This window comes from Lagopus muta, chromosome 14, assembly GCF_023343835.1.
Source record: "Lagopus muta isolate bLagMut1 chromosome 14, bLagMut1 primary, whole genome shotgun sequence".
Lineage (NCBI taxonomy): Eukaryota > Metazoa > Chordata > Aves > Galliformes > Phasianidae > Lagopus > Lagopus muta.
In genome coordinates, this window is record NC_064446.1 from 16,256,477 (window position 1) to 16,399,367 (window position 142,891).

Here is a 142,891-nt window from a genome sequence, read left to right on the forward strand (position 1 = left end):
AAAGCAGGAGCCCTCCTTCCCTGCAGAACTGCCCAGCCGGGTCAACTGATTCCAAAAGTGCTCATTAATTCATTAAGAAGTCATCTCAATTCGTTTTGGGTTCCGCTTCAAGTTGTGCATTCCTAACTCCCAAGGTGGTTTCGCAAACGCTGTCAGTTTGTGACTGCGACCCGTTGTGACCCAGAAAGAACATGCAGTGAATTGGCGATGTTCTGCCGTGCCGTTGTTTGCAGAGGCGCGGAGCCAGAGCCTTGCATAACTCCGTGCTGGAGATGGATGAGGTGCTGCAGGGTCGGTGGCACGGAGCTGTGCTGGGCAGCTCGCTGTGTCCCTGCCGCTGGGCTCAGTGCCGCTGCTGTGTGCAGGGCAGGGAACGCCGTGCCACGTCCCTTGGGAGGTGTGTGGCCGTGTTTGTGGCTGTGCACAGGCTGTCATTTGATTGCACAGAAATGGTGAGCAGCTCCCGAGGCTCGGAGCGGGCCGGGGAGTCAGGAATGTGCCGTGAACTCATTGCAAAGCTACGCAGGCCAAGATTCCCTCGCTCGTCCTCTGGTTGTGGTCACATTTCGATGCTGTTGGCCTTGTTTTCGGGATGAGCAGAGCACTAAAAGCAGCTCCCACTGACATAAGTGGAACACCGGGAGCTCACAGCTCCTCCACGCCGATGATTTGTGTCCCCACTTGTCTTCAGCAGCTGCTTTTATCATTGCTCCACATGCCGACGGCCATCCTTACTCCCTGCAATCTGTTCCCCGGCACTCATTGGCCCTGCAGAGCTCACAGCTGTGTGGTTCCCCTGCAGCCATCCGGGCAGCTCAGGGCCATCCCAGGCTGCAGAGTCCACAGAGTTCCATTCCCTGTGAGTTGTCTTTCACCTCCCAAAGCAGAAGTGAGCAGCGCGCTCACGTGGTGCCAGCAGTGAGCAGAACAGAGTGCCTTCTGCAGGCAGAGCCCTGCTGGTTTAACTCCCAGCAGAGCTGCAAAGGGCTCCTCCTCTCATGGGGGGTTCTCCCATCCTCCCCACTGCAGCTCCATCCCATGGCTGATGCAGCACTCTGCTTCCCACTGCAATGCTGTGAATTTACAAATGGGCAAGGCTCCATCAGGTGGGAAAGGAGCGCTGGCAGTGAGTCAGGAGGGATTCGTTGTCACCAGCACAGCCCTGCTCACAGCATCCCCTGGCTGCTTGGTGACTGATGTGTCCCTTATGTTGCCCGTGGGCAGATCCTTCCCACAGATACCCACGCTGCATTTAAGCAGTGGGGTTTTGCTGCTCTCCTTATCCCAGGCTCAAGGGTCTTTGCAGCGCAGTGCTTCCCCTCGGGGAGCAGCTCGTGGGGAAGGGCCCAGAGGTGGTGCTGAGGTTAAGGGCTGTTCCCACAGTCAGCTCTCGTGGCTGCAGATGTGCACACAGCGAAGGTGGGCTCTGCCTGCTGTTGCTGGGGTCCTCCATTTTCGTGCTGCATCGCTCCAAGCGGTGATTCCAAAGTTCTTAACAATCTGTGTCTGCTCCATGGAAAGGCCTGGGCTTTGCTAACCTGTAATTTCAGAAATGGTCCATAGATTTCAGCTGCAGTTTCAAGAATAAATTTCTCCGCGGGCTGATGGCTTTTGCAGCCTAAACCAGCATCAGAACGACACAGAGACCTTCTCTGAAACTGTTTGAGCTACGCAAGAAAAACAGGGCTGAGGAACAGAGTGCGAGCATTAATTAGAGCAGCACAGCTGTAATTACCCCGTTTGCTGAGGCTTCTCCCTCCAGTTGTGTCAGTCGCTTTGTAACGCATGCGAACAGCAGCCCTCCTTCCTCCTGCTCTCTGAGTGGTGATCACAATTAGGCCTGATTTGTACTTACAGCTGTTATTAATAAATCCATTCCTTGAAAATTCGGTGCTTAATTCCTTTGGATTCAGCATGCTCACAAAGCTACTGAAGAACCTAATTGCCCGTGGCTGTAATTTCGCAGTAATTATGCTGAAAGTATTGCTGCATGTATTCTTTCCAAATCAACCTAAATTCCCTAAAGTGAAAGGTCCCTGGCAGGAAATAAAGCAGCCCCCAGTGACCCCTCCCACAGCCACTCCTCACTGCATCTCCATGGCACATCACAGCACACAGAAGTTGTTCCTTTGGTCACGGGAACCAGATGAGGTGGGCCAGATGTGCCTCTCACCACCAATGTACCGAAAGAGGGGGATTTCTGGTGGGCTGCAGCCTTGTTGTGGAGGACACACAACCCAGAGGAGCTGGGTTGTGGGTGCTTAGGGAAAGGAGCAGCGAAGAGAGCCAGTGAGCTGGAAATGGGGCAGGGACAAAGCACGGCAAGGAAATGCATCTGCTCATCTCCTGTGCTACACTCAGAGCTGCCCGTGCCCCAGTGGGGACACAGATGTCTGCAGCCCCGCTGGGAACCAGCAGCTGGGACACATGGAGCCTGAGAAATTCATTCCTGCCGCTGTGCAAATATTTCTGGTAATAAAAATAAACAAAGAGAGGGGAAGGACGTGCTTCTGTTCTACCATCCCTCCCAGCGGGGACTGCGAGGGAGCGGAGGAGCAACGGAGACCCACGAGTGCTGCACAGTGCAGGCAAACCTGCAGGAAATGCACACATTAAGATAAGGTTTTCCCCTTAAAACTTCCTCAGGCTCCGTGCAGTGGCACAGCTGGGCAGCCTGAGTGCTGCAGCTCTTCCTGGTGCTGAGCAGTGGCAGCACCGCAACCCGTGGATGGGGCTCAGCTTCAGTGTGAGCTCAGAGCTGAGGAATCGGGTTCTGCTATAAAAACAGCAGAGATCTCACCAGGATTTGGGGTTCTTCTTCAAAGCCAAAAAGCACCGATGGCAGCAATGCAGCATCTCCAGCGAGCTCCAAAACTTTCCAAAAATCCGAGCGCTGATATATTTAGCATCGCCTGCAGAAATAGCAAAGATGGTTTTGTTGCACGCAGCCAAGACAGGGAGAACATCCAGTTGGTGCACAAAGGCCGTAGCTGTTACTGCAGCATATGAAAAGAATCAGGGATGGCTGGAACGGAATGTGCGCACCGCGGGACGCAAACATGGGCGCTGCTCCGGCCACGTGTGCAGGGAGACACAGAAAAGGAGAAACAATCCATAGGAAACACTGGCTGGCAAGTATGGGATCTGTGCTGAGCTTGCTGCTAGCACAGCCCTGTGCCAAAGCCTGCACACACAGAGCTCAACCGCCCCAATGCGGCCGCACATCTCTGCTCCTGCAGAGCCCCAGTGGAGCGCCCAGGCCAGGGGGAGCACAGCTGCAGGGGGGGTGGATGCCAAATGTGGGATGCTCTGCAACCAGAGCTCCCTCACTGCAGGCATAAAGAAGAAACACGCTGCATCCCAGCGGTAAATTGACATACTGTTTTTATTGCACAAATTTCCCCTAAAATTGGGAATGGTTATTATAATACAAGTGCACATCTTGAGAAATATGTACAAAAACAGAGGAGATAACAAGTATGTACATTTTACCCAGCATTTTACAAGTACCACCATCTAAATAATTTAGAGAAAGCAAAAAAATTGTCATAAAACATCTATAATAGCTAACAAAGAAAATATAGGCAAGGGGTAAAATCCTTTCTTTTAAATATTTTTGTTCTTAGCAGCCCCGTGTTTGCCAACTGCAACACAAATAAATGTGCTAATCCGCGTGCCTACAACACTTAGTTTTCAGCCCGAAAATTAAGACATGTTAATGGAGATCGGTAGTAGTGGAGAAAAAAAGAACCCAAACACATTAGTTTTCTATTCCCATGAAACAACTGTGGTGTAATTCTAAGTTCCAGTGCTCCAGTCCTGTACAGTTCCCTTTTTGCACTGTGGCAGGTGGACGTACCGCGCTCTGCTCGTACCTGGGAGCCTCCAACCCCAACAGTTCACCGAGGGATGGGGAAAAGGGAGCACACACTGCATGGAGAGCACAGCCCCAAAGCTCAGCTGCTGAGCTCCAGCCTGTATCTCATCGCAAACGCGTTGACGCAGCCGGGCCCCGACGCTGTGTGCTCCATCCAGAAGCCAGATGTGATGCAGTTGTGTGGTGAAGGGAGGACACTGACAGGACGGGAGAAACGCATCCTCGGATCACACAACAAACACGAGTTTCTTCCCTGCAGCAGGCAGCACTGGATTTTATGTACAGAGGAGCTTCCGATGATGCCTGGATCCGAGGCGAGGTCGTGGACTCATGTAGGCTCAGTCCTACGTGGAAACTCAGGGGATGCCCTGAATTCCAGGGCTCATCCCTGGAACAGAGCCCTCAGCTGCAGGCTTTAAATGCTGCTGAACAACACCCCGGGTGAAGCCTGGCCCCGGCAGAGGAAGGAAGGAGAGTTTTGACATTGACAGCAGTGGGGCAAGGATCTCTCCTATTGTTTTCAAGTTTATAATAGATTGTATTTAAAATAACTCTGCAAACAACAATAGAAGGCGTGCTATACTATTGAAAATATGATTACAGAATGATATATTTATAGAACTGTTTATGCAGCTTAGTGACCGAGCGAACACATACCTCCTACTTCTGTGAGTAATCCATGAATCCCAATATACTGAATGTAATCAGTGAAAACAGAACCTAAAATCAGCGACGTTAATTGGCTGCTAGGACAAACAAGCAAAGAAAAGGCTATGATGAAGTGTCCAGTTAAACTGAGGTAGTAGAGCCTTTGAAAACATAATCCACCTACCACTGTATATTTACATTACTTACACCAGACTGGTTCCATCAGCTATTCTTACAACTATTGTATATACAATGACAAAACAGTGATGGCTGAGTCAAGGAGAAATGCTGAGAATAAAATAAACAACATTTCCTGCTGGTAATTACACAAGTGAGTAGAAAAGGGATTAGAGCCATCTGCATCGAGGGGATCCTCCGTCCAAAAACGATTTGGGTTTCTCTATACTATGGTGTAATCAATGTTCATTTTTTATAGAACGGCTTTAAAAAATATATCAATTAGTTACCTGAGCAACGAAGGGTAACAGTCTGTTCACTTTCTCCCCAATGCTTTGGTACAGTGACTTCCAGCTCATTATTTCAATAGCTGACTGACTGCTGTAAAAAGAGTCGGAGCTGCAAGAACATCATAGGCCATTACAGACCCTACAAAAGTCAGAGGTAATAGTCGTGCTGCTCTGGGGCCTGTGGGGAAACTTCAGCCTCTCTTTTTTCTTTTTTCTTTTTCAGATTTTGATTATGTTGTCAAAAACAAAAGCATTACTGAATACAAAGCAATGTTTAAACATTATAAACATGTAATACTGGTTACAACATCCAGTCAAGAGAGAATCCCCCCGCAGGTGCCTGGTGGACCTTTCCTACCTCCCCCTCCCTGTCCCCATACATCCCCACCGTTTCCTCTCCCCAGGAGAATGATCACAAATAAATGTTGGAGCTGAGTGCCATTAATCAGGTTTTTACAAAACAAACCAACCCTCCAGCCTTTGTTCTTCCTCAGGGAAGGATCCAGAATTCGACCATTACATGAGAAAGTAGAAGTTGTTTACAAATCGTCGCAGCTTGAGAATGACGGATCTGGGTCTGAGGGGAGCTGCTGCCTTCGCTTTCTAAGTTTGTCATTGGCAATAGCATCAAATGTTACTCAAAGCAGTTCTTCCTTGGGTTCCCCAGGATAAATTACAGTGAGTCACTGCGGCAGAAACTGGTTAAAAATGCACATCTTCAGCTTTCACCAAAATCTTCACTTTTCTACAGCTGAAAACTTGGCCTTACTCATTTTTCTGTTTTCCTTTCTTTATCCTTTCTTTTTTTTTTTAATAAAAGAGATCAAGTGGGAGAGGAAAATCCTCCAATGGTTTGCATAATGTGCAGTCATATATCATAGAATCATAGAATGGCTGAGGTTGGAAAAGGCCTCTGGGACCATCCAGTCCAACCATCCACCCAACATGGAGGTGCTGCGGCTCCAGGAGCAGTTTGTTTCAGTGGCTGCAAAGAGAAAGCAGCCAGAACAACTTGTCTTCCACTTTGTTTTCAAGGGGAAAAAAAAAAAAGGAAACGTCTTTGCTCTCTCTGGCATTTTAGAGCAGTATCTGGGCGACGTATGGAGAGTGAGTGCTCGCTACAGCTGCCAGCAAAGGGAGGTCGCTGGATTCAATCCTGAAAGGAAGCAGAAGAGTCACATTTAATCCAGAACTGGGCTGAACACGTGCATCCTAACTGCAGCGCCGGCTCGAGGCGCAGCGTTTGTTACTTGGGCTGCGAGTGTGTACAGCTCAGAGCAGCAGAACATTGCTCAAGTAACAGCAAAGGCAGGGACGCTTCTCTCCCAATGCAGTGCTGGGTTACAAACTCCAGCCACCAGCCTGCTTTTAACACCCCTTCCAACCGTGTCTGCTCTGACTGTGACAGCTCTGCACCACCAACACCTCGCACGGGGGCAGCAAAATGGGGCACTGCAGATGGGGGGAGGAAAACAGCAGATCCCCTCCTACCCTCCGAGAGCAGCTTGGCAGCCAGGCACAGGAGCAGAGCACCGAACTCAGCCATGTCTGCAGCCACCAGGGGGCTGTGGCACAGCTGCCCCAGCTCCACACGTGCTGTGTGTGCCTTCCTGCTCACCCCGTTCCCTGCACAGACATTCAGAGCCCTCCTATAAACACCCCATACATAGCTGCTCAGCTGTGCCCCATGCACACAGAGGCACAACGTGCCCTGCGTGACACTGAGGCCGTTTGCTGCCCGTAAGGAAAATCAGCCTTGAGGGCTCAGGTGCCCTCACTGCATGGTGATGTCAAACCAACTAAGGCAGGACAAGCTGTGCAGTGCTGAGCCCATCATGGGGGCCAGGCAGCAGCCAAGGAGAAGCCTGCAGCCATGGTTGATTTGTGCCACTGCTCCAAGGCAATCTGCGACCATACCCCAGCACAACGCCCAGCTCCTTGACATGAACTCTCATCTGGCCCTTGAGATATTCAGACAGCATCTTGCTTTTGAAATACAGCTCCTGCAGCCGATCCTCCAGGTGCATGACACACTAGAAAGCAATGAAACATCATGTGAGGGACAGGACAGCACTGCAGCCACACCATGCTAAACCAGTCTTAAAGCAGAACAGTTCTCATGTCATGCCCATACGAATAATTAGTAAGATACTGGCAAATTTCAATTTACCAGCAAGGCTTCTGCTTTTGAGTAGATGCTTTTGATGCATTTTAAATCAGAATTAATGTGACAGCTGTACTGGTTGCAGAGCAGTGTTTAAACGGACGTGTTGAACAGCTGCATCAGGAGATACACTGCTGAGCAAAACTGTGACTACAGAGAAGTAAGCTAGGCAGGAGTTCACGGCATCATTAACCTATGAAGTGTGAGGATGTTTTAAAATCATGTCCCCTTGATGTGCATTCATACTTACAAAGTTTGGAGATAAATTATGCTTGTAAAGCTGAAGAGTGGAATGAAGCAGGTTAGAGACGAGACTGGAGACCAACACTTCTTTGCCCAGCTTGTTATCAATCATCCGCCTCTGGCTGCTGGCCACCTGCACTGTCCATTTGTCTGTGTCTGCAATAATGCAGACAGCTTCTGCAATCGGCTCATCCAGAACGGGATGCTGCAAGCAGAAAACAAATAGCAGAACTCTGAGCCCAACACAACGATGGCCTTCCAACAAAGCAGGGCGAGCTGGGGAGCATTGCAGCCCCCACCTCCTCCAAAACACGGGAACACGTGCTCAGAATTGCTTTCCTTCTGCTAAAAGCAGAGCTGCAGCCCTACCACAGTCATCATTAAATATTTTCTTCCAGGTTTAAACCGTGGCACCGGCTGACAACTTTGATATCTGATATGAAGAGCTCTGAACAGTGAATAAAACAAACACTTAAAGTGTGTTTTAAACCCTTAAAGCTGGAAGCATCAACAACCCCACCGGCTTTTGAACGGACGTTGTTGTCCGTGTGCTTCCAGGGCAGGGCCAGCAGAGGGAGCGAGCAGCAAGGCGCTGGGCTCCGCTCTGCAGCTCCCGAGCTTTGGAAGCCCAGAACATATTTCAGGCTGGGAGCTGCGGGAGAATTGGACCTTTCAGAGCAGCCCAGGGAGGCTCTCAGGAAATGCTCACTAAAGCACTGTGCTGTCACCACACGTTGTGGTCATGGCTGGTTTGCCACTCATCTGATGGCTGCTAGAAAAGGGTGCAGGAAATAACACTGCCCAGCCACGTTCCCATCCGTGCAGGGAAGCGGTTCTGTGCAGAAGAGATGCACAGCAACCCGAGCTCTGTCTCGTTCAACATCACTGCACCCTGTGGGCACACAACCAGCAGCAGGCTGCAGTGTCTACGAGGCTCATTTCTCAGAGCTCCATCATCCCAAGGGCACACAGCTCTCAGAAGCCTCAGTTTTTGTGCTCCATATCTGCAGAGAATTAACTGCGCTTAATTAAGAGAGGAGAAAGAAATGATAACCTGAGACCAGTGAAAGCTGAAGAGAGCTGTGACAGCAAATGCTTCCGCTTCCTGAAGATCTGCAGGTTTGAAAACATTTACCTCTCCCCACTGTGACAAATACATTTACCAAATACAGCTTAATTACCTGCACAGCATGAGACAGATCCGACACCAAACAGTGTCTCAGCTTTTCATCGCTTCCTATTCCTTGCAGAACAAAGTCGGGGACGTAAGATGAGCAGTAGCCTCCTAGTAAGGATCGTCCAAAATTGGCAATACTGGGCTGGACAGAGTTCACTTCAACTAGTTTTGACCTGCAAGAAAGGCGTATTGGAGAGATGTGCAACGGAAAACACCAAATTCAGCTTACAAAGAGGCTGCAGCCTCACATTTCTCATGTCTACTGTCATTTCCATTCAAGTGCTTTCTATAAAAAAATAAACAGTTTAAAGTCAGCTTTTGCAGTCAGCCCATTGTGGAAAGAAAAAGGATACGAGCCAAGATCACAATGCACAATTAATATTTTTTTCCAGACCACTGATCTCTCCATATTCTTTTACAACCAGTGAGCTCCAGAGACACTTTTCCAATCACCGATGCCAAGTTAGCCTACATTCCTCCAAACATGTGACATGAGAAGAGGCTGCATCTTTTCTGGGCTCTCCTACAGCTGAACAGTACTTACCCAGGAAAAGGAATCTCGTATTCCTCTGCCCAGTCTTCTTGCTCTGCTCCATAGTAGTTACTGCTTGGTCTGGTTAGCTCGTGACCCGTATCCTCGCTTTCACTGTCACCCAGGGCGCTGTCTGAGCTCTCATTTCTTGGAATGTCCCAATCAATTCCCGGGGCCACCTTTTTCTCTGCGTTTTCTCTGTCCCCATGGGGGACACGAATAGAGATTTTCTCTCTTTGGTCCTGCTCAGCAAAGCAGTTTTTGTAGGTCTCCTGTCGAACGGAGTCCATAAATTTACAGAATTCGCTGGGTGGTTTGCTAGTCTTTGTACACAGCTTTTTAGAAAAGTCAAAACTGCCACTGTGAGTGAGAAGCTCTGCAGCTGCTTGCCCTGGAAGACCATCCATAGTCCGGGTTTCAACCGAGCCATCGTCAGTAAAATTGTCATCAAACAGACTCATGCTCTCAGCGTTGTATGCGTTTGGATTCCAGCTCTGATGCTCACTAGCAACTTGAGGGAAGGGTTCAGCTGTCCCACAGTCTCTATTTTGGTCCTCAACAGTTTGTTTAGCTTCACAGTTCTGATCAGCAGACACTCCTTCCTCCGCTGCCGGCGGGCTGTGGTGCCTGGCAATTTGTTCCACGACCGCCTGGCTTCTGAGCTCGATGTCTGAGTCGGGTGACATGGAGTCTCCGATGAGGAAAGTCACCTTTGTCTGAGCTTCAGCAGCACTGCAAGGAAATGCATCGCAGAAGAGCTTATCCGGGGGCTTCTTCTCCACGGCTATCCCAGGTGACCTCGTGGCACCGATGGCCTGGCTGCCCGCTTCCAGCACGTCTTCATTCCTCCACATGCTTGCTGATGCTTCCAAACCAGATTCTGCCAATGCACGTTGTTCTGGTGGAGATGGCCCTGTGCACACCACGCTCTCTAGTTTAGTGTCCTGGCAGGTTCTCAGTTGATGACCATCAGCGGCATCTTCCTGACCATCATCAGGAACAATAGTTCTGCTCTCATCTGAGGAAGTTTCCAGCTCCACCTTAGGAGTGTTTTGTGCGTCTTCTCTCTCTTGCTGTGAAACATCTTCTACGTTTTGTGCAAGAGAAATCGGGCATTTGCAGTTTTTACAGCTACAGTTAGGAGTTCTCATTTCCTCAGACTCCTTTGGTAGCAAGTTACCCCTGTTCTTGTGCATTGTGACAAGCACATACTCGGATTCTTCTACTTCTCCTTTCTCCAGCGTGGTAGTTATAACAGTTCCAGGCATCACTATGGCTTCATCTTCCCCATTTTCTAGCAGATGTGTCTCCTGAAGTTCTGAGCATCTGATGAAGTAAGTGAGGAAATAAAGCAGCCTCTGCACCAGATCGTGCCTTTTGCCAACCACGACTGTTTTGGCTAATCTCACAGGTGATCCAATAGCCCCATACAAGTCACCTGGAACAGGAAGTAAAAGACTATTACTTTGCATCTTTAAAATAAACTCACCTTCTAAAAGACAGCTGTTGTGGCCATCTTTCAAAGGCAAAGCCACAGCAGAAAATTACTGAAGTAGAAGAGTGAGGTCAGCTAAGCTGTTATTCTGTTTTCAATACAGATGAAGCTGTTGGCATCATAAGTAAGATGACACGCTAGCCAGGGGGACATCTGATCTCACATATTAGGGAGTATTTGCACCACCTCACTTCAGTCCCAAGCTCCGGACGCTGGTCCACGTTCCTTATATAGCCATGGGAGAGAGGAGGCATCTGCTCTGAATTACCCTGGATAGTCTGGAAACTGGGCTGAACTTTTACCTACCAAAAGAAAGCCGTAAGGGGAGAGAAACCTATGCCAAGAATGTAGGCAAAAAGTGCCAGTGGCAGGTGCACAGCTGAAGCCAACCATCTCTTCCCTCCCCTTGAGCTCCCCTATGGATCAGATGGGCAGCTTGGAAGACCAGGCTCCAGATTCACCTGTATTATTCTGGAGGTACGAGGGCACTGCATGAGTGCAGGGACAGGGGACACAGGACCTGAGAGGCACTGAAGGCCAGTGTAACAACAGGGGATCCCTTGAGTCCCATCAGCTCTGCCATCAGGCTCCTTGCCAAGAACCTGGCCATCCCTGCCTGTTCTGGAATAGGAACCTCACAAAAGCTTCCCTTCCCCATCCAAGTGCTAGTTTGGGTGCAGAGCAGGACAATCTGACTAGAGAGCAAGATCATCTCTACTCAGCAATTAAAGACAACACAACTCAACCCACTAGGCTTTGAGACCTTACCCAGGTCATGATTTCCTGTACTGTGTCACTCCTTTGCCCGTTGTGCTCATCATATGTCCATTTCTCACCAAAAGATGGATTTTTTTAGATTTGCTTTTTTCTAGAATCAAACTTATTGATAGCAGCATCCCAAATAAATCAAAATGGAGTTTCTTTACAGAGACGGGACAAAAGAAGGAACAGAATCCTCCATCATCACCAGGGCAGGACATCTGTCACAGATGACTTTTTGGCTGCCATTTTACAACTGATACTGCCTTAAGAAATTATAGCACACGGGAAAAAAAAAAATACAGTGAGTATCTCTGAGGCTGAAATGCACACTTTTGTTTTGAGTAGAAAAAAAACACACATAGCTTTATCTTGGTGGGGAAAAGTAACACACATCCATAAACACCACCAGCTGTACTCCTTCACACAGGTTAGCAGTGTTTGCCACGTACCAAGCTGTGCCCACAGGGGGTTGTAAGGGTGAGTTTTGGCCAGCATGTCCACGCTCTGGGAAGAATGCTTTTCCAAGAAGATTCGTATAGGAGGCTGTCCATTGGGCATGACTGTAGGGACCCAGGCCAGGTGGTTGGTCAGCACTGCAGTCAGGAGAGCTGGTAAAAACCTGAAGGCAAAACATACAACAGCATGTCAAACAGACAGCACTTCCACGCTTTGCATGGATGTGGGTGGCTAACAAAGCCACGGAGGTCATTCCTTAGGTCCTCTCCTCCCACAGGTGCAGAGCTTTTTTCTTTAGAACACACATGTAAAGTCAAATGAAATATTTTAAACTGGTGGCATCCCAGCTCCTCTGTTTGGCAATTATTAGACTTCCTATTTTGCAAGCTTTGTGTTGTAAAACATCTCAAAACGGCTTGATTTAGTTCTCTATGAGAAGAAGGTAGCCCTGTGTGCCCTGGGACACCACTGCTCCAAGGAGGCTACAGATGAGGAGGAAGAGGATGTTACTCCCTGTCACACCCGGTCAGTAGCTGGGTGCTGTGCTCCTTCATGTAACCATTACAGAGTTTCAGCACACATGGCTGCTCCTTTTCAAAAATGCCTCTGACACAAAGTTCTTCAACAGCAACGAGGAGAAAGGCAGCCCAGCCACAAAGGCTGTGTTCTTCTGAAGCAGTTTTCACTAGCTCAGTAAGCACATACAGCAGAAAAGCTTCCTGAGAAGTGCTCAGGGATTTCCTGCAGTGATGCAGTGCAGTTCCTGCCAGAGCTCTCCCTGTCCCTCCCAGGAGCAGTGCAGGAGCTCAGCCCAGGCTCTCCCACACCGACAGATGGAGCTGGTGGCTCTGCAGCCAGGGAAGGGAACCAGACAAACCTCCCTGAGTCCCAAATAATGCTGTTTGGACAGCTTCAACTGTCAGGATCACTACGGGTTACATTTAGCCCTGTTTCTTGAGCAGAGAGAGCCAAAAGAGGAAAGCAGATTTAAAAACAGATTGCAAAGATATAGGGCTTGCTTTCCTCTGCTTTCCATCAGTGTAAATCTTACTACACTGAAAATAAAGCAAACAAGCTCAAACAAATTACAATTTAAATGCAAATAAGAAGTACAGGAGTCAGAATGACAGGGATTGGAAGAGGCTTTTCCCAGCAAAAATCTTTCACTGCAGAAGGAACCAGTTTTTGGGAAGCACATCTGAACCCCTCACAAACCACCTTGACGAGAGAAAGAGCACAAAACTGACCCCTGGCTGTGAGCTGAGGGAGGGGAGAGGTGACAGAATGACAGCTGGGTGGCGAGGAGCAGCGGTGCCACCCCCCATTCACCAGCACACAACCTCACTGATGGGCTTCCAGCTCCAGCCCTGGTGTGTCTTTGTGCTCCTTTCAGCACAGTCAGGTTTAGCAGCAGTCTGTGCTCAGACAGAACTGCATATGCTGGGTGCCAAACCTTGCTTACTGTGTGGCAGCTGATCCGGAAGGTGGATGTTACATGAGGTGTGTGTGCCCTCAGCCACCACACGCTCCCTATGGACGTGTTTCAGACATTTCACTTGTACCAGGATTTACAGGATCATGGGGAAGCAGCACTTAATGAGGTGCCATCCCATTGCATTTCTGGTTTCACACAAGGCATTCATGAATCGTGTTTTCACAGAATCACAGAACTGCAGGGGCTGGAAGGGACCTCTAGAGATCATTGAGTCCATCCCCCTGTAGTGCAGGCCCCCTACAGCAGAACTGATCCCACTGACTCAGGCAATGCCTCTCCAATCTTCGCAGGCTGACTGCCTTTCTTGTTTACTATTACAATGAAGATTTAAAAAAATCTATTCAAACACTGGCATAAAACATGCACGTATTTAAAAACTCAAATCCACCATACTGATTTTTTGCAGCATTTTCCATCAAGAAGGTGAATTCCTTCATGAAGCGGTGGCACAGTTGGTTCTTCTCCGGAGTCCCCGACATCATGGTAAGCCAGACGGGCTCCCCAATCCGTGGCATGGTGTACAGGTTGCAAATAGTCGTTCTGGAAAACAAACAAATATCAGAACATTAATGGGGAGTCAGCTCTTTGAAAGGTAGATAATAGCAGGACGAGGGTAAATGGTTTCAAGTTGAAGGAGGGAAGGTTTAGGTTGGATGTCAGAAGAAGTTCTTTACTGTGAGAGTGGTGAGGTGGTGGAACAGCTGCCCAGAGAGGCTGTGATGCCCCATCCATGGAGGTGCTCAAGGCCAGGTTGGATGGGGCCCTGGGCAGCCTGGTCTAGAATCAAATGTGGAGGTTGGTGGCCCTGTCTGTGGCAGGGGGTTGGAGATTCATGATCCTTGAGGTCCCTTCCAACCCTGTCCATTGTGTGATTAAACAAAGCAAAGAAGGGCAGAGATCCCCACTCCAATCACTTATTGCAGCACTGAGGCCGTGCTGCTCCTTCTCCCAGCAGGACCCCCCCCCCCCTGCAGAGCAGTCCTGCAGGCACAGCTGTGTGTGGCTGAGCTCCCTTGAGCCCAGCAGCACTCACTGCCCTGCTCTGAATGGAGAGCAGTGAATGATTTTGTTGGGGTTATCTCCCTGCTTTCGCTGCGTCTCATTCACAACTTATAACTGCTCCAGGGTTAATCTGTGACTAGAGCAGATACATGTGTACCTGATTTACAGAAGTGCCCTGAGCTGCTCTTTGCTGTACCAAGTGGTGCATCCCCATGTGCTCACAGAGGGACCAGGTTATGCTTTAACTCAAGTACAGCGTTGGAGCATCAGCTGTGCCATGGCTTCAAGGTTTACACACCTACCCCCACCCTTCTGACTCCACAGACAGCAGATGTATTCTTGGAACTTTGGATTTGCAATAAAACACCAGATCACAACCCCTCTGATTGCTGAACTCATCTAAACCAACCCACAGTTTTGTTTTAAAGGCGATGCCTACACGATGGCACTCTGCAAACCGACACTTCCATCACACTGAAGAATTAAACCCGAAAAAAAGGCTCACAAGGAAATGAGTGATCAGCTCAGGTTTCTCCCCACCTCATGAGCTGCTTTTTCCAGAAGCGGTGCCTTTGTTTCGCAAGACAAAGATTTACGTTACCCCAGCAATGCCCAGAAATGCCTCAGATTAACACAGACCTGCGTCGGTCTGAGACTCACAGCAGTCCCAGGGCTGCCGAGCACATCAGGCAGGCACACAACTCGGGCTGCAGCTGCCAAATTTTCAGTGGTTTCACATTTAAAGTGAAACTGTGCAGCAGAGCTGGCACCGACCCCAGTGCATGGCGGCAGGAAGGGAGCAGCAGGGGTGAGGGTGGGAGGCTGGTGGAGTTCTCTGCCTTTTTCTGCCTTGTTTTTGCCTGCATCCAGGCCCAGGGGCCCCAGCAGAAGGACACGGAGCCGTGCCCAGAGGAAGGTCACAAGGGTGCCCAAGAGGTTGGAGCAGCTTTCCTGTAGGGACAGGCTGAGAGCTGGGGGTGTTGGGCCTGGAGAAGGAAAGGCGAGACCTCCCTGCAGCCTTCCCGTTCTTGAGGGGAGCTTACAACAGGAGAGGAGTGACTCTGCACGAGGGCAGACAGCTCACAGATGCTCACAGTACCCCTGGCCCAGCTGGGTGCTGCTCCCCATTGCCACTGCAGGCTGCTCTGCTGGGCACACGCGTGTGCAAGGGCAGCAGTGCAGCAGTGAGCCGGGGCTGGCAGTGGGGTCATGGGGAGGCAGCTTTGTGTTCACTGCCCATAGACCGGAGGTGAAAGAGGCCCAAATAAAGGGGGAGATCCCAAGTCTGTGAATTTAAAAGCTGGATGAGTTTCAAAGCCCAAACCAAGCATCAGACCCCTCAGACACAGCTGACTGAAGATAAATGTGACGACAGCCTAAAATAAAGCTTATTTCTCCTTCTTATGCAAACTACCCGAGCCAGGGCTCCTGCAGCTAGCAGCTCCACCGCTTTGAAAAAGAGAAACTACTTCTAAACTAAACCCAACATATTAAAATATTTGTTTTCGTTGAAAAGATAGACCGAGTCTTGTGATTCGTTATTTACTATTCTGGTAACCCTGGCTGCATCTGCAGCCGATAGTGTTTCCTCAGAGACAGATCAGATTGCTCTGGCTGGCAGCCAGCAGGCATGTGACTGCAGCACGGGGAACCTCCATGCCGAGCCCGCATGGAGCAAGGGCAAGGATTAACTGCTTGCCAGCCCTGCGAGCAAGCAGCAACGCTCTCCTTCCTCTGCTGAGGAAACAAAACAAAGCCATCAAACTAATAATATCAAAAAAAGCACCAAAAAATATATATATATTTTTTAAGAAAAGCACTGCTTCTTCAGTTAGCCAGATTAAAAAAAAAAAAAAAAAAGCTAGCCATTAATAATTGAAGTTAACCCTTTTGAGAACCCCCTCCCTCACTTGCCTCCCCCCAGCATCCTGGTGCCCTGCAGCATTCCATGGGGGCACAGCTGGCAGCAGCCCCAGCTCTCATGGGGCTGCAGTATGCTTAAAGTGTTTGAAATCTGGAAATCATAGAATGGTTGGGTTGGAAGGGACCTTAAAGATCATCCAGCTCCACCACCAGCTGCCCCCAAAGCTCAGCTGTCCGGCACCCATCCACAGCCTTGGGCTCCTCCAGGGATGGGGCACCCACTCTGGGCAGCAGTGCAGGCACCTCACTGCCCTTGGACTGAAGGATTTCTTCCTTACATCTGACCTTAATCTCTCCTCTTTTAGTTTAAAGCTATTCCCCATTGTCCTGTCACGATCAGACACACAAGAAGTCGCTCTCCCTCATCTTTTTGAACTCCCCTCATGCTCCAGGGAGGCTGAAATCAGTACGGGTGGGAGTGAGGGGCTGGGCACTCTGAGGCTGTGGGGCTGCTCACCAATGGGACTGGCAGCTGGGGGAGGAAGCAGCCTCTTGATGAGAGGTGATGGCCTCAAGATGTGCCAGGAGGGAATAGGGTTGGATATCTGGAGAAAATTAGTGGCTGGCCACTGGCACAACTGCCCAGAGAGTGAAGAGTCACCGACCTGGAGGTGTTCAGAATGGGGGATGTGGCACTGGGGGACACGGTCAGTGGGCATGGTGGGGTGGGCTGGGGGTGCACTTGGTGATCCCAGAGGTCTTTTCCAACATCAACAACTCCATGAGGCAGGACCCCTGCAGCTCCCCTTTCCCATCAGCAAGGCACTGCTGACCCCGGCACGGTGCTGGGTGCTGCAGTGTAGTGACAAAGCTTAGCATCTTCTTGTGCAGCACTTCCAAAAAGAAAAAACATCAGTGGTTTGTAAAAGATACTGCACGTCAGTTTGCTCACTGGTCTCACTCCCTCCTCCCATAGTGCAGGAGTGGGGTTTCCCTGTGCAGGGGGTAAAACCCACTGCTGCTCACAGCACCGTAAGCTGCTTAAAAACTGCTGGCATAAAGCAGGATGGAATCTGGCTGCCAGAAAGAAGCAGAGGGTGTTTCCCTGGGCCTGTACACACTGCCTCCTCAGCACTGCTGCCTGCTACACAGCTACCCATCAGCTGCAGAACCAGCACCGCATCGGCCTTGGGGACTGAGGGAGCTGAAGGGTTTATGCAAGTGCAGTGGCTTATTTCACAAGTCATGTGTCTGCACATCTGACACCCAAAGAGAGTTTTAAGGCTTTAAGTCAAGTGTTCATAGCCAAATCCATCACCACTTTAGAACACAAAAATTGGTGCAAAATGAGTAATGGCACAAGGGCAGCCCTGGAGCTGGGCACCACATGGATGGTGACTGTGTCAATGGCATCAATCTGCAGCAGCAGTCAAGGAAAGCAGCTGTGCTATTGCTTCAGAAGTCTGTCCTCACCAAAACATTTTCAAAAAAAAAACAAAGTGCCCACAATGAGTTAAACCTGCACAGGATTACGCTTTAGAAAAGGCAACCCACTGAAGTCAGCACCCTTCTTCCCTCCAGCAGAATTTGCTTAAGAGGGTAGAAATCAGCGTGAGTTTCAGGTTCAACAAAGGACTCGGGCTCCTGACTTCCCCGTGACTCCAGTGGGGAAGCAGGCACCCAAGGAGATAACAGCAGCCTAAATGGGTTCGCTGAAGCCGTGCCAAAATGTCTTTGCATCCTGTCTTCAGTGCTTAAAGATCCCTTTTCCCCCCTTACTGCACAGACATTGCTTTGCTGCACAGTGCAGCCCCTGCACAGCACTGCGAGGTCCTTGCAGCTGGGATGGCTCCCAGCACACTGTGACGAAACCAGCGTGCGGCCCAGGTCTGCTGCCCCAGGAAATTCAGTTATCCGACATTAAACTGGATTTAATTCACCTCGTTACGCTATTAAAGAGTAATATTTATATCGCCATGGAAACCTCTGCATAAAACTGGTCGTTCCACACGGGGTTACGCAACCAGCGGGTCATGTGCACCATGTCCTACAATGGCTGGGGCGAGGAGTGCCAGCCCAGGGGACGTGACTGCCCTGCCCTTCCCTGCCCAGCTGCAGCTGCCAGGTGAGCTGCTGGCCCCATGGCCCTGCTGTGCTGCCCAGCCAGAGCTATGAGCCGTGGGGCAGACGGCTGGGCCTGCAGGCTCAGCTCTCCTGTGCTCAGCTCCAGGTACCCACCCCTCCTGTCGCTCTGAGACTGTTTAACTTGGAAGGAAATGGAGAATGTGCAAAGTCCACCAAGTGGGGGGGAATGTTTTGGGGGAAGTTTCAGGGAAAGCACACAGGGGATGCTGTTATCAGGGAATAGGAACACAAAGAACTTGCAGGGAGAGGAGGGGGAGGGCAGGGAGAGCAGAGCAGAGGGAAACCCGTGGCTGCTTGGAGTTGCTGAACTCGTCTCAGCCCCCTGGGCAGAATCTGCGGCTCCCAGAAGTTTTGCGCATCCTCTGCTCAGCTCTTGGCACAGCTCACCCCATCCACGTGCTCTGCCGTGCCTCCTGTCCTTACCCAACACATCCCCTGTGCTTCCCTGGGGGGAGGGTCTACAGATACAAACAAATCAAAAATATACAGTGCCTTTCCCCTGAAACACCACCCAGCCCATGGTGCTGAACTACAGACAAATGAGTGAGGCCTCATGAGGGATCCTGAGGGTAACACACCTCCCAGAATCAGAATTCTCTGGTTTAAACATCAGCACGTTGCCTGCTGTCATGTCTTTAGAAAGGAGCTCTATGCTGGCTGTGAAAGGAAGCACCCTGCCACTCCCAGCTGAGAGGGGATGAATCACTTGAAACAGATGGATTTCATTTTATTTCCCTCCCCATTACTTAAACTACGGAAAGAACATACAGTCAAACGTCAGGGATGTGCTTATCTGTGTTACTACATACGTTAACTGCTGAGAGAGGCTCTCTGCAGGTACTGATAGCAAGAGATTGCAGCAGTGTATTTTTCTGAGTGAAGAAGATAGATCTCCTTCCCAGTACTGGTTATCTGAAATTCGTTCAGAGAGAAGAATTTAGAGTGGGGTGAAGGTCTTGCTTTGCTCACATCAAGAAAACACCAACCAAAGGAGCCCAGAGTGGGCTTGCAATTCTCACCCCTCCGTGGATATTAACACAAGAGGTTGCTGGGAGCTCATTATCACTTAAAGCACAGAAATCGTTGGTCACTTCTGCTCTGCTCAGACCAAGCCCTTGTGGACACGCACACCTGGCAAAACCAACAACCACAAACAGAACAGGGTGGCCTGCTATCTCCAGGTCCTCTATGGTACTTACTTTTAAAGAAGATGTTAGACGTTATACACTACATTTCTAGAAGAGAAAACATTTTCCTTTTGAGATAAGACCTCCAAAGTCCTGCAAATCTTGCACTAAGGAGGAAGACCTTCCAGACTGCTTAAGCGCTTTTGAAGAAACAGCCACGAAGGATACAATAGAAACTGCTCACCTGAATTCATTGAGGGCGTCAACAATTCTGTTATATGCCAAACTGCGCTGACTGGCATCAGCTGATCTACGACTCATTTTCATAGCCTTGAAAACAATCATTAAACAGATAAGCAACATCAGACATAGCTGCAGAAGCAGAAAAAATGGAAAACAAAGTCATGTGTTTGACTTTATCTGTCATGCAACTAGTCATGCAAATGATTTTTTTTTAAGTGATAAAATGATGGTACAAGGGCCAGCATTCCTCTCTGAGAAAAGACAGGTGAGGCTCATGCCTTTGCAGCCTCATTCTCCTGTGCTTTTCATCCTTAAAGGCATAAAAAGGCTCACAGCTTTTACTGCAGCAGCAATGTAACCACTAAGTATTTCCTAGAAGAGAAGCAAATCTAACCACATATTTGAAAGTTTCCTACATATCAGAATCAGGGCTTAAGATGAAATAAATAAAAATGGAAAGTGAAAAGCTTGGTATTTATTTCCAGTCAGGAATATCCTAAAGATAGGCTCTTATCCTGCAGTCCCCAGTGCTCAGATACAGCTGAAGCAGGGAAGTAAACGCAGCCCTGAAAGCACTTTTCTCCCTTTGCTGATGCAGAGCTTGCTGGGAGCCAATGCAGCCTAAGGCCTGTTGTCATTTCAGCAGTCTCTGTAGTACAACACAGCAGTTCTGTCTGCGCTTTGTGCTGCACTTTAGCAAGCAACAGAGAACATCAGAGACGTTGTGGAGCACAGATCCTTGCTGGTGCAGTTTCAATATCAGGCAGCAAGTAGGTCCCACTTTTGTGAACGAGTAACAGGAGTAGGAAATGAAATGGGCTGAAAGGGAACTTACAGCAACGGAAGCCAAACATCAGAAGAGGCTGTGTTTACCTGTTCGATTGCACTCTTCAGTTTGTTCATGTGACTTTCAAAAAGTGGGAAGTGTGAGAAGAAGAATTCATTAAACTTGTTGTTTTCATCTTCGTCTCTTGAGAGTGAAAAAATAACTCCGATCGCTATCTTCTTCTTCCTAACAATTCCTGGGCTGGGACCAGAGCTGTCATCTGACAAGTTAAAGCTTTCATCCATGGACCTTGAAACATGGAAAAAATAGAAAATTAATGCAACCCACTGTTTAAAGCTGTACCTTGGTTTTCCTGTGTAATTAAATTCCAGAACATTTAACTTCAGCAAACGCCTTTTGCTTGCATGTGTTGTCAAATCAACACCACCGATAACCACTTTGCAGTTCTTCAGAAGCAGCCCTTAGCAGGCCTTGCAGAAAATCTGCAGCCAGATTCTAAGCATCTGTGGGATTAGAACATGGCATCCTCACTCTCTCTTACTTCTGCCAAGAATTGGCATTTTGACTAGGATCTTAGGGCTTCTCACAAGTACAGCCTACAGGTTTATATTTTGCTAAGGGTCTCCCAGTCAGTGCAGATGGCCTCAAGAAAATGGAGACTACAAAGATCAGGTGTCGAACAACTGCCTGACATACACCTTTGTAAGTACTGAAAGCAACAGCAAGGACAGACGTGCACACACAAGGGCAGAATCAAGCTGAAAACAGTGGAAAACTGAGGGAGGCATCCAGCATTATCAATTCCTGCTCACCATCGAGGGAAGACCCCGTTCTCCAAGCTGGTCGTCTGGCTGCGCCTCCAACGCCTCTGGTAACTGCTGGCACAGCTTTTGTTGAACGAGGAGCCCGGAGATGGAAACGGAGTGATGAGCAGACTGCTAAGAGATGCTGCAGTAATGAAATAGAGAAATATATCAATCTCTCCAGAAGAAAAGAATGTTTGGAGAATTATACCAGCAACCAAACTGTGCCCCTGAATATACCCTGGTGCTGCTCACAAAGTGCCTTCTCTTTTGCTTATCTATGCTTCTCATCTGAAAATAATACGTCTGTAACAACATTAGCAAGCTATACAAGTGCTGCAAGGGTGGAACAGTCTTGTAGCTTCATATAACAAGCAGCACACAGGCTGCACCTTGCTCATCAACCCTGAGTATTGGGAAATAAATTCTCTGTGGAAAGGAGTAATGCTAAGTGCATCTTTAAGAGCCTTCCCAGCCCTACCCCTAAGTGCCCAACCCCCTGAGTGGGGATGGCAGTGGCTGGGGGGCTCTGGGGATGCTAGCTCGTGTTTTAACATTAACATCACCCTCAGTTTGGTAAGGAGATGGCAACAAGCACTGCTTGGAAATGCCGTCCACTCATTTCAATATTTAATTAGGCTTGCCTATTTGCAATGTGCTTTAATAAATCACACTGCTGTTCAGATAGGCTCTGTGGGGCTCTATGAAACAAACACCCTCAGTGCATGAGGCAGTAGTCCCACAAATACGTATATGGAACAGCAAAAATCACGTTTCAGCACAGAAAGTTCCTTTATGGTGTCTGTGTGTTTCAGTAACGTGATGGTTGAGCATCTAGGGACTATTACTGAATGTTTCCTGAACCTACAGGGTTAATGGAACTGACATTACCAGATCTTGCTATACCGCTGTCTCTGTCCTCATTCTGCTCCCTCCCAGGCATATCCATAGGGTTGCTGTGAACTGTAAAACAAGGAATACCAATTAGCAGGGGAATATACAGTTCCTTTCTTGTTTGCCGATCTCCATGTAATTAATGAAACAAAAACATGCTCATTAATTCAGATCAACAGCACTGCACAAGGCCATCACCAAGAAAGGCTGCTTAGCTGAGCAAGCCAAAGCACTGATCTGAAAAGCTTGTGTGTAATTTCCTGAAGTCCATATATCTCTTTTAGTCCAAATTGCATCAGGCTCACATTCACGGTTTCTTTACGTCAATGGCTTTCAATAAAGTTTTATTCCACTCAAAGGATGTTCACCACACAGCTCAGAGTATAGACAAGAAAAAATCAACACTCCACTCCTCTAACAGCATTCCCAGCTATTATATAATTTTAAAAGCATTTTACAATGCTGTCTTGAAAAAAATAAATAGTTCTAAATTGCAAGCAGTGCATTGGTTGTTCAACAAAGCCGTAAGCCGTCCAGAATCACAGTCTGCATTTACAGAAGATCAAAAGTGTATCAGGCTTAACAGCCTCTACACGTGATGTATTTTACAAATACGCCTGTGAAATAGAAGCTACTCAGCCATGGAAATAAGACCCATCTACTGAAAGCAAGAGACATCCACTTTATATCAGCGCAGGTGAGCTTTAATTGTTACAGCTTGTTGAAGCGAATCCAAATGAAAATAGCTCGATGCTATTGTGACAAATTGTTTCTAAAAAGATGAAATCTTGTATAAGTAAGTTTACAAAACAGAAAAACCAACCAAGCAGCCCCAAAGAGGGCTATTGAAATACCTGCTGTCCTCTGTATCCAAAAAGATAAGAGAGCAGAGATCACTGTCTGCTTTGTATTTAAAAAATACCAGTCTTATTTCCAAGGCAGTGCTACCAACACACACGTGGCTGTCCCAGCAGCTAGACTAGGCACACAGCACAGCACACAGCACACTGCAAACCTGCAAAGAAAGAGGCGCTCCGGATCAGGCGGAGCGGACCTTGTTCAGAGAATGCCCGCCTGGGGCTGCAAAGCTGTGAAAGACCTACATGGCAAAACGTAAAATACACATGAAAGAATGAGGTTAGTAAAGCAGAACAGTCTGTAGGGAGGGGGCCAGGGCAGGGAGAAGATACAAGCCAACATAAATGCAGGGTAACGTTCACAGGAGAACAGCTCTTAACGCTTAACAAGAACGTTGATTCAAGGAGCATGGCTCACAGTGCAACTACACACTGCTGTGACACTAAAATAATAGACAAAGCTTTACACCGTTTCCCATACAAGGACGGGGCTTCTGTCCATGGCCTTTATTTATTTCTATTTTTCTGAGTTGAAAATGATTAATTTATGCAGGCTCCCAGCCCAAGCTGATCACAAACAGGAGATTCATGGTGGAGGACAATGTTTGTTTTAACATCACACTGGGGGGTGTCTGAGCAGCGCTGTCACTGAGGAGAGGAGCAGTCAGACATTGCTCTTGGTGGAACCAAGAGAAGACACCAGGCTGAAGGAGCTGCTCTGAGAGCAGTCAGTGTGCTGCATCAGAGAAGTCAGCATACAGAAAGCACAAAGTTAGCAGTCTTCTTAGAGGCTCATGCTGAGAGTACTATGGGCTGCAGGTATCCAAAGGAAGGAGTGCATCTTCTGCAAACAGAGCTGGGTATTCTAACAAGTTAATTGCCAGCCCCTCTCATGGACTGGAAGCTACTATCAGTCAAGGTTTACTGATTACAGAAAGCATGAAGGCTGCACTTCAGCAAAGCTCGCTTCCATTCTCATGGGTCTTCCTTCCTTGGTAAAGGAAGGGACATGCCTCATGCTTTTCTTTTTCCTTTCTTCTTTATCCAGCACATCTAGAGAAGTAGCTTGTAAATAGTTCCCAACCAAAACACACAGAGCCTCCTCCTGCTGCAAGAGCCAGTGAGTCAGAAGCAGTCTTTGGTATTTAACACCGTTGTTAGAAATGCTGCAGTTACAGATTAACTTCTTTGCCTGCTTTACCCATGGTTCCCCATGTGCTGAAATAAGAACCGTAAACAAACATCGCTGAACAGAATGACAAGGTGTGCAGCTCAGCTGCAAAGCACTTCCAGCATCCTCCTCCTGCAGGCACCTCCTCCCTCCCTGCTGGGTGCCCAGGTGCCACAGGCTGTTCCTGCATCAGATTCAGCCTAAGAGCTCCAACAGCTCCACGTGAGCTCGCAGATTACATGATGTAATGCTTTTGCCAGCGTTAAACCACAACAAAACCTTAAAAGCATATGAGTAGGGTTTCCCTGTCTCACAGAGGAGAAGGCAATAGGGAGGAGGGAAGCAGATACTTGTGCCCAACAAGAATGAGAATGATGTGAAAGACAGAAACCCACTAACAAAGATACTGAATTCACTCCATACTTCCAACCCCAGAAAAGTACATTTTGCAACAATATTCTGGAAAGCAAGTGAAAAAAGAAATCCCTTATTCCACCTACCATAAAAGACATCTTGTTTGGAAAGCAAACGATCTAAACCAAGAGGAAGGCAAGATGTGCTCCCATGGGAGCAGTGAAGTGCAGTATCTTCACTACTAGATTTTACATCAGGACAAGTCAACATCCTCCACTTTGTTACCTAATGCTCACAGAGCCTCGACCCACAGCATTCCCACAAATGCTGACAGTCAGAGACTCCAGATGGTTTTTCAAGACCGCTTAGCTTCCAAGATCAGACCAAATAAACAATCTGTCTGATCTGATCAAAAACTAAAGTGTAACTGTGCAAGGTTAACTTAGCATGGAATATACAGCCACATGTGTTCAGGTGGCCAGAGTACAGAACAGAATGGAAATTATTAACAAAAATAAAATTGGGGAACTAAGCCAGGCAGAATCAAGCCTGCCTGATCTGAAATGTGGTGCACAGAAAGTTCCACAGATTATTTTCTAACATTTTCTGTATTTGAATTCAGATATACTTAATATTTCTCTATGGAGTTTTATACACACACATGCAGCTGCATATAATTAAGCCACTGATAATTTTTTGAACTGCCTAATTTCTTCACCTGTTTTCCAAATTAACATTAATTTTCTGTTAAGATCTTAGCTTTCCTTTTTGTTTTTGCACTTGATTCTACTTAGAGTTTCATACTCTACAGCCTGTGGTTACTCAGCTAAAGACACCAGGAAATAAAATCTGTTTGTAATTACCTATATTCCCAAGAAGTCCGTTCATAATTGTACTGTGGTCGGGCTTTAATGTATTGCTGTCTTGATTAATGAACTCAAGACTGTCCTGCAACCTAAAAGACCCAGAAAATAAAACATACAACAAAAACAGTGATTTGTATTTTGGAAAAACACAATGTCACTATATTAAGACTCAGATAGAATGCACAAGAGAAGAATGCAGGCTTACGTTGCCACATTCTGAGCTGGGTCAATTAACACATACAAAATTAAACACTGAACAGTTCAAAGCCAGATTTGCCTGTATGCAATGGGAATCATTTCTGGAGGACTCACGTATTCAGACTTCCATAGATGCTGCTTCCAGTGCGAGCTGTGAAGACCTTGCTGAGCATGAGCTGAGGAGGTGAGCTGGAAGATAAAGATGTTAGCTAAGAAGCAGTGCCAAGATTCACTTTCATTTCCATTTCACACCCTTCCAGATTATAATTTACAGCTCTAAAGACAACCTAACAGCCTTTTGTGTCCAAAGTGATGTCAGAATAACTTTAGAGCAAACTCAGAAATTCCTTTTACCCAACATTTGTGACACTGAGTTCATTTAAAATCAGCACTAAGGACTGCATCTTGTGTCAAGACTAGTGCTAAAAACAAAAACAGATCTTACCGGATCTGGTGAATTTTCAATGTGGAGCCCTTATAGCTCATGGCCACAGAGCCAAACATCATTTCTCCAAGCATGTTGGCATCTGAGGAGCACCGAGAGCCCTGGGAAAAATATAATCCACTTGTTCAGAAACACATTTCTATCTAAGGCAGTGTACACCTAAGGAAAATGGGCCTTATTTAAAAGATACACATGCAACATCTTTCTGTCAAATACACCACGTTGAACAGCTCAGTACAGACAGTGCTGGCCAAGAAAGTGATCTTCAAATTGGCGGTGCAGCAAACCACTAAAATCATCCAACAAACCTGACCCATCCTGGTGGGGGCCCATTCACACTGCAGGAAGTCAAGGCACTAAGAAGTTTAGAGTATAATTACACGCTTTGATGAAAGAAGACCATTAAGGCTAAACCTCATATCTGTTGGACGAGAAGTTGCAAGTTCCATGGTCACCTTGTATCAGTTGAGAACTGGAGCCCTGTTGGATCAGAGTTTTCTGACCAAGACTGAGCTGTATCTTGGCCACGGATGGCAGTTTGTTCTTGACACATCGTTCTGCGGTGTTTCCGGGCACATGTGATGGTAGCAGGAAGGAGCTGCAGCACTGCCCTGCTCAGAGCATCATTCCCTGCGGGCAGCTGCTGAGGGCTCACTGCAGGGCACACTGCAAGGGGCCAGCACTGCAGGGTCACTGCCTGGACACAGTGCTGCAGACACTAACCTGAAATTTAAACACTGCTCAGGGCAATCAGCTGCAGACAAGTGCTCAGATGACAGCCATCATTGCTGTGTGCTTTCAGCGACTGAGATGACCAACCCTTTATACAGGGCTGTTTCTTCTCTAGGCTGGCAGCATATGAGGACTGGTTCTCCATTTCTATCTTGCCCTGAGTAATTCAAAGCATTGTGGTCGCTCACCCGCAGCGCTGAAGCAGCTCACAGGTATCGGAGGTGTGTGATAACTCAGAACACTTCCTCAGAGTAATCCTTCCAAAAAAGGACCCTGAAACCAGGCACGGAAATAGCCTCGTGTTTGGAAATTACTAAGCGCCTGTATCTCTGTATCCCTTATCCAAGCCCTGAACAAGCAGGCTCCTCACCCTGGCTCCTAAATAGGCTTGGGATTTATCTCACTATTTTGCCCAGCGTCAGGCAGTGAGCTCAGAGCGCAATCAAGGACGGGGTGTCCACACCTCGGGTTCCTACCAGCAATGAGGTGTGATATGGAGATGGCCACTCCATGTTGCTACTCATGCTAGCCCTCAGAACAAGGACAAGAACAAGGAAACGCTAATCAGCCAAAAAGCAGCACACTTGTAGCACTTCTCAGCTTTTAGTTCTTCTCAAGCACTCTCAATTAAGACGGCAGAACATTAACAGCCGTACTATTAACCTCTGAAATCTGCTATCAGTGCAAGAAAGATAGGGGACAACTAAAATAGCAAGCACAGCTATAAAAATGAGGATGGAATTACGAAGTTTGTGGGCGTTCATATGACAGGGCAGAATCTGATGGCTTGCTGGGGCACAGAAATGTCCAGCTTTACTCCCCAGGATTTCACACTGCCTTCTGGTCTGGGTGAACTGGAGGTAGGATGGGAAAACCGAACGTTAGAAGTGGTTGGTACAGCTCAGGAGCTCCAAGGAAGGAGAAGCATGAATGGTAACGCCTCTGGGAAATGATGGGTCTGTCAGCATCACCAAATCCCAATGTAAGAACACTGCAATTACTACTTTCAAATATATTATGGCTGTTACTTTTAAATCTGTTGCAGATCTCCAGCTGAAGAAGTTCTTCTGAGCAAATGTCAAGCCCTTATGGTCACTTTTGGTTTCAACTTCCTGCTACGGTGCAAAGCTAATTCTAAACAAGAGGAAAGAAACGCTTCCAAATAACTTATTGATTTTACTTGTCAAGAAACCAAATTAAAAACAGAAAATGAAAATCAGCTGCTTTCAAATTTAATTACAGAGATTTCCCTTTTCCCTGAAAGACAGAGACAAGCAATGCTGAAGGCACAGAGTGTGGTACGGTGCACCCTTCGTCTCCCTCAGTCTGGCATTTCACCTGCACCTCATGATGATAGCTTCACTTTGCATAACAGAAGGCACACATATTTAGTGCAGTGAACAAGGAAACGCTGCTACAGCTCAACTCTTTGCCTTTAATTCTGCAAAATAAAGATCTCTTGAGACCAAAGTAGAGCGCAATCAACTGAGGAAAGGGGTTAAATATTAAAAACACAAATGAAAAATAGCCAAGGAGCATCTGGCAAAAAGGGCCCATCCCCCAGCACCGGCAGCTTGGACACAAACCAATGCCCCAGGTCATATTTACAAGCATGCATTTAAAAAAAGATTGTAAAATACCAACAAGTGTTTCTTATTGCACATTAGCATACGAGAGGTTGTAAAATTATCATTATTTGGAAATTAGATTTTTGCATTTATTACCTCCAGCATTTACTGTTTACTGTACATAATGTCCTATCAACAGCTGAGTGCGTATATAAATGAACAATGCTATAGGTGTATCTCAAATGTCATCACCAACAGATCGGGGAGACTTTCAGCCCTGAAAACACAGACTGACAGGCACAGAAGAGGTAATGTTAGAGCAATAGTGTGCAAAAACTGGCACTGCATTTCCAAAGAACAATCAAAAATGAACCTTAAGCTCAACGCATACTGAAACGAGGAAACCGAGAACTATACTAAAAGTCCTGTTCACCTTGTATTGTTTGGGCTTCCATTTTACACCATTGAAAAGGCAACAGAAGAACACATTAAGTAGCTTCCAAGGGTACAGAATACAGCAGTTAGACGATAGAAAATAGCGGGCTGGCCGATGCTTGGACAAACTTGCTAGGACCCTTTCATGCACAGCTTGAAAAGAGTACAGGGAATGCAGTAAATGATTCACAGCAATGCTCTTTGGAAAACCAACTTAAGCTGGAAGCTTCTTGCACACTTTCTGAGCCAGACACGGCCACGCATCCATTCACTAAGACAGTGACTAGGTGATAGACATGAGGAAATAAGGACTTCAAAAGGAAAACTCCCCACAACTTTAAAATATTCCACCATGAATTCTAACCATGAAAATTAATTTTCTTTAATTCTTGACCATTGTTTGCACAGAGGCTGCCCAGCAGGAGAGAGAATTTCAGGATAGTGGGGGAACATCATTTGTCTTGGTCAGACAATACCCAAAGGAGGCTATTCTGTGCTGCAAGGAAGCTGCTAACCACAGCCAAACGCCCTTCCAGGAAGGCAGGAATGGAAAGCAGACCTTCAGCCTTCACCTTACTGAAGCTGTGGAAAAGAGCGTGATGAGAAAGAGAAAACAGGAATATGCAGCTCGCCAAATATAGCAAGAGCCAACGTGACAGTATGAAAGTCAGCAGCGAAAGGTTCTTCATTTGTATCTGTGGTAGATTAAGACATCAGTAGTACTGTACTTCAGAATACGGCGCAGAGATAGCAGCTTCCCTCAAACACACAATTACTTCATTACAAAGAGTGGAAGGGCTTAGTTCTATTTTAGGGTGGCTTAATATAAAACACTTGTGATCCATGGAAGGGGAGATGACAGTAATATATCCGTGTCAGATGACTCCAGCTACTCTCATGGCCAAAATCTCTTATGTAAAATGCAACGCAAGTGCACTGGATCCCTCGTTATAAAGCTGTTACACAGGCTGTCCCCATAGAGAGCATATTTCTGTGGTGCTTCCCTGGCATTTAGCTACGAAGTAAAACAAACTACCTCGTTTTTACCAAGATAGGATACGTATGCCAAGTGTGATCATACTGAACGAGTGTTATCACCAGGTCACAAGACAGAACAAATGCCTTGGAGAAGCTCCTGCTACTCAACACCCATCCTGAGAGCCCCAGCTGGTTGGTTTTGAACTACAAACTCAAAGCTACAGAATTAAACATGGTTCAGTCAGAACCGAAGTCTGGTTTTGATTGGAAACTTCTCTCCACCACCAGCATATAATTTTGAGTGTTTTAAAACATTCAGTACCTCACCTGTTGTGTATATTTGACAGCTACACCAAAAAAAAGGAAGGGAAGTCTCACCTGATATTTTGGGCATTGTTCCTTTGCATCGGAGAATGAGGAGGATGAATTGATTGAACTATCCAAAGAAGAAGAGCTATCTCCTCCAGGCTTCAGCTGGCAACATTTCCCAAACACTCGCACCTGAGCATCGCTGCAGAGTTTCTGAAATACAGACATGTACCACAATAAGACCCACAGCCACGAAATCACCAATTAGCAACACTGCACCTACCTGTTCAGGTAAGACATTGAACAGTAGAACACCTTATGCCCCAGGAAAACATTTAGCAGAACATTTATTACATCTCTTGCAGCGTGGCTGGAGGAAAGCAAGCTGAGCTGTTTTAATCCTAACAAGCCAGGAGCCAACAGCTCGCTCCAACTCCATCTTCCCCAGCAGCCACCCATCTCTGAAGCTCTACCAGGCTCAGGAGGAAGGATGGCCACAACAAGGGGCTCCCTATGCTGTCGCTGCACTGCTGCTGCCCACTGGGACAGAGGTGGCACAGCAGTGACACGCACAGCCTGCACCAGTGCAGCGCAGACTGCAGTGATGGGCAGCTCACAACGTACAGAAACACACAGATCAGGAGCGACCGAGCCAAACAGCCCAGACTTTGGGAGAGATTCATGTTCCAAGTTGAAGTGGAGAGAAGAGGTGCAACTTGCAGCTCTCCCAGCTGTTCCCAAGTCCCTGGTCTTTTAGAACAGCAGCACAGAGGTGACACGTTCCTTTTGCTTTTGCTATGAGCATGCTGTGGGGCTGAGCATGGACAGAACTGAAAACCACAGCTGGTGTTACAGAAAGGCCAGAGAAATTTCACACAAGGATGGAGAAATGGTCCAAGCGGTGGTTTCTGAAATGTTGTTCAGAAAGTGTAGCAAAAAGAGAGTTATGAGGGCTCAGAAAGGGCTGCAGCCAGAAGGCTGACCTCTGCAGGGACCCTATGCACGCAGCATTACCAATACTGGACTGGAGGTGCTCCACCACTGTTCGGTTCAAAATCATTCGTCATTTCACCTTTGAATCCCAGCAGCCTCAGCAGAATCAGCACACACATTAATTAATGCCATCTAGGTATGAGGCAACCCTCTGCACCGAAAGATCTCAAAGGACTTTCCGCGTGCTCATTAAACTTCAAAACACCCACGCAAGGTTGGGATTATTTACATTTGCTGGTGTGCAGCACTGAGAGACAGAAATAGTCTGCACCACTTCACATTACGCACCAACTGCCCTAAGACTCTCTCTATTAACGTTTCCTACTCAATCACCAAACCAGCAAGAGCAGGCTGGAAGCAAAGAAAACTGGAAACAAGGTTCAAAGGACAGATGGAAATGCAAAGTGCTATTACATGGCACAGCTTCATCTCCAGACTCACAGGCTTACATCACGAGGTCCCACTTCAGGCAAGAACATAAGCATGTTGATAGCTACAAAGAAAAGGAAAAAGTAGAATAGGGGAAGGGTGAAATCTCCAGTTCTGGACAGTGCTAACTCTGCACCTCTGCTCAGCCATCAGCCACAGCTGTACACAAGCAGGCTGCACGCACTGCTGGAAGGACGGCAGATTTTGGCAATGGGAATCCCATGCCTGTACCCCAGGCTGTGCAGGTTGATGTTGTGTTTTGGTTTTTTTCCCATCGCGTGGTTTTTATTTGGGCCAAACCGTGGGCAGATTTAGGCAAAACAGTGGAAAATGTCGGGGTTTACTGAGCTCCACATGGCAGTCTGCACGGCTGCTCCAATTATAGAGCTGCTGCCACAGACAGCCTTAAGGAAAAATGTGCAGACAAATCAGTAATTCTGTGGCAGAGGGGAAGGAAGCATTCAGCAGCCGCCGAGTCCTGTGCTTTTCGGACATGCATGCCCTCCCATAGTAGTATCCTCTCATTGCAACACACTGGTGAGCACGTTGAATTCATGCAATATGTAGATTTGCTAATGCCCCGTATCTGCAGCTTGAGCACAGTACACAATGGCTGGAACATGTGAATGATAATCATATGACTTCAGTAGGAACTCGTGAACTAGAATTGCATTTTATCTCTGACACAAACAACAATGTCCTAGGCTAGGCAAGCATCATGTGATAAAACCACATAAAATCCACAGGGTTACAGCAGCTTTTGCAGGCAAACCGCATTTCAGCTTGCATTTTTCATCTGATGTTGAAAGTTCCCTCTAAAATCTACTATTACAATTGAGCTTCCTTCAGACTGTAAAGCCAATAAATGCATTTTTACAAGTGCAGCATTTTCTGTGCATTAAAAGAATAGGCTGAGTTTGCAAATTACTGACTTTAAATTCATTTTTCCTCCTCCTGCATTTTTCTGCAGAGATCCACCAGGGAGTCTGGCATCTTGAGGCAGCAGCTGCCGAATTTAAACAGGGAACCAGAAAAATGGTCATTTGGTATTTACAGCAGTATTTAATGAACCAAGACTCCTGTAAGAAGCCAGTAAAGGAGGCCAGGATCTTTCAGAAACCCAGCTTTACAGAATGTTGCACATAAAATCTCACCTAAAATACAGAATACTAGCAAACTGGGGTTGTTGCACTGTTAAAAACACCTCACATGCTTAAGAATAACCTGTTGTTCAATGAGATCAAGCACCTGCAATATCCCTCTCCTCCACAGTTACTAACTACAAAAGGTCAGTGCAATTTTAGATGCACCCAGATAGCATGCAATAAAGGAGTGGGATTGTTTGCATTCCAGTATAACATCTGAAACATAAGCAAGGTGAAATTCCAAATTAGTTTTGAATTGCATGAGGAAAATTTTCTAAGCCACGGGCTTTCCTTCCAAGTACACACAGTTGCAATAATGCACTCTCTAGGCACAGAGCATCTGGATGCTGCAGGCACTGCCGGTGCCATGCTGCTTTCCCTACGGTGGCCGTGCTCCTTGTTCTTCCTCTGCCAGCTCTCTGCAGATATGGCCCAGCTCCAAAGACTTTCCGACAGGCACAGTTCTTACATTAGAGGTCATAATTTGCTGGAAGACGTGGAGACCTCCTAGGTAGTTCTGAAGAAAACATCCAGCGGATGGCCTTTATGGTAAAACAAAGCACAAGATAGGTTTCTGCTCCCGGAATCTCTTTTCTCCACTTCTACCAGCAAAAACTTTTAACTCTTTGCCACAAGGTCTATAAATTCTTCAGTAAGTGGAAAGAACACACACAGTGCTATGCACAGGAGGAGGAATTTCCACTGAGCAAGTCTGGGTTTGGGAATAACAAGACAGTCAAGAAGAGCCCAGTGCATTGAACTAATGCCAGGCTGTGAGCGTGTGTGTTAGGGGCTGCAAGTGACAGAAGGAAGAGAAATGTCATCGTATGTTTTACACTCTCCTACCACTCTGCAACAGCCGGTGCTCAAATATCACTGTGGTGGTGGTTATGGAGAAATCTGTATTCAAATAAGGTTGCCATTATTTGGAAGCACCGTACCCCATTTCCAGAACAGGCTATTAAGCAAAGGGTAGCATACAAAGCTGAAAAATTACTCCAAAATTGATAACTCTTCTGCTTTATTAATAGGTGTTGGGCTGAATGTGTAATTAATACATGCACCTGTCTAGGAGTGGGCGCTCCTTCCTTCCCTTGCAGCGCTGCTGTAAAAATCCGGGTCTCTCTCTTAAAAGGCAGATGTCAAGAGCTAGTTTCTCACTTGATTTCCAGAGCAGCCAAGTTCCTCTATTACTCACAGGAGAATGGGAAAAGTAAAAAGATAAGCCACTGCCTCCTCCCTGGGGTTCTCCAGTTCCTGTTCCTGTGCACAGGAAGGGCAGAGCTGGGAAGGAGGGCTGGGTCTGAGCTCCTTTCTGCTGGTGCCTTTATCTGCTGGCCCTGCCACTGTGGAAACCTGTCCACTGCGTGCCAGATAGAGACTGCAGTCTCGATTTCACACAACTCACCTAAAAGCAAAAGGCTCGCTATCCGATTACTAATCCCTCAAAGCAATTTGCTGCTCAACATTTATCCAGTGCTGTAGTATATTGGAGCACGCAGTTAATCCTGGCTTGTTTAAAACAGCATGCCACTTTTTTTTTTACTTTGGGATAAATATGACATTTGGAGTGAAAGAAACTGCCACACTAGGAGTATCAAGTACCGTATGACCTTTCAGTTAAATTGTCCCCAAAATAAAGATGACAAGGTTACACAGCAAAGGTGACTCTTTTGCTCCCCAAATCTAAGCCCACGCTCTTTTTTAAAGTTGCAACTCTAGATCTCAAACTCTGTATCCCTGGTCCTCTCTCTCTCTTACATTTCTTCCAAAAAAGCCCATAGAGCATAATAGGCTCTATGAAATAACCCAGCATAGGGTGCTGGAAGCAAGACACTGCCCTCTTCCCATTCTTCTCCTTGCACCCTTCCCAGCCAAACCAGCTCTGGATCTGGACAGTGCACAGTTCAGCTCTGGCTTTCTTCTCTCCTTCCTCATCCTCCTGCTCCCTCCACACCTTCCTCCAGGCTCTTCTTTTGACTTAGGAAATCTTTCCGCTTTGTACAGTCAACCAACATCTTTCTGCAGTCCCCAGCAATAAATGCTTCCCTGTCATGGACAACACAAAAGGAAGACAAGCAGTTAAACCGAACCGCTAGAAACTGAACCCATTCGGTTGGAAGCAAGGTTGCCCTCCCAGCTTCTCCCATTTCCTCTCACTTCTCCCTTGCAGCACCATTTCTGTGGCCCTGTCCCATTCAGTCACCAGCCCTGCGCACCCCAGCTGGCCTCTGCATGGTGAGTGCGGCATGACTGCAGAGAGCAGCAGCACGGTGCAGCATGGCAGCAGTCTTCACAAAGGTTAGCATGAACCGGTGTCAGGGTTGGGAAACCAAGCACTGAGGCAAAGTCAGGAAACGCAGAAAGAAGGCTGAGAGCTCAGTGCTGGCCGGGCCACCTGGGGCCTGCACCCTCAAAGCAAACAGGAGCTGCGTGTCACGCTTGGGTTGAAGGGCAGAGCTCAGGAGTACCTGCGCTCACACACCGGGGCTGGAACACCGCCTGCACTGCAGCACGGCCACGGGAAGGAACAGAGCAATGAGCATGCTGGCAGAGCGCAGCCACAGGCTGCAATGTGGAGCAAGACATGCAGTCTCACTGAAATGAGACCACGAGGAGGAATGAGCTCAGAAGTAATTCTTGAGGGGCGGCAGTGGCACTGGCCCAGTGCTCCGCTACCCGCTGGGCTGAGCAAGTCCACGGGACGTGCATGTCTGGGTTGGGCTCAGGCTGTTTAGCAGAGGCGTCAGCAATGCCCACCTCTGTCACATACACACCTAACACACAAATGCCTGCTCTGATATGCCTGCTCGTGATCTAGTGTCAAAGAACACCACTCTCTGATGGGCACCCTGACCCCTGAGAAGATGAGGCAGCTGCCAAGGCACCGCACCATGTACCTGTTTTCAGGGACTGACCCATTGACAGGCCATTCCCTGAAAAGCAAAGGGAGAACCTCTTCTGCTTAGCACCAAAAAAGGCATAGGGCTCACAACGGGGAATCTCGACCTCCATCCACAAGCCAAGAGCCCACAGCTGCCGGCAGTGGCAGTCTGGGTGGAAATGCCTGGCACAGCCTTCGGCCAACATTCCTGGTGCTGAGCCACCAGGCTGCCTCACGGAGCTTAACTCTGTCAGGACCTGGGGCACACATCGCTCCTGCAGTGCACAGCAGAGCACAGGCACCCATGGGTCAGCATCCTCAAAACGGGACAGAAGCAGGGAATGAGCCTGCTGAGAAGCGGGGCTATTCACCATTCATTCTCCCTCCAGTCCTGAAGTCCTGAAAAGCGAGGTATTTTATCAGTGCTATGTAGACTTCAGAATTAAAACGCAGCAAAATGACAATCTTTTACCACAATTAGATATCATTGCTGCAATGCCAGAAACGCCTCAGCAGCCTTCTGTCCACCTCTACATGACAAGTTCTCCCAAAATTTCTGTTTCCCTAACATTTAGCTCTACTGAAGACAAGAGGCTGGTTTCCTATTCACTGTAGACATAAAGTCCTTATCTGTGTTATTACTACACGCCCCTCACAGATAACATGAACCCAGTAATGCTTTACTGACCAAAGTCTCACCTGGTGTGAACATAAGCTCTGCAGTTTCACTCAGCAAAAAGCTGAAGCCTCCTACTTCATGCCTTTAAACATTTGTCTCCAGATAAGTTTGCTCTAGTGCTCCTTGAATTTTATATCCATACCTTCCCTTACTGAATTCAAATGAGGGAGACATGTTCAACCTTGGTCCACCACACACAGCTCCTGATGTGCACTGAGTTTAGATACACAAAACATAGAATGTAATAAAGTATACCTGATGTTGCTGCAGGTGTACAACTCAAATCAAAATCGCTTTCAATCAGACAATTGTCACACATCTTGGCAACAAAAGAAAACAGGAATTGAAGAGCACGGCCAGCACCATCAAGCAAAATGGCACCTTCCTGGCTCTGCATTTGGCTGCTTGGACTCCAATCAGCACAGCCTGGCTACTGCTGGGCACCCTCACAAACCTCCTCTCGGTGCACTTGTAAATGCAGGGGTGTAAATCATGTAAGGAAAAGATGCAGAAAGCACTGGCCTTTGTGAGGCTGTTAACAGATAGCCTTTCACGAGGGAAAGCGCCCAGCCCACACACATGTCTTGCTGCAAAAGGGCAAGAGTGCCTTGGAATGTGCTTAGTGCCAAGATCTGGCTTTGTATAGGCAGGGTGTGTATTTCCAAATGAAAATCACGATAAAGAGCGAGAAAAATAAACAATGCAATCCCTTGAAAATGGCCAGGCTGCTAACTGTACAAGCCTATACTCAACTTGCAAGAAGCTGAGCCCAGGACTTTGGTGCACATTCTCACCTGAGTGATGTTTCTGCAACATTTTAGGAGCAAAGCTTTTCCTAACACGACACTACGTGAGCGCTGCAGAAGGCAGATACCACAGCAAGGAAGAGCTTTCAACATACTGTCTTTAAAAGTCTCTTAATAACACACACACAAATATCAGCTTACAAGAGACAGGGGAAGTACAGTTCAAAACTCTCACGTATTCATTCCATAGGGATGGTGAATATAGCTTATTCCCACCCACACCCCACTTTCACTCAATGAGGAAAATAAAGGAGATAATATGGAGCAGCGTTAGCTTAATTATCAGTTGTTTATTCTGTTGCTACTGAGCTGCCAAAGTCAACTGTCTTTGTGAAATAAACCAAAACAATGAGGTGTGCAATCTCACTGCAAAAGTAGGGATCTCTCTTAAAAAGGCTTTCAAGAAATCAACTGAAATACGGCAAGAGGGTTCACACTATACAAGTGCCATTTACAGGAATGAAGAAATGGTAATAAGCAAAACCAGCAACTCATCACAATAAATATCTTTAAAGATCTTGTTTTTAAAAACCTTTGTTTTCCTGCCAAGAACACCTGGAAGAATAGCAGCTTATACTTGAATAAAGCTCTTCCAACAGGTAAAATTTAAAAAGAAAGATGTGTTTCATTCATATTTGTTAAATTTGCTTCATCTGATACATTCTCAAACTAGGAAATGGGATCTTGATTCATAGCAGAAAGGGCACTACAATGAGCAGCCTGGAAGTGGCTTGATGCCACAAATGGACTCCCAGAGGTTAGGAGGCGTGGAAGGAGGAAGCACTCAGAATGTGGATGGGAAGCATCAGGCCGTAGCACTCAGCAAAGGGCTGGGGGTGTTTACAAAGCTGGGTGAACCTTCTGGCTGTGCTCCACATCCCAACATGAAAGCCAGGGCTTGCAGGGAACACTTTCTTTTGTGTACTCCTGCTTGTGGAACTGAGTAGGTGCTAGAGGTAAAAGCAGCTGCGATCAGGAATTTCAGTTGACACAGTGCTTTTTGCTTGCATAACTTAAAATGCTTTGCAAATGTTTGCAGAGATGGTGAAAAGGAAGTTCAAAGCAGTGAAATAAGTCGTCCAACCTCACACAACCACTTACAACAGCACTGTGGCTAGAAATTAATCTTCTGGCCAGAGTCCTTAGAAGGAAGTATCCTCATCTGACTGCATCCATTACAGTTTCAATTAATAGATTACCATGCAGACCATGCCAGAAGAAAAAAAAAATTCAAGTAACTGTATGAAAGAGCTGTCAGCAAAGCATGGAAACAACAGCTGGCAAAGGCTAAGCAACCGGGACATGGAGGGACAGGGGACTAGCAGCACTTTCTGACTCAGAACGCAGATCCCGCCACAGAAAGCATCTGTGTCATAAAAGCTTGTCAATAAACATCAGTGTGCCCTGCCTCAGCCTCCCAGCACTGCCAGCTGCAGCCCTGGGGAGGAATCGTGCACTCTGAAAGGGCAGAAAGTAGAAGAGCACAGGACTAAAGAGATTGCACGGCACTTAAAACTGCTAAGAGTGAAATCGCTGAAGCCTGAATAATTTGCAGCTTATAAATATAGCTCTGCATGTAACCAAAGTTTAAATGTTAATATGGCTAAAGCAGAACTTTTGTACTTTATCAATCTTATGTTGAAAAATGTAGAATGCAGCCATGAGCGCAATACTCACCGACACAGAAACATCCTCTATTTTCCTTTTAGCACTGGAGTCAAACAAGACATTCCGTCCTCTTCTCTCGCAGTCCTGATACACAATCAGTCGGATCTGACTTGGGTCGAACTCCGGCAAAGGCCAGCTTTAATTAAAACACAGAACACCAGAAGGATCAATTACCACAGCTCTTTAATGCACTGTTCTTTCTGCATTATCTCCATAGCCAACCTTATTAAAACTGAAAATCCAACAAATGCAATGTCATTTCATCAAGCCCTTTGATCCTCTAGCCGGAATTGTGCCTTTCTGAATTTTGTTCTCTCCCCTACACTTGCAAATTGCCAAATTGCAATGGCATAAAGGACAGCAGTGCACTACAGCCATTATACAATGACGTCTGCAGCATTACTGGCTTTTGTGCTCTGCCTTGTGATGTTTCATGTTTCCTTCAAGTTCTTCAGTCACAGAAGAACTCAGCTTTTGTGTTTAAAAACAAAAGAGAGTCCCTCAGCACTGCAGTTTACAACTCAAAGGAACACATTTCATATGGATGTATTCACATTGGCTTCTCCTTTAAGTAAAGAAAAATCACATGGGCACTAATACATATGTCTTGATGCGGGGAACAGGCAAACACAGGCAGCTTGGACCTGGCTACACACAGGTCTCCGCCACCTTCAGACTCAGGAATGATCTCCATTAAGCCTGTGACTGCAGCCATGCTGCTGCCTGTGTCAGCAGGAGCCCACAGCTCCCTGTGCCTGCTCCCTCAGTGCCACGTGCTGCAGAGGAGCCCCGTCCACCAAGGCAGCAGGAATCTCCTCTCGGCTGGTTCCCAGCCATTTCCTAGCTCAAGCGTAATTCTATCATCCTTATCCTTGGCTTGCAGCAGGCTGCACCAGTGTGGAACATCACAACACAAGAGTGAGGAGCTGGAATTTTCCAGCTGCTAGTGAAGGATCCTGGCTCGCAGGTTGGGAGAAGGAGAAAGAGACTGCAGCAGAAAGATCTGCACTAATGAGAACATGGACTGCTATGCTGGAATACTGTACTCCATGACTACAGTAAATTTTAGTCTCCTCTGTCCTTCCAATTCATCAACCAAAGCCTTACACCATCACTACACTGATGATTTCCAAGCAAACAACTTCCGTACCAGGTCACAGCTGAGAATCAATGGGATTGCCAAAGCCACAGTTGTCCCAGAAGTTTTTCAGTCTGTCCAATACAAACCCACAGCCCTTACAGCTAGGAGAATTATAGAATCACAGAATCATTCAGGTTGGAGAAAACCTCTGAGATCCCCAAACCCAACCCCAGCCCACCCCAATATGCCCACTGACCGTGTCCCCAAGTGCTGCATCCTCATGGCTCTGGAGCACCCACAGGGACAGTCACCCCCCACTTGCTAGGCAGCCTGTGAAGCTCCTGACTGCTCTTTTGGAGAAGAAACTTTTCCTAATATCCAACCCAAACCTGGCCTGCTGCAACCCAAGGCTGTTACCTCTCATCCCCATGTGATGAGTGATATGACACACACAGCTACATGGCTCCTGGAGAGAGGAAACCCATTTCCTAACCTCCTCAGCCCCACCACATAGCAACAGAAGAGAAAAAAAAAACAGAACCTGCGGAGAAGATAGTGTGCAACCAGTGTCAAAAGCAACTTATTACAAGAAAATAGCTTGAGCAACTCAAAACTGAAATAGCCTGGTGTCCAGCTTTGGAGGCAAAGAGCCTCACAGCCTCTGTGCTGGGGCACCCAGAGCACAGAAACAGCTGACCACAGTCCAAGCAAATTGTGCACCAAACCCCAAGCACAACGACACGCTCAGAGCAAAGCTCACATTTAGCATCTTCTCAGCATCTTGCTTTTCAGAAAATGCTAAGAAACCAAACCCAGCGTATACATGAGAGGCTCAGTGTAGCAGAGCCGGGTTCCTCACAGGCCTGCATCTGGCTGGAGATGGACGTTCCTTCCAGAGAAGGCATCTCCCTGTATTGAAGTGAACAAGTCTGGAGCCTCTTTTTGAGATGGACTGCTGGGGTTCTACACACAGGTAGCTTGGGACGGTAACAAGGAAGTGCCTGCCAAAACCTCTATCTACTATCATTCACTCCGCCACTGCCGCACATCTGAATCTCCTTCACGCTCAGACAAAAGCACCTCTTCCATTACCTAGTGCTTCTGATATTTGACTTTGAAATTACTGGCAAAGAAGGGCAGGAGCTGTTCCAGATCTTAGGAAAGTCTACTTATAAAAAGCTCCAAGAGCAGATTACACACTAAGAGGAGAGAAAGCTAAATATAAAACACTCGCTGTATTCGGAAACATATTTGATCAAGGTAACAAGAGCTTGTTTACTTCTCAGCTTCTTCACATGACATTTTAACTTTCTCTAGACAAGTATTTAGTAGATATTTTAAATCATAATTTGTGATAATTCCAAATAAGCGCTATCTCTGTTTATATAATACAGTCCTTAAGCACAGTTCAGCCTTGCAGAAACATTCCCTGGCAATAATGGGCCACTTCCCAAAGCAGCAGGAGCATGGAGGGAGCTGGGGGAAAGTTCATTTGGACAGACAGTAAACAGAGGCGGGCTGGCACCTCGGCTCCCCCGCCAGCTTACAGTCAGGCACCTTCCTTTGGAGGAGATGGAGCACAGCGTGCCTTCACTTTTGCTGTTAGCAGCTTGGAAGGACCGCCAGGTTGGGCGTCTGGATCGATTATCCCCAGAAACGAACAAATTCCTGCATGCAGTGCAGGACACCTTCTCAAAACAAACGTAATGGGGCAAAACTCCAGCACTGCTCTTCAGCTGGATGAAAACTGACCTAGATCTTCCAAACATAATTAGTCGTGTTTATAAATGGAAACTAACTTTGACATTTAGCTGATGCTTTCTTGAGATTCATACGGAAAACTAGGAGACATAGAATTCAGCCTTCTAGTAAAGTTAGTGACCGGCGAGTCTCCATCTCCCATGCCGTTCTGGAGATGAGAGATGTTCTAACAAGGAGGCTTTCCTTCATCACCAATCTGCCATGGGCTGATCCTTCCTTGGAATTGATTACAAGTTAAAATAAATAAATCACACTTCACCAATGGAAGCGATCACAACTCTGCCACGAAGTCAGCAGTGCGAGTTTGTGCACGGAGAGAAGGCAGGAGGGAGAAGCAACCTATTGTGGCCCCTCTACCAAACAAATACTAATTCATACAGAACGAGGGACTCTAGGACAAAAGGCACTGGGTACAGGCAACGGGCCCAGCTCTATTTTCTGTATACCCTCCCTCCATTTTTTGCACACACAGACAGGACCTCTTTCAGTCCCAAAAGGTGGGCAGGGAACTCTGTGCTGTGAACCAGCAGGGGCTGCCTGCACCCTGGGGCCTCGCAGGGGAGCGCCTCGGCTCTCCCACTAGGCTGCAAGCCAACAGAGGGAGCTGGGCTGCAAACTGCTGTAATCAAGTCATATACGTAGCTAAAATGGATCGTAACAATTTGGAAAGGAACATCAATCCGAGCATCAGTCCCTCCGGCCGCAGATCCAGCACAGGGGCAGCTTGGATGCAAGCAATTGGCAGAGCGTGGTCTGGATATTTCAATGTACGTTGACACTTACACCCTACTGCTGCTCAGCTCTCATCCCTCTCTCACCTCACTTTGCTCTCCTGCCTCTTTACCAGGAATATTTACACTCTCATTTACAGATCCATTAAACGCTCCATAGCATCTCTATGAGTTGCATGGCAATCCAGAACTCCCCATTCTCTCCAAGGATGGGCCTTCTTATGCATCCAGTTTTTGGAATTCATTACTTTTCTCAGCAAGAGGCAACTGAATGGCTTTAAACTGGTATTACAGCACTCCAGGCAAGTTCTAATAGATGAAACAACAGGAACAGAAATCCCTTGTCACCACTCTGGCAATTAAATACAAGGTTTTCCCCTGTAATGGAAAACAAAAACATTCCTTCTTCCTTGTTTCCACTACAGCTTCCTTCCATTAAGTCTTAAGTAGTTTAATACTGTATTTCCTCCTACCCAAGTCTTCACTTTTAAGACAATTTCATATTAACACAACTTAAGTAGCATCTCACTAATTAACACAGGTTCTCTAGAAGGCTAGGAGGAGAGCAACTGAAGCAAACCGACCAAAAAATTAAACAGACTGGAACTGAATGAGAGTTTGCTAAAAAGTTTAATTGCTCGAAACAAGATTAAGACCAGGCTGAAACTATCCATCAAACTATTGTTTTCCTACATCATGTTACCCACAGTTATAAAAACTGCCTGGTGATGAATCACTTCCAACTATTTTTAAATGCATCTACGCAAACGATATTTATAGTTTATGCTAGCTTATCTGTTCTGCATGTTTCTCATGTTAGCACCTTTTTACAATGCAGACAGCACAGCCGTGGCAGGGCGGACAGCAGATCCACCATAGAGAAGAAAATACTTTCACTGCTCCCAGGTGAGCATCCAAGGAAAGGGACGGGGATCCCCAGGGCTCAGCTGATCTCCTGCACTCGACGTTCCTCATGTTTGCTGTGGAGGTGGTGCTCAGACCCAGCCATAAGCATCCTTGTCTTGAAGAGCTTACGCTGTCGATATGAGTCTGCTCCAACATGTGCAGTGGGATATTTCAGATGCAGGTTATCTGCGAGCTCCACACAGAGTTACATTCAAACAGAAGCTTGCTCGCTTGTACAACCTGACAGCACACAGGATCCTGCTTTGTTACAGGGAAAGGTGAATGGAAGTGGAGGGCAAACGGCCCTTGTCCAGCCTGGATGCTGTATCACAGAGCTCTCATCTGAATTATCTGTTCCAAAGGGTTCCCTTCACCTGCCCAAATTCCTCTGCACATTTCTAATACCTGTTACTGGAATTTTTCTTCTGGCTTTTAGAAGATACAACAAAAGTTGAGCCTACAGGACACACAGAGAGGGCATTCTACAGAATGTAATACCTTCTTGCTGCAGTTCAATAATTCACCTTCCATTTGGCCATCACTGAACACAGACAATTGTGCAGATCTTTCTGAAAGAGCACAACTTAAATCGGAACTGACAAACAACAATACATGGCAACTTAATTACAGAACCATAGAAAGACAGAATGGCCTGGGTTGGAAAGGACCACGATGCTCATCCAGCTCCAACCCCCTGCTGTGTGCAGGGTCACCAACCAGCAGCCCAGGCTGCCCAGAGCCACATCCAGCCTGGCCTTGAATGCCTGCAGGGATGGGGCACCCACAGCCTCCTTGGGCAACCTGTTAATGATGCCTACAGCTTTGGAAAACCATCCATTAGCAGAGCCTTGCACAGGCAGGTTGTTCATTTTTTAATAATATTAATAATATTTTTTAATAATGACACCTGAAACGCAAAGCACATTATCAGGTTTCAAGGAACAAAGATGATCCACAGTTGGTATTTTCTGTGTGAGATCCCACGTAAACCCTTGTGACATAGCATGGCTGTAAGGGCGGGAGCAGGAAAGAGACAGCCAAGCTAGAGAAACCAGGGGGCCTATACTTAGAAACACATTTGCAAGAGATGGTCGTTATAGGAGCTGGGGTCACCATAAGGCTCTGCGTCCTGGAGGAGCTGGTGGGCAGCAGCTCACAACAAGGGCTTCTCTAGGGGTTAGCACAAGGAAATAATGCTTCTATGGAGGAAAAAATTAATCCCAAGCCTCCACCTTGTCATTTCTTGAAGGAGGGTGATGCTCCTCAGGTCTACAGGCACTGCAGAGTCAGCTCTGTGCCCCATCTATAAATCTGTCTCATTTATTTACCAGCTTTGCAATCCTCAACATGAATAGCAGCACTGCTTGAGATCCAGGAAACTCCTGCCACTTGTGCTCAGCACACGCTGTGCACAGACACGGCCAGCCCAGCAGTTATTTCACACTCGGTATAATAAACTTGGACCCAAACTGCAATTGGCTTCCGCCCTCCTTGGCTCTGCCCAATTCTTTAACTGTACACAAAGCTGACTTCAGTTTGTTTTCATTTTTTTTCTCCCCCTCTCCTAAATCACCCGGCTCTCCTTAGGATGCCCAGCTTATACTCTGAAGCCTAACACACCAGCCAGATGCTCCCCCAGCAGCTAAAAGCAGCCTGTATGCAGGCTGGGTGTCACACACAGCCAACACACAGACCACAAGCTTGCGCACAAGGAGGCTGGAGGTTTTGTTAGAGCCGTGTGACAGGATGAGTAACTCTGCAATTTACACGGCTTCAGAACTGACAATTAATAGTGGGAACTTCATGTAATGCATTCGGGATCACTTGACACATGTCATTTCACAGAGCACCTGTTTGGCTCCCATGTCTGCATGCAAACATCTGTACATAGAGCACAGCTGCTCCGAAATGCCTCTTTTCACAAAAAGCACGCAGCCCAGCAGCAGCTCCTTCCAGCCAAACCCACCAGCATTAACCATTACGTGTCATGTTATTCAAGTCAACCGCGCTCCCCTCGGCAAAATCAAACAGATAGAAGCAGTCGGGGGGAGAAAGGAACGCCTCGGTGCCATTCAGCGTGAAACTGCGGGAAGAACCGTGAAAAAAAAGGACCTCTCAGAGCCTCGCCTTTCCAGAAAAGACTGCCATCAATCACAGGGAAGATATTAAACTCTCAAACAATTAAAATAACCTCGAGAACCGTGTAACGATCGTACCTGGGAAGCATCTTTGTCCCCCGAGCGGCTCCACTTTCCCAAATCCCTATCAACTCCCGTCGCGCCCGGCTGCCAACTCAGGTTAATAATAGCAGTGAGCCATATTCATCCGAAGCCACAAGACTGTCAGGTGACACACCGAGAGGGCCGAATTTAACTCAAACAAAGGGCTCTCCATGCCGTGCCGCACACGCTTAATCCCCGCGGCCGCCTCGCAGCGCCCGGCAGAGCCCGGGGCGGACATCGCGCGGAGCTGGGGGCGCTGCGGGGGGCAGCGCTGAGCCGAACACCCCCCCCCCCCCCGGCAACCCCCCGCTCCTCCTGACCGCCCCGCACCGCCCCGATCGCGCTCGCAGCCCCGGCAGCTCAAAGCCCGCAGCCTCGCTGGAGGAGCACGCACGGAGCTGGGGCGGCACGCGTGCTGTGGGGGCAGGAGAAGGGAAGCGCTGCCCGGGAAGGGAGGCCGAGCGGCTCGCTGGCTGCAGGCGAGGCGCAGGGAGCAGCGCTGCCCCGTGGGGAAGCAAGGCTGCACGAGGCACGGCGGTGCCAGCTGCCTGCTGCTGCTCTGAGCGTTTTGCACCAACCCGCCTGCTGCTCTGGGACGTCCTCCCCGCTCACAAGGCAGAGATGCGATAAAGGAACGGGGAATCCACAAGGGCAACGCGCTTTAAAGTCATCGACTCTCGTTACAGGCATATGTGGGGCTAACCGCTCGCACCACGTGTTTTGTACGGACAAAGATCAGTAGAAAAACAAAAGCAGGAGACTAGCACCACAGCTCCCATTTCCCCTTTTTCCAGCATCTGCAGGTTTCACCGACACCGCCAATCCCGAAGCCACAGGAGCCCCGTTTGTCATCTCCCACTGCTCTGCACCTCACAACACACAGCTTAGGGATGCACAACCCCTCTGTCCCACAGCAGGTGAATACGTCACGGCACACAACCTGGCCCCAACCCCAGCGGCCCTGGGACCCCCGGGTGGTGCCAGCCCCAGGGAACACCAAACTCCCTCCTCTGCCAAACACCTCCTGCATCAAGGTGGGGAGAAATCCAGAACACACTGACACAGCTTCTGCCACTGTCTTGTATATGGAGGTGGTAGTTTTATGCTCACAGCAAGCATTTCAGGACACAAAAGCAGTAAAACTCCGATGCAGATGCTCACTTGGTTCCAAATCCAGCAGTAAGAGCTTTCGTGACCACGGATGTTTTATAGGAAATGTCTCATTGACATGAGAGCCCACAAGGCCCTATGTCACAGGCTTGGCTTTCCATATGCAAGCAGCACAAGGGAATTCAATGCAGCTACTCACGGTAACACTGAAGACATCAGACCTCACCTCTGAAGCTGCACACAGAGCCCTGGGACTGAGGAGCAGCACCCGACCCCACTCCCTTCCTGACAACATGATCTATGCCCCAACCTCCTCACCTGTGTGGCAAAAGCATCCCTTCCAAAAGGCTACCGCTGTCAAAAGTGACCTTTTTCTTAGAGATGCAGCGGGGAGAAGCTCAGCATGATGCATTATGTAAACATTTATTTACAGGGCTGGCTGCTAAAGTTTCCATTTTACCTCGGGGTAACCTGATGCGTGCAGAAGACAAATGCCTTGAAAGCAGACCCAGCCCCCACTGAACAACTGCCCAAGAAAAATTACTGGAAGGAATTCCTGCCCGGATGGGCACTCACAGCACAGCAGCATGCGGGGCACGAAGGGAGCAGCTGCCCAGTGCCACGGCAAGACAGCACACCAGTGTGGGATGGGGACTTCTTACACTGCACAGAGAGGTGGGACAAGGGGGGCGGCTTTAAGCTAAAAGAGGGGAAACTGAGGTCAGATGTGAGGAGGAAATGTTTTACTCCAAGGGCAGCGAGGTGCTGGCACTGCTGCATTGAGGTGTGCTGCTCCTGGAGGGGCCCGAGGCCATGGATGGGTGCTGGGCAGCCTGAGCTGGGGGCAGGCAGCAGACACAGGATGGGGTGAGGGCTCCACCTGGGCAGCACTTGTGTTAGCAGGGGTTATGATACTCCCCCGCCCTTTGAAAAGGAAGCTTTTTTTTGTTGGTTTGTTTTTCTCAAACTAGAACTTGGATAACAAAGCTGATGCTTTTTTTTTCCTTTCTTTCTCTTGAAAAGAGCAAATATTAACAAGTTTATAAAAAAAAGATCAGAATCTCCTTTCTTAGCCCATCATCTTCTGGAGAGCCTGGGAGGCATCCCGGCATCCCACCTGCACCACTGCAGTGATGGATTCAGCACAGCTGAGCCCAGGGCTCCCTGCAGAGCTCAGTGCTACAAGGGGCTGTTTCCCCATTGAGCCATAAGCTCTCATCCTCAAAACAGCACCAAAAAAAAGAGTTCACGTCTTCACTCTCTGTACAGGCATTCCCCAAAACTTCAAACTACAGCAAAACCTCATATGCAACTTCTGGGGATAAATGATCTAATTTTACACTGAGCAGGCAACCGTTTGCTCCAATCACAGGCTAAAAAGTAATGACTCCTTGTACAGGCTAAAATGAAATGACTCCTTTTTGTTCTCTGCTGCCTTAACAAGTTCTCTCAGCCCATCTCCTAAGGAAGGCTTCCCTCACACTTGTAGAAGCACACAACAAAGAGCCAGCAGCTAAGCCCAGCCATGTTTATTGCTTACTAATGCATAAAGATGGGAGCTGCAAGCCACACCAGACAAGAAGAGAGAAAACCAATTGGGATTTCATTTGAAATCCAACTAGAAATTCTTGGATACTGTTTTTTTTCTACAAAATATTTGCCTTAGTGGAATTACCACTGAGCTAGACTTGACAAAAATGTGCTTTCTGTGCATTTTTGTATCCCTGCAAGGAAGAAAAAATTCCACTGAATTCCTCAGTGCTGGAGAGAAGGAGCGGACAGCACGGAGGCACAGCGCTGTGCGTGCAGCTGGAGCCACGTACCTGAGCACAGCACAGGCACGCACACAGCCCGGCCGCAGCACGAGCCAGCAGCAGGAAGCTGGCTGCAAGCAGCCCACACGGTTCTCAAAATCAAGGCACCATTTTCTTTAAAAGAAACCAGATTTTAGAGAATGGAGAGGAAAAAAAACCTGCGACTGAAAAGCAAGCGGACATTTAGCACAGAAGCAAAGCTGATAAAGCCTCCATCTGCAGGATTCTCGCAGCACCAGGAGGTCTCATGACTGGGATAAAGTGGCTTTATGGAGGTGTAAGGGAGCATCAGCACAAATGCAGATCTGTCTCTGCACATGCTGGGGGGCTGCACCACAGAACATATCTTTCATTTCAAACACAGATATTGAGACCACAGCAGCTCGACTGCCCTTCTACCACTGTCATTTTTGAATCACGATAAAAGATGCTCCCAATGAAAACAGCTATCCAAGTAAAAACCTGCTGCACGGTTAAGCTACCGAAGGATTGGTGTTTGTTTTGTATCGCATTTCCAGTCGCAATCTGCTATAAATAAGACACCAAAACAAACCTCCATCACACCAACTGGTACTGCAGAACAACGGGGCATTTTCCCCGTGCCGAACAGCTCTGTGATTGTGCAGCCGCGGCTGTGCGGGGCGGCACATCTTTCACTGCGCCTGTTAAAGTGGGACCAGTTCAGCGTTGTGCCTGTGCCCAGTGAAAAGTTGGGGAGAAAATGGATGCAATACAAATTGCTTCTGCTCCACACGGATAGCTGGTGGAAATAAATCTCCTGAAATGACATGGAATTACCCAGCCCAGCCGAGGAGGGGAAGCATGGTATCGCTCAGGTTGGGAAAGACCTCTAAGATCCCCAGAATTCAGACACTGAATTCTCTGTATTTGCTTTCAGCTGGAAGCCTTCAGGGCTTCTATTTTCATACTCTTTCAGTAGAATGACAGAATGGCCTGGGTTGAAAAGGACCACGATGCTCATCCAGCTCCAACCCCCTGCTGTGTGCAGGTCGCCAACCAGCAGCCCAGGCTGCCCAGAGCCACATCCAGCCTGGCCTCGAATGCCTGCAGGGATGGGGCATCCACAGCCTCCTTGGGCAACCTGTTCCAGTGCCTCACCACCCTCTGGGGGAAAAACTTCCTCCTACTATCCAACCTAAACCTCCCTTGTCACAGTTTAAGACCATTCCCCCCTTGTCCTATCACTGTCCACCCTCACAAACAGCTGATCCCCCTCCTGTTCATACTCTCCTTTGAAGTACTGGAAGGCCACAATGAGGTCTCCCCAGAGCCTTCTCTTTTCCAAGCTAAACAAGCCCAGTTCCCTCCACCTTTCCTCATAGGAGAGGTGCTCCAGCCCTCTGATCATCTTAGTGATCCTACTCTGGACCCGCTCCAAGAGCTCCACATCCTTCTTGTGCTGGGGGCATCAGCTGACAACTCTACGGCAGTTTTTATTTCTTCTCTTTCCATAAATGAAAACTTGAGATTCTCAACACATTGCTTCGGAATGAGATACCCCCAAAAAAGCCGTCCAGCGCATAAACAAATTACGATGTACTCCAGCCACGCCTGACGTGCCACATCATTTCTGCACCAACAGCACAAACGCATCTCAGGGACCATTTTTTTCTTAAAAATCAAACAGATGATGTATGAAGAAATAAAGAACGGTTGAGAGGCTAACAAGTTAGAGTGTAACCCACTGCTTGGCCGTGGCACGCACCCAGTGCCTCCTTGCAGGATGCTGTGTCCCCAGAGCCTGCAGGTCAGGATGACCCCTGGTGGATGGAACATCCTGATAACATCACGCTGCGGACACCCGACCCACAGCTCAGTGCCACCACGGCCATAAGGTCCCTCTGGCCCCAACGGGAGCCCGCTGCTGTCAGGGTGAGGGCTGCCATCTGCTTGCTGTGATTAAACCATCCCGTAATACTCATGTTGTGAGCTTCGTAAGGGAAAAATGCTCCCCTGGTGGTGACAGCAACACAGCTGGGACGGAGCTCCTTGGCTGTGCTCCACGGCCATGTAATTGATTAAGGTGGTTGTGTTTGTGATTGAGCAATAATTGAGAGCCCAATAAAATGTTTGCCATCCAGATATGGAAAAAAAGTCTTACGAACCCTTCACAACATGCTGCAAACAAAAGAATTACAGCTAATATTAAAAGCTTCAGAAGCTTCACGGATCAAACAGGACAGCTTACTGCCTTGGCCACAGCGTGACCCCAGCACCAGAAGGATGTGGAGCTGTTGGAGGGGGCACAGGGGAGGCTATGAGGATGCTCAGAGGCTGAGCCATTCAATGATTTGCATTTTTGGTTATCAGGAGTGTTAAACATTCAAGGACCACAGCTTCAAGTTTTCAGCTAAATCAACCCCAGCACAAACTCCAAGCAGTCACACTTTTCAGAAATTGCATCCAGTACTTCCAAGTCCTCCCTCTCCTTATGCCAGGTCTCATTTATCTGCACAGACAGCACTGCTTTGTCTGAGGTCTATGTGATCTGCTTTTCCCAAAAGAAAGCAAAAAAGAAAGAGAAAAAGCTGCAGCTGCTCAGGGTTCCTCTGAGAAGGAGGAAGCCAGATGTAAGCAGTTATTCTCCACGGATTCACAAGGATCAGTGCATGAGCAGCATTTTACTCTGTCCCTCATGTGACTGTTTAATTAGGTGTTGATTCACTCAGTCATGAGACACAAGGAAGCAGGGCTGCAAGCCCTCACGTCAAAGGAAAAGTAATGCCTGTTCTGCCAGTTTCTGTATTAGCAAAGTACAAAGGGGACATCCAGTTCTGAAAAGCAAAACTCATGTTTCCTCACCCATGAGCCAAACCATCAGATCACTTCAACCTTTCCATACGAAAAAGAAAATACAGCTCTGGAGGTGTCCCATCCAAATCTGTTCTGGGGAGCAGGCTGGGCATCCTGCCGTGAGCCCAGGCCAGGCTGCTGATCTGCCTTCTGCTTGTTTCTTCAGCAGGAACACTGGCGGTTTTGCTATGGCTTTCCTCCTGGGTGTAACAGGATTGCTTCTTCCCAAAGAGCTTTTCTGTGATGGGGTCCGGTTGCCGTAGCAACAGGCTTTAAAGACTATCAAAGAAATGCTCAGTGCACGGTAAACCCATTTCACAAACTGTGTATATTTGTAATAGGGAAAGCTGGGGGACAATTATTTATATGTACTCGGTCCAGCTGAAGTTTAATGTAAGGATAATCCCTGAATACTGCTTTCAGCCCAAAGGCCGGTGTGTGCGCAGCATTTCAGCTCGCTGTGTTCCCAGCTCGTTTATAATGACAGCCCGGCACGTTATCATAAAACACCATTTTTCCAACAAAGGCTGCCCTTAAACCCATTGCCACTACAGTGCATTCATGCCAGAAGCTTTCTTCCTGGAGAATCCTGCATTAAACCTTTAGTTTGTAACATTCCCAATACTGTGCTGGTAGCCCTACCTTCAGCTGTGTAGATCTCACTGAACAATAAAAAAACTCAGACCCTGGATCAGCAACTTATTCAGAACCCGTGCCTAATGCTGAGCACGTGAGCGGTTTCATTGGAGCAATGAAAGTACTTCCATGTGTGGAGGAGAGCACACGGCTGAAGGAGAGTGCTGACTCAGCCTGACTCGCCCCTCAGATTTCACCCAAACCCCATCTCTGTTCCAGGGGAACAACAGCAAACCACAGGCAGAGGACAACTGGATAGAAACAGCCTAACAAACAAACAGGTGGGAGATGGAATCCCAGCCTACTACAACCCAGGCCCCGGCAGCCCTGTTCCAGGCACGGCCCTCTGCTCCGGCTCTCACAGTGGGATGCCCTGCAGCCTGCATGCACCCCCAGCTCTGGCTCACAGCCTCAGCTTCCCTCCCGTCCAGCTCCTGAATGGTGCACTCCTGTGAATGCTGCAGGAGCCCCTAGACAGCTGTGAGGAGCTGAGGAGCCTGACTACTCAATTCTCCGAGGCAGGAGTCATGCTGCTCAATTGTTTTCCAAATTAACTGTGCAGAGGTGACCTGAAACTATTTCAGGTAGATCTATATAGAGCAGGCACTAAAGGCACTGCCTGGCTTCACTTTTATGTAACTCGTAAGGACACGAGGACAAATAAAAAGCAGATGCTTGAGCAAGCCATGCACTCACACAACTTCGTTAGTGTTAGCAAAATAATGCACCCTGCCAGGAGAAGAGCAGCCCAGCTCCTGCCCTACGTGCATGAGGACAGGAGGGCAATCCCACGTGTGTTCCACGGCCGGCCAGCCGCACTCCCTCTGGTTCTGAAGCTGCTGCTCAGTCACTGAACTGAGCTCCAAGTCCTCTGCAGGTCTGTCACCAGGCACACAGCTGCGTACTCTCCTTTTCTGGTGTTCTCTCTCTTTTCTAGATCTCATTACTTGCTCAAAGCTGTTGGTTTTTAAGAATGCCAGGAATGGGAAAAAAACAGCACAGGAGTGGTCATTGCCTTGTGATTTTTAAAGGAAAAAAAAAAACAAAGAGAGAAAGAGGAATTGCAGCCTGTAGCACACCAGGAGGAGGGACCAGCTCAGGGCTGTGCACTGCACCTGCCTTGCTGTCAGTTACCGGCCATTCAGGAGGAACGCAGCAGCTACAGAAACACCGACCCGTATGGGATGCTCTGTTCAGCTGGAAATAAAAGTTACAAAGATAAATCCTTCAAATTAAGGGACGGAAGTATTTAGGGAAGACAGATCACGTACATAAAGCCACTTTCATTCTACTTCAGACAACGTTCATTCGAAACAGGTGTAAGGTTTGATGTTCACAACCAAGCAGACGACAAGAAGTTTTTAACTCAGGAAGTTCTTTTAGAACAAAAACCGCAGAAGAAGAATTCACATGAGATCCCAGTGCTATTTATCCCAAACCCTAATCCAAATCTAATCCAGATCCAGCCTCTTCAGGTCAGTACTACACAAAAATAGATGTGAATGTCAAACATGCTGAGCAAGAGCGGAGCACGGCCAGGATGGGCTTTGCACAACATGTCTGAAGGAATCGCGCTGTTGTTCCAATCCACTTTTGAAAGGCATTCAACAGATCTTTTGTCCCTCGCACGTGATCCTTGCAGTTGTTTGAGGTGAATGAAGAGTCCCACAGGGAGCACAGGAGACTGCTGTGACCATCGTGTCACCTGGGAACAGCGCTGGGTTGGTGCTCACTGCCTTCCGCTTCTAATTGCACCAGGCACAACACTGCAGTGAAAGGCTACTCACAGAACACATCCACAGTTTACAACATCGAAAAGAACAGAAATAAACGGACTTGGAAAGTTACCCCATGACAAGAACTTCAAAAACCGAGTAAACCTGACACACCTGAGGCAAGACCGATATCCAACGTCAGTCAGCTGAGCTGCCAACCTCCAAACAAAACGAACCATGTCTGGAATCGACCTCACAGCATGATTTTAAAGCTGGGTGGTGTGTGTGTGTCCTATTTAGCAATGATGCGCATGCCAGAAGTACTTGCATTATTAGTTTTACCCATTCTGTATTTCTTCATGAGAAAGGGTGTCTGAAGTGATGTTTTTAATAGACTCCAGTGGGAAAGAACTTTGAGGTATTTAAAGCCCTTCAACCATAACTGTGCATGTGAGGGGCTTTTCTACTGCTAGACTGGCCAGGCCTTATTGAAAATTCCACTTGAAAGACCAATGCAAGCTCCGAGCATCTTTAGGAAGCAGCCACTGCACCTAGATTTCCTTGCTCTTAAACCTTGGCTTGTGATAAAGAAACTGCAGGTTCAGATCCACGTGCTCTCCTGGCTATCAGCATTGAAACCCAGCCCAAACGCACACCTTCCTTATCACGGGATCCTGCTGCGACACACACTCCACGCCAGCTCAGGGTCAACAGAAACACCTGATAAAACCTGCATTGTTCCACAGGGAGAGGTTGTACTTTATCAAGATGTGTGCTGAGTGTACATACAGGAAGCCCCTTTCCGGCAGTGCCTTAGAGCAGCACACCAGGCACTTGCAGGCAGCACAGCTGGCCAGATGTGGCTGCAGCACCCCGGCTCTCCTCAGAGACTGCTCAGGGCTGCAGCTTGATGAGCTCCAACTCAGCACGAGCACCTGTGTCTTCTGCAGCTCACACGCCACAGCCTACCACGATCAAAGCTTAGCTATTATTCTCTCTTGTTCCTCTGGTGTGGCACAATCACTTTGCTCTCCCACTCAAAAGCATTTCCTTGCCTCATCCTTTTTCTCCGTATTCAGGCTGTCCACGTGAGCGTGTGTAAGATGTGGGAACCAGAAGAAACGTAGCACTGCAGGCACCCCGCTGCGAGCCAGTAACAGCACCATGTGAAGCTATTTATTCTGCTGCATCAACAGGAAAGGAAGGTCACGTGCTGGACAGCAATAGCTGTCAGTGCCACCAGGATGTTTCAGACTGGGTCACTGCTTATTTTTTTTTTTGCAAAGGAGCTGTTGGCATAGCAATTGCTCTCTTGGCTCTTCCTTTCTCTTCTCCCTTCTCATGCTAGTGCGTGTCATTTGGAATGACAGCAGTGACCCAAACAGGATGCACCCTACTGCTGGTGGCAGTGATAGGGGATGGGGCAGCACCCAGAGGGAAACGTCAGGGAGCAGAGGCAGTACTGAGGTCCTCAGGCAGCACAGGGCAAAAGAAAAATGAAAAATGGAAGAGAAAGAGAACTGAACTTTAACCCTTTTACCCCTCTGCATGTGTGAAGACTCATCTCCGAAGCACAGGACCAAACAACAGGACAAGGGATACCATCAGTGAAAACATCAGCCTGTAAAATGCATGCACCGAAGCACAGCAGCTGCACACACACACAGGCACCTCCTTGCTCCCCAGGAGCTCTTCTTCCAGCTTAGATCTGCCTTTTGCCAAGCCCAAGCTGTGCCACCAAAAGCCCTCACACCTTACAGAGATATGCCAAAGCTGAGGACACTCAGTGCATTATAGGAACGGGTCATTTTATGTTTGCTTTCATTTCAATTTGTTTCTCCTTTTAAGAACTGTAAACAGACACAACCTCTCGACAAACAAACTCCCTATTCCTGCACATTTTCGCCTCTGACTTCTCTGACCCTGATGAGATGAGAACAACTGCCTTTCATGAATTTACTTTATCATTACCATTTTCAATTACATCTGCTTTGGAGAAAAAGAGGACATTGGTTCACGATGAGCATCCCTTGTGTGACAGAAGGCGCACACAGTTACCCAGCACGCCTGCTGTCACAGCTTCTTAACCCTCTGTGCTCTCAGTACAACTATTTCCTTTTATACCAAGAAAGTAATTTCCAGTAACTCGTAGCAACTGAAATATCTTTAAGCACTGGAAAAAAAAAGAAAAAAAAAAAAAAAGAAAAAAAAAAACCACCACCAAAAACCCCAGCCACCTTTTTCTGTCTATTTCAGCTTTATGTCGGAGCACGGGCTGCCTCAGCATAGGAAGGCAGTCAGCACTACAAAACACGGGGTGCATTTCTTTACATCTGTCTTTAAGGAGTAACGCCATTATTTCTCCTGTAGGAACAAGAAAATTCTGGCAGAAATCTTCCCTCCCAGATCCTGATGTTCAGATAATGTCATTCAATGAGAACGAGCTTCTGGGAAGGAAAGAACGCTTGCCCCATGATTTGCAGCTGATGTTCCCTGCATGCACAACCACACACAGATTATCGTCTCTATCTGCTTTCCACTCACACCTGAACTAATACCATTTTTCTACCCATTTCCACTATCAGATTTCACAGAAAGGATTAAATAAACCATTCTGTGGAAGTCTCCAAACGGAAAGAATATTTTCTAGGTAGGTCATCATGGGGGGCATCACGGCCAATGTGATACACCAAAATAAGATCTCAGTCCGGTCTGATCATTCATGTGTTAGCTAACTGCTCAGACGTGCTTCCTTCTCACTTACCCTCCTCTCTGCACCACCATTACCCAAATCACAGCAAGCCAAATGCAAGGCCCACAGTCTTTGGAGGCCTGTTTTCTCCCAGGGAGGAATGCCCAGCAGACCTGAGAAATAGGAGTTTGTAGCAGAGACTTTGCTATTCCTTTACACCCCTGCATAAAGCCAGCTCTCCCGTGGGTCACGAGGCTAGGACAAAACCAACAAAAGCCAATGGCAAGGCAGCTGCTCCTCTGTGCCATGCCCAAACATGGCACTTTGCTGCGAAAGAGGAAAAGGAAGCAGGAATTTGGGCAAAGAACCGCTCCGGCTCAAACAGGCACAATGCCAGGACCTTCAGTCAGGGCTGAACCGAGCCCAAAGTTTCTTCATTTATCAACTAAAACAGATGGCAGACAACTGCAGCTTGGCTCCTCTTTCTTTCCAGTTATATATCACACAAACTGAAAGTTTACGTTTTGTGTTTTGTTGACACTTTGGCCGGACCAAAGGAACGACACTGCTAGCAAAACACACAGAGCTGGGCACGTATCAGCCCCACAGGCAAGCAGGGCACAGCCAGTGCCTACACTGAAAGAAATACAACTGTTTCTGTAATGGATTTTACTCATTTCAGGTCAAAACCACTGCTGAGGTTACCCAGGCTGCCTCCACAAAGGTAAGACTGTAGAATAAAGACATGCACTCCATTTCACATGCACTCCAGCTACTTCAGTCCAAAAGCAATTCTGAAGCAAAAAACACACTGTACTCATGGACATGCTACACGCATGCACTGTTAATATTCCACGTGCAGTCCATGTAGTGTTTTGTGCTGCAGTTTTCTTGCTCAAACAAGTTTCTCTGTAGAGCATTGTACTCTGAATAATGATATCTACAGAAGCTATCAGTTTCAGAAAAGAAAAAGGTTGAACTTCTTACGCAAATATGCAGAATTATCTCAATGAAAAGCTTCGGTTGGGCACCGAGCAACAGCACAATGCTGTAAAAACAAAAAAATTCTTTTTGATACAAAGACTAGTATAAAGAATAGTAACAGTTCACACTTCCCCAGAGTAGAACACACTGGGGCATGTATTTTTAGACATAAAATGCAGTCATCCTGTGCATTTGCAGTGCAACTGAGCTCTGCATTTTTCCTAATGTTACTCACCAACATGTGATCTTGCAGACGTCCTGCTCCAGATGTAGCAATAGGACAGAACGCAGCCCTGCACATGAAACCACTGTGTGCATTCCTGTGCATGCGTACAGCTTGCCTCTAGAGTGGTCAACTCTTGCATTTAGCCAAGATGACAGCAGGTTCCAAGTCACACTGCAGCAGATCATCCCAGAACAGAAGCCTGAACTCATCCAAGCTGTCACTACCAGCAGACGCTACCTCCAAAGTGTGCACACAGAAAGGATAAACCCCTCCGAAAGCAACAGAAGGGAGACTCATCCAAAGGTCAACCAAAGGAGCTGATGGTTCCCAGAGAGCAAGGTCTGCAACCTGTGTCAGCTAAAAGCACTGTCAGTTCCTAGATTTGCTGCAGAAAGGAGGAAGGCCTTGCAGTGGCCGAAATGGTGCAGACACTTCCTCACAGCCCTGCAGCATCATCTAAAGAATGGAAAACACAGCGCCTGTAAGTCTGCAGAAACACCTTTGGACAACATTTGCCAAGGTTAAGCTCCCACAGACGTAAAGGAGCATTTTTTACCCTACCTGCACACACGGAACCGTGATGAGAAGCCTCGCACTGTGCAGATGGGGATCAGCTCCCCCAGCTCCAGCTGGGACAGGCAGCAGGGAACACTTCACTCCCTGTTGGATCAGGCCCATCCAGGAGGACAGCAGGACCGGCGAGCCAAGGAAAGCTCAAAGCAGAACCAAAGGAATCAGCAACTGGTGAGACCCCCACCAGGCCTGCAGAGCTTCCTGAGCACCACACGAGGCCATATTCTCAGTTGTGAGTCAGCTGTGAGTTGGTCTTTCTTCCCCCTTCAGATGACAGAGAGCCAGCAGCACCCCTGGACTCACACCCTGCAGCCTCTCCCAGAACCATTCTGCTTTAGAGGAAGGAGCTGAAGCTGGAAGGGGAACAGAGTAGGTCCAGAAGCAGAGCAGCACAGACCCCCTCCCCACAGCCGGGCATGGAAGCGACAGGGCCGGGCAGGCTGCAGGCACACTGCCATGTCCTGACCTGGGGTCCCACTTCTGTGAGGCACCTCTTCCAGCACCACCAAAGCTTTGCCTGTGCCCAGAGCAGCTCACAGATCTTCTTCTCTGCAAGCTTCTGCTTCCACAACAGAACTTCACTTCCAGCACTGGAAGGTATGCAAAAGCTCAGATGACAGGAAATGCAAAACAGAATTTGGCAAGAAGCAGCGCTTTGGAAAACAGCGTTATATTTCAAAATACAGGCCAGAGTCGTCATGGCAAGACAGAAATCTGAGCAGAAACCAACATTTATTCAAAGCTTGCCGCACTCAAGCAAATTAATACAACCAAAAACTCAAAGACTCTTCCAAAGAGATTAAGAAATCATGGATTTAAGAAAGAAAAATTTAAGGGGCATTAAAGGGCAGAAACGGGCCTAATACAAACACAAGAAAACTTCTGATGTTTAAGGATTTGAATAGCCCTAAATATGATGGGACAAAGACTTTTCAAATTCACCAGATACCTGGAAACAATGACAAGCAGGAGCTTCTGCAGCATCCATCCAGCTAGGGCTGGTTTTGAAGGTGTTCAGACTTCAAAGCAGCAAAATTCCAGCAATCTAACAACCACTGGCCAAACACTTATAGAAGCAATCAAATATCAGAAAGCAGTGTGTCATTAATCACGGGCACTGGCCAGGCTGGCTGTTGTGGAACAGCCCAAAGAAGCTTCATGAGGTGCTGTTAGGGCAAGGAATCTGCTAACCGTGCAGGGTAACGTGGGCTCAGGCAGGCTGTGGATGGATACACAGATACCTCTGACACGATGGAGTGGGGCACCCTGTGTGCTGCAGCAGGTAAATGCCATCTGAGCCTGGCAGAGGCGTTACCAATCCAACTGTCCAAGACCTCTCTCTGAATTTGGGTCTGAAGATACCACAGTGTCGAGATGCTGCCAGGTTTGAACTCCTCAGGCAAACAATAAAACTACTCTTAAAAAGGGAAAGCAGTGCAGCAGTCTCTGCTGGTTACCCCTGCTCTCAGCAAAGGAGGAGCAGACTGTGCTGCGTTCATGTTGTTGGCAACATCCGCCTTCAGGAACAAGGAGAAAACTTACCAAGAAGTTCTGCAGTTAAAATTCACCTGGAAAACGAATGTGAAGGCAAATGTCACATTCCTCCTTAACCTCACTCCAGAGTCCCTCATGAAATCCCCCATAATATGGTGGTAGATGCCTCCAGATCCCTTTTCAGTTCAAGATCAAGCTAGAAGAAATTAGCTCCTGGCTCAAGAAGCAATGAATTATATTAATGTCAGAAGGTGGACAGCATTTGCACCATGCAAGAGCAATAGCACTGCAGATGCACTGGTTGGTGAAGCATCCTCATGTCACAGTACCCATCTCCAACTCATAGCATCAATAGGAACTTGCTACTCCCCCCAATGAATCCAGCTGGCAAAAACCACATGAAAAGAAACAAAGCTCAGGATTCCACTTAAAGACACTAGCACAGAGAAACAGAAAGTGTTTGGGCTGATGGGGGATCCCTGCCTGGCTGCATTTCAGGAAACACTATGTCACAGCCAGCCATAGGCCTTGGGAACCTGGCAAACCACTCCCAGCAAAGGAGCAGCACCTATAACAGAGAGACCCCCAAAAAAGCACAGTTCCAGAATGGCTGGAAATTGTCCTCTGTGCATAAGGATAAGAGCATTTATTTATGCCTGTGTCATCCCACTCGGAAAGCTGTGCTTGTCCTCAGAAACACTCAGAAAACCAAAGCAAGCCCCAAAAGGAAGAACGCACCCAACCTTCATGCCGTCAGTAAGACCCGAAACTGAAAGGGGTTCTTTCAGGCTTAACAACTACCACACAGCTGTACCTCTACAACAGGTGCTTAAACAAGGGCAGAACAGTTTGGAAACATCAGCAGAATGCCCCTTGGGGTGGGATGGTTCTTTGAGGCTCTCTAGATTAAAAAAGAGAAGCATGTATTGAGCTTCAGTGTAAAAAAGCACTCCTAATTAATAATCCCTCCAGCTAGATGGGAGGGATGTCTAGAGATAAAACTGAACAAGTGTTTTAACCTCACACCTGAGATGGAATGAAACAGTTTCTCCCCACATCCAACCCCCCCAAGTCACTGCCCTGCAGCTCTTTGCGAAGCCCCCCCCTCCCACAGCAGGTAACTGTGCTGCTGCCCCAGCTGCTGTCTCCATGGACATAATCTCATGCCACAAAAATTCTGCTGCAGTCCCTCCACTGGAAATACACACACATATTTAACAAGTTAAGAAGCAACATCACAATAAAGTCATAAAGCCTGAGAGCTGCCAGCAATTCACTGAGCTTTGCGCTCATCCTCCAGAGCATGGTTCAGACGGTCGAAGCAGCGGTGCTTCAGGAGCTCTCTCCTCTCCAAAGCACTGAAGTGTGCCTCTGAAAAGCCAGAAAGGAAATCCTACTTCTAAGTGCAGCAGCCCAGCACAAACGCAGAGGAATACTTTGTGTTTGCACACAATACAGGGCAGAACCTGCGGCTGCTTCTCCCTGGCCATAGGAAGTTTTTGTGAGATGATTGTTCCCATTTTACTGAGAAGGTGATGAGAAGATTTTGTAACAGGGTTCATTTGATGGCTATTTAAAATGCATATATATGTTTTATACACTTGAGTGCAATTCATATAGCAGCAGCTTCACGTATTTTTACAACTGGAATGCTTTGATTCTGTAATTCTAGAGAGACACGCACACCTACAATGCCACATCCCTGGTGATGGCAGGAGCACAGGGCTGGCAAAGGCCTGGCTCAGCCTGCCCTGCCTCCTGCCACCAGCCTGCCACTGCCAGATGCACGGCATGGCCAAGGACTCTATTAATAGCAGAATTTACCCTTGGGGAAAATCCACTCACGTGAGTATTATTTGCAGCAGACAGCTGGTACTCAACACCTTGGAGCTTAAGGGTTGTCTCTGCTCTGGAATACTTGCAGGTGTTTCTTGTAGACATATCTTACTATAAAAGCATGGAATGTTTTTGCTCTTGCTATGAACACCTGGCTGCATGGGGAAGAGTGCAGACTGAAGACCAGCTCTGCTGATTGTCACCAGTTAAGCTGAAGGGTTAAAACACCAATATGTAGTGGATCTTAAAGCTGCTTCTCATATATAGGGGAAAGAAAAACCAAACAACGTGGGACATCAGCAAATGCTTTTGCAGCTGCTGACTTACTGGGCACCTCCCCGGCAGGGGCAGCCTCTCCAAATCTGCTTCTGAAGTGCTGCTGCACTCAGCCTCCAGGTGTCACAGCCCCACCTGAGACAAAAGGATTCTGAGCAGGAAAAAGAAAAGCAATAAGGAAAAGCTTCCACAAGAAAAGGTAATTTCTGTTATTGTTGAAACAATGTAAGTTCAGATCAGTAGAATTTACGCCTTCGTAAATGTTCACAACAAGCCTGAATGAAAGGCAGAGTATGGTCATAGAGAAAGAAGAACAAGAAGCATCAAAATCATCCTAAAATGATCTGCTATATGGATGTCATCGCCATAGAAACTGGGCTTTTCTCTCTCCTTATCAACCCCTAAATATATTAAGTGAATTTCTATAACTATTATGGTGTTTGTTTGTTTTTTTTTACACAGTTTCTCAGTAAGAGGACCAATGTGAAGGCAATGAACAGCAACAACATGCAGGATACTTGGAAAACATTTCATTACTGAGAATATAAACAAGTAGTAATATACCAACACATAAAGATATACTTGTATCACTGAAGGCGACGAGACTGATGCCCTCATATCTACTGGAAGCACAGAAGCAGACAAAAACAGAACAAAATCAGACAAAAAAGAATTCTGGTTTCCAGGCTCCAAAATCCAACTATCATAAATAACACTCTTTATTTTGTGCATTCTCCATAAGTTTCACCCATAACCAATAAGACCACAGTGGCGAGGATCAACTCCAGACTTATCCCCATTTGGAAAAAGAAAGAAGCCATTAGGCAACGTGCCTGGAGGGCATTGAAATACAGCACTTGGCTCTCAGCAGCACAGCCCCATCCTACACCTCAGCCATCAGCATCAAATGAACAACTGCACATCCACCAGCAGCTGCCTGATGGTTCCCATGACACAGTGAAGCAGCACTGTATGAGTGGAGGAGGGCAGAGCAGACAGTGTGACGTATCTTCAAAATCCACGTCCAGTTTGGCACGCTGCGTGTTGAGAAGGAAGAGGAGGCATCTCCCTGCAGAGTGCTTTTGCTTTGTGATCCTGCCTGGGGTCTGTGTGGCAGCTGCTCAGCTAACCTGCAGGCTCTGTACAAACTCATCATTACTAGAGCTCTCATCAGGCTGGGAAAGGTGTGGCAATGGCCCGGCCCAGCCGTGCTGTCCCTTCCCCAGCAAAGAGCCTGACCTCAGACATAAGCTGAGTTACAGAATTAGATGATGTGGACATCATTAAAAAGCTTTGTCTCCTAAAATACGTACCATTTTAAAGGAGCTACTACCACAGCCAGTAGAGAGGAGCTGAGGGAGCAGCATCTCCAGAAGGCAGCTCTATGAGCTGCAGCGCCGGCCTTCAGGTGTAGCCCAAGCTGCCTGCTGGCCACGCAAGAGCTCCACGGACCCACCACAGCTCTGTGACCACCGGGATGCTCCGACATCAGCAGAAGCACTCCGAAACACCCCAAGCAGGAGGTGCGCAGGACTCGTGTCCCCACGTGCACCCAGGTGTCCCCTTCCCGTCGGCACAGAGAGGGCAGCGGATGGGAGGAGCGCATCGAGGAGCGCACAACTTTCCCATCGCAGCGCATTGGGTCCACGCTCAAGCTGAAAACTTTAAAACTATTTCGCAGGGTCGCTTTCTGTCCCTCCAACCAAGAAGGGGCTGCGTGGTTTCCCAGTGCGGGGCGCTCGGTTTTACAGCCACAAACGGAGCCGTTTCCACACGGCAGCTCCGAACGGAACCCCGGCTGGCTCCCCCGGCCCGGGGCTCCCCGCACACCGCCCCTCCTCGGCCCCGCTGTTGCAGCGGCAGACCTAGAGCCGCAGCGGTTAGATCGTGACAAATTTCACCAGTAACCCTACACCTCTCTTGGCACCGACTTGGCCTTTTCCCCTCCTTTTTCTGCACGTTTTTAAGGTCGCTCCCTCGCGGCTCGCAGCCCCGTGACGAGCGGCATGGCGCCGGCCTCGCCTCCCCCCCTCCTCCTCCTCCTTCCCCCCAGCCTCGAGCATCCCCCGAGGGAACGCCGGGAGCCCCGCAGGGCCGCCCCGGGGGCAGGAGGAGGGCGGCGGGGCCGCCGCGAGGGGCAGCGCGGCGCCGCCTGAAGAGAACCGGGCGGCGGATGGCGGCGGCGCCGCGGGGAAGGGGCGCTGCCCGGCACCTCACGGCACCTCAGGCGGAGTGGGAGCCCGAGCTCGGGGCGGGGGGAGGCGGGCGGCCCCGGCGCCGCTTTACCTGAAGACGCAGTCGTCTCTCGCGTCCCTGGCCGGGGATGTGAGGCCGTGCTTTTTGTTGAAAAGCTTCTGAAACAGGGTGGGCGGCATCTTGGGGAGCCGCCGCTGCCCCCCGCCGCCGAGCGCCGGGCTCCGCGCAGCGCCGTCCCCGCGCCGCGGCTAGTTCCGCCCGCCCGACTCCATTCGGTGTCACAGTCATATGACAGAAATTAGTCACTCGGCGCTGCCAGAAGGGGAGGGCCGGCGGGGCGGGCCCGGCGGGGCGCTGCGTGGGCCGCTGAGTGGCTGCGGCCCCACGTGGGCTGGGCGCGGGGGGAGCGGAGCGGAGCGCGCGGCCCCCGGGTGGGGAACGGCCGGAGGGGCCGTGGCGGGAGCGGGCTGCTCCTGCTGCACGGGAAAGGCCTCGGGAGCTGGAAAGCGCCTCAGGGATCCTCACCCGCCGTACCGCCGCCCGCGTCCCCCCGTGCCACATCGCCCCGTTCCGGAACGCCGCGGGGAAGGCGGTTCCCCCCCCCCCCCCCCCTCTCCTAGGGCAGCCTGTGCGGTGCTCAGCTGCTTTTTCAGAGAAGTTATCGTACCTTCAATCCAACCTTCAGCACTTCAGAAACTTTTCTTTGAACGTGGAGGCAGGTTTCTGCTTGATTTCCTTGGATAGGTCAAGCTTTGGGGCTGGAAAACAAAAAAAGAAAGAAACCACCACCACCACCACCAATGCATCTCCTCCCACCCTTCTTCTCCCCCAGGCCTGCTCGGGATGGAGGGGCTCCCCAGCACAGACAGAAATAGCATTGGGACAAGGCTGGAGGAAGGAAGGCAGCCACGTGTGCTGTGTGCAGGGGAAGCCATCGTACCCATAAAACAGCCATCTGCCAAACGCATTTAGGACACAGTAACCCACACGTGAATCCAGACCAAACACAAGCCAAAGGGACTGAGTGGTTTTTGCAGTATTTATTAGTTCAGGTTTAAACCAATGGTTACAGTTACCAGCTTCACTGTCTCGCTGTGAGGATATAAGACTAGCAGAAAGTGAAAATAATTAAGAACTGATTAAATAGAAGTGACTCATCTGCTTTCTCTGGAAAACGGAATTAAACTAAGTCAGCATGTGACACAACGCTATATTAGAAATACTTTTAAACAAGGATCATTCTGTGCGTAACATACACAACTGTCTACAGGACCTCTGGTTTTCATCCACTAGAAGTTGATGCTGGTAACAGAAAGCAGGAACCAACATTCAGACACATCTTTCCCTTGTTCTGGATGGAGGACACACCTGCATGCTGCAGGCTCACAGGCGAGAGATCTCTGTATCCCTTCACTATGTGAAAGCCTTCAAACTGGGCACATAAATGCAGTTTCAAATAAGATCTTCAAGTGTAGAATACTACAAAACAATAGAATTTGACCAGGAAATACAGCTGAGCTTTCAACAGTTTCACAATTAACAGAACTGAAGACTGAACCAACATCAAGTCTATTCAAATCCAAGTTGCCAGAGCCCCTTTCAAAGTGAGTCTGTTCCAAAGCTTCAAAGTTAACAGCAAGGGATTCTGGCAAGCTTTGTTAACACACCTTAATCAAGAGAGCAGAGAGGAGGATAGATAGGAAGAGAACAAGAACGAAATACGTTTCATCATCCATTTTCCTGAAAAACCTTCCCACAGGCAAATCCTCACACCTGCATGAAAAACATGACTTCCAACTTACCTGCCCATTTAGCATGCATTGCCTTGGACTCCAATCCTGTCCTTTCTGTGTTTAGAGATTAGGATTTAGAGAACTTACAAACAGAACCATTTGCATACAAGGGCTTTACACTCCAGCAGCTGGTTCACATACCCCTGTAGCATTCCAGTGGGGGAAAAAACATCTTTCGTCATCTCCAAGCACTTTCAGCCTCCTAGAAGAACCATTCATTTCAAAAACAACTGCAAACTATTAATGAAAACCCTCATACATTTGTCCCTGAATGCTTTACTAAACATGCATCCTCAGAGCACATTTCATGGATAGAAAGTTCTTGTGCAGATTGACTCACTGTCATTCCTTTCAAGCCATTGGGACTTCACCACGTCTAGGCTTGTGACAAAGCAGCCCCATTGATACTGTGAGGACTTCTCAATCACTGCACAAATAAGCTCTTCTGTACTATCCCATTAACTGCCTGTGACCTATAACCTTTATCCACTAACATGGAAGAACCAGTTTCCACTTTGAGAGAAATTTTATACAGCCATTCTTCAGTTTGAAACCAAAGCATGGGAAAGTGCCCGTCCTTTCAGAAAAGCAGAACAAGAGTGGATATTGTTGCGGCCTCAAAACGAGTAAGATTTCCTTCCCTAGGGCTGAGGGCTAGCCTGGTAATCAATTACACTTTCTCTCATCTCAAAAGATGAAAAAAAGGAGCAGCACTTTTGTAACTGAGGGGAAGGACAAGAAAGTTTGTGATATTTCTGTCCTGGACAGCCTCATCACACTGAGAGAAAAGAAAAAGGAAAAAAACAGAGTAAAACATTGCAGTTTTCAGGCTGCTCCAGCCAACCCCACAGTTATAAGCAAGTATAACTGCTTTGATCTTGTACTCTCCAATTACTTTGTCAGTATTGGTCTATTTATGATTAGAAAATAAAAATGCTTTGGGTGCAAAGTGTTGTGTTTTGTTTTTTTTTTTTTTTAGGACCTTGCTAGTATACTCTTATAACAACATCTTTTACTCTGGTTCAAGCAGAGGATAATCAATCATCTTAATCCTAACTTACTGCACACCCCAGTTTTGCTTAAAGCTACATCGAGGTGCTAACCCTTCTCTCCTAGGGGCTCCAGATTCTTGCACACTTTGTTACCAGCAGCTTTGTAAGAACAAGGATCCTGGTAATTAGAAGCATTCCTGGAAGCACTCCAACAAGATACTGGGAGAACACTCTCTACTAATGCTTAAATGAAAAATAGTTTAATGCCATGATTGTTAACCTTGAGCCATATGATACGCTTAGACGACATTTGTTTAGAGACTGAATCCAAGTGTGTCTACCTGCACTTCCTTCTAACCCAGAGCAATGGGAAAAGGCCCAGGGTCTGAACTTCCCCAGGTCTGCTCAGATGTAATCAAACTAATTAAAGTCGTGAATTTTATGCTTTTTGGAAACACAAACAGCTTCCAGGGCATGGCAAACCTGGCTGACAGTACTGAGAAACAACCTCACCTTTCAAGATGTTTAGAAAGCCAGACTGTTATTTTGAAACATGGAGAAACTTCCTTAATTCTACCAAAGAGCCTGGGTAAGGATTGGTGTTAGTGAGGACTTTGTGGAGACCCAAACTACTTCAGCATGCAGTAACTATGAGCAGAGAAAAGCCATGCTCTGGTCAGTGTTTTCTGAAGCATTCGGCACACTGAAGAATGACATCTATGGATCAACAAACTGGACTGGATTCCACAGCAGCACTGGGAATCCAACCTATGTACCACGCAGAACAAGCAGCCAACTGCAAAATCCATACCAACATCAACATCCAGCGCTCCAGACATCTAGACAAGCTTTTTTCCACCTCTCTATTCATGCAAGGCACTTACTTCTCTCTGCAAGTCTGAAGCCATTAAAAGTCACAAAGGACCTCTCATCTCCCACTGTCAGACCTTGCAAGCCTTTACCCACAGGCCATGAGGTCTGCTTCTCTGCCCAAACATTATAGTGTATCACAGCACAGAGATGGAAGGATCACTTCACCTATCACACAAATAAAACTCCATAGATACAACGCCACTGTGGAAACCCATCAGTATCTAAAACTTGTACTGGAAAATAAAGCATTAGGTCAACTGATACTTTATATAAAGCACAGGTCCAGGTTGTAAACATTGTGCTTTTTGGCTTCACTTTGCATGAAAAGCTGCATCACAAGAGATGCACATTCTCCTGAGGATGGACAGCATAGGAGGCAAGGGCAGGAGGAGGCAAGGGGCTGTAAGAAGCCACTAACACAAACACCCCAATGCTGGGTGTTCTCTACTCAAGTAGAGGCCACAGCTGTAAAGGCCAATACCACTAAAAAAAACAAACAAACAAAAAAAACAAACAGAAGTTTTGGCATAGCAAGAAGCAAAACTAAAGCAATGCAGTGTGCCGTCTTCAAGTCGTGCTTTTAAAAAATCTAAATGAACTGAAGCAGCATCCTTATGGAGCTCCTAAAGAACAATGCCCAGAATGAGGTCTAGTTGCTTGTACAAGTAATTTAATAGCGAAATATCCAAGTAAAGGATTTACAGGCTTTCTGTCAAACATTATAGTAAGTTTCAAACAATGTAGAAGCCAAAAAAAAAAATATGGCCATTAATCACTCATTAATACTTCTGTTTCATCTCCCTGCTACAGCAAACTTCACTTCCGTTGACTCCTGCTGAAAAATCAGAATCCTCATCTGTGCTTACAGCAGATCCAAGTTTTAGAACTTGTAATAACATCTGGGGAAAAAAAAAATGTTAAGTACTATCAATAAAATGATATATTCTCAAGTTTAAAGAAACCTCATTACTCTGATAAGTTGTTCACACGATCAAGAGAATCTATCACTGGGAGTAGCTCACATCTTACAGGCCCACGGCTAGTGAGCACAGAACAGCAGTTTTAAGAGTACATATGTTGCTAATGGAAGAAGTATAACCCCAAAGACTCCCTGAGCAGAGACAGAGACATCCAGCTCACAAAGAGCCCACAGACACTTGCACTAAGTTAATTCTTAATTCTCAGGCTGCTCTGGAGAAGTAGTAAAAGCAAACATTTTTCTTCTGATAGCCATCCAGTTGCCTACCAAGTATGACCTACGTTCTGCACTCCCATAATGCACACACTCACAAACCTGGGTGCTGTATGTACTCAATGTGGAGCCAGCGACCTGCAATTCCATTGAGAGTTTGTGATATATGCCATTTTTGAAATCTGTTATGCTGATACAGTGTCTGTACACCAAATTAACGCAGCACAGACAGATGAATATAATTTGCAGATTACTTGCAGACACTGTAAAGGACTGTTTTAAACCGAGGAAGACATCTGCCATCCAGTGGCACACCGAGAAACTTCAAGGGATGGCATCTCAAAGGAGGGAATCTGAGCTCTATGATAGGATGAGACAGCTTTGTACACAGTTCTCATCTCTGCTTTATAAAAGCTAGCAGTGAAAAAAGGAGCTTTCCGTATGCTGAGGGTCTCAGAAATAAACAAAAAAGAAACCTTTAAAGAAAAATCCAATTACATGATGAACTTTCAGGGGAAAAAGGCTGGAAAGGGAGCTGCTTAGAATCACAGAATGGCCTGGGTTGAAAAGAACCTCAATGCTCATCCAGTTCCAACCCCCTGCTGTGTGCAGGTCACCAACCAGCAGCCCAGGCTGCCCAGAGCCACATCCAGCCTGGCCTTGAATGCCTGCAGGGATGGGGCATCCACAGCCCCCTTGGGCAACCTGTGCCAGTGCCTCACCACCCTCTGGGTGAAAAACTTCCTCCTCATATCCAACCTAAACCTCCCCTGTCTCAGTTTGAAACCATTCCCCCTTGTCCTATCACCATCCACCCTCGTAAGCAGCTGTTCCCCCTCGTGTTTATACACCCCTTTTCCTGATCATCTTAACTGTGTCAACTAAAAGCAACTCCAAGGAGAGCAAAAGAGAAACATGAAAGCTTTAGAAAGAAGCTGAGATGCTAACTATGTATTCAGCAAAACAGGTTACACACAATCCTACTGACTGGACAGTGGCAGAAGAAGCTTTAGATATTTAAAGGACAAACAGACAATAAGGATAGCTAGTTATCACCTACACCGTGAATGATTCTATGTTCCATTACCTTCAGGCACTCCTTCAGGAAGGCAGAAGGCTTTTGTGTTAACTGGAAGTCGGCGATGCCTGCCAGGTCTACGAGCTGGCGAAGTCCTGACAATGGAGCAGATTTCTTTCCTGTAACACCAAGTCTGAAAAGGTGGATGACATTTCATTCACACAACTGAAGAGATGTTCTTCTAGCTTTCCACCAGGGACATTCAAAAAGCATGCAACAAAGAAAGCAGGGGGACATTGAAGGGATGTCACCAGAAAACATTTAAGACTGACTTGCATACCATTAACATGCAACAGGAATGGGAGACAGAAAGTTTCAAAGCTTGAACAGTCTTCAACTGCTCGCCATGCTGTAAGGTTTTAACAACAGCACTGTATACACACGTGCCAGGACTGGACTTATAGAGTGCAATTTCATCAGAACCTGAAAGAAAATAACCTTTTTTTCTGGACTTGGAGGAAGAATTTCTCTTGCTGAGTTCAAAGACCCAGGAACAGTTTCTTCTGAGTTGACACTGGGACCTGTGGTATTCAGGGATAAATCTTCCCCTGATGAAACTCTGCACACTGGTGACAAGCTAAGCTATAGTTTCTCCAAAACACAACATATGCAGCAATAACTGCCCAATTACATGACAGACAAATGGCCAAACTGGCCAACATCTGTTGGCTCATGCAAAAGACTGTTTTAATTGCTTCAAAAATATGATTTAGGACTCCTAATCTTAAACGATTCTTGTTTTCTGCCTCTAACAAGACCCTGATGTTCTCTGTTAATCTAGTGCCCATAAATCAAAGCTTGTTCACAATAACATATTGAATTCTACAACTCAAATCCTTCCAAATTACCTGGTACAAGTCTTTCTATTGAAACAGTTCTCAATAAAACCATAGGAAAAAAAAAACCCACAAATCTGCAGACTTGTTGAGAGCTATGGCATAAAAGCAAGAGACATCACTTCCATTCCAGTGCTGAGAGAAGTGGCAGTACTGCCTTTACTGAGAGAAAACCCAACTTGGCATTAAACAGCAAGTTTGTTTGGAACAGAGGAAACACAACTAAGGCTACCAAGTGCTGATCTTCTATTGGAAGATGTTATAAAACATCTGACACTGTTCAGCCGGTCGAATTTCAGTTTGCTGCGCAACTTAAACTGTACCATAAGAACAGCCAGAATTAGATTGCACAATGAAGACTGATTGGTTCGGTTTTAATCACCAGAAATGCACATCAGGACACATCTAGGACATTTATTCTTCTCCATGATCAGTGTTGCAAAACTCATTTGATAAGACAGAGGCATTCCAAATCAGATGCTTGCTGTATTGTTCCTACAGTATTCTCTTGGTACACCACCCTGCTTCGTGACAACTACACTGAAAGTAATTAGCAGGTTTTAGAGCTGAAGTACTGAATTGCAAATGTTCACTTTTTTTGTCTCATGCTCTGTGAAATTAAGGCAAAGAATCAGCTGATTGCAGCACAGGAAAAGTACTTCTGAAGTCCCTTTCAAAACCAGGGGATAAAACACTCCGTAGCACTTTTCATATTTAACTGCTACCTTTGTCACGACTCCAAATTCTTACTTCAATTTTTCGCCTTTGTTAATTAGCAAAGCACGATGTAATTACTTACCACTGCATCATCTGTCTGTCCAGAGGGCAGAACCTCTGTTGTCACCTTCACTGATTTGGCTGAAGCTTCTGCTGGGGCAGATTCAAGCCGACCACAAGGCGATGCATTACCTTCTAACAGATCAGACAACTCTTCTTTTCTGATGCTCTTCAGCCTTTTGGGTTCAGCAGTCTGATTGCCAGGCTGAAGGACGAAACAATGACATTTCACGTTAAAAAACTGAATCTCTACTGTCTGGTAAGCATTTAACAAAGAGAATCCCAGTGACAAACTCAAGCTCTATACAGCTGGGTTGGTAGCAGTGACAAAAATCAGTCTGAAAAAGTGAGCCTAGGGGGCACCCATGACTATGACAGCTAGCCAGAGGTATAAACAAGCTACACTGGCAGTCTCTGCCATTGCCTGCAGGCACCTCTTTAAAGGAGCTGACAAGACTTGAATGCACATCTACACTTCTAGGTGGGGACTTCCACCTGCACAAGGAAGGGGCAAATCATCTGTGTTACAACCGAGCTGACTTATGGAAGGCTGTTCACCTTTCTTTCCGCTCCTACTGGTGAAGAACAGCACGTGCCACTTTTTAGGGCTGGAGTTCTCTCTCTTGCAGTGGTAATTTTACAGATTTTTTTCCCTGTGATAGATTTCCAACAAACAAATTAACTTCATCTCATAGCCCACAGCCACCCTCCAACCTACGTCTTACAGGATGTTTTTTAAAGAGGGATTGTTCCAAAGCCACCCATATAAATACCTCCTCCTTTCAATACAACCCTCATCTGCCTTGCCTCCTGCTGTCAACAGGGCAGCATTTTTCCTCTTCCCTTTCCTTAAGGAAACAAGGCTGCTTATTAATCATATGCTCACCTGGTTATTCACCACCAGACACGCATACTGTGTGAGCAGAGGAATTGCATAATCACAACAGTCCTTGCCAGTGGCAGCTTCTGCTGCTACTGCAGTCCAAATTAAACAGAGAAAAATAGTGTGGTACCTGGGCTACAGCCAGAATTGCATCAGTCACAGTTCAGAACTGTAGTTACAAAAGAGACTCCTGTATTCGTGAAGGCTGACATTAAGTAAAGTGAGCAGCATGACCAAAAGCTGTTTCTGAAAAAGCTAAGTGAGAAACCCTGTTTTCACTAAGCATCACAGGTGAGCATTAAAAGTAAAAACGCAGCTCTGTTTTGCTATTGCTAACTAACTTGTTATGAGACAAGTGTTATTTGCAGGAAGGATGTTCAACTCACACTTCCCCTTCTAGTCCAAACTGCCCTCAGCTTGTGGTGCTTTACCTGCCAGAGTAGTTGAAACACTCAGTTCTGAAGAACTGTAATTGCATTTGGGTCTCTTTCTGGGGGGAGGAGAAAAAAAGTGAGCTGCTCTCAATGGATGTTAACATTCATCAAAAAACATACAAGGAAATCAAAGAACAAATAGAGCCTGAGTGAAAAGTGTCTAAAAAAAATTGCTAAACATAGTTACAGCTTGTTCATCAGACAGTTCATCGTCTACCACCCAGGAACAGCACTTACTCCAAAGATATGTGCAATTTAAAAGCTACAGAGGACAATCACTGACACAAAAAGCACTTCATATAGATGATCTGTCAATAGAAGAGCTGGCATCCTAACAATAAGGAGAGCAAAGGGGTTTCAGTATATCACATGCACTGCTCTTCTCATTAAGGAAAAAACATACTGCAAATGAAACTAAAAGGAAAAGAACAACCAGACAGTAGGTAGGAACCTGGCCTGAGATTCATAAAGGCTGCATTCAGTAATCTTTGGAAGTGTCTCATGTTGGTTAATGACTCCTACAGAAAAGGTGCAGAACCTGGCTTTGTCCTCTGCGAGCCCACAGCAGGACCAGGAGCTGACAGCAGGAGTTCCTCATGCTCTGTACTGCAAAGGCAATCCCTGCACTGCCAGCCAATCTTTGCAACTGAAGGCAATCTGATAGAATCAGTGTCAGTGGCAAAAGCCAATTTTATGGGCTTGATAAGTGTCAGCTCCATCAAATCCTGCACTGAGCTTTGTCGTGCTGATTTTCCTGCAGCTCCAATAGTGAAGCAGGAGCCTATGAAGAAAACTCATACCTGCTTGTCTTCATGCACCAGTTTTAAAGCTGGTGGGGACACGGGCAGTTGAAACTCACCAGACACATTTGTGGGATCGCAGGCTTACTCATATTGCCCAAAATATCATTTATAATAGAGAAATCTGAGCATTCTGATGCATCGGCCTGCTTTGCAGATTACCTTTTTATGCACTGGTCTTTACAATCTTCCAATACAGGTTCTGAAAAACACAAAAATCTAAACGTTAAAAGAAAAAGCCAAGCGAGCCAGACCTCGTTTTATGCACACTATAAAGCAAAACATTAGAAGCAAACACAGAACTTGAACAAGGAGCTGTTCCCCATTAAATAAAATAATCCTTACACATTACACAAAGTTCCTTGCACTGCAGTGACATTTGCTTATTTATATACTATTTTGTGTTGTACGAAATCATTACCTAATATTGGTGAAAGATTTGAGATCTGCAGTATCTTATCTATGGCCACTGCTCTGCTGCAGTCCAGAAGAGTGGAGTTCTTGCATTTCACAAAGTCCTCGAAGTCAGGATTACTTGCCCCTGCACACAGAAGATAGAAGCACAAGCTTCTCACACTAAAACTCACTGAGCTATTTCAACTTTTACCAAGTGACAGAAATCTCATTTGCAAGACTTCACAGCATAGCAAAAGCATCGTCTTAGTCCAAACATACAGAAACGGCTGGGAGAAATTCAGCTCAAAGCAAATTAATCAGTCACCCCCAGCAAACGACTTGTGCAGATACTTAAAGTTGAAAGTATGATTCGAATGATATCAGGCCTGCATTCACTCTGCATTGGAGGACCAGGTACCCAGGTTGCACATTAAGCACAGGGTGGCTCACAGCAAAGCTCTGACCCAGCGAGTCACAACCAGCAGAGGCTACTGGCCCTCCTACTCCAGACAACCTCCTCAATCTTTCCAGCATCCAGCAAACAAAGAAGCCTCACCTGAACATTCCTCATCTCTTAACGTTTCAGGGGATGGGAAACTTTCTGTGGTGTCAGTAGCAACTGTGTCATGATCTGCAGAAGAATCTGCATCTAAACATTCGAGGAGAAAGTCTGAAACACCTGTAGGAAGAGTCATCCCTGTGCCTGGAGGGGAGGCAAAAAAGGCAGCTTCAAATGAACTGCATCACTTTACACACACACTTCATTTTTTTCAAGCTTTTAAAAGTGTACCTTTAAGTAAATTGAAGAACTCGTGTTGAAAAGTGGCTCTTCAACAACAACATCACTATGATGTGGTTTAAAACGGGCTGGGCTCAAGGCTGCCTCAATTGTGGCAGCAATCCGCTCAGCACACACTGTTACTGGTCCTTCTCTCTTCTTTTTTTCCTTCATAAGGAAGCCAGGCAGTTCTCAAAAGACTTTAAAATAAACACCTGCCCATGCAGTTTGAGATCAGCACTTTTTCATCTTCTGAAAGAACTCTTGTCACGAATAAGAGTTGAAGCACTCTGTGCACACACCTGCCTGGAACACCTCCTGTGCTGTTGGCTGCTTACACTCAGTTCATGTGAACCAAGCACATGCTGAATCACTGAAATCCAATGTTCATTTTTACCTGTTGCTCCATACAGACACAAAAGCACACTCCATAACGATGCACAATCACTACACTCACCTGAAGTAACATCAGTGCTTTTCAGGCTCTCTTTACTTTCAAAGTTGATTACTGGAGATTCCTAAAATTAAACAATCAATACAAAGAACATAAGAAAACCAGATCTAGACATTAAGTCTAAATTGCATTAAGTGCAATGTCAGAACACATGCAATAATAGATACTCAGGAACTGATGACGTGATACTTTATCACTTAAACTTGCTATTCAGAGCACAGTTTGCACCACTGCTTTTCATGCACCAATAACTGACCTGAAAGCTGACTTAAAAACCATAAAATAAGACATAAATCTCACAATGAATATCCATTAATTTGGATAGTTTTTCACTCACAGGTTGCCTAAGGAGGCTGTGGATGCCCCATCCCTGCAGGCATTCAAGGCCAGGCTGGATGTGGCTCTGGGCAGCCTGGTCTGGTGGCTGGCAACCTGCACACAGCAGGGTGTTGGAGCTGGATAAGCATTGTGGCACTTTACAACCCTGGCTGTTCAATGATTCTGTCCCATCTTTTAATTTACCCTTCACACATCAGCAGTGTTAGAACAAAACAGCATTCTCACCTTCAGCAGTACTGTGCTGCCTTCCACATCCTCTTCATTCTTTGCCAAGAACGGCATTTCTTTCATATTCACTTGAGTGTTGTAACTGGAAAACAGAGCAGAGCTCAATCCATAGAGCTGCACTACACAGAGGGAGCTGACAGCCCAACCCCTGCCCAGCAGACAGCCTGCCCAGCATCAGCCCATCCAGCACCCAGACTGCATTTACAACAGACAGCAGGCAAAACAACGATAAACCAGTGATAATTCTGCATATGAAAGCGTTCCAGCAGACCTTTGGTTGGAGGAGGGGCTCCCTTGGGTGACTTCAAGATTCTCCTTGATTTTTGGTAAGGTTTTCACAGCGCATTTTCCCTTTGGGCCTGAGGAAGAACAAGTATTCAGTTCAGCAACAGGAATGAGATGAGTGTTTCTATCGCAGCACCTTGAAACGCTCCCACTTGTTGATGCTGACAGCAATTCTAGCCCTGTTTTCACACACACCACAAAGCCTGGATTTAGTTTATTCCCACCCATGCATTTATTGCCTGATCAGTATGCCAACCAAAGAAAAAAAATCGAGCCAACTTTAGGAAATACCCTAGAAATCCTTCAGATATTCCACAAGCCCGTTGAACAATAATAATAATAATAATAAAAGCACTTTAGGAACAACTTTTGCTACGCCAAAGCTAAAGGAATATTTATTCTAAATGGGTTCCGCCCCACTCAGCCAGGACAACACCACAACCGCCCCCAGGGCCGCACACCGCACTTACAGCCGGGCTGCGGCTCCCCGCGCCGCACGCTGCCGAACAGCCGCCGCCGGCACTGCGCCGCCCCTGAGCGCCCCGCGGCGGGCAGCTCGCCGGGCAGCGGGGACGAACGCCGCTTCTTCCGCGGGGCCTTCCCCCCCCAAGCCGAGCTCCTCCAGTAGGGCCGCTCCATGGCGAGCCGCTTTTCCTCCCCCCAACCCAACCGGGCCGCGCACCGACCCCGCCGCACTTTCAAGAAGCCCCGAGCGGCCCCAACCGCCGTCCCGCAGCCCGCATGCGCAGCAGCCGCTCCCGGCAGCCGCCAGGCGGCGCTGTGCTGCGTGTGGAGAAAACAGCTGCGCATCTCGGGCGCCGGGAGGAGGTTAAACGGGGGGGGGGGGGGTGGAGTTGGTTTTTGGGGGTGGTGGCAATAAACATCCCCGGCACGGGGAGGTTTGTTCGGCGTTTTGAGCTCGCTAGGGAGAAACGGAGGGTGCCAGGATGCGCTGTCGCAGACAGAAGGCACAAAGGTGGTGCTCAGATTCTCGAAGCCGAGCCGCAGCGCTGGTTTCTGGTGAAAAAGAAGTGCGCTGAAAGCGTGCCGCTTGCCGAGCAAAATCCTGCCTGGCCCCGCCTCTATCCGTGTTCCGGGCGGAGGGCCGGGGCTGCTGCTCGGCTCCTCTGATGAGCGCAGGCTGTGCAGCGGGGCGCTGGGCATGGCGGAGCTGTGCGCCCCAACTCTGCGGCTCGTGGGACCCCGAGTTGTGTTCATACGCAGAAGAATCTCATTGTTCCACCAGCAAGAAAATACAGAGCATCCCTGGGCATTGCGGGATGGTCGGTGAGCGCGGCACAGAAGAACAGAGCAGAGATGGACAGCTTTGAGACTTTATTGTTCGAGCCACGCGGTCCCAAAACACACCGTGCATTCCCAGCAGTCAGTTCACATGAAACAAGCACACACGCTTTGTTGTATCGCTATTGGTTTAAAATAAGAAACAAAACCATGACACAAGGATGCTGCGTCCTCAGAGAACTTTGCAACATCCATGTTGTGTTTTTGTGTTTGTTTGTTTTTATAGATGATGGCTAAAGTCAATCTCAGGTTCCAGCATTGCTTTGGTTGTTATTTACTGGGTTTTTATGACACGTTTCCTATAGGCACACGTTCTGAACAAGTTCAGATCGATGGTGAGAACAGAGTGCTGGAGAGACATCAAGTCTTACAAAGAGCCTTTATTGTATGCCAGCCCATGAGATTTGAGAAACGGGACCATTTAATTCTTTACAAAAGTTTCCACAGATGACTTTTTGGCGTACACACCCAAGTACCAACGTGGAAAAAATCAGTGTGTTTCCTTACACAGATGCTTATGTTACATCCTCATCCCTTCACTTCCAGAATAGGCAGCACTCACAGAACGCGTCGCTCGTTTGCTGCTTGTACTTTGCTAAAACACATAACAAAACTGAAATGAAGGGCTTAAAAGGACTCTGGGTGCCTCAAAATGTTTTATTTTGCAACAATTCCATACATCTGAAGCTGTTTCTCTCCGGTTATCCAGGAATATGGATTTCTCCCCCGTAACGAATAGGCTCAGTCCCACCATTTAATGGGAGAAAATGTGGCGTGGAAACCATGGAACGTGCCAGGTACTGAAGAAAGTGAATTCCAAGAACAACCAAAGATCCAATTCTGGTGTGTGTTTTTTCCACAGATGGGACCAAAGTGAGATAAAGGAACGAGAACTACGCAGAGAGAATTGCCTGTAAATAAAACGCTTTGCCGACGTGTGCGTAAGGCATCGAGAGGTCTTTAAGTTATCAGCCACCATGCAAAAATAGTATATTCTTTCCCAGTATACATTCATCTTGTAGCGATGTATTTACAGATAGGTCACCAGTTTGTGCTTCTGACGCGTGGAAAATAACAAATCCTTTAGCTTGTTTTGTCCCGGGAGATTGGAAAAGTCAGATTGTTCTGTTCTGTGCAAGGATTCATAACCGTGGCAGAAATGACACTGGATTTTGCTGATGCTGATATATCCGTAGTAACAGTGATGACAGATTGCAGGACAGGACTTCATCCATACCGAACAGCTCTCACCTGGCTGTGTGAGCCGTGTCAGCCTGCAGGCGTGCCTGTTCTGCACATCTCTTGCCAGCCTGGCATTGAGACTGTCTCACGGTTCCTGCTCACACTTTAGTGTGTCTTTTCTGTGCAATATATTGAGCAAAGGACATACAAAATATATAACTAAGCAATTTGCTCTTCCTGGAAGAAGTATTTTATTCTGACTTTCATCTATGATCACCAGAGGCAGCGTTCCAGCGATCCGACAGGCATAGCACCAGGCCCAGGAAGAACCTCCCGTTTTGGATACATAAAAGAACACAATAGATCAGGCTGCAGCACACATAGCCTTTGGGGAAGGGGCTGTAAAACTACCCAGTCACACGTGGTTCCTCAAAGCAAGCATGTTTTTGCACAGATCCCACCTGCAGCAGCAGCAGAGCTGTGCCAATTTCAGTGGGCTTCTCTTGTCACATTTACTCGGTTGCAGAGTTAATGCCCCAACGACACTGAGTAGTTACATACAGTCATCTTTAAGCCATCAAGAACAGCGCTGTTTACAGAGAAGCATAGCATGCATTTCCATCTATGCAATAGCAATGAGTCCCAACTCTTTCAATAAGAAAGCATTAGAAATGAGTGTTGACATTGGTTATCGTGAGAGAAGAACAAACTGATTTAGTGGACAACCCCGGGGTTTTTCCCTGCTGCTCACAAGCAGTGCAGCGATTGGAGAGAGCTCAAAGCAAAACAAACACTGCTGCGAGGTGGGGAGAAGCCTTTCTGCCTGGCTCATGCCTTCCTCATGTACTCACAGCAACTTTTAATCTCATAATATTTGGTATGCTTATGGAGAGTCATCTGCGGAGCAATATCTGATGGCATGAGAAAGTAACAGAGGCAGCTGTTGGTTTATTCACACAGCTTGTCGCAAGTTCTGAAGATATTCACACTTCAGGATTGAATTTCCCCCAGATTCCTCCCCAAATTTTGCATCATCCTACAGTTCATGCGGTAGAAACAGGTCAGGAGAAAATAGCTTTCCTGTACTTACTTAAATGACAGATATTTGCTGTTATTCAAAAAAGAGGAGAGGAAATGGTGCCAGGTCCTTCATTGTGCTGAAGCATCTGTATGTGATGACTGCTTTTGGGCTCCACAGATGGGATGAGCTGCACTCCTCCAGGATGAGACTCCTGCATGACCTGCCCTAAAGAGCCAGACTGCCTCTGGTACTGCACACCCCACGCTCAGACTCCCCAGGGGCTCTCTTGCTGTGTACAGTGATGAGAAATGAAGGTCCAACACCATCAGGTCACAGCAGCGATTTTTCTTACTTGCTTTCAACAGATATGAATCATTAGGTCGGAATCTGATGAAGAATCAGGCACAGATGGGATTCAGACCAACCCTCCCACGTTTGATACATCAAATCGCCTCGTTCTGTGCGTGACTGATTATGCTAACAATTTCCTTTTTCTTTGTTCTGAAATTACTGCCATAAATCAGCCTATGTGTAAAACTAACCCATTAATTCAATTTATTTAATTTTTAAAGCGTGCAATGGGATTTCAGAGGGGAAAAGAGAGAGACGTTGGATTAATAATTTATCTTTTAGTTTCAAGAGTCTACAGTGGCTTCCAGTCTAAGAGAGAATCGTAGAATGGCCTGGGTTGAAAAGGCCCACAGTGCTCATCCAGCTCCAACCTCCTGCTGTGTGCAGGTCACCAACCAGCAGCCCAGGCTGCCCAGAGCCACATCCAGCCTGGCCTTGAATGCCTGTAGGGATGGGGCATCCACAGCCTCCTTGGGCAGCCTGTGCCAGTGCCTCACCACCCTCTGGGTGAAAAACGTGTGCCTTTGCTGCCCTAGCAAGAGAGGTCTAGCAGACAGAGCCCCATGGTGCTGGTGCAGCACACAGCAGCTGGTAATGCACAGAGATGGATGTAGGGCCAGGTTCAGCGGTCCCAGTGCTCACACTCCCTGATCTCATGGCTTCTCACTGCTTTGCACTGTGCTTTTGTTGGCAGTTTGCTCTCCAGCCTCCATTTCTGGCCCCTTCCAATGGCTCCTCGTGGATCCCGTATTTCCTTCCAAAACTTGCTGCTTATTGCAGAGAGGTCAAGGCAGGTGATAAGTGGATCCAAGCCTCTGCACGTGGAAGTGCTTCCTAGCACCCACATCCAATGCATTTCCCCACAGCATTTTGGGGCCAGAATTGTCCTCATGGCCACATGGAGCAACATTTCCTCCTCTTCTCCATCATGGCTGCATCCCACGCCAGCTGTTCTCCAGACAAGACCCACATTGCCCAGCTCTGCTCACACCACGTGCTCCAAAATGGAACCAGCCCAACCAGGCTGCAAAGTAATAAAGCAACGACCAGACACAGGTGACTCTCATGCAGGCCTTGCTTTGCTGTGCTGCAGCATCCCTGGGGCACTGAGCTGCCTGAAATGGCCGTGCAGGAGGTGCTGGGCTCAGCTGGAAGGGGCTGGGGGTTCCTGCCCTGCAGCACTGCCAACACGTTGTTGGGATCCCAAGCAGCGGTTGTCCATTAGGTGTCACACACTGAGAGGCCTGCTGAGAACAAGTACCAGGAGATTTGTTCTTGTTTCCATTCTGGCTGTTAGGTTGTTAGTGATTCAGTCAAACTGATGGAATTTACATCCTGGAAAATATAAAATCTATCACAATATACAAACCGATATCCAGCTTAGAGTTACAGATCACAGAACACAGGCTTTCACCATCAGTCGCCGATAGCTTGAGGTAGACCACAGTACTGATTTATCCACAATTTCAGTCTCTGACGTGTAGGTTATTTACAATCAAATATCAACAGACATATCTGAAACTTTCTCCAGTTTAGTCTTGAAATGCTCATAGTTATTAATAAGTTTCCGTAATTTCCTCAGTCATGGATTGAAATTGCTGTATATTTTGTGGCAATTTAGCATAATTCTTGATGGTGCCCTGCTGTGTCCATAGAATAAAACTGATATCAAACCCGATGAAAAACAGAAGGAAAAGGGAAATGGTGGTTAGTGGTGAAATCCTAAAACAAGAAAAGGCTCAGACGCAAGATTCAGATGCTCATCCGCTTCAGCTGTGTCATTCTGGCTCTGTACTGTCGAGCATTATCCTAATATTGCTACAAAGTCCGTTACTCGGAAGGTTCTTCCCGTGGTTTCAGATGGAGATGCTGGAATATAGCTCTTGTATCTGTTTTTTGAAGTAATCTCTCAGTTCTGGTCTCTTAGCCTTTAACGTCGGTGTCAACAAACCGTTCTGTACTGAGAACATGTCGGAGTGGATGTAAATGGCTTTGACCTGGAATGAGGAAAGGGACACATCTGTAGCAGAGACCTCAGTCACTATGCATGACTCTAGGTGTGCACGTGGACCTCTATTTCTGCATGAAACCAAAGGTGGTGAAGACCACAGCAGGAGCAAACCAGACATGACCACGGGTAAATGTGCACTGCAAACTGTTGCTTTTCATTTCTGAACTCGATTCTTTTTAATATAGGTTCATTTTCATGCATAATGGGGAAATGAAGAATAGCAAGCCTCTGCTTCACTCAGATGTGGGGAATTGTTCACTGGAGCTACCACCCAGAAACAGACTGCATGAGAGGAAAGATGAGAGTAAAAGCCCCTTGCTAGCTATACGTAATGATTGGGAAGTTCATTATTTTAAGAGAAATAAGTATTTTATATTATGAAAACTGTTTTTAATGTGCTTTTAGAGCTCTGTACTTCATTACTGATTTCAGATCTCTCCCCCTGAGGTGCTTATATGCACAAGCGACAGAAAAGGACCAGTGCATGGGCTGGAAATAAGACAGCAGCTTGCCCTATGTTGGTTATGAGAGGGGCAGTTTGAGCCCCAGTTCCTTGCAGTGCCTTCAAGGAGGGAGCCACTTTTCAAAGCATCCATCTTGAACCCTGATATCAGACTGCAGACGTCACCCGCACCCCACGAGGACATGCAATATACTGAATGCTAACAAATCCCCACTCAGTGTAGGCAGACCAAGGCCAAAGTGGCCACAATTAATTGTTTCATTTACCTGCTCAAAGGAATGAAGCCCGCTCTCCTTCCCTAACCGTACCATGTCTTCCATTATTGCTTTCTGCAGTTCCTGGGTTAAAACACACACATCCACCATGAAATACCACAAACCTTACACACAATTAACATCACTGTTCATCATGAACACACACATGTCAGAGATAAGTTCAAGCTCCCTGTGGACAGTTCATAGTTAGCAATTATTCTAACGAAGAAAGGCACAAATGCTAACGGTACAGGAGGTCATGCTAACACTTTAGGACAGGCACAACACTGAGTGCTGCTGGTTCAACCATCACTCTGACCTCAGTGAGCAGGTGGTCCTTGCCCAGAGAAGGGACATCACCCCACCTCAGCACAGTGACTGCAGAGCAGGTGCAACAACCAACCTTATTTCTACACAGCTCCTCATACGTTCCATCAAACCCTCTCTTCTTTGCCCAGCCTGGCATCACTTCGGCATCTGGCACCACGATTCCCACCAGGAAGGCCTGCAGAGAGAGCAGAAGGGTCAGACAAAGGCTTAATGCTCTGCACCAAATTCACTGTCAGGCTGATGGGATTTTATCACTTCTTGCCCAATTAGGTCAGGAATTCACCAACACACTGCAGCGTGTTCTGGTGGCCCTGCTGTACCTGCAGGCTGTCTCCATGGACGTAGATCTGGGCCACGGGGTCACTGCGGATGTAGATGTTCTCTATCTTCTCTGGTGCAATGTATTCTCCCTGAGCAAGTTTAAATATATGCTTTTTCCGATCGATGATTTTGAGCGTCCCATTCTGTTAGGAGAAAGAAGTGCGAGTTCCCAGAGAGGTTATTTAACCACAGCAGCTCAGCCAGTCCACTCTAAATACAACAGCTTACATGGCCAGAAAGCGCCTCACTGAACATCTGAGTTTCTTCTGCCAAAATTCAGCTTAATCTTTACTAAGGATAGATCTGCTTGGAAGGTCACATGCAGAACTCGAGTGCGTGCATGGGACAGCACAACTGACACAGGCACCACTCATCTGGATACGTACAGGTAGCCACTTCCCAATGTCTCCGGTGTGCAGCCAGCCCTCCTGGTCCAGTGCTTCACTCGTCCTCTCCTCATCTTTCAAATAACCCTTAAAAACATTTGGTCCTTTCACGCATATCTGCAAAGCAGGTCGGGATGCTATTCAGTTACATCGTTATTCTGCTGAGGTTACCAGCAAGCTAAACAGTGATTCACTGACGTATGCTGAAGGTTGATTTTGTGACTGCGACCCATGCAGGTAAAATATATTGAGCTATAATTTTTTTTAAGTTATTTTTGGAATTTTTCAAACAAAGGATTTATGAAGGAAGAAATGCAAAACCCACTGGCTTAATGTTGACTTTCATTCAGCTTGCAGTTTAAAAGCAAAAAAAAAAAGTGATTTCAATAAGTTTGATTTCTACCCAATACAGAAATGACAGCAATGGAGAAATCACAGTAATTCAGCTCCATAGCCAAACTAATTAACTCAGCCTTAGCTTTTGAAGTAATCAGGCGTGGCATTGGCTGGCAGTGCTGCCACAGCCCCTTGTTAACAAATGCTTCACTGCTCTGTTAGTGAACTGATGCTTTCTTTCCCTGAAGGCTGTATTAAATAAACTTGTGCACCTCAAAGACAAACAGTGCTTCTATAGTTACAACTTAGTCCAATGTCCACTAATAAGAGTTTTATATTAAAATGTGAGTTCCTACCTCTCCTTCTCCTTTAGAAGCAAAATAATTCAGCTCCTCCACGTCCTTCAGCCTGATTAAATTGCAGGGCAAAGGGGCTCCCACATGACCTGGCAATTAAAGTTGGCAGCTCGTTTGTCCGCTCTCTTACAAACAATAATTGGCATTTTGTTATTAGTTGCGTGGCTGCAGATACGCTTGGCCTTCCTGTAGGAATTCTGTCTGCTGAAATAATGTGGAAAAGGAAGAAAACCCATTACCTGAGGTCCAGTCCCCCGGGGTGGTGAAGGTGCAGCCCGCCGTGCACTCCGTCTGCCCATACCCCTCGTACACCTGCCAAAGGAATGGGCACCCTGAGTCAGCACACACAGCTCCTCACTGCTGCAGGGACAGCCCTGCCAGCTGATCCTGTGTGAGCAGCAGGACGGGGCATGGGGGCTTTCCCTGGCCCTGCAGAACTACGTTTCCTATGAGTCACAATGTTATGGAGAGCTGAAAACAGCGAGCAGACAAGTCCAGCAGTTTGCTTTTGAGTCTAGCAGGATGTTACTTGGCAGGAGGAAGTGGTCAGTGGGAAAAAAAGTGGTATTTTGGGGGGACATTCTGAAAATTTGCAAGTTTTTTTTTTTTAACATGTAATTTTAAGCTCTGGAACGAGGCTTTGTAATTGTCCTGGATTTCCTGGTCAGGGAGAAGAAACTCTCCAGTAAAGGTGGGGATCTGAAGTGCCATGCCTACAGGTCAGGCTTCTCACACATCTATACATAGAATAAAAGTTGTGTAATAAATGACACACGCTTAATGGCTTCAAGTTGCTGCAGGGCAAGTTCAGGTTGGCTATTAGGAACAATTTATTCTTGAAAGAGCAGTCAGGCATTGGCACAGCTGCCCAGGGAGCACGGAAGTCACCATCCCTGGAGGTGTTCCAGAACCATGGGGATGTGGCACTGAAGGCCAGTGGGCACAGTGGGGTGGGCTGGCACTGGGCCTGGGGATCTGAGAGGTCTTTTCCAACCTTAATGATTCTACAATCCTATAGTTGGACTTGATGATCTTTCAGGCCTTTTCTAACCTTAATGACTCTATGGTTTTAAGAGCTGTCTCAGCAGCTCCTGGTGCCCGAGGCCAACCCTTGTCCCCACCATGGGGACGCTGGGTGCCCACAAGCCCTGCTGCTGCCATGGATGCCCCATACGCAGTCCCAGCGCCCTGCCCTTGGCTCACCTGGCAACCCAGGGCCGCCCGCAGGAAGCCCAGGACAGTTGGAGAGGCTGGGGCAGCACCCGTCACGATCATGCGGACGCACCCACCGAGGCTCGCCTTCAGGACAGCACCAGAAAACAGAAGGAAACAGCATGGATCAGTACAGACAGCACGAATTGTGCGTGTTTCTTACACAGAGCTTGCACTGAATGGCCTCACTTCTGTTCCCTCTAGAACAGTCAGCTGTACTACGGAAATGTGAACTGACCCTGAGTCTTGCCTTAGGAACAAGACCCAGCTAAATCTTGAAAGCAGACTGTGCCCCTCCTGGGCAGAAATGATGCCCAAGGCACAGCTCTGCTCCATCGCATCCATTCCACGTCCTCTTGCAGCACTTCTGAGGTGAGGTAACCCTGGGGAAGAATCAGTCTCTTCCCCACTGCTTTTTTTCTGTGCTTGCTGGCACCTTTTTGTGAACAGGCTCCCAAGCAACCCAAAGCAATGCCACCCTTTTTTAAGGACAGATGACCCTGCACATACTTTAGGAGGCACTACAGCATTCCTGTGCTGCTTCCTGCCCACCTCCCTTCATTTCATTTTTCTCTCCGTGAAAGCAAAAAGGAACGAGCACAGAGCTACCTCTGCCCAGCCCCATGGAAGGCACTGCCAGTTCCTCTGGTTATAAATGAGGCAGCGTGTCTCCAAATAAGTTATCCAATTAAAAAATGAAGTAATCAGAGCCTCCTACAGCAGCACGGTGCCTGGAAAGCCTGGTGTAAAACCACTTTAATCTGCTTTATTACCCAGGGGATGCGTGGCACATGGCAGTGCACCTCTTATTAAATCAAGATTCACATTTGCATTTTGCTCTACTGGCTTTTGCTCGCTCTTGCTTTCCTTCAGAAAACATCAGCTTTGAGTTTGCCTGAGTGAAACCCAACCCTGAGAGCAATCATTGTCTGTGAAGGATCTGCAGAGCATTGAAGTCTCTTCTGTCCCTTATTCCTCTTCTCTCCTAATGACTCCCACCCAGAACCCCACGCCCTCTGTGCTGCCAAGCCCATTGGGCCAGATTGGTGTGCCGAGCATAGATACAAATAGAAAAGCAGCAGAAGTAAATGCAATGACAAACTGTGCTCCGTTTCCTTTTCCTATTCGGTTTTTCAGTCTCCCATTCACTGGTGAGCAGCAATTGGCTGCAGTATGGTGGTCAGACAGGCGGACTGTGCCGACTTCAGGGAGCACAGGTTGCTACAAGAAGAAACGACAGTTCTCTGACCTTAGAGTCGCTTTTTAAACCCCATACCTGTATTTTGTTGAAGAAGAGCCTGTCCCACAGGCTGTCGTTTCTGATGATGCCGTTTCGAACCTCAGCCTTTTTCCGCCTGGCGGCGAACTCCAGCACCCAGCGCTTCAGGGAGGTGTCTGCCTGGCTGAAGATCTGCAGCAGGGAGAGCAGAGCGGGTCGGGTGAGCCTGGGGAGGATCTGGGGCCCACAACTCCGGCCATCAACCCAATGCACAGCCTGCTGCCAAATCACAGCCCTCAGTGCCACCAACAGCACTGCACACCTATAGCTGTGCGGCTCAGCTGGGGCACAGGGATGGCAGCAACGCAGCTGAATGATTATGCCTCAGTGCAGAAAGGGTGCAAAGCAGGAGGGAGAAAGAAGGAATTTTTTGGATATAATCTGGAGGAGGGGACAGAATCCTCATCATAGCAAAAAGCAAAGCCACGAGGCTCACCTTGTCGTACATCCTGTTCAGCAGGCGCGGCACAACAGGGAAGATGGTGGGACGCAGCGCCTTCATGTCATCAGACAGCAGGCGGATGTCGCCTTGGAAGAAGCCAATTCGCCCTCCGTGGCAATACACTACAGACTGATGGAGAGGAAAACGACCAAGTCAGACCTCTTTGCTTTTAACCCCTGGTGCAGAGCATCCCTCCTACGCACAGAAATGCCTCCCCCGATATTTCGCTCTCCAGTATGGCAACAATGGTGATTTGAAAAGATCTATCCACACAAAGGTTAGTTTTGCACGGATGGTTGTTGGCATTTTCAGAACTGGGAACTCAGCATCCACCAAATTTGCCACTTTCTGGAAGAACGAGGAGCTGCTGCCAGGGGAAAAGCCTGGAGTTGGGCTCTGCACGCTGCGAAACGTGCTGATGGTTTTTAGATGTTAATACTTTAGTTTTGTTTAAGCATAACGGTACAGACTACGTTAGCAATACGGTGCCTGATCCTGTGTCCCAGAAACTCCTCTTCAGAGACGCTTTGATTGCCTGGAAAGTACAGCTCCAGAAGCTTCAGAAATAAGCTTGCATTTGTTTTGGAAGGATGTTTTTGGAAAACAAACGGGCTGCTTTGCATCAGGTGAGGGAAGAGCTGACGTGCAGCAGAGCTGTGATGTGCCAGCAGCAGGGCAGCCAGCAGCCACCTCGCTGGAGCTGGAATTGCACCACTGTGCCATCACTGCAGGCTCACTGAGAACTGCAAATGGTGACCTCTGTGGGTACCTTCCAATGGGGCAGTTCTACTCTGAAGTCTAAAATTCTATTCTGAAGCACTTCTTGCTCTAAAGAACATATCTATACAACTTCAACTGCAAGCCCCAGGAGTTACTGATGTGGGCTAAAACTGGGGAGCACAGTGTTTGTCACTTGGAATAATCTGGGGGATGATTTTAAGCTCTTTAGAAAATTCTTTGCGTGAAGGAGTGCTTTCAGCAGGAGTTTAACCTGAGCATTCCTCATACCGCGTGCTTTGGAGCTGCTCCTATCAGCACAGCAGCAATGAGATTATTCAAAAGATTCTCTATTCCTGCCCAGGCAGATGATTTTGTAATTATTATGTCCTCATTAGCAGCAAAGTGCTTTGCCTGAGCAGCACTGGCACACTGACCCACGTGCCTGCTAGGGTTCGACTGACAAGCAAGGATACGCTGGGTTGTAATTCTCCAAATCTTTCATGGGCTTTCAGTTCCAATTTGCAAGTGCTTTAACAGGGCTGAGTGCTTTATTTCTGGCACACTCCTAAGAAGGGGAGGCCTGTGCCTGGCTGTCCATCCAGTTTCATTGTCATCAGCACTGGGAAGGTGTTGGGCTGCAGCTGATCCCAGACCTACTCCTCGTGCACTGAATCACTTCTTAGCTCCCACATTTCCAGGCTGGGAGAGCACTTTATCACAAATCATCACCTTGTTTCCCAGAAGGGATGTATGAGCCCTCTCTGCATGCTGCCGTGAGCTGCTATGTGCAGGGGATGCAGCCCATGCCCAGAGCATGATGCCCAGTGCTGTGCTGGCTCAGCTCCCTGCTGAGTTCTGCATATTTCTGCATCAGAAGGATTTGAGCTGATGAAAATAACGGTGCAGAACTGCCTTTGCTCTCGTTATTGCTATCCCCCGAGCATGACCCGGCGCCCTTGAGGAGTGCAGGTGTTTTAGTGCTACGCGGTGTCGGTGGGTATTTAGTATTTTATTCATTTTATTTCTTTCGGTGTGGAAAAAAAAGAAAAGGCTATTTCCACTGCCGCCAGGACCTTACCTGTACCATTCGCTCAAACATGTGTGCTAAAGGCAAATAGGAAATGTGAACATCCTCACAAGTAGGAGACCACTGACTCTGGAAGAAAGCAGAAGGGGCCCCACGAGGCCACGTCAGTTGGGGCAGGAGCTTACCTGGATCACTCTCTCAAACATGTGAGCCAGAGGCAGGAAGGAGATGAGCACATCGTCCTGTCTCGGAAAGATCACTTTCTGCAGGTGGAGGGCATGGGAGACAGAAAGGAAAGAAACACTGACAGGAAGACAACAAGAGAGTCATAAAACGGTAAAAAGAAAAACGGCACCAAGAGGAACAAAAGGGGAAAGATCATCGAGAGAGGAAGGGAGCAGCGCACGAGGTGAAGCGTTAGGGCCACAGCAGTGATGGAGCTGCGTTAGTGGGAGGAGAACAGAGCACGGAGATGGACACAGAGCGCAGTGTGGGCACAATCACAGCTCACGGTTATTGCTTTCCCTTTGGTTAAGCTTTGATTTGGGTCGGGGGACGTGGCATCACTTAGCTTACAGAAATTAATGATTGCTGTTATAGTGTTTCCTCATTGTTTTCTGGATTAAAATGGGATTTTCAGTGCATTAGCACTGCCCCAAAGACAGGCGCACTGAGGAAAGAAAGGCAACAAACGATGCAAAAAATTGAGTGACCAATGTCATTGCTTTGCACCAAGAACCTTACTTGGTTCATGCCTTTCTGCCTGCATGGTCAGGGGTACAGCTCACCATAACGCTGTGGATTAGGAAAACGGACAGCTTGATGACCCACCAGCTTGCACCAAGGCCAGAAACCAATGCAAAGTGAATGCAGCAGTGGTGCCCCCTGACATTGGCAGATACACCCCAGTCTACCTCTATGGCTGTACCAGAACCGCTGCTCCATGGTGGAGGAAATGTGCTCCCTGGGCACACCTCACTGAGGTTCAGCTGCGTGTGCACAGGGAGCCCAAACGTGGGCCTTTCCAGCATCCCACTTTGGATTGTGTCCACCTGAACTAAGCCAGTTGGGCCTGCAGCTCTATTTATACATTAGTTGTAATGGGCTCTGCTGACGTGAAGCCATCAGCACCACCAGCCATGCTGCTTTGTTGTGCTGCTTTAAATGCCCACACACGAAATGATTTGTTTTTAAATGGAACCAAGGTGCTGCCATTTAATGGCATCGCAGCCACTGCGGCTAAACAAATTAAATGAAAGCAGTGCCTTGGCAGTTGAGAGCAACCTTATAATAAAGGTCTATGTTAACTTTATAAAGATAATAATCTGCTTGGGAAAGTGACTGAACTAAGCCAAAGTGGCACAAAAGTGTGCAAGCAGTGATCTGTGTGCCCCTCACTCCAGGTGCTCACACGTTGCTGGCAGATGCCAAGTGCTTGGCATTTTGCTGGGTCTGTGCTGCACTCACAGCTCGCCCTGCAGTGCCCCAGGACAGAGCACACTCAGCAGCCTGACACCTCAACCCGACACCTTTGGGATTAACACAAGCATCTGCTGTCAGCAAGAACTGAGCCCACAGCCCTGGGTTGCACCGCATTCCCCTGAGGTGCTCCCTTCCAAAATAAACTCTGCTGCCCTTTGGAAGCAGCTTCGAGGCATCGGCAGCCACTTGTGCACCCTGCACCCCTGGGGCAGCTCAGCCCTATGGCATGAGCCTGGCAGCAACCTGCAGGTGGACAAAACTGCAGGGTTAGGGAACTGAGAGCACAGTACTGCACACAACAACCCCAGGGCAAACAAGGGCTGTGCTGCAATAAATGGGGCATCCCACATGCATGCTATGGCTTCACAGAACCATCTGTTTGCTACCAACAGAGATTCTTATATTCAGTAAGTACAAGCTGCATGCAATTCTTAATATTATACTAGAGCAAGTCTGCTTCCTGTACTGCTTCAAAACAAAAGTTGCATGAAATATAATATACACGCATTTGGCCAGTGCTGCAGTACAAAACCAAGATATACGGTAACATAAATGAAATTAACCATTCTGATCTTAAAAAATCATATGCTTCCATAGGTGTATATATATAGATATTATATGTGTAGAAAGCCCTGTTTAAAGACACTGCACAGGCATCCCCAGCAGCAGACACTGCTCAGCCCTGCAGGCTCTGCTTCCTCTCCTCACCCCACACCAGTCCATGGGGACAGCACTGCTCCATGGCAGCACCCCATGCCTCACAGAGCCCAGACTGGGAATTGGCCTTCAGGTAAGAGAAACGTGGCTCTCATCAACAGCCCCCCATCTCCAGCCCCTGCAGAAGCCCAACCCCACACACGTGAGTTTCCCAACCGCGGTATTCACCTCTGTCACTTTCAAAAAGCCTGAAAAGTCAGCCACCACGTTCCCATGTGTCAGCATAGCACCTTTGGGGTTTCCTGCAAAGAAGAACAGAGGGAGAGCTTAAAAGATGAGACAGTGGTTAATTTCCACTTCATTTCATGCTGGCACAGGTTGCCCAAGGAGGCTGTGGATGCCCCATCCCTGCAGGCATTCAAGGCCAGGCTGGATGTGGCTCTGGGCAGCCTGGGCTGCTGGTTGGTGACCCTGCACACAGCAGGGGGTTGCAACCAGATGAGTATTGTGGTCCTTTTCAATCCAGGCCATTCTATGGTTCTACAATTCCAAAAGCTTAAAACTGAGCAAACCAACAGGAAATTGTCCAAATAATATTGTTAAATTATATTAAAACATTTAATTCTCACATCATGCATTAGCATCCACCAAAGGCATTTATTGCAATACTCAAAATAAAATAAAATGATCCCGTAGGCTCAGCACCACACGCATCTTTCCATCAGTGACCCTGAGCAGTGGTTTCCACCAGGAACAGAGCAGCTGGAATTGTGGATGGCCCTCAAACAGAGCCACCAGAGTGTGTGCCAAGAGCTCGGGCTGCACAGAGCACAGGGCTCCATGCAAAGTGCCCTGCCACCTCCTGTCCCAGCCACTTTGCATCACCCCCAAAGGGTCCATTGCAGAAAAGAGCTGCTGGGAAGGATGCAAGCATCTCTGCTGTGCTGAGCCGTGTGCCCTCACCCAGCTCTCCTATAGGCAAATAAAGGCCCAAACCAAAGTAATAATTATTGCACACATTTATTGCACTAGAACAGGACATTTTGAATACAGCTTATTTTTACCACAAAATTTGCTCTCAGTGTTCCAAGTGCCTTTGGGTTATTTGGTCCCAAATCCTTACAGATGGCCATGGGGGCTGTTGGGATCTCACACATATCCCTCCTTGGTGCTGGCCTCTGCAGATGCTGCTCTGAGGCTCATGTTTTCACAGCCAGCTGCACACCTGGGTCCTGCCCTCAGGAAAACTCCACAAACCAACGCCAGCTGCAAACACATGCCAGCAGCCCAGGCGTTGCTTCTCTGTAGCTGTGTCTGCCCAAGCAGGTTTGCTCAGCCTTGGCGACTGCACAAACAGCTGTGCTCCCCAGCATTGCATAAGCATCTCCATATCCACGGGTGCTCAGGGGGCACTCTGGGAGATTCCTCAGATGCTGAGACCTCAGACTTCATCAGAAGAAATCCAGTTCAGAGTGAAGCTGTTTGGGCTGGGGGTACCTGTCTCCATTTGTGCTTAGTTCCTCCTGTTGCTACAACCACCAGCCCAGCAGGAGGAGCGTTCCCTGCTGGGAGTCCTTTCCCAGAGTTACCACTTGTAGAGGAATAGCTCTAGAAGCTCTAGGAATGGCAAAGCTAATTCTTCTTAAAACCCTGTGCCACGCTGTGACTCTGTTCTGCTTTGAATTTCCTCATACAGAGGCACTTCTTCCATCCCATGGTGGAAACGCAGTGCAGCAATCCCATTTTGATAATGGCGGGTGTGGGAGCTTCTCCTTATCTCAGCGCCAGGCTGATGGAGCAATCCACAACAAAGCAGCCTTGCTATGTGGCTCTTCCCACCAGCACCTCCAGCAGTGTCACAGCTGTGTGACCCATGAATGGGAGTGGAGGCATCGCTGGGCTGCTGAGCAGCTCCAGGAAGGGATTCTGATCCAACCAGGAGCAGGGGAGTCCTCACGGGGGCAGCAGGCTGTGGTGTGAGAGCAGCCAGCATGCACAACTGTAATGTGATGTTTCATCTGCGTGCTTTGGTCCATCTGTGAGCGCTGCTGATTTCTCAGCAATGCATGGAACGTTTGTCTCGAGCTTGGAGATCTCAGCCTCTCCTTTGTCCCCATGGAGGCGCACAGACAGCTGGCCCTGGCAGAGAAAAACAAGTGTTCAAATCCATTTCAAATCCATTTCTGGTTGTTAGGTCTGTTTTTTTGATAAACTGCTAAAGTCACTTCCAACTTTACAATTTCCATGTTACAAACTTAAGAGCAATGATTGCTTTTATGTCACAGAACTAGAACTGAAAAGCCTCAGAACTGGAAAAGCCCATGGGAAGTTGTTTCTCGGGAGGAAACTCTCAATCTGGTCATTAGAAATACCCAAACGTGGGCTACCCAGAGCCAGCCCTTCTGCCTTCAGAACCAGAAATCTCTGCACTGGGTGGGAGAAAGACAACCAGTCTGTGACCATGTTTGCAGATAAATAAACAAACTCATTTTCCAATGGAAATAAAGCCTAACTTTGCAATGAAAACCCCAGTACAAGAGGTGCCACTGCCTGGCACAGCCCTCCCCAGGCTCAGCCCCTCATGCTGCAGTTCCAACACTGCTCCTTTCAGCTCCACACTGAGCTGAGTGCTCCCAAACTCACACATCTGCAAACTCCTTTTAGAGTTAGAAATGATGCAAGAAAGCACAACTGAACACAGCCTTTGGATACCACCCGAGCAGCAAAGGGTTGTCAGTACTTAAAGCTGCTTACCTGTCTGCAGTGTATGTCATCTTCTCATGCTGGATGATGCTCCTGGGCTGAGCTGGTCACTCTCCCATCACGCAGCATCAGTTCCTGCCCACTGGGGAGCTGAGGGTGGTTGGGGGTGCTCTGGGCAGCACCAGGTGGTAGGATGAGGTTTCCAGGGCTGCCTGGTGCTTCTTTGCACATTGCCCAAGCACTCCCAGGGCTGCGCTCTGCCCATTGCTTTGTCTGCCTGGGGGACTTTTTGGTGGAAGTTGGGGAGGTTGAGTGTTTGAGGGAACAGGCTGCAAGCAAACCAGGCTCTACGAGAGGACTAAGTGCCTGCTTGGGGTATCCTCTGCAGGACAGAGGCACTGGGCATGTCGCTGTGCTTAGGAGGCAGAGCACAGCACAGCACTGCAGACAGGCATTTGTCCCCTTAACGCCTGCAGGAGGTAGGAAGCAACCAGCCAAGTGCTCTGTGCCTGCACTGCAGGACAGGAGCCAGGAGCACAGGCAGCTCTGCAGAAAACTGCTCAGTTGTACTGCCAAAGCGTGAGCCAGGGAAGCCCAGCTCTATGGAAACCTATATACATAAATACTACAAATACACACAAACACCATTGTCACAACAGTGTAACATTCTATTTGCACATATTGAGATGTTATCAGTAACAATAAACTGTTCTAATAATTCACGAATGAGATGCCAGTTCCTTTACCTGTAGTCCCACTGGTGAAACAGACAATTGAGAGATCTTCTGGCCGGGGAGGCTGGAAACAGGGGGAAAATATGAAAAATCATATCAGCAAACATGGAAGAGTCAATGGCAGAACGTTGTCATCGTATAAACATAAAGATCAAACCAATTATATTCCAACTCTGCCATAAAAAGCTTTCATTGCCGTTGGCAATTCTCCTTTCATCACATTTCTTCAATTGTCAAGGAGTCTTTGCCTGCTCCATCTGCTTTAAGGTGGTGCTGTGCTGCAACAAGGCTTTGATGGAAGATTCATGTCTCACAATGCATGCCAATACTCCCTGCAGCAAAATAACCCACGCCCTCATGAAGCTGAAATACTGCGCTGATGGAAGCAAAAGCATTCCTTTGGGTCTGGGAAATTAATCACACAGGTGGCAGGAACAAAGTGTTTGCTTTTCAGATGATATTGCAACACCTTGAAAATTTCCAAATACACTCGTTTGGTTTTATTCCATAAATATACATTTATTGGTGATCATCCAGCCACGTTCTCCCCACTGCACCCAGTAATCGTGCAGGTGCTGCCTGTAGCTCTGGGAAACTGTGGGACAGTTCACTGACTTCCAGATAAGTGCTGAAAGACATTGTTAGCCACAACAGGGCCAGCATCCCCAGGCAGCTGCTGGTCTCATTTCCAGCAGTATCTCCACGTTCTCAGCACCATCATTCGCATCCTTTTGGATCCCCAATGGATAAATTAACACCCCGGAAATTATAAGGCACTTTTGAAAGCTCTGCAAAGGCATGGGAACCCTTGGTGAAAGCATCAATGCAATCTCAAGAATGGGAATAGTGCCGAGTATTATTTCTGAGTTAAAGAAACCCCACTGCAAAAGCAGTGGTGGTGCCTGGGAAGGCAGTGGAATTAGCACGGCTTAGCACTGGCATTTAATTACTGTCCCATTAACACGTTCAGCGAGAATGAATTATTTCATTTAAGCATCCCAGGCAGAGGGTAGGAAGAAAAGGAAGCACATCTCCAGCTCTTGGCACCAACAGCACCCACTGCTGCCTGCATGGGGAGGGTTGCAGGATGCTGCCCCAGCCCTGCTGCTCCTCTGCCAGGGGAACAACCAGCTGCAGCTCTCAATGGAACAGCAGCATGACAGCACTCACCACAGGCGTGTGTCGGTTCTCCCGGCCACAGTCCTGAAAGAGATTAAAGCAACAAAGGTGATTTCCACCATAATTCATGTGGCACTGCCCACTGGCTAATGATTGCAAACCACTGAGGGAGAGCGTGAGCTGGAGCTGAGGCATTTGTGGCTAGCTCTGAAGTCATCCCTGGTACCCAAAGTTTCTTGGATGTCATTCAATGTCATTCCTGGATTCAAGCAGTGCCTGGGCTGGGGCTGTTTCATAGAAAGAGGCTTAAATAGCAGCTGATGCCTTCCTGCAGCAAGGAAGTGTGAAACACTGGCTTTCCTATCAGCAAGGGGATAATGCTACAAGGAACCAAACCAAGCCCTGCATCAACAGCCACGAGCCCCCCCACACTGACCCTGCCATGTAATCTACATGTCCTGGTGGTTCTTACAGCTTCCACACACAAAGTGTATGAGAATAAGAGAGAGCACAGCCTCACCTCCACCTCCTGCATGCTCTGGATGCGGACCCCGCAGCGCCTTCCCCTCTCCATCAGCTCCTTCTCAAAGGGGTCCATCAGGATGATGGAGCTCAGCCCCGGTGTTTCCCTCTTCTCCACATGGTCCAACAGCGTCCTGGCTTTGTCAGGCTTGTCACAAATGACTGTGGAAATGTCCGCTGGAAGGAAGCAGACAAACAAGTTGTTTTTGTAACTGTAAATCCGCTTTGATTGAAGGCTGGGTGCTCACACAGCGTCAGTGCTGGTACTTTGGGCTAACAGCAGAGATCCCAGAATGTAACACGTTCTCTTTGAAAATCACTGCAATTTTAGCTAACTGCCGAAAGACTGGCTGACATCAACAATTATTTTAGGTCCCTCTTCAAAGTACTCAACTTGCACACTATGCACAGCTATAAATCCGGGAGGGAACACGAGGAAATTCATGAGAACTCCCACCAGAGCACAGCAGCTCCATCAAAACCTCTTAAGAGACTTCAGCAGCTGTCCTTTGGGAAGCAGAAGGGGATGAACCTTCCAAGTGACACGGCTGCTTTCTGAGATGATGGTAATTTGGTGGTACCTGTGTTGACGATGTACCGGATGGCTCCAGGACCCAGGGTGTCATAGAGAGGCACCACCACCATGGAGTAGGTGTAGCAGGCCAGCTCAGAAATGATCCACTGCCAGAGGTGAAAAGAAATGGTGGGGGTGGTTTTAACACACTTGGAAAGAAAGCAGTCTCACGAGTCGGGTACATTAGTGAGACATCACCAAGTTAAAATAGACCTCACCTCTGGGCGGTTTTGGGCAAAGACCCCAATGAACTGCTCTGTGGATGGCTTGCAGCCCTGCTGCAGCAGCCCCGAGCCCAGAGCTTCTGCTCTTTCAGCCACCTGGAAGTTGGGGAGAAAAAAGCACATCAGAGAGAGGAACAGGAGCAGCAGCAGTTAAAGGGAAGACTTAGCTATGCAGGGGGACTCTCACATTATTGCACCAGCTATGTAAAAGCACAATATTTTTTCATTATCTCTAGCTTAGGGTGCTTTTAACTCGAGGAAGAGTGAGAGCACTGGGAGAAGGGCTCCACAAGGGGTTCAGCTCCAGCTCACCTCTTTGTATGACAGCCACTGGTAGGGCTGCTTGGGCTTCCTGAAGCCCAGGCAGGGGCCGTTCTCTGGAAGACAGAAGCAGAGAAGGCAGGATTAGGGACAGTGCTGGGAACTGATGCCTGACGCTGTGGGGATGCACCCAGAGAGCTTTAGGCACAGCCCCTTGCCCTGCCATAAGGTGTAAACTGGATGGATAACTGATAGAGAAGCAGCAACAGGCAGAGAACTCTATTGGGATCTCAGATCTACACCTAGATCAGCCTCATTTAATATATTCAGAAGTGTTCTGGAAGTGAATAATGCATGATGAGCGTCACTGATGCTGCAGAATTCAGGGCATGAAGTTGTCTGCCCGTGGCAGCAAAAAGACCTCATGGTACCAAGAGACTTCACAGAGAAATTCAATGATATTAAATGCAAAATAATGCACAGTGCTAATCGTAACCTTAATTACAACTCCCCAGTGATTACTTGTAAATCAGTCATTCCGTTATCAGTAAAAGAGATGCTGAAGCTCTGGTTAATTCTGAGCAGGAAGGAGCAAAACAGCATCCAGACCCCAGGGCACCCTTTTGGCCAACCCACCCTTGCGGGTTCCAACTCCTTGGCATTCAACATTGACCCGCACCACTCTCACTTGCCCTCCCACACCTCACTGGCCTCCTACAATCAGTCACCCTCCTACACTACTTGGGTTTTAAAAGACTTCTTGTCCTCCCACATTTTTGACTTCTAAAAATCTTTTGGTGACCGAAATGTTGGCACCTCATTGGGTCTCTCCACTCATCCCATCACCCATGCTCTCACCAGAGATGCTGAACCCCCTCCGGAAGACCTCATACATGGTCCTGGCATCGTCGTAGTAATGGGTCAACAGCTGTGGGCTGTCCCCAATCACCGAGCGGCGTGCCCCATCCAGGCCCTGTGTGACACAACACAGTATGGCAATGGGAAACCACAGCCCAGAGATGAGCACTCGGCCCTGATCATTGCTGGAGGAGGGTGGCTGGCAGTTCCCAAAGAGATTCAAGTTCTAAATCTGCAGATAGCACGGGAGGAAAAAATGGTTGGTTCAAACGATGCTGGGTGAGGGTGAGATGTTGGGTTGGTGGGGATAATGAAGTGGGGACATCCAGGGGAGTGGCAGCTCCAGGACATCTCCTCAAGGACACCCAGACCACAGCACAGGCTCCAGGCTCAGCCCATCAGGAGATAACAGCAGGAAGATAAAATGGGCTGACACCACAGCCAGACAGATAAGGAGGGAAAAAACAGTGAGGGGCTCCTAATGGCTCCCAGAGATGGGACAGGAAGGACAAACAGGTGCCACCATCACTGTGATCTCCTGCGGACACAGCTGAACTGTAGCAGTGGTGTTGGGTGGGAGGGAGCAATGGGGACAGTCAGCAGGAAGGCTCTGTAAAGCCCCATCCGTATGGGGCTTTACATTCCTCCCAACCTTTTAAAAAGTTGTTGGCATCGAAGGCAAGAATATTTTATGTGGAAAAGACTGAAACACTGAGGATTTGAAGATACGAGTTTAAATTGAAACGATTTTCAGAACTATTTCTCCTCCTTGAAATAGAGCAGTTTCATTAAACTTTAAGACCTCTTAAGAGCACGAACATTAATTACTGCTCAGCCTCACAAGTGGATTTGGGTATACTTCTGCACTTTGCTGAAAAGTCTGCAGCAGCCACCACTCAGTAACCAACATGAACAAGAGCAGAGGTCTTAGAGCTCTTGTGAGGATGGGTGGTTTCCTTGCAGTGTAAAAATATTCATGTAATACCTGCTGCTGCAATTTTCAGCCCTTGGTAGCTAGGCAAAGCTAAAATCAAGACGGCATTAAAAACAATAAGAGAATAAATGAATGGGCTGGGTTCTAGTTTTTTCACTTTACAGAAAGGGCAGATTAACCAACCCCACCACTCTATGATTCCATCATCTTTAAGGTCCCTTCCAACCCAACCATTCTGTGATCTGCGAGGAGAATTCAGCCCCTCCCTGGGTACGTGGTGACCCCCAGTGCCAACCCAGCCTCACCTCGACCTCCTCCGACTGCAGGCGCAGATCACAGGGCGGCTTCACAGCCTTGGGCCGACTGGCAAACCAGTAGGCGACGACGGCGGCGAAGGCACCGATGCCCACCAGCGCGGTGGCAGGAAGGTTGCGGAAGAACTGGCTGAGGTCATCGAACTCGGGGAGCCGCAGGCTCCGCAGGATTTCCTGAGCTTGCATCTTCTCCACGAGCGACACGGCGATTTCTGTAAGAGCCGAAGGAGGGCCTCCTCAGCCATTGGGAATGCGATGCTCCCCAGCCTCGTGGCCAAGAGATCCTTCATTTGAGAGCAGCATATGTGGGAACGGGACGAGAGAGGAGGCAGCATCCCCATGGCAGTGAGTGGGAGCAGGCAGCTCGCTCCTAAGGGACATCCGAGCATTTGCTTGGTGATGCAGCTGCCAAACACATGGTGAGATTTATCTGCTCCAGGCTGAGACGAGCCGTGGGCCCCAGCTACGATCAGAACAGGTTGCAGCATCCCATGGGATGGCAGGATCAGGCCATGCAGCACCAGCCATCAGCCCATGGAGCAGCACGCTGCACAGATATATCCACAACACCGCTCTCCTTCTTTGTGCCAACTTAGAGATTGTCATGGTTTACATCAGGCTAAATTATGGGCAGTTCAAGGCAAAGGGAGTTTCAGGGCATCACTGTAGAGCTTCCTGGAACAACCACCTGGGAGTGCCGGCTGGGGATAAGGCACAGAGGGTATCAGGCACAGGCACTGCAGGGCCCACCCAGCACCACCCAGGCTGGGATGGGTCTGCGCCTTGGGGACACATCTTACAGCACAGCAAGGCAGTCCCAGCCCCCCACCTTTGTACCCCGTGGCTTTGCAGCTGGTGCACCAACTCCCTGCTCCTGGGTCGCTGGGTGAAGCTGTGCTCAGGGGACTGCATTTGGGTGCTGGGCACACGAGAGGCATCTTAAAAGACATGTGTTTACAGATAGGTCCCTGTATCAGTGCTCTGCCAGGGAGCCTGCAGCAACTGCCAGCCCTGCAGAAGACGAGCCAAGCAGATGCTGCAGAGTGAGTGTTCCAAACAGTTAGGGTTTCCTATTAAGCCCCACGGTGCTATTTGTGATCTTACAAGCAGGCAAGATCTTAACAACAACGTTTTTCTGCAGCAGGAGCTGGGCAGCCCCTTCCCTTTGCTCTCTGGTAGAGCTCCAGCATGCAGAGCCAGGAGAGATGAATGCAGGGGCTTCCCCCAGCCACTGCTCCCCACACAATGGCACCACTGACCTGAGCACAAACTGTCTTTCTTCCTCATGGGAACAGCGTCTGGGGCACACTGTGGGTCAGGACTACACCCCCCTCACAGCCCTTTCCCATATTCACACTAAGGGCACAAGCCAGCCTGCAAATGGGCCCCCTCTGCACCTGGCTCTGGGGGAGATTTTTAATTTTTTGTGAGCAAAAAGACACAACAAACAGCTGATCTCACTCACCATAGGGCTGACAGAAGCACCAGCCCTCTTCTTTGCCCAGACCAGCAGCTCAGCACCCCACAGCCACTCCTGATCCCCTCTAGGACATGCTGGGATGGTCTATGGGAGCACTGCCCAACCCCACTGCAATTTTTTCCTGAGCTTTTTGCTCTGGAGATCTGCTCACTGGAGAGAATGGAAAAGCAGCACAGTGCTGGTGCAGAGATAATACAGGCAAAAGGGTGATGCTCGGCCCCTGCACCAATTTTGCACCAGTTCACCTTGATCTTGCACCCTTATGAGCCCATAGGGTCAACTGCACAGAGCAGAGCTGGGAGAGGACCACAGAGTGTTTGGGAGGAGCAGTGCTGCCCAGGCACCCCATGCTGCAGGGTGGGTTCACTTCCTCTATTATTCTGCCTGTTTTTCTCCTCTCAATCAATAAATTAAAAATCATAGTTATAATTTAAAAAAAAAAAAGTCAGCCTGGCCCTTGTGTTGTGTCTCCCACCCAGCAGCCAGCATCCTGCTCAGAGCTCCCAGCACATCCCAGCCCAGGAGGCAGAGCATTTCACTCAGCAGATCAGCACCAGCGATGAGCACACAGGGCTCTCAGTGCTCCGTCAGCTGTAACTAATTATCAGGATTATCAGCCAGTGCAAGGCTAAAGCTATTTAAAACTCCCCTAAACTTTTCCTGCTCTCGCTCCTGCAGGTGTGTGCTTCGCTGTAAGCCTTTGCCGTGCAACACCATCCCTCAGACAGATCGGTCGCTTTGCATCCACATGCTGCATCACTGCTTAGATTCTGGGGACGGTGTGTTCTCATCAAAAAACACTCCCTGCTCACCAAGCCTCATGCCAGACCCTTGCATGTGCTTCATTTTACCACCTGCGAGACAACTGACTCCCATGTGCCACAGTACATAAAAGACATTTGGTGACACTTAATCCTTTGCAGGGCCAAGTCACAACAATTTCATTGAAGAATCAAAGCAAAAGCATGAGTCCTCACTGACAGTGGTTGCATTGCAGCTCAGAGAGTCATAATTCAGAAGAGAACAAATAATCAAAATTTTTGGATTATTATGCTGAGACTCAGGCAGCATAAAGAGAGAGAGGGGACCACTGCTGGGATCAGATTTGCTCTGGGGCAGCTGTTTGCACTGCTGGTGGATGGAGCAGGAGAGGGGCTGAGTGCTGGCCAGGCTGTGGCACCTCCGCAGGGCACTGCAGCAGCACCCAGAGAGCAAGCAACGGAAGGGAAGCAGGTTGTCATTCTACTGATGAAAAACGTCCTTCTCCCCTCCCTTTGGGAATCAGACACGGCCAATCTGCTCGGCTGGCCGCCCGCCAGAAGGACTATTAAGGAGCGGGGTTTCTCTGGTATTAAGCCTCTTTAGCCCCAACGGGCCGGGTGCTGGAGGGGGCTCTGCGCCTGGGTGGGAGTGTGACACCGTCCCTGTGCCACCCCCACGTTGTCCCTCCTGGCCAGCCCGCAGCAGCCTGTCACGGAGAGAGGCGCTGCAGCCGGGCACGCACGTCCATACACACACACGTATATACGAACAGTTTAACACGTAGAACCACCGAATCGTTCAGGTTGGAAAACATCTCTCAGATCCCCAACCCCAGCCATGCCCACCGACCTCATCCCACAGTGCCACATCCCCGCGGCTCTGGAACACCCCCAGGTCGTGACTCCCCACATCCCGGGGCGGCTGTGCCACTGCTGACCGCTCTTTCAAAGGGGAAATTATTCCTAACATCCAACCTGAAATACATACATCCACACCCTGCTCTCGCCCTGCGTTCCCAATGGAGCCCCTCAGCAACACGCGGTGCAGAGCAGCTCCGCTCCCCCCGCACAGCCCCTCAGCTGCTGGGGACGGCGGTGCTGCCAGAAGGAAGGCACAGACAAAGGATGCGGATCTCCAGGCAACGCCGAGGAGCGGCCCCGGCCTCCCGCTGCCGAGAAATGCATTTGCAAGGAAACGCATTTGCAAGACACGAGCTCTTTGCAAGCATCCGCTAAAATGGGAAGAAATGCAAACAGGGAGCTCAGTGTGCTGACAGACTGATTTTACAGAGAGAACGCAATCATCGCGGTGCAAATAGAGGTATTTAAAGCATCCAAAATATCCGCAGCACATCGTGTGCCAAGAGAAATGATTCACTGAATTACCCAGCAGCCGTGCCAGCAGTGCCATTGCTCACAGCCTCGACCCCCAACATCCGTATCACCTTTGGCTTCCCATGCCAAAGCCCCTTTCCTTGTGGCTTCACTCCCCACTCCCTTCCTCACTCAGTTACAGCTCACAGATGGAAGTGGCCTAAAAGTCTCCTGGGAACCACATGCAGAGTGGTGATGCTCTACAGCACTGGGATGCAGTGTGCAGGAGAGCTGAGGCTGAGTGCTGGTCCCCATCTGCCACTCCTCCAGGTAAGGAAGCGTTGGGATGCCCTGAAAGTGTTTTAAGGATCCTACCAAAAGAGGAAAACTCGATGGTTCACAGCTCTCATCTCAAGTCCATCAGCTTCCCAAGGCCTGGTGATGCTAACGCTCACCTCCCTGCTGAAGCATCCCCAACCCTGTCACCAATGGCACTGATGGTTGGTTGTCCCCTGCACTATATGGTGCTGTAACTCAGGTTGGAGAGGCCCTCACAGCACCCCATCCCCACCTGTGGGCTGGCTGCCCTCACCAATTCAATTCCTGCCTCGTCACTCTGGTATATTTATAATGAAGAACACATCTTTAATTGCTCTGTGGAGGCTGGATCAGGACTGTGCCAAGCGCACGGCCATGAAGATGGTGTCGTGGCTGCCACTGGAAAATGGCACTGAAAATGGCAGCTTAAAAAAGTAACAGTCGTGTCATGATCCAGCTATAATAAATACAGTTGCAGCCCTCCCAGTAAGCCAGCTATAATTAGATCAGGTTAATTACCAATCAAGTGCCCTGCAAGTTACAGAGCTTTCTGAAGGACCCCGTCCACACAGATGGGGAGTAGCGAGGGGCCCCCAGGGCAGCTCTGGAGCAAGCAGGTTTCATCCTGCCCTGTGCACATGCAATGTGAGTACGGGAACCCAGCCCAGGTTTATCCCAAAACAAACCAGCAGCTGCAGGCAGCTTTGGACATTTCAGAGCTCATTTGGCTCTGAAACAATGGAGGAAGGGGCCAGAAAGCAAGGGTTAAGGAAGATGCAAGGCACGCGCCAAAAGACCTGGAGGAAAGTGGCTTCTTTCTCCCACATGGGTGCAGCAGGGAGGAAAGCTGAGCACAGCACAACATGGCATGGTGCAACATGGCACAGCATGTCTGCTGCACAGAGCTGCTGCATCCTGCCAGACCCCGCAGTCACCACCTACACAAAACTGCCTGCAACCTGCCAGAGCTTGGAATTATTTCTGCACCGTGCATGGGGATCTCACTGTGCCATTAAAGGAACATCACTTTAGGTTGCTCGCCTGCATGTGAGGGCAGTGAAATGGTCACTGCATTGGGGTCTGTGCTGTAAAACTGCAGATAGCCACATGTTTGCACTGCACACCTAAGGGTGCCCAGCAGCAGCACCAACCCACCATGCTATAATCCTCCAGAAACAAGTGAGAGCTCCTGACAGCATCCTCTTGCACCTCCACCCTGTCTCCATCAATAGGAGGGTGGAACAGGCACACAGCAAATCAAGAGGGCAAGCAAGAAACCGCACCATGTGTCCATGAAATGCAATGCTCCATGCCCACAGATGGGGTTCCCACATTCTGTGCTTAACCTCCAGCGTGCAGCCCAACCAACAGTTGCAGTTCACACGTTGGCAGGCTTTAACATGCACAAAGGGCACACGTGTGTTTGTGTGCTGGAAGGCAGTGTGAAACCACAGTGTTTGGTTGTGGATCACATACACTGTTCACACTTTCCACCCAGGTGCCTACAGAGCAATGTCAGAGCACACATCGTCACCTGTCCTGGGAGCTCCCAACCACACTCTCCCTGCAGCAGGAAAGACAACAACATCCAACAGGTTGCCCAAAGAGGTTGTGGATGCCCCATTCCTGCAGGCACCCAAGACCAGGCTGGATGTGGCTCTGGGCAGCCTGGTTCTGCTGGTTGGTGACTCTGCACATAGCAGGGGATTGGAACAAGATGAGCATCGCGGTCCTTTTCAACCCAGCCCATTTTACAACCCATCGCAAAGAGCCCACCTCACCACAGGGTGGAGAAACACCACGTACACAAAGCCTGCCAACCCGCAGGGTCTCAGCCACAGCAACACGAGTTGCTGTGCAGAGTTCCTGCTGCCGGGAGCGAGCCGTGCCGCACACACGAGACCTTGGGGAGCAAAGCCCAGAGAGATGACTCTGCTGAGCCCTACAGACAGCCCCAGGGAGCAGCGCTCCTTTTGCACCCCGTGTCATTGTCCACGGCAGGCGGGCATGCAGCGCCCGAGGGCTGGAGGACCCGCATTGCTCTGCAGCTTTCAGCCCGCGCGGGGCTTCAGCCAGAGCTGCGGCTTTTTCCCCCTTTAAAGCTTAGAGACAGAGACATCTGGAGGAAAAAAAAAAAAAGAAAAAAAAAAAAAAAAACTAACCAAACCAAACAGAAAATTGTAAATCCCACATTTGCTGCTTTCTGCTGCTTGGCCTCCATCTCCATCCTGCCGGCTGTGCCGCCGGGCTCTGCGCTGAGCGCGGCCGAATCCTCCAGCAGCTGCGCCCGCCGCGCTGCAGCCCCGAAGCCGCTTTGCTTTGCTCAGCGCCCCGCAGCCCCACCACCAGCCGTGCCGTGGGGACCGCGCTGCACACACACGGACACCCGCCAGCACAGCACGCTGCACTCACCGCAGCCGTCTGTCCGTCCGTCCGTCCCACGAGCTCAGCTCATGATCGGCTCCGTCGCCGGCGCCCGCGTTCACGGGCTCGTGGAGAACTGCTGACTGCAGGACGTCCCACCCCCTTCCCATCTGCAAACTGCCGAAAGAAGTTAAGCTTGGCTAATATCAGCTTAGGCTGTATTAGCGCGGGGCTGCCCGCTGTAACCCTTGGGGCTCCGCGGGGCTGCGCGGTCACAGCCGCTCCTCAGGCGTGCCAGCAGCTCCCAGCAGGAGCCAGGCGAGGCGTCCGGGGGCAAAGCTTCAAAGCCTTCCTGCCAATGCTTAATTTAAAGCGAAAAGCAGCATCGTGGGGCTTTTGTTGGTTTTTTTTTTAGTGGTTCCTCCCCCCCCCCCCAAAAAAAAAAATATTACCAAAAAATGAGGCTCCTGATAAGCAAAGAGCTTACACCGGCAGCCCTAGGCTGCTAAATTAACAGCTTCAGAGCCTGAGTAGAATCAGTGTAAACCATGTGAATCAATAAAAGAGTAAGAGGATATAACTACAGCCAATATCACCCTTGTGTTGTTAAATACAGTAAAAACAAAGCCAAATAAATCCAGTAACAGAACTTGTAAATTAAATCTTGTTATATAGCAACAAAACCAAACTTTTACTATTCACTATCACCCTTCTCAACAGAGTCCTTAAAGAACCCCTCTCCCCTCACAAAAAAAGAAAGCTATCATCCCTGGGCACAGATATTTAATGACTTTCCAGGCCAACTCATCAAACATTCCTCATTTGGCCCATCTGTGGCTATTCTGCAATTAGTCCCAATTTATAAAACCACCAGGGAGTATCAAGCTGAGTGATCCCCTGGTGTAAATCAGTGTCTCTCAGTGGAGGCACAGCACTGCCCATCCTTTATCCTGTGTGCTCAGGAGCTGCAGCAGGCAGAGCAGCGTAGTTCAGGTGTGTGCACAGCCCCAGGAAAGCACCATAGCTGTGCTTGTGTTGCAGAGCTCTGGGGAAAGAGTCAAAGTGCCTGCAGAACTCCCAGCTGAGCACAACGTGCTGCAGGAGACAGAAACCATTTGTATCTCTGTGCTTTTATACGTTATCAGGACGAATGAGAAACATGGATGAAGGCTGAATCTCGAACAAAGCGGTGCTCACAGCCAGGGGGACGCAGAGGTGGGGGAGCAGCCAACCCAGGCTGTACACCAAGAAACCACAGCTGAGGTGCAGCCCTCCCTCCTCCATCTCACGCAGCACTGTGATGCAGTGAGGATGTCCCCACAAGAGCTGTGCTTTGTCCAGGGCCACAGCTTTGGAAAGAGAGAAGAAAACTACCAGAAAGGCCCCCATGTTTCCCCTTAGAAGTGCAAAAAACAGGCACTGATTAAAAGAATATAAGTGATGTAAGGGATGGGGGAAATTCTCCCCCTGTGTTTCGCTGTTGAGCACTCCCTCATTCCTTCCTACAGCTTTTGGTCATTAATTGCACACTCTGTATTTCTGACCAGTAACAAAGAGCAGCAGGAAGGAAATGCGCTGTATGAACAGAGGATTAATTCAGTCATTAGGGATGCTGACACGAGGCCACCAGCACAGAGCTTCTCTCTCCTCCCCCTCCAACCCTCAGTTCCCTCACACTGCAGGAACACCAATGGATGCATCTCCCAGCTGCCGTCTCCCCACAGCCCTGGGAGTCCCAAAGCTCAGTCCCCACACTGCAGCCAGGCACAGCACAGATCCTGCCAGGCACTGGGGACACGGCTGTGTGGGCATCCCTGCAGCAGAGGGTTTTGAGAGCTCTGTGGCCAGGCTGCCATTTGGGATGTCCTTGCTTCATTGAAATGGTTTCTTTTCTTCTGTAGTAACAGCACGCAGTGGTGCTGTTTGAATGTAAACCACTTGGTTTACATGCCAGAGTCTTTGTTGTTCATTTAGTTATTTTTTTTTTTAGTTTTGAGGTTTGGTTGGTTGGTTGGTTTTTTTACTTTAAATTAAGCAGCAGTTGAGTTATCCATGGTTTCACTTCCAGGCAGTTCTGTCTGACTTCCGCACCCCGCTGCATGTCCTGCTTGCATTCCCAACATGAGTGCAGCTTTCTTTTATCCAAGCTCACGTATTTTCATGTGTGTTTCTAAGCCACATGAAGGCATTCTTGTCCGTGCTGAGTTCAGTGCACATTAACAAACCCCCAATTCAGAGCACACGGTGCATTTCTGCTGCCTCCGTCCTCGTGGCTTTTCCCCATCCCCAGCACCTTCCTCTTTCCTGTTGCAAAAGCAGCTCTCAGAGCCTCTGCTTCGGGTATTTTGAGACATCTCTCCAACACTTTGCTGTTCCTTACCCTCCTCCCTCCTGCAAGCCCAGAGCTGACCTCCGAAGAGTTAAAGCATGGGAGGCCCCCAGTCCATTCCTCCCTCTCAATAGTTTTTGCCTTTTCAAATGTGTTTAACCGAATACAGCGAACAGAGGATATGCAAATGCCTTTTCCCAAAGGAAACACAGGGCTGAATTGTTGCTGGCGGCTCACAGCATCACACCACCCTCGGCAGCCTCTCAGCTGAAGGGATTTGCTCGGCCGGGATCGGGGCCCAGGAGGAGCCTGGCGGGCACAGCGACCCATTCGAGGCGGGGACGCGGCGCTCAGCGGGGTGCCCCGGGTATCCCCGGCCGGCCTCTGACCCTGCCTGCACGGCCGAGCCAGAAATAGAATTATTTCATAAACCCGCGGGGAGCCTCTCGCCAACGCGTTGTAGAGCGATGGGAATCGCCTTGCAAAGCTCTGAGCTCCCTCAGGTTGCTGGTTTGACGTGGGCAACCTTTTGCAAGCAGCCGGCAAGAGATCTGAGCTGCAGCACAAAAATAACTCCGTGTTTGCCCCTCTAGAATTACAACTCACGGATTTACCTAAAACTGAACGGCACGGGACGTACTGGCTGAAACACATTCAGAAAGCAACCGGATATATTTGTCCACCGTTAAAAACGGTCCGTAATGTTCTGTCCACCTTTTATGCCTGGAAGGGAGTGGGGAGGGGAAGGGAAGAGGAGAGGGCATTGAAGAGGTTGGTGACATCAGCTGGCATTACTCGCGGTGGTGCCACCTAGCAGCCACACGCGACACCGCCGCGGCTCCCACCCCAAATCACACCACCTTTGCTGTTCGTTCTCATTTGCTCAGCCGTGTTAGTGCTGCGTGCCCCCTGTCTCGCCCCTCACTTAAAGGAAGCAGCGTCTGTGTTGTTTATGGAGTTGATATTAAGGATTTGCAGCCGAGGGATGGAGCTGGTTGCTGCTCTGCAGACCTTGCCATGTGAGATCCCAGTGCATCCTCCCCTGGTGCTGATGCCACTCTCTGTTCCCTCTGGCACCATCTCCAGCCCACGAGGGTTGGCACAGTCTGGACTGCTGCAGCTCATGCATGGGGACATCCCAGCCCCTGCTGCTCAGTGGCTGTGGAGGGAGCAAAGGCCACTTGAGCTCCTTCTCTCGGCTGTGAACCAATGGCCAGCCCAGAGGAAGGGCGGCCACACAGCATTCCATCAACCAACAGATCCCAGAGAGACACGGTACACTCTGCACCCAACTGTATCTACACTGCACATCAGCCATCCTTTCCAGAAAGCTGTCTGGAGGAGGAGACCTGGGCTCAGGAGCCAGCAGAATGAGGACAGAGCTGCCCCACGGGCATCAGCCTCGGGGAGATTGGGAAGGAAGCACCAGGAAAAACAAGCAGCTGCTGAGCTGTCATGCTGGCACCAGACAGGCGGCCGATGGATTAGTCATAACCAAATGGGACAGAAGCTCAAATTTCAGAGCAAAAGCTTATAGGACAAAAAAATGCATTCCAAAATGGAAGTGTGTGCAGGGAAATTCCTGTCGGAGCAGGGAGGTCCCACTGGTGGCACCCTGCATCACAGCCTGCCATGTCCAGACCTGAAGATTTGGCTCCAGAAGATGGGTTTGCATGAGCAGCACTCTGCAGACTGCAGCAGACCAAGGACCCTTCCCAGCCCATCGTTTACTCCAAACCACCCAGTATCCTGCAGCACCCCTGCAGGACAGGAACCGTGCCCATGTGGTTTTCCAAATGGCACAACTCGCCCCAAGGGAGAAGAGCGGGGTGATGAAACCAGGTACCCCTGCATCCCCTTGACCTCACAGACACCATCCCATCTGATACTGATTCTGCAGCACTATTTTGCAGTAACGAAGTGGAAACTGTTTCCTAGTGGTGTGGCCTAACTGAGATTGTATCTACACCACAGCAGCCACATGCTTGAGGAAATGGAAATGTGAGCTGCATTCTTGCAACACCATTGCACACAGAACTAGATGTAAAAACCTCTCTCCCCTCTGTCGGGGCTTTCCCAAGAAGAAGGTGATTTCCACTCAATGATGCCTTTTTTTCCTCGCTTCCTGTGGCGCAAAGGAAAAGGGCTTGGACAAGATGGTTGGATTTCTCTTCTTTCCACATTGTTGAAAGTTGTGTGCTACCCAAGATGAAAGCTTGGTGGCTTACAGGGGAGGTGTTTGCCTGGCAAGGTGCAGCACAGCATGAGCTCGGAGCCTTATCCCTTCCCAGCACCAACCGCTGAATTTTTCATCACACAGCTTCCAATCCAAAGGTCAAATAATTTTATCCATATTCAGAGAGCAAGGAGAAGCAAAATCAGCCACAGCCTTTCCTTCTCTCCCCTCTATCTGCCTCCTCAGCAGCCAAGGGTCACCTTGAAGGCTCTGTGACAATGTTTACGGTGAAGGGAGGCTTTGACACAGCAAGTGACTTGTCATCAACACGCACTGATGGTACGCCATGGCAGTCCATATGAGCCCAGCAAAACATTTACGGGGGTGACACTGCATGGAAGCAGTGCTCAGTGCCTCAGAGTCTGCAGAAAAAGATTTGCCAGGACCCTGAATCAGCATATTGGGAAATAACAGCCATGGGAGCCAGGCTGGGCTCACAGCAAGCTGCAGGAAAGCTCAGGAAGGAACCTGAGGAATCCACTGTTAGTATGGGGTTCTGTGGATTTGAGGGATACAATTTGAGCATCTTTATCCATATTTTAAAGCCACGTCCTCTCTGGCACACCTCAATCCATTGCATCAGGCTGCAGAAATGGCCCAGACCCCAACCCAGGGACCTGCAGGGTTTGGCTTCGCACAGCAGCACAAGGCACATAAATAGCAGTGATTAAAAAACCCTCACTGTATCGATCCATTGCCAAAGGAAGAAACACTTATAAATAAAAGTAGTGTTAATAGATGCTCTCCTTTCTTCTTCCTTGCTGGTAAGAAGGAGCAAAGCCCAGAAGAAGGCTGTGGGGACGGAGCATCCCTTGGTATCCTCCAGCGCCTGCCTCAGCTCCCTGTGAGTCAGCTGAGTGCTGCAGCCACTGTATGGTGATATCAGGTTGGCTGTTGGGAACAACCTCTTCTCCAAAGAGCAGTCAGGTGCTGGCACAGCTGCCCAGGGAATGAGGAGTCACCGGCCTGGGGATGCTTCAGAACGTGGAGATGTGGCACTGGGGATGCAGTCAGTGGGCATGGCGAGCTGGGCTTGGGGACATGAGAGGTCTTCTCCTACCTGAATGATTCTGCAAATTTTCGCACAGATTCCTCACAGAAACATAATAACGAGGAAAGGTTTAAGCCCTGTGATGCTCAGTGGTGCTCGGTGATACAGAGCCAACAGTTACACTCTCCGTTCTGTAACATCATTTTTCTTTCTCCCTGGCTTGCTCCCAAGTCAGCTTTCCTACATCCATGGGTATTCAGTTAGTTCGGTTTGCCATTTGCCTTCAAAGCTTTTCTCCTCTTTTCATTACTTAGAAAAATTGGTAACATCCATAGTAGAGTGGAGACAAAAATCAAATAAATGTCTAAATTAGTCCAGAGCAGCAGAGAAAACTGCTGTGTGCTGCCTTTCCCCACAAGCAAGCAGAGAAATGCGGGTACATTTACTCCTTCCTTTTGATGGTATCTAACAATTGTCTAAATGGAAAAGTAATAGAGCTGGAGAATAAAAGCAACTAAATATATCTCACTGCACAGCCCAGGCACTGCCTCTGCACAGCAGTCAGTGCTCCATGCCCAGCCCTGGGCATCTGCTTTGTGCCACATGCAGAGCGCAGCGGGGAACGTCCCCTGTCCTGAGACCTGAACTTCAGGCTGTCACTGAGGGCTCTGTGTCACAGTGTGAGAGGAGGGTTTGGAAATGGGGCTGTAAGAGTCCCTTGCAGCTTCTCCAGAGTTTTCATGTGAGGGATTCAGCTGCGATGTTGTAAAGCCACAACCACACCATCCCAAGGTGCAAATCTCTGCCCACTGGTGCCTGCTCTGCATCCAACAGAGCACCCAGGGTAACAGAGAGCTTGTCTGCGCATTGGGAATTAATTGTCTTTGTCTCCAGCATTATTCCACCAAGGTCAGCACTGCAGACCCATCCTCAGTGATTAAAACCCATTATAGGTGTGCAAGAAATTCATAGAAACCCAGCAAGAGCACTGCACTGGCATGTGGTGGACATCATGCATCTCATTAAGTACATCAGCACGGCTACCATGTTCCCTCAGCAGCACGGGGCTGTGTTCAATGGGACAAAGCCACCAGAAGACCAAGACCACATGCAAGAGCAGCAACCAGAGGCATACAGCTACTGGGCTGGACAGGATCTGAGTACAGAGCCATCTCCTCTCCCTTGGGCAGCCTGGCACCTGTGAGGGGCAGTGGCAGCACAGGACACGCAGGGCACAAAAGCTCAGGCTGAAATCACCATTTCCACCAAAGTAAAACGGGTGAGGAATGAAGGTAGGCCATCAGGCAGAGCCATACCTGGATGGATGGACACTTGGGGATGGCAGGGCATGCAGAGAGAGATGCGTGGAGGTGGCAGGGTGGTACTAACAGGCTGCCCTGAAAGCAGGGAATCACCATGCCTGGAGTTGCTCCAGAATATGGAGATGGGACGCTGGAGGGTCATGGTCAGCAGGCATGGTGGGATGGGTTGGGGTTGGGCTTAGGGATGTGAGAGGTCTTTTCCAACCTCAGTGGTTCTATCAGGGGGTTGGTCCTGCAGTGTGCACATGGAGGCCCCAGGGAATCATTCCCCACTGGCTCCACTCTGCTGTTGTCATAAGCAAATTTCAGTTCCAATAACGGAGCTCAGAGCAATCTCTGGGGCTCTGGGCCCAAAACACTGCAACAAACATTCGCCTGCAGCCCCTGAGCCAGCTCCTGCTCTCTGATTCACCCGTGGAATTCCCACTGGGCAAAATTAGCCCTGTGTGAGTTTTGTTGCAGTTCAGAAGCAGCTGCTTGAAGCAGCCAAAGCACACTGACTTCAGTGTGAGCCACCAGGATGTATCCAAAGACAAAGGTGATATTCAGTTCCCTATTTTTTTCATCTTTTCCAGATTCGGAAACATCAAGTAGATGTGCACATAAATAATTACAACATGTTTTCCATTCTTGGCACTTCCCAGCAGAAGATTTACCTAATGATGCAAAGCTGTCATCTTTAAAAATCGTTTCCCCTTTGTACTTCTCCTTGGAAGTCTGCTGGGAGAAATAGCACAGGCACCGAGCCATGCCTTTCTGCAGCGAAGAGGCTTCAGATTCGAAGGTCCAGTTTAAGGCCAAACCCTTGTACACCTTACAGAGAAGCACCTATTTCAGACTCGCATGGATTATTAGTCCAGACACACTCTGAACCATCACTACCTGTCCATGAAACAATGGGACACCAGTTCAGTCCTGCCCACCCACACACGCAGCCCCACGCACTGCCCTATTTCATGCACCCGCTGCAAATAAGCAGAAGGTGCCCTTACTCACTGCCAGAGATGGACCGAACAGCCCCTCAAGATGCTTTGAAATTACGTAACACACCCAGCCGTTCCTCCAGCCCTCTCCGGCTCTGCCGCACCGTCTCATTGTGTGCCATCAAACTGCATGCACGCAGCAGAATAGCAAATTTTCACCTCCGAAACCACCCCTGCCGTTCAGCACCGGCTTCCATCCGATCGCGTTTCCCCCCTTTTAATCGGAAAGTAATGAAATAGGAATACCCGTGCCGGGAGGCCGGGGAACCGCTCACAGGGCCGGGGGGCTCCGTTCCCCGCTCGCTTCGACCGGGCCGCGCCGCCACCGCTCGCCCCCCCCCCCGCCTGCAGCCCCTCTCCCGCACCCCGCGGCGGTCAGGGACGGCCTTGGGTTGCAGCGGGTCGGGCACTCACCCAGCAGCAGGCAGCCGGAGCCCGCGGAGCCCAGCAGCGGGGCGAGCATCCCTGCGGCGCGGCCGCTCCCGCCGCGCACTGCGGCGCGCACGCTGCGCACCCGGCCCGCACCGGCACCGCGCGCTGCCCGGCATAGGGCGGTATTTTTAGCATCCCTCCTCCTCCTCTCCCCATCCTGGCCAGCCCTCTGGCTCCTTCTTACATCGGGCGAGGCTGCTCGGCGGTGTGCGCAGGTCCCTTCCCCCCTCTGAGCACCGGGGGAAAGAGGAAAAGGGAGAAACTTTATTCCGCAGCGATCGGTATTTTCGCCTTTGGTCTGTGAAATTGCCTCTGAATGGCGACCCGCGTGGTAGCGGTCCCGAAAGCCCCGACCAGCAGAAATACCGACAGCTCCATCAGAATTGCTTGGAGGCAGATCGGCATTGCTGCGAGATACATCAAAACCTCAGAAACGCAGCAAACGGCTACATGCAAAAGGAGATGGAACGCTTATGCTGGCAAACGGATGGGAGGAGCCAACAGATTTGTATTCTTAGCGCTTCCATCTCTCCCCGAACAAAGCTGGTTGTAGGAAATTAATCTGAACTCCACGGTACGAGAAGGGCTTTGCAGAACAAAGCTTTACAAAGGCTGCGCCAGCACTGAGCTCGGATGTCACATCCCCAGCAAGCACAGCCAGTGGGAAAATGGGTCAGGAGTGGCAAGGAGTGGAGCACGCACCGTCGTGTCCTTTTTCTTGAGCAGCAAGAATGACAGATCTGCAGGGCAGGCAGAACCTCAGCAAGCAGCTGCTTAACTCCTTGTGAGCGTGGAGCAAGGTGCAACCAAACATCCCCTGCACGTGAGGAATTAGCCCTCATTTGTCAATGATTAAAGCTGTCCTGTCTAGATGTGATTTTCTTTGAAGATAAAGGCTTTTGACTTTCTAAAGTGAGAACAGAGCTGATGTAGATGAAGAATTTCCATTTGATGGGCAAAGGCACTTTAAATGTGGTTTCCTCCTGATTCACTTTAAAAAGAAGACTTAAAATTTCCTGCATACAGAAGATCAACGTCTGACTAAAACTGGTATCACCTGTTAGTGTCACTACTGCCCACTGCTGAAAGCTGTAAGGAAATTGCTACATCCAACCGCTCAGGTAAATTGGGTTTCCAAAGTCCTTCATCTCAAAGCAAAAAATACAAACTACAACAAACATACAACAAAAAAACTCAAGGGTGCTGCAGTGGAGACTTAAGACGACCATATCTGTACCTTCAGACTTCAGTTCTCTTGATAAAGGCCCTCACAGACAACAGCAATTGTGACTTCAGCTACACCTGGTCCCAGAAAAATCAAATAAAAGTAAATTAGATTGCCTAGCAGCAGAGAAATGATTTTGCCAGGTCCTATTTTATGGCTGTTTTACTTAAAAGCTTTTGTCTAGTCTATTCCTGAAACATTCATTCTTGATAAGGAAGAACATTTCCTTCCTCACTTTGTACTTTCTTCTATGCAGCAGCTTCCATGCTTTTGAAGGCTGTTAGCACATCTTGTTTCCTGCAAGCAATCTGCAGCCCACAGCCACTAGGACTGTCCCTGAAGCACCAATGGTATTTGCTGAGCCCTGCCTCTGGGCTCCTGCAAACCTAGATATGACAGTACTGAAGCTGAAAGATAGGAGGAATTAAGCTGTCCTAATCACACAGCATCTCCTGGTCTTTCGGGGGATGGACTTAGAAATTAATACCTCTGTAGGGAAGCTGAGGGAGCAGTAGGGACTGCTTAAAGTCCATCAACTTCCAGAATTCCACTGAAGTTTACAGCAAAGATTTGTACATCGAGTCCTGAAAAGGCCTTTCCTCCTCCTCACCAAGGAGTGAAGGCCACTGACACAATGAAAACCACCTGTGCCTCCTGGTTCTGGGGACCTGCGAGGTGCCCAGCCGTGCTCTGCGAGGAAGAGCTTCCCTGATCTCATCAGCTCCAGCAGCATCTCCTCCAACCTCGGTGTCAACTAAAAAAAGACTGCTGACTTCCTGTGTTTCACCACAAATTTCCTGCCTTTCTGTGAAGTTCTCATGAGCCTTCTTCTAATTCTTGACTTCTGTTTCAATCCTTCGGTAGCTTTTCATTACAAACCGAGGCAAATGTTGCCCAAATGACCATCACCAGGTCCAGCTGAGGAGGCCGTTTTCTGAAGCTGCTCACACCTCTTATTTAAGCGCTGCCACTCCCTGTTGTCTGTCACCTAGGATGAGAGCAATGGAGACTGTTTCAAGATGTGTGAGACACCTGTCACCATGTTGACATTTTCCGCAGTAAGAAACCACCCAGAATCCTACTCAGAATTCATGAGTCAAATGAACGTTCCAAACTGCTGCAATTTCACAGTCGGCTCTTACAGAGGTCATACCTTTGGCCAGCAGGAGATACCAGGAGATACAACAACAGTATTCCTAATATCCAGACCAAAAAATATAGTCAGAAAAGGCCATCCAAGGAATCTGAGCTTTCATTCCTCTCCAAGCTATGTTAAGTTTTCCAATTTATCTCTAACTCTGTTACTACCAGAAGATCCTGCTGCCCTGCTCCTTCACACTCTGGTCTGGGCCATAGGGAACGCATGCTATACCACATCTCTGAATAATACCAAAAAGATTTAAAGCTGCTCCTACTCATTCTCACCATTACAACATATGTCTAAAAGAAGAAATATCCATTATTTTTTTTTTCGGTTCTCTTCTGTGCTCATTCAACATTCTGCTGTAATCTTGTTGCTCAAAGTAACACTAAATACAAAAAACACTCTTTGAAAGTGCTCCATTTTATTAATTCTTTTAAGTGTGTACTATATTTCAAGCTGGAACTTGCCCAATTTTTATGTCAGGTTTTTCAATCTGTTTTCATCCCCCAACCAGCTGGTAAATCGTTACTATGGCAGCACTCAGTGCAGTGACTCAGCACTCCCCCACATTTCAGTATCAGCTGTCTGCCTTCCTGGTTTCTTATGTTGGTAATCATGCCCTCTTTTCTGTTTCATTGCAGAATTATGAGATCATTCTCCCCTTGTCTAATTCAGCATTTGTTGAGGAAATCAGTGCAAGAATCTGCTAAGTAAATATAACTATTCAGGATACTATTTTAGCTTCCATTGTGTGCTGACCAGAAAGATGTTTGAACTTCTTCCATCATCTCTCAGCGTTTCTCTGGAGCTACGTTACCCATTCCAATTGAGCTAGTCTGACATCAAACCACAACATACCCAGCTCCAAAACATCCCAGCTACATTGAGTAAGCAGAAACTCCCCTCATTTCATTGCAGTTCACATGTCCTTTCTTCCTGTACCTGGGCAGGAACTTTCTTCCTCCTCCTTCGTTTACCTAGATCTGAAGTTGCATTGATGCCTTGAGTTTTCACCTTGTCTGGTCCTTTGTCTGGTTTTCACTGGTGAACTGATCACCCAGTTCTCATTATTACAAGCAGAACTACTGCTTAGAGGAATAGAGAAGATGTATATATGTAGAGATAGATGTATTCACACACAGATAATATATTTTAATCTGTACCTTTGAGCTAACTATGCAGATGATGAATCCACAGTGGTCATTCAATTTGGCATGTCCAAAAATATAAAATGGTTTTGATGAATAATCATTTTGAAAACAATTTCAGTAACCGTGGAGCCCAGAAAGCCTGTGGCTTTCTGTCTTGTGGTTGCCTTATCCCAGAGCTAGAGAGGCATGAGCTATCAAGGCTTTTCTTGAAGCCAAAGCATTTCTTTTACCTTCTTTTGCATCTAACGACACAGGTGAGTTTAAATTGGCTGGCTCAGGACGTCACAAAACAAACTCCTCCTTCCGAGGTGCAGTTTGCCATTGCAAGCATAACAAAAGCTCTCTTCACCGTCATTAAGCGTGGTGGAAAATCACCTTTATCACAAATAGTTGCTACAACTTTTTTTGTAAGACTGCCAGCCACAATTCTATAAAGCGGAAATTAGGAAGCGGGCTCAGATCGTAGAATCACTAAGGTTGGGAAAGGCTGCGCTCACCTGGCCCTCCCCCGACCCATCCCCACTGTGCCCGCTCACCGCGACCCCCAGCGCCTCGTCTGCCCTCGGCAGCAGAGCGCCGGCGCCTCCAGCACCACGGACAGCGGCCGCCCCGCACCAGGTCAGCCCGTAATTACCGCAGCTGTTAATTAGAGAACCCGCTCTGCCCCCATCACCTCACATAGGTTTGCGATAGGCTCCCGGCTGTATTCAGTGTTGCACGCCACCCTAGGAGTGCTTGTTCCATCCATGTCTTCTGCTTCTGCTCCAGATTCCTCAGCCATTTCTTTTTTCTACCTGTTGAAGAGAATACACTTCAGTCCATGCTGTATCTAATAATGGTCGTCCATACGGAGGAATGTAGACTTTTCTGACTTGGAGAGAAACGAGTGCTTGGAGTGAGGAGATAATACATTTATGGGAGGCACAGCGTATGGACCAGCACCATTTGGCAGCCCAAATCAGTAAGAAGCGATGAGACTGACCTTACAGTAAATCTGAGTAAAACTGTTCTGCATCCAATAGCCAAGAGAACAGTACCTAGTGCCTCTAAAAGCCATGTAATCATGCTGTATGGTGCCAACTTACCCTCCATGCGTGAATTTGACTTAAGGATATCTTGGCCAGGTGAAGAGAGAAGTCAAATGTAAGCTTTCCCTCAAGTCAACAAAAGCAATTACCTCCTCTACATGAAACATAGTCACCTAAAGCATCCTGATGTTTTGTATTATTGATTTTGATTGCAATTTTTTTTATTATTTGTTGACAGCTCTTCTTTAAAATAAACTTGTAACATTCTACATCAATCTTATTGGCAAGTGCACAGTTACTGTAGAAATACAGCAAGAATCATCTGCTATCTGAAAGACAGGGAGCCGGGAGCCAAGCACAATGCAGCTGGCAAGGCAGGCGCCTCGCTGTCAGAGTGCAGCCTCACAGCAACCAAGCACAGCAAGCAGGACAGGCCTGAGGATGGCAGCCAAACACCCAGTCCATCAGCAACTGTTTGGTGATGAAAGAAGTCTGAGGTCGAGTCAGGATCAATCCATAGGTTAGGATCCAAAAAACCCACAGCAGGTATTAGACTACAAGTGATGTAATGCCCTACTTTGTGGATTTGGTTTCTGTTCATGTCCATTTATCACCACCATGAACTCTCTGAACTATTTCTGGCAGGGTGATGCAAAGAGGAGAGTGGGTGCCACCTCTGCTCTGCTGCTGCCCCAGTCAGAAGGCTTCAGCTCCAAAATAAAAGCAAAAGCATGCAAGAGCTGTTTGAGAACAAACAAATCTTAGTTCAGCTCTTCCTACGTTACTGTAACAAGTGACAGAACAAGCAGTTCTATTTTGTTTTTCTCAGAACCAATTAAGATATCAAAGTTGGACAGCATGGCTGTTGTACCTCATAACCCTACGCTCTGCTGTAGTTACACAAAACAGATGAGGTGTTTGTTGTAACAACTTCTGGTGTAGGGGACACATTTACAGCTTAGGCCCAAAAGAATCCTGTCAGTGAATGGAAGCAAGAGCTGATTTCTCTTAATGCTGAGGTCAGTAACCAATTCAGTCGAAGCAAGTTATGTTATATCTCTCGGACTGGGAGTAAAGCATCCACTTCCTTGTATAAATATAAATAAATATAAGCATATGTTGTAATGACCTTTGTGCTTTTGTTACATTTGTTCACCTTGGGTTTGAATAATGGAGAATAGAGATATCATGATTTGGGTTGTGGCTAATGGGCCACACCTCTTGGATAAAGAAATGAGAAAGCCAATCTCTTAGCATATGTGAAAATGCCACCTTACAATACGTTAGTTCAAAGGATAGCTGAAATTAATTTTTTGAAACAGATTTGAGGTGGAGGAGTCACAGGAGTACGGCAGCTTCATCCCATCTGTTAAACTACCCAGCTTCTCTTTCCCTTCTCCATCAGCCCATGAGCAAATCACAAGAGGGGGAACAGAGAGCCGGAAGCAGCTCAGTTAGCAGCAGTACTGCATGTGCAGGCAATGATGCTGTGCTGTGACTGTGAAGCCACAGATCATACATACTGGTGACTCAATGATGTGTGGATCTCATTATTTAAAAAAGGACCAGGTTCCTTTGGTGCTTCCAATACAACACAGAGAAACAAAGCGCTTCACTTCCTCTGCCTAGGCAAGAATGGGGAAGGCCCCATGTCTGCTTTTTGCCATCAATCAGTGAATGATGTGACCTTGTCAACAGCAGCAGCCTGGCAGAGCATGGCAGTGAGCTTCCTGCTCTGCTTTCTCCTGTAATAATCCTTTCTGCCCCTCTGTTTCTGAGAGAGATGCCATCTGCCGTCAGAGCTCAGCAGACACACAGTGCTGGGACTGAGCCAACGCTGGGGAAAGCAGAAGTCAAGGAGCTGCAGGAAAGGCTGCTGAGAGCAGAGCGGAAATGCCTTTGTGTGACATCGTTGCTACCTCACGCATTTATTAATGATTAATGTACTTAGGTTGCACTGAAATGGAACGCCTTTGAAACAAAAACACGACGCATTTTTGTTGCAGACAACAAGCTGTTTGCTGGGGCTTTTGTGCTGTTCCTCCACATGCCGTGAGCGTGTGCCAGCTGCTTATTTACACTGGTTTAATGAAAAGATGGACAGGGTCATGTAAGCTTTGTAAGAGCAAGGTCAAGGATTCAGAAACTGTTCTAAACTGAGGACATGTGAGGTAGGAGTATTTAAGGCTGAGCCCAAATTTGGCAGGGACTACGACAGCATCAGTGCAGAGTGCACTTGAGCTTTATAGAAAGAACAGATCTGTGCCACTGATGTAAAAAAAAAAGAAAAGGCTGACAAATAATAAATCTTTCATTACCACTTGGAATCAAAATCGTATCTCACTGTGGAATTAAATACATCATGCGGCCTAATAAAATAAACACAAGAGAAGTGGATCCTCATCTGAAGTGACTGTGCAGTTCCGAGGAAGCTCAACGTCGTGCTCTCATCTGCTCCTGTTTCTTGGGCTTCAGCTATTACCTAAATTATTCCATGGGATGTTGCGCATTCACAGCCATTGCTGGTGATTTTCTTAGGAAAGGAATTAGCCACGCAGTATCAGGCTGACAGAGCCGAGTTGGAAAGTCGTGGATGTAGAACCAAAACGGGGAAGTTGGTTAGTGAAATGAAAAACGAATAACATGACCAGGAAAAAGGAAAAAACATCGACTCTTCTCATGTGCTCTCAATGAAAGAAAAACAGAAACAACGAGCAGGCAAACCCTGGGTACAGGCCTTCCCCCAGGTGGCACTGAGGGTTTCTATTCTCAATTGCCTACACAAATATGTGACAACACAGTGAGGTGGCTGTCGATGCTGATCTGCTTTTATGCTCACAAGCAGGAACATGCCTGAGAAACCTATTTCTCAGTGCCATAGCTAGGGAATAACAGCCTGACAGCCACACAGCGGAGACTGAAATCTCTCCCCTTTATCTTTGAGTGACCTGCATCTGGCGGATTGATTTTTAGCCCTGTGCCATTCCCATCAGCTCACCTTCAGGTTGGGGACGGCTCCTCGTGCTGCTCGGATGGTGCTCAGTGATGGATGTGGGCTGCATAGGACCGCCTCCATGGCTCTGTGGGACAAACACTCTGAGTCAGAGAGAAAAAAATTGCTGGTTGTTTGAAATGTATGGCAGATTAATGGGCCCACTTCTGTTTAACAATTGTACAGCAATTATTTAGCAGTGAGGTTCTTCTCAGCTGATTCAGATAGGTCAGGGTTCCAAAGGATGTGATTAAACTCCTGGAAAGGGTCTTGCAGCTACTGGGAAATCACGGTGTGACGGGGACACTTTGCTGTACATGGTCAAGGTTCTCCATCTACCAGCTCTCACTGTTTGTGTCAGCAGGGCACTGCAGTCCACGCAGAACATCCTGCTGGAAACATCCTGCCTGCAGGCAGAGCAGCCTTGCTCCTGCTAAGAAGGCAAAATGTGCCCCCAGGTGAGGGTGGGCTTTGCTATCCCACGAGGTCTTCTGTTTTCACTTTCGCCCCTGGTTTTGACCAGCTACAAAACAAAAGAGTGGTGTGACCGTGGAGATTTGGACCCCAGGCTAAGAGGAAGACATTGAGGTGCTGGAGTTTGCCTAAAGAATGGGTGATTCAGCTGTGATGGGTCTGGAGCACACATCCTATGGGGAGCAGCTGAGGGAACTGGGGTGGTTCTGTCTGGAGAAGAGAGGGCTCAGAGGAGCCCTCATTGCTCCCTGCAACTCCTGAAAGGAGGTGGGGGGGTCAGCCTCTGCTCCCAGATAACAGTGATAAGGTGAGAGGGAATGGCCCCAAGCTGCACATGGGGAGGGTCTGGTTGGAAACTGAGAATAATTCATTCTTCAAAGAGTGGTCAGCGCTGGCACAGCTGCCCAGGGAATGGGGATGTCACTTTGCTTGAGGAGCTCCAGAGCCGTGGGGATGTGTCACTGGGGAATGTGGTCAGTAGGCACGGTGGGCTTGGTTGGGCTTGGGGATCTGAGAGGTCTTCTCCAGCCTGAATGGTTCTATGATTTCCCCAGTGTAACTCATGACGCTTTTCAATTAGCCACTAGAATTAGAACAATGCAATTCCTATTTCCTAGCAGAGAGAGAAGAGAAAATATTAAAGCAAAATGAATGTTCACTGTATATTGACCAGTTCACAAGGCTGGAAATTATAGCAAAGTGTCCATAATTTGAATAAACCCAGGGAAACACACATCAGAAGAACGTTGTCCTTCTCTGAAGGTTTCCCATAGGTAAGTCGGCTGCCTATGAGAAATTTATTTTGATTTTGCTATGTAGTTCCATGAAAAAACAGATGAAGAGCAAACATCATCTGTGATTCAGTTTGAAAGGTGATATCTCTTCCATATCTTAGCTCTGAACTATGTAAGAAAATAACAATAAAAGAACAAAAGCAAATAACACCCGTTAGAGACAGCATTTCCTTTAAGGACCGAACTCCCAGACCGTGGCCTTTCCTGCAGCTGGGGCTGAACTCGGTTCCCTGCATGGGGATGCACCAGAGCAGTGCTGGGCGGCCTGGGATGCGTCAGCAGCCCCCACACAGCCTCAGGTGCTGAATCCCACTGGCTTTATCAAATGCAATGATCTCCTGTAATGCACTTCTGAAAGTTGCACCTTTCCCCCATTTTCTTCTGCAAGCCTCACATGCTGCCTGTTATTTGCTGTTGCTAAAAGACTTACCAGCATGTATTTTCCACACTGATCGAGTGGTTACCTTCATGCTGTCAGACAAGGTAGTGACTTCTAAGAATAGAACTCAGGAAAGAAGTCGCTTAGTAAGACTGAAAACACAAAAATGCCTTTTTTTTTTCTTTTCTTTTTGAACTCTCCATGGCCTTATGTAGCACAGCTCAAGGTGTTCTGCTCAGGATTTTTGTTTTATTTGATAAAACCTCAAACTTAGATAGGAAGAAGCTGCCCGAAAGGACTGTTAAGGATGCAAAACAACTGCCTGAAAGTTGGGAAACGCTGAAACAAGAGAACCCATGCAGTCCAAGAATGGCCAACCCTGAGCAAAGCAGGAGGCTTCCTCAGAAAGAGAAAAAAAAGGATTGATTGGTAAGAATTTTGACACTGCCCTAATGGTCATCAGACTCTCATCATCAATTTGGACCGTTCTGCATTTATTATGTAAAATCTCCTTTCTTTCTTCTTTTTGTACAAAAATTGACCTTCTCTGCCAGATCTGGCTCTGGAGCTTCGAGTTGTGCCTATGGGCCCATCCTGATGATGGGTTCATGTTGTTCCCCAGCACTATGGGCACTGTCTCACATTCCCACAGTGCCAACACAGCCATCTCATGCTCATAACATGGCAGTATCCATGTTATACATAAGCACAAGACCTTGCTGTACTTTCTGCATCCAGCTACTGCCATAGCACAATGCAACGATCAACAATCAGTCAAGTCTGACAACATAAAAATAACCAACAGGAAAAGCAGAGACAGCAAATGAGTTCCTCCAGTGACTGCTGAGCTGATGGCAAAATACCATCGGGGCTGCATGGGAGCAAAGCCCCAAGAGCAGCACCTGCCCACCATGGGCTCCACTCAAGACTGTGTGATCAAGAGGGATTGCAGTGGGCACCTGTGGGGCATTGGGAGTCCCTCACCAACCCATTAATACATCAGGCTGTGTGTGAATGAGCTATTGCATCGAATTGCATCACAGCAGCAGCTATGGCTGAGGTGTGACGGCCATGGGAGCACAGCTAGAACCTTCCATAGGGCCTGGAATTCGTCCGTGCCGTCATAGCGCTGCGTTCTGTAGATTAGATCTCACGAGGGCGATGCTAAGAGCACTGAGAAGCACTTGCTATCTGTCCCTGTGGTTTTTATGATGATGCACCTGCAAACGTTCCATAGAAGGCTGGAAATGAATCTATGCAATATAAATCAGTTTTCTGACACTTATATTTCTGTTTCTCTGTTTCTCTCATGGGAATTTGGTTAATGAAACATAGTTAACAGAATTATTTAATTGAGATCACCCAGTAGCCAGTTTTGACAGCTCCAGGAGGAAATTCACGTTGGTAAACACATGAGCATTTGGAAATAAACCATTGGAAGAAGAGTAATCCAACCGGAGTTACCGAGCACAGAGGATACCTTCCCTCTTGGAGAAGCTCACTTCAGAAATTGAGCACTCTATAACAAATCTATTACATCTTCAGCTCAGCTTCGTGAGCAGCTGAATGTGGGGAACTCAATCTCTCAGAAGATCTGTGCCGTATGCATGCGGTCTGTCAGCAGCCCATTGATTCATCTGCGAATTGCCATCATGTTTCCAGTAACCCATCGCTGCAGAGGAAAGCAAACACCTTCCTACATGGTGGCTTGTCATGGACAGTGATGACAGCTGGGGGAAAGCTCAGCTGGGCCTTGGGTTACGTACTGAATCATTAGGGGGTTGTTCTGCATTTACCAATAGCATAAGATCAGTTCAATTTGCCAATTTCGGAGAAATCAGCTTCATCTTGATAACATGACATTCAGTTTGGCCCCAGCTGACCGCACACAAATCCTCCTCTGCACCAATAGCAAGGATTTGCCACAGGTTCACAGTTTCCAACCCATAGATTTTGTAGAGCAGACCTGCAGACTTGTACACTGTTTTGTAAGGAATCTGCATCTTCATGCACCGCTGCAGTTTGCCTACCAGCTGAATGCTCACAGTTTCACAAAATATGGCTTTAATTGCTGATACCAGGCATCTCATGGGCCAACCTACAAGGGGCATTTGTAGACGACCATCTGTACGCTGGCACCAGAGCCTCTGTATCTGGGTTATGTTCCTGAGGCTCTTCCTTTAACACCAACACACAGCTGTTCTTACTCATCTGCTGCAGAAATTTGAAAAGATTCTGTCAGACAGGATGTACGTAGGAGATCTGGTCAACAGAGCGCCCAAGTTGAACCATCTTGTGAAAAACAAACAAACAAACAAACAAACACCATCAAAAAATGTTTAGATAAGGTAGCCATCATAGGGTCTGCAGGGTGTGATGGCACTCTGCCCTTCCCAGTCCCCTTGCAGATGAAGGAGAGGAGCAATGGGGAATCGTGGCAGTGCTCACACGTCTGCACTGCCTGGGGATGTGTGCTTCAGAACTCACTGGCAGCCTGGGGCATCCCATGCTGTCCTAGAGGATTCTCTCCTTACCATATGGAGAGAATCCACTGCATAGGTTTTCACAGGAATGTGTCCCATCCTCAGGTTTAATTTAAAAAGAATGGCATGGACTGTTTGTGTCATAAACCTGGCTGGTCCTTCTTAGACTCGGCTTTGATGTGATCTTATGAAAAGTGAGAAAAACTGGGAATTGCGGGCTGCTGAAATCAGTGAAATCAGCCATGGAAAGACAAGGCTCCCTGTGCACTGCTTACAGAGCAAAGCAATCAGAGCAAAACAATACAGAGCGGTCAGGCAGCAGCAAAGGGTCACAGACACCAGCAGCACCGGCCCGTGGGGTTTGGTGTGCGTGCCTCTTGTGTTTGGCAGTGGGGTTTTGTTGTCAGGGTTTTGTTATGGTTTTTTTTTAACCTTTCATGCTGTAAATAGGCACCATAGCCATGATGCACACGCAGCTGTCTGCTGTGACAGCGACTCCTTCTGCCCCACATCCCTGGAAACGCCCCCGTGGTGTGATGCCCTTCCCTGATGGAGCCCTTCCCTGATGAAGCACTTCCTTCACAGCCATGATGTTGGCTCCACACGCTGTTTTTCCACCCATATCAGCCCAGCTATGTGCTTACTCTAACAATCTAGATGGAATCCAACAAAATAATCACCAAACTCACAGTCCCGACGTTTATCTCAGAGGTTCCCCCTGGAGTGCAGCACTGGCTGATGATTTTTCTGGCCAGCATCTCGACTGTACGACAGCGTGAGTAACTGTCTCATGCTGCTGCTCTGCATCACTTGCTGCATGTTGGGCATTTTACTAATAGATTTGATATCCCCGTGAGTTTTCCTCCTGGAGCACTCATTGAACTCCACACAGTGCCTCTCTCAGCTCAGCCTCCAGCCTGAAAGAATGCCCAAAACACCAAAACTCTCATCCCAAAATATGCATGACCATGACAGCTGCACCAAAAATCTTGGGAATTACCAAGGAGGTGTCACTGTTCAGGGTGGGAATATGGAAGGAATTATTGAGCCAGGCTAACAAATCAATAAAAGGACGAGGAAACAGTTGCTCACAACTGGAAACTACCCCTTAGGTGGAACCCTACAGATATGGGGGAGTGGTGAGGTGGATGGAAGAAAGCACACTGATGCTCTGAAATGATAATACGTTGATCTGAGCAATGTGCTCTCTACTTTTCCCTGAGAAATGTGCTGTCTACTTTTCCCTCTAACTTCACATTTTAAGGAGCCACAGCGTTGCCTACAAAGCTCATCCTTGTGCATCCATCCCCATGCTACAGCAGGCAGAATGCGAGTTGTTCCAATAGGGCTGACATTTCAGGAGATAAACATAATGAAATTAATGAAACACGTCCTAGGAATGAGAGAAAAGGAAGCAAAACTTGTGTGTGGATTCAGCACATCAGTAATGCGGGAGCTGATCCAAGGGGAGCACTGGTTTCCCCAGCCTGCAGGGTGCCCAGGATCCTGCCTGCAGGCTGAGGGAGCTTTGCACTGTGGTTCATCCAGAGCAGAGCCGAAACAAGCAGGAGTGAAGCAGATCACAACGAAGTATCATGTCTGGGGAAAGATGTTTTCCCTCTGGAGGTGGGTTAGTAGGAAAGTGTTTATTGAAAGTTTGCCCAAAATAACATCCATCTCCGGTAAGAAAACAACGGGAAAATAAACAAAACTGCACAGTTTGGTACCTATTTAAGTACAATTGCTCAGAACAGACTTGCAGCAATTCCCCATCAGCTTGGAAAGCCATGCCGAGCCCCTGCTGCAGGACTGCTCCAGCCCTACAGCTCGTCATGATTTAAGTTAGCAGTACCAGACAAAAGAGCAAAGCACATTCCCAGAAAAGAAAGCTGCGGATGGCGCTTTAAATAAAACATGGAAATAAAACACAGCACACAGCTGCTTGGTGCCAGAGCCACGTGTAGCCCAGGGGAGGAGCAGCTCTTTACCAGGAGTGCCGTGTCCACATCAGACCCTGCTGTGGAGCCCACCTAGGGACAGCTGCTCCATGAAAGTCATATTGTGCTCACAGTCCAGCAGGCTTCTGAATCATTGTTTATCAAATTCCCCCACTGCTGTTCTTAATTAGCTTGTCCAGTGCACCAGCAGCTCTGCCCACATTAAAAGAGATCTGCCTGCTGCTCTCCTGCAGTTTCGGGACGGCTGCCTGCCTGGCTGGAGGGGCACTCAGCGCTGACTGTGGGTCTGGATGGGACAGCACACGGCAGGAGGGGCTGGAGCTGGAGGCTCAGGTAACCATCTTTCCTTCTGCACACTTTCCCTGCTGCTGTTCCACCCAGAGAGCCACGATGTTGTGCCACAGCTCAGTGCTGCTGGCTGTGGGTGGCCCAACCTGAGCCAGGTTGCACATGTGCTCCTGAACTGAGATGTTCCAAATGTATTCCAGACTTCATTCATTCATTCGTTCGTTCGTTCATTCATTCAGACTTCACTCACGGAATTCTGTGTAGAAACTGTGCAGAATAATTGCAGCAGTTTTAAGAGAAGTGTTCAAGATTGTAAACCTTATAATGTTGAGGATCTCCAGCCCAGGCTTCTGGGGGAGTCTGTCCAGTTTCTTTCTTCCTTCAAACTTTTAGAAGTGCTGGGGAATTAATATAGGACAAGATGTTGTTCTCTCCTGTCTGTCTCTGTGCATGTCTGTCTGTTATCCACAAACAGATCCTCTCCCAACTTCACACACGCTTGCACTTTCTTGCACCACTTACTCCACTTAGACCTCCTCTGTGTTAAGGGGTTGGAAGCACAGAGTGCAAAGGGGTTTGGGTACCGTATCTACAAGGTTGCCCTTGGTGTAGAAAACACGTAGACTCTTAATCATTTGAAAAAACCAGCAGATTCCATTCTTCAGGTAAATCTTCCCCGCCTCCCCTTCAGCATGAGCATGTTTGTGGTGAGATATTAATCATTTCCTCCTGCCAGCAGTGTGTATATAAGAGGAACCCGGGGCAGAGCACACACACAGCTCACACCGAAGCACAGCTCCGCGATGCTGGCCCAGCTCACCGTTCTGCTTGCCCTCGGGGTGCTCTGCAGCCCTGCACCCACCAGCACGCCCCTCCGCTGCTCCACAGTGTACTCCATCATTGAAGAAGTTCAGAGTGACGTGAAGAACAAAAGAGTGACCATAGCAGTAAGTTCCTTTCAGTGCCTTGCACCTGGCTGCCTGCTGTCCCAGGGTTTGTTCCAAGGTTGCTAACTGCATTTTCTCTCCACCAGGATTCGTCCTCGATACCCAGGGACATCGAGGTAAGAAACCACATTTCTTCTCCTTGCACTGGTTGCCTCAGCTCCCAGATTTCCTTTCTGCTTCACAACTTAGATAGCACTACATTTGCTCCAGAAATATGGGGACAGGTATTGCAAGAGCTTACAGAGAGATGCCGCTGCTGTGGCATCCCAGCTGCTCTATGAGGTCTCACTGGGGCACAGTCTCCTTGCAGTAGCCCCAGAATGTAGTTTTATCTCCTAACTACTACTGGGGCTACACCCCACACAGACCCATGGCTGTGCTCTCCCACAGCCCCACGGAAAAAGGCATTTCCATGGAGATGAGCAGCACAAATGAGAGGGAGGAGCCCATCTCCTGTAGGAAAAGAGCAGGAGGCAAAGAGCATCAGTGCCTCCTGCCTTTGGGGGGGGACATCTTCAAGCACCTGCCAGCAGCAATTGTTACATGCATTCCACCAGGATAATTCCAATGTGTTTTGAGCCGAGATAGGTCAGCAAGAACAGAGATAGGATGGCTCCTCCCTCCCCTTGAGGAGCATTTCCCCATTGGACACCTACAGGCTATAGGGCCCTGGCAGCACCTGCAGCTCTGCAAGAGGCAGCAGGGCTGCCTGTCTATAGCACGCTTCCAAACCAACGCTGTACATTTTATCACCATTTTCTAAACTTGATATCCAGTAAATTGCAGAATAGAAAATCGGGGGTTGTGCTTGGAAACACGGCTCTGAATCCTGTAGGTTACTGTTTTGGATGGGTATATTTGAATTCCTGGGATACAGAGCACTGTGCACATGGTCCTGATGTAACACACAGCTGTTGCAAACAGCTTTGTTGGGGGTTGGACTCGATGATCTCTGGAGGTCCCTTCCAACCCCTACAGTTCTGTGATTCTGTGTTGCAAACAATCTTATGCTTGCTCTTTCAGGATAAAAACTGCATGCGCAACAACCTGAAAACATTCATGGAGTCCTTGAAAGCAAACCACACGGAGAATAGAAAAGCCATCTATCAGCTGAGCATAGTTCACGAGTGTGAACACCTCTTCTTGAACGTTGTCTCCCCCCAGGTAAGCCTGGTCTCGTGCTGCTCAGCTGCACACATCTGTGAGCGCCCTCCAGGATCAGCTCTGCAGGGACACGATGCCCGGATGGGCACAGCTCTGCCTGCTGCGAGCACCAGACATCTCATGTCATAATTGATAAGAAGGGTACCAGTAGGCATTGTAACCTCATCTGATAATTAGTAAGATGGCTAGGAGTGCCCGCTTTCTACCTTGAACACTACGCTCTTCCACCTGCTGCTGCTTTCACTGCTGCAATCACGACTGCAAGAAAGAAAACGATGTGAAAACCAATCAGTGGCAGCAAAGATCCATCTCAGGATGTGCACTGTGGCCGTGCCCAGCGCTCCGAGTGGAACCAACGCAGCCACAGCCCTGGGACACAGGGAGCTGTGCTGAGGGGCACACAGCTCCAAGTGACAGCCATACCCAAGGCACTAAGCTGTGCTCTCCGTTTGTTTTTCAGGCTCCTGATAAGGACTGTAGAACTGCACAAGTATCAGGGGACAAATTCATGCAGATGTTCACAGAGTTCTTGGACTACCTCTCAGAATCTCTGGAATGAACCCAAAGAGAAGGACTGCACTGAACCCAGGAAGAAACAGAGAACCATAACTCTACTGCAACTGAAAATGTGATTCTACTCTTAACTTATTCTCAGGAATATTGATTGTATTTATAGACAGAGGTGTATATATATATATATGTAAAAGTGTGCATTTTTATATATTTATATAAATTATGTTATGAGGGTCCTCTCTGATGACTGAAACACACTGCTCAGTCAAAAGACTGAAACATTTAAAATGAGATTGAAGTATTTTATATGGTCATACTGGTTTAACTTGTGTCATATCAGTCCGTAATGAAAAATGTTATTTATTTACTTTTATTTATTTATTTATTTATTTTTCTTAATGGATGCTTTGAAATAAAATATTTATTGTGACAATGGTGTACCTGCATTGGTTCTCTGGGATGCTGCTGTGTGTAGGTGTGTGGGGGACGCAGTTCCCTTCCCCCTTCCCTTATCAGTGCCCAGGCACATCTGTGGGGCTTGGTGTTGCTCAGAGCTGGCCAAAGATGCCCTGTGGGGTAGGACAGAGACAGGGACGGGGACAAGGATGGGAACAGGGCCAGGAATGGGGACAGGAATAAGGACAGGGATGAGGAAGGGGATGGGGATGTGAACAGGGACAGGAATAAGGACAGGGATGAGGAAGGGGATGGGGATGTGAACAGGGACAGGGATGGGGACAGGGACAGGTGCCGCTGGTCCCATGCTGGCAGAGGCAGCCCCATGGCTTCACCTTCCTCCTGGCCCCAGGAGCAGCCTTGGGCAGAAGGTTCCACCTCCACCCTGAGCCCTATCCGTGCTCCCAGCCGGGCATTCTGATCTAAATTACTTTGATGAATAATAACTTGAACCTCTGCCAGATTTATTTTTGACTAAGCAGTATGATGTCACCCAAATGTAACCAGATTCTGAACAATGCAAACACAAACACTTCTCTGTCGATCCCAGTTGCTTTCCCTTGGTTGTCCCAGCTGACTGGAGGAGTTTCCCACATCCCATACGAGCTGACTTATTGAACTGAATGAGGCAATACTTGTTTTCCAAATTGTTTAGGTATCCATGGCTATGGGAGGCACTTGGAAAATGAGTACACTTGTAAATCTATGTCCGAGTTAATATTTAATGAAATTATATTCAAGAGGAATGTAACTGCCCAGGCTGGGCTGTAGGGATGCATGCCATGTGTCACACGTATTGACACAACCATTACTAAAACATTTGTACCCCTTTATGAAAGTAAAGGAATCTTTCCAGAAATAAATCTTCCAGAATTCAGTGCTTTTTCTCTCCCAGGGGTGATTTCAGAGATCCCCATCACTCGGGGAGCACAGCACCAGGTGGGATGGACACACGGATGCTGCGGTGTCCAACTGTGCCCCCTGGCAGCTCCCCCCACAGCCCAGGGCACTGCAGCAGTCAGGGGTCACTGGAAGGACAGAACCTGCTGGCAGCTCCCCAAAGCCACCAAACCGCAGCCATCTCTGAGCAGCCAAATACAGTCAAAAACCCCCCATGGACAGCTCTGTGCAGTGACCCCAGACAGACGGATGAACAGATGGATGGACAGACAGAAGGTTGGACAGAGGGGATGGATGGATGGATGGATGGATGGATGGATGGATGGACGGACATACGAATGGATACATGGACAGACTGATGGACAAACTGTTGGATAGACTGGTACATAGACAGTTGAATGGACAGAAGGATGGATGGACGTATGGATGGATGGACAAACAGGTGGACAGGACAGATGTTTTCCCACAGCAACCCAGCAAAGCCCCCCAGACACCTACACAGGGTGTGCACTGCATTCCCACCAGAGCTGGATGGCTGACACTGAGCCATGGACCTCTTCCCTAAAGCAGTGAAAGTCTGGCTGCACCCCATGCATTAAGCAGCACAATCTCTGGTCCTCAGTGATCTCACTGGTGCTACAAAGATCCCAGCAGTAACAAGAATCACCCCACAGACTCCTGCTGCTACCGAGTGTCGATGGTTTGAATTAGCGATGAAGTGTTTAATTTTTCACGTGCATTATTTTAAATCCTGCCTGAATGTTTTATACTCTAATTCATCCTTCAGACAAATGGGAAGTTGTGGGTTCACAGGCACATGAAAACAAGAAAAAATGCAATGTTTTAAGTAGAAAACATTACTCAAGCTCAGCATTCCCAGCACAGCAGTCCAGAAAATTCTGAGAAGCACAAAAGGGAAAAGAGAAGCATTAATAACCACAGTCAGCACCAGGCTGGCTCCGGATGGGCACAGGCTGAGTGTTGCCCAGGCAGCAGACAGCTGGAGCAGCATCTGCAGGACAGACCCAGACCCCATGGCTGCGATGCTCTCAGGATGCAGCCCCCTTTCTCCCCACCACCCCGATGTGCCTCAGCCCTGAGAAAAGCTCAGTTCTACCGGCGTTTCCAGAGCCCTGCCCTCAGCTCCCATCCCACGCCAGCTCATCAATAACCCAAATATTGCTAAGCCCATCGGCAGACTGATGGGCAAACAGAGGGGCAGGGGCTGCCCAGCCTCAGGCAGACGGCACACTCATGTCGCTGGCGTGGCTTCACCGATGCGTGGAGCTCTGATGCCACACTGCTGCCTCACTGCTGTAACACTGCTGATAAGAATCTTGCATCATCAAGCTCAGTGAAGCGCATCTGCCTTCAGACTTTGCCTCCTGAGGGCAGCTGCAGACCTGCTCGCATGGGAAGGAGAAGTTTGCTGTGAAATTGTTGTTGTGTTTCGTACATCCCCAGCAGGAAAGGTGAGCGCCTGTTCTGCACAGTGGAAGGGACTTGTGAGATCATGATGCAGCAGTGCAGGTCGCTTGCAAGGAGCACACTCAGCTTTGGGAGGCTGCTGCTTATTTGATAAGAGAGGAGATCCTCACAGTAGCATCTGCTCTGGTCTCACAGGACCAGACCCAGCCATGACCCCGAGGCTGTGCCATGCATCCTGGTGCCCAGGAGGCCACTTCCCATTGCAGCCTGGATCAACATCCGCATCATACAGAGCAGTGTTGACCCAGCTCCCTGCTGGAGGGCCCCTGGGCCAGAGCTGTCCCTCTGCTCCATCCCTTCTCCCCTCCTCTCCTGTCCAACACTGCTCTGGGTGATGCCTCCTAGCCTGAAAGAAGGGACAGTGCCTCAGGGGTGGCATCACACTCCTGATGGAGATGACGGTGCTGTCACAGCCAGGTGAAGGCAGCTCGACTCCATCAAGTTGCAGTCAGCTGCTAAATCTGGATTCATATTCAAGAGAAATTCCCCTTTTTCTTTTCCTGAAGGATTTGGTGGATTACTCATTCTCCTTTATTATTTTGTTCCTATTTTATCTTCATCTTTTATTAGTCACTTGTCAGAAGTCATAAATTATTTACATTTTCTGCCAAATGTTATCCTGCTTTCACACAATGGTGTTTGGAATACGGTCCTTTTCTCAATAATACACGGTAGTTTTGCAACTGAGAAATTAATTGTCCCTTCCTGCCAGCCCACTCTCAGAGCCAAATGTGAGATGGCCGGTGGGTGGTGCAGCGCACTCAAAAGCACCATTACAAATTGTTTGGGTCATCTGCAGGGTTTCAGACAGTGCCTTCTCCGGCTGTGAATCACTGCTGTTAAACGCTGCCCGGCTGCTGGCCTGAGTTCCAGCTAAAGGCTCTGCACACGTCTGAGAGCAGCAGCAGGACTGCAGGAGGTGAGGGTGCTCCCAAGGAGCACAGTGGTTCCCAGGGAGCTGGGGCAGCATGGAGCTGAGCCTAGAGCTGTGCGCCAGCCATTGGAGCTGGGCAGGCACAGGGGATGCTTGTGAAATGTCAGTTTTTGGAATTCAACACTGGTACGGGTTGCCCAGGGAGGCAGTGCTGCCCCTCCCTGCTGACAGCACGGGTCAGGCTGGGGGGCTCTGAGCACTGAGCTGTGGGTGTCCCTGCTCACTGTGGGGAGTGGGAGCAGATGGACTTAAAGGTCCCTTCTGATCCAAACCGAGATATGAATCCACGAAACTCCAAATTTCTAATTGCGCCTGAAAGGAGCTTTGGCTTCTCCAAGGCAGCACCTCTGAGCAAGCAGGGAAATTTCCCTTCCTTTCCCCAAAGCTGGTGAGCCACAAAAAAAGCCCATGAGTCCAAAGGCATCCAGACCTGCTAATCCCCCCTAAGAGAGGCTGCCTGGGCACAGCCCCCTAAACAAAGGCAATGCAGGCAGGGGTCCAGCAGCCAAGATGCGACAAATGAGTTGGCCTTGGACTGATTTCTGAGCTCACACATCTGTATAACACCCTCCTGGCAGTGTAAGGAAAGGGCATGCCACTGTGACTCACAGGTATTTTTTGGAGTAATCACAGAGGAAGCCATAAAAAACAAGGGGAATACCTTTCTGTTAATGGAAAAGCCATCCTGTGCCCAGCGGTTACCTCAAGGCTCACAGCCCTGCGCGTGGCTTCACCCGGCTGTGCTGTGCTCAGGCCTGCTTCCAGGAACAGATCACTCTGCAGACACCAGACAGGGACCGGCAGCTGCAGCCAGAGCACGGCATGGGGAAGGAATGTCCTCGGCTGGGAGCGGGGCTGCACAGCTGCTGCAGATGCGTTGGCTGAGCACAGTCACCAGCGGCGACGATTTTACTTTCTGCTGTTTCTAAACAACGTTAGAGCTCCCCTTGAGCTGCATGGGGAAGCTCGGTTTCCTTCACTCTGCAGGGGCAGACCACAGAGTTACAATGCTTTTAACTCCTTGCAGTGCTGAGACAGGAAGGTATCGATGCTGCAGTGCAAAGTGTGCTGCAAATGCTATAAATGCATTTCGGCCTTCTGCATTCAGGATGAGTGGAGATGCATGGGAGGGCCAAGCAGGGGAGCTGGGAGCCCATCACATCCATCTGGATGTCCAGGAGTGCTGCTGTCAGCTATCAGCATGGGGAGAAGCACAAGCACTTATAGGTTGCACAAGAACACATAGATAGAAGCTTGATGCAAGTGTGAGGAGGTTGATCGGAGGAGCAACCAGAGTCAATAACGAAAATACATCCAGAGATGGAAGGGACCCATCTGCATCATTGAGTCCAACTCCTATTCCACACAGGACCACTACAAAAAAATCAGACTTGTTCATATTCCCTTCGTATTTTGTTATTTTTTTTCAGTTTCACAGCGAATTCTCTATTTGGCTTTCAGACAATGCTTAACAGACTCAGCCCCCTTTTTGCTCATTGACTGAGTTCTCCGTGTGGGGAGGACCCGGGTATTTCAGATGGCTCTGCCCAGTGAAATCATATCAGTGAAATCACATCAGTGAAATCAGATCGGAGCCCCACGTCGCCCTCACACAAATCCTGCCCGGATTTTTTGGCGGAGGTGGGGTTGGCCACAGCGCTGTTGGGAACTCCCCGCGCCCTCAGAAGCATCCCACAGAAGCATCCCCGTGCTGCAGAAAGGAAAGAAAGGTCAGCTCTGATCTGATGAGATGAGCAGAGTGGCCGCAGGGGTTTCTGTTCTGAATGTTTGCAAATGAGTCAGCGTGTCAGAGGCCAGCCCTAGGTGTACGCACAGCAGCACACCGCAAGTTCCATCCTCCTTTCTGATGCTATCAGGTCTTTCTTTTTCCACCCTGGCTGCAATCTAAGAATGTATTTGCATGTCATTAGCTGCTATAAAAAGAATAAAGAGAACAAGGTGGGGTTCCAACCGAGCAGTTCTTTTTTTCCAACAGTAAAGGTCCATGCTGCCCACTCCTTTCCCTTCTACCCTTCCTGCAGAGACTCATCTCTTCAGCCAGCTGGGAGATGAGCATCAGTTCCCCCTGCCTCCTCCAAAGGAAAAGATTCCACCACACCTGGTTATGATCAGTGCACAGAATGTGCACTCATCCACCCGAGACCTGTGAATTCCCTTTGAAACAAACATTCTGTTTTCTCCTCGCCAACCTCAGCAGGGCTGGCTGTGCACACAACCATAGACACCCTTTCTCTAGGAGAGCAAATGCAGGAGAGGGCTGAGCCAGTGGTTCTGCTTCCCACCGTGGGTGATGCATGGCCTCCGTGGAATCTCTACGATCAGAAGAGAGTTTTCTTTAAAGAAAGCAGATGAGCATCATGGGGATGCACTGAACAGAGGCAAACCCCTTGTTGGCATGAGGCAAAGCTGGCCTTCCTCTGCTTACCACCAAAGTAGCGCAGTGGCTCAGCCTCAGCTATGGGGTAATGCCACTCTGCTGACTGCAGGGAAAGTGGGGAGACTGTGTTAGGGGACTGCAGCAAGGCAGGAAAGCAATCCATGCGGCATTGGAGTCGTGTGGGCAGGGAGGACAGGCTGCCCCGCAACCCATGCCTGCTTTCAGAAGGGCTTGTGCAATCCATCAGCTTGTGAATGTGAGTGGTGGGAAGCATTAAGGAGTATTAATTAAGGGAGAAGTATAGAATCATATAACAGTTTGGGTTGGAAGAGACCTTTAAAGGCCATCTCTTTCAACCCTTCTGCAATGAACAGGGACACCCACAGCTCCATCAGATGCTCACAGCCCCTCCAGCCTGACCTGGGATGGGGCATCACTGCCTCTCTGGACAGCCTCTGCCAATATCCAATCTAGAGCTCCCCTCTTTTAGTCTGAAATAATTTCCCTTTGTCCTACCACACAGACCCTGCTAAAGAGTCTGTCCCCTTCATTCTTACAGCCCATTTAGGTACTGAATGGTCACTCTCAGCTCTCCCTGGAGCCTTCTCTTCTCCATCTGCACAGCCCCAGCTCTCAGCCTGTCCTAAAGAGGAGGTGTTCCACCCCTTGGATCATTTCCATGGCCCTCCCCTGGACATGCTCCAACAGGTTTATGTCTATCCTGTGCTGAGGGCTCCACATCTGGATGCACTGCTTCAGATGAAGTCACCCAATGCAGAGCAAAGGGGCAATAAATGGGTGTTACCTTGAGTAATCACAGTAACACAGGTACATGTCAGTACATGTAAGCGTGAAGGTCTGGGTGATGTTTAGGAAGCTTTATCTTGTACCAATACTTTCAGCATCATAAAATTGCTTCAGTTCCTGAGAGCAAGATAGGCTCAAACATCTGAATTGCACAGCAGCCACTGAACTTCTGGGGGAGTCTTTATTTTAGACACATGTAGTTTCCCCCAGCAGATAAGAAAGTAACAGCTTCCACTCTACAGGTGACTTCTCGCCTTCAGCTTGAGCTTCTTTGTGGTGAGGTATTAATCATTTCCTCGCACGGCGCACGTATAAAAGGAAGCCAGGATGCAGCCATACCCAGCCCACGAGAGGAGCGCGGTGCCTCGCCACGATGCTGCTGCTGCTCTGCCTGCTGCTGTCCTGCTGGGCCCCCAGCTGCCCCAGCCCTTTGCCGCTGGTCAAGGGCTGCCCCATCAGCTCCCTCCGGAAGGAAGTCATTCGAGACGTTCAGGGACTACAGGTTCGCCTGTTCTGTTTGCTTTTTGTTGCACGCCTGAGTTTTTTGTTCTGGCGGAGCATCTGCTAATGTGGTTTTTTAACAATCTCTTGCAGGGCAGCAATGAAACCGTGCCTCCGGTAAGGTCGTGTTTCAGCTCACATTGCAATGCTGCATGCCCATGGTGTGGCCATGCGCTTTTGGAGATTAAAGGAGGATCTGGCAGTTGGCAGAGCTCATCCTCTGTGCACTTGGAAGAGGTGTCCCCTGGCTACCATGCCACCAATGAGTTGTGATGGTTGCTCCTCCATGGGCTTCACTCAAGGCAAAATCTTTCCCTGAAAAATCAGTGCTCAGCTGCTGCCTTGATCAGAGCCACGAGTAAGAGCTTGCTTCCACCAGCACTGGCTCTTTCTTATCACAAGGCAGATCAGAGCCCCTTCTGAAGGCACTGGGGACATGGTCAGTGGGTACAGTGGGAATGGGTCTCAGCGATCTGGGAGGTCTTTTCCAACCTTAGTGATTCCATGAGGCGATACAGAAAAGTCTGTGCTTTGTTATTGCAGAATAACATAATTCTCATGATGGAGCAAGGGGAAGAGAATGCAGTCGTCTACCTGGAAGAATTCATTAAGGCCCTGGAAAGCAGCAGAAAGAAGCAACTACGGCAGCTTATCTGCAAACTCCGGAGTATCTTTGCTGCCAGGGAGACGTGCACTGGGTGGCTGGTAGGTCCAGGGTGGATTTTCTGCTCGCTGTTCTATGGGGTTTGGGTTAGTACAAATCCCAGTGTTTGTCCAGGCAACAGCAAAATGTGTGCATTGCTGAAGCTGCCACCTGGTTTGGTGCCTCCGTGGTCTTAAAAAGGACAGAACGAAACAATCCACCAGTCAAGAAACAAAATACAACTCGTGTGTCCAAATTACATTGGTTTGACTCTTCTCCTTTGTCCGTCCCCCAGAAACATAAGTGGGAGCCAATGGAAAACTATGACTTTTTCAAGAATTTGGAAGAACTATTAAAGTTCCTGAACATGTATGGCTTCTCGGAGGAGACAACATAACTGCAGAGCAGCCTGCCACGCCATGGAGCTCCGTGAACCCTCCTTTGCACACCCTCATTGACAAGCAAAGCTCCTGGGAGACGTTATTTATTCCTATAATTATTCATATTTATTCTATTTATTGGTAGGAACTTCAAGTTATTTATTTTTATGATGAAGAACCGCAGTAGTTGTTTACTTCATTGGTGCGTGGGGAGGAGCCTGGTGCACCATTTTGTACCACGCATTGGCCACACGTTGGGGTCAGCACTTTGTTCCTGCTCCTGAAGTTTGCAGATGCTTTCAGTTCAATTTTTGCATCTTTTTAGGAGAGTGGACAGCACTTTTTGGTGAACAGTCTCCTCCAAGGATGGGACGTTGGATGTTGCTTTTAAATGGTGCCTCTCCGAGCTGAAGAACATCGCTGTGCTACAAAGGCAGTGACAATTGCTTTAAAATAGAAGAAAAAGTGAGGTGCAAATTACCTGTTCTCCAAGACTCGAGCGCTGCCAAGATGTTGCGTATGCATTTCACACAGTAAAATATTTGGGAATTTCGCGTGCAGGACTCTATGAAATGTAATCAAACTCTAATGGAATCTATGCAAAATAAATCTCTTGCACAAATGTGTAACTGTCATCGTTTCCTCTGTGGTGATTTGTGGTGCTTTAAGGGATGTTTGACCAGACAACACCAGACTGATCTCATCGGTCTCTCCTAACGGTGAGGTTCTGGCAGTTTTGGGGGCAGCTTTAGAGATGGCTGACACCTCTTTGTAGGGTCTGGACACCATGAACCACCACATCTGTTTTCCTGTTGGGATGAAAGCAGCCCACGTGGCTGTTCTTCTGTGCACTGTGGGACAGACAGCTGACTGCTGCCCCTCGCCTTCCCCCCAACTGGATGTTCTGGCTTCAGGAAGATTCGTCCACACAGAAGAAGGAAAACACGTGGCAAAACCCTCCTTTGGGGCAGGATGGGATGGGAGCAGCCCCAGCCCACGGCTGCACCCACATCCCCGCGGAGCATCACATGCATACCTTCCCTCCAAGGGATTTTCCTGCTGGAATTTCTTTGTTTCACAATCCCATCATCACCACCTACTGCTGCACACCTGGATAAAGATTTCCTAAGTGCTCTGCTTGAGGAAGGGCATCTCCAGCAGCAGCACTTGTGCCTACAGGATGCCCTGCAAATCGCTGCTTGCAGAAGAGGCCCGGGGAATGCCACAGCCCACGGGAGGCTCAGAAGGGAGCTGACACATCTGAGCAGTTTGCTGGCATTTTTAATAACTGCTGGAGAGGAGTTTCTCAAGGGCTGCAAAAGGACAGAAACAGCAGCCAGAGCGTGAACAAGGGGAAAACCAAAAGGTGTCGTTATCACTGTGCATACCAAAGGTATTCCAGAATAAATCCTTAGCCAATGCTACCAAAGCACTGGGTGCTTAGAAGAAACAACTTGGCCTGTCGGTGATCCATGTCAATGCCTCTTGTTCTGCAGGAGTGCAGCCCACTGAGTGCAGCAGTGCCAGATGAGGAATAAACACGGGCAATGGGATTGACTCCAAGCCAAGTAAGTGTTAGCCAAAACCCACAGATGCCAAAAGATGATGTGATTTTCACCATCATGAGCAATGATGCTTACAGCCTTCCAGTGAGGGAAGTGGTACTTTGAGAGGGGCCACGATCTGCTGTGATGCAGGGAGCTCCACTGGCCGAGGGCTCCAGTCACTTCCAGGGGGACCACAGACACACCTCGATGGCACATTCCTATTGCTCGTTGAAGCCCTCGCCACGTACCACTGACATCCCCTGTGCTGTAACCTGGTCCCCCCAGCCGAACTTTTGCTTTTCGAGCTCCCAAATCAAGCGGTTCGCCTCGCTGCGGCTGATGCGTCGCAGTCGGTTCGTGCTGAGGTTTGGCAAGCGCTGCTCCTCAGGAATAAAGCAGCAGCAATACCAGCGGTCCGCGTGCTGCTGGCGCAGGCTGCTCTCTAGGCGGCACTCCTCTCCTGTCGAAAGCCCGCAGCGTGACACGAGGGCTGGAGGGAGGAGAGGAAGGGATGCGCGATGCCTTGCGCCGGGCTGCAGAGGCTGAGACTGACGCAGAAAGGTGGAAGAGCGCGGAGAGGCTGCGAACAAAGCCGCAGAAGGGACCGTGTGCCCGAGGGCCCTGCAGCATTCCTGCCGTTCCTGCTGGGGATGCTGTTACCTCTGTGTGCAAACACCAAATCTTAGGCACTCGTGGTTTTGCTGCACTTCGGAGGGCTGTGAGTGCTTGTTTCCCCCATCTCGCAACGCTCCCCACTGGCAACCACAGAAAGTCTCCAGATGGTTACAAATGCCAACAGCTTTTCTCATCATGTTTTTGGTAGAGAGCATCCTTTTATTACAAAGGACCAAGGACCACAGGGAGGTTAAGGAGCAGTGGTGATTCCTGCCACAGCCAGCACGCTGCACCAGCAGAGCAAGACACAGGACCTTTTGTATTGATAACATCTCACTGCCTCTCTCAAACATCTTTAACTGCATTTGGTGATGGGCCAAGGTGGTCCTTCCACAGATGAAAGAGGATGCTTCCAAATCTGGCATGAAAGGTTCAGAAAAAGGGCTTGTGGGTGCTGATATTTGCCTAATGGTTTGGCTGAAGATGCAGTCCATACTGTGGCTTGCACCTTGTGGGTCGAGCTGTTACATCCTCATACAGAGCACAGAGACAGTGGGCAGCAGCCTGCAGCTCCCCCTGGGGCAAACATCCATCTAAAACGTGGGAAAGGCAAAGGAGATGCAGGTCCTGCCCTCATCTCCTGCTCCATGCCATTGCCAGGAGGCTCTGAAGCTTACATCAGAGAAAGCAGAAAAACCTTTGTTGGTTTTCCATCATTCACAATGCCATCTTAGCACATTTAAACATTCTCTTCAACAACTCATCTTAATCACTTCTGCCCCAAGCTGCTGGACGGCCAGAGCCTGCAGAGCCTGAGTTCCTTGGTTGGGAAGTGAGGGGCCAGGAGCCATTTCCTGAGCAGTTTGGGACTGAAGTTTGTGGTTTTTTTTTTTAAGAGAATGACTCAGAACTGTCTTTAGTGATGGAAATCATGGCAGAACTGATGGGCACCTCCCATACAGCTGCTGCTGGAGAACCTTCACACCGTGCTTGAGGAGGGCAGCAACCACTCTGCAAATCGGCAGGAAGGGAGCAGCAAAGTGATGGGAACAAAGGGAACGTGCAATTATGTGTTTTCTAGTAGGGATAATCCAAAACATATATAGACAAAGAGCTTAAAACACTATCCAGCCTCAAATTCTCTTATTACATTAAGAGCTCTCCAAAGTAAAATGCGGGCTGAACCAACAGCGAGGATTTCCCTAATTGCTTCCAGTAAAACCAACCTGCCACTCCTGCACTTCAGCAGGCATTTTATTTGAAATACTGCCTCTAGAAATCCAACAGATTTATAGAAGGAAGGGGAACATATGGGGCATATTTGGGCCAGACGCTCTGCTGGCACAGGCTGATGTGGATATTTGCAAAGCTCTGCATCGATGTGCTCCAGCTGAGAGCCTGGCTCTGTGCTAACCCTGTCCCAACAGCACTTGCCAGGCTCACTTCTGCCACTGCAAAATGCCTTCCTTACAGCTCTCAGCTGAAGTCAGAGCTGCCACAGAGCAGGCAAGGAGTGGGACAGCAGGAGCTGTGCTGGCAGACATCAAAGTCTCCCACTGTTCCATCTGGCAGCTCCAGTGCTGGTCACCAATAATTCCACTTTTCCCCATGGTCAGGAGTGTTTTCTCACCACAGCCTCCCTCAGATGCCACTCCCTGTATGAACCATACTACCCCTTGCCTCCCACCATGGAACTAATTACATGGCTTTTTCCCTTTAGAGCTGCAATATTGCAGAGCTCCCCCAGCCCTGGTTCCCCAGTCGCTCTGAAATTCTGCTCTCCCAACACCACGTTACCAGGAGCTGAACCCCTCCTGAGTTCCCCTGCCCTGAGCCCACCTTCCCCCATCACACCCCCCAGGCACTGCTGCACTT

The 142,891-nt window shown here is 48.4% G+C and overlaps 3 protein-coding genes across 7 annotated transcripts; all 3 read right to left on the minus strand.

Annotated features, from left to right (window-relative positions):
• Positions 1-3,367: 3,367 nt before the first annotated feature.
• FNIP1 (folliculin interacting protein 1) lies at positions 3,368-64,035 on the minus strand. 4 transcript variants are annotated; one of them, XM_048960264.1, is made up of 19 exons: positions 45,977-46,103; positions 45,393-45,515; positions 38,707-38,833; positions 30,163-30,306; positions 26,072-26,172; positions 25,741-25,815; positions 25,426-25,517; positions 23,196-23,279; positions 22,178-22,249; positions 21,296-21,431; positions 20,570-20,771; positions 19,698-19,783; positions 13,710-13,856; positions 11,815-11,984; positions 9,121-10,546; positions 8,581-8,749; positions 7,407-7,604; positions 6,910-7,025; positions 3,368-6,148 (listed from the first exon to the last, which is right to left on the minus strand). In XM_048960264.1, exons 2-19 carry the CDS (start codon positions 45,401-45,403, stop codon positions 6,070-6,072), a joined length of 3,435 nt encoding a protein of 1,144 aa, XP_048816221.1. In that variant the 5' UTR covers positions 45,404-45,515; positions 45,977-46,103; the 3' UTR covers positions 3,368-6,069. The 4 variants fall into 4 exon arrangements, with proteins under 4 accessions (XP_048816221.1, XP_048816220.1, XP_048816222.1 ...); XM_048960263.1 differs by lacking the exons at positions 45,393-45,515; positions 45,977-46,103 and adding an exon at positions 63,855-64,035; XM_048960265.1 differs by lacking the exon at positions 45,977-46,103 and having other exon boundaries at positions 45,393-45,652.
• A 754-nt stretch (positions 64,036-64,789) lies between these two features.
• MEIKIN (meiotic kinetochore factor) lies at positions 64,790-76,707 on the minus strand. Its single transcript, XM_048960276.1, has 12 exons — positions 76,373-76,707; positions 75,889-75,976; positions 75,615-75,699; positions 75,054-75,114; positions 74,375-74,521; positions 73,844-73,963; positions 73,585-73,624; positions 72,620-72,678; positions 71,864-71,958; positions 71,328-71,510; positions 69,702-69,825; positions 64,790-68,321 (listed from the first exon to the last, which is right to left on the minus strand). The coding sequence occupies exons 1-12, from the start codon at positions 76,539-76,541 to the stop codon at positions 68,275-68,277; spliced, it is 1,218 nt and encodes a 405-aa protein (XP_048816233.1). The 5' UTR covers positions 76,542-76,707; the 3' UTR covers positions 64,790-68,274.
• Positions 76,708-77,841: 1,134 nt separating this feature from the next.
• ACSL6 (acyl-CoA synthetase long chain family member 6) lies at positions 77,842-118,883 on the minus strand. Of its 2 annotated transcripts, XM_048960274.1 has the most exons (23): positions 118,413-118,883; positions 118,001-118,121; positions 113,790-116,020; positions 99,269-99,489; positions 98,030-98,144; positions 97,223-97,287; positions 96,905-97,006; positions 96,694-96,793; positions 96,111-96,289; positions 95,642-95,674; positions 94,484-94,535; positions 91,263-91,336; positions 89,081-89,158; positions 87,143-87,277; positions 86,704-86,838; positions 85,419-85,514; positions 84,455-84,527; positions 84,216-84,304; positions 83,524-83,640; positions 83,137-83,280; positions 82,890-82,991; positions 82,499-82,570; positions 77,842-81,755 (listed from the first exon to the last, which is right to left on the minus strand). In XM_048960274.1, the coding sequence occupies exons 3-23, from the start codon at positions 113,836-113,838 to the stop codon at positions 81,615-81,617; spliced, it is 2,172 nt and encodes a 723-aa protein (XP_048816231.1). In that variant the 5' UTR covers positions 113,839-116,020; positions 118,001-118,121; positions 118,413-118,883; the 3' UTR covers positions 77,842-81,614. The 2 variants fall into 2 exon arrangements, with proteins under 2 accessions (XP_048816231.1, XP_048816232.1); XM_048960275.1 differs by lacking the exons at positions 113,790-116,020; positions 118,001-118,121; positions 118,413-118,883 and adding an exon at positions 105,563-105,842.
• Positions 118,884-142,891: the final 24,008 nt, after the last annotated feature.

Coding starts and splice junctions, on each gene's coding strand:
- FNIP1 (XM_048960263.1), bottom strand. CDS start 63,943: ATGCCGCCCACCCTGTTTCAGAAGCTTTTCAACAAAAAGCACGGCCTC. Junction 30,307..38,706: donor TAGAGGATGTTTCTGTGTCG/GTGAGTATTGCG, acceptor TCTGTATTTCAG/AAACTCTGCAGCGATGCTCA. Junction 19,784..20,569: donor TGAAGAGTGCAATCGAACAG/GTAAACACAGCC, acceptor ATTGTTTTCAAG/GCTATGAAAATGAGTCGTAG.
- ACSL6 (XM_048960274.1), bottom strand. CDS start 113,838: ATGCTCGCCCCGCTGCTGGGCTCCGCGGGCTCCGGCTGCCTGCTGCTG. Junction 99,490..113,789: donor CTCCGGCTGCCTGCTGCTGG/GTGAGTGCCCGA, acceptor CGGCTCTTACAG/AAATCGCCGTGTCGCTCGTG. Junction 84,528..85,418: donor GGGCGGCCCTGGGTTGCCAG/GTGAGCCAAGGG, acceptor TTCCTTTGGCAG/GTGTACGAGGGGTATGGGCA.
- MEIKIN (XM_048960276.1), bottom strand. CDS start 76,541: ATGGAGCGGCCCTACTGGAGGAGCTCGGCTTGGGGGGGGAAGGCCCCG. Junction 74,522..75,053: donor AAGCACTGATGTTACTTCAG/GTGAGTGTAGTG, acceptor CCTCCCCTCCAG/GCACAGGGATGACTCTTCCT. Junction 73,964..74,374: donor AAGAGATGAGGAATGTTCAG/GTGAGGCTTCTT, acceptor TTCTGTGTGCAG/GGGCAAGTAATCCTGACTTC.